The 121,896-nt window shown below is 46.5% G+C and overlaps 3 protein-coding genes across 4 annotated transcripts; 2 read left to right on the top strand and 1 right to left on the bottom strand.

Annotated features, from left to right (window-relative positions):
• Positions 1–1,990: 1,990 nt before the first annotated feature.
• Positions 1,991–34,632, top strand: mogat2 (monoacylglycerol O-acyltransferase 2). Of its 2 annotated transcripts, none has more exons than XM_052025711.1 (6): positions 1,991–2,135; positions 7,922–8,100; positions 26,892–27,096; positions 29,778–29,952; positions 33,483–33,682; positions 34,199–34,632. In XM_052025711.1, exons 1-6 carry the CDS (start codon positions 2,042–2,044, stop codon positions 34,351–34,353), a joined length of 1,008 nt encoding a protein of 335 aa, XP_051881671.1. In that variant the 5' UTR covers positions 1,991–2,041; the 3' UTR covers positions 34,354–34,632. The 2 variants fall into 2 exon arrangements, with proteins under 2 accessions (XP_051881671.1, XP_051881672.1); XM_052025712.1 differs by having other exon boundaries at positions 2,018–2,135; positions 7,982–8,100.
• Positions 34,633–49,016: 14,384 nt separating this feature from the next.
• Positions 49,017–108,172, top strand: dgat2 (diacylglycerol O-acyltransferase 2). The gene is made up of 8 exons (XM_052025708.1): positions 49,017–49,210; positions 80,738–80,866; positions 83,179–83,286; positions 85,842–85,912; positions 95,999–96,203; positions 102,477–102,651; positions 104,101–104,303; positions 105,885–108,172. Exons 1-8 carry the CDS (start codon positions 49,171–49,173, stop codon positions 106,037–106,039), a joined length of 1,086 nt encoding a protein of 361 aa, XP_051881668.1. The 5' UTR covers positions 49,017–49,170; the 3' UTR covers positions 106,040–108,172.
• Positions 108,173–117,878: 9,706 nt separating this feature from the next.
• LOC127576118 (P2Y purinoceptor 3) lies at positions 117,879–118,865 on the bottom strand. Its single transcript, XM_052026503.1, has one exon. It carries the CDS (start codon positions 118,863–118,865, stop codon positions 117,879–117,881), a length of 987 nt encoding a protein of 328 aa, XP_051882463.1.
• Positions 118,866–121,896: the final 3,031 nt, after the last annotated feature.

Genomic DNA, 121,896 nt, shown 5'->3' with positions numbered 1-121,896 from the left:
TTAAACTAGAAAGAGTGCAGAAGATTTACCAGGATGTTGCCTGGACTTGGGGGCCTGAGTTACAAGGAGAGGTTGTGCAGACTAGGACATTATTCCCTGGGATGTAGGAGATTGAGGGGTGACCTGATAGAGGTGTATAAGATCATGAGGGGCATAGACAGGGTGAAAGCACACAGTCTTTTCCCCAGGGAGGGGGAGCTAAAAACAAGAGGGCTTAGGTTTAAGATCAGAGGCGAGAGATTTAAAAGGGACATGAGGGGCAGCTTCTTCACACAAAGGGTGGTGCGTATTTGGAATAAGCTGCCAGAAATAGTGGTTGAGGCGGGCACATTAGCAACGTTTAAAAGCCATCTAGATAAGTACATGGATAGGAGAGGTTTAGAGGGCTAGGGGCCAAACGCAGGCGGATGTGACTAGCTCGCTGGGCAACACAGTCGGCATGGACAAGTTGGGCCGAAGGACCTGTTTCCCTGCTGTTTGACTCTATGACTTCATCCAATAAGGAGGAAGTCAAATGGGTGCAGGACGTATACAGTAAATGTTAGGGTGCTAAGGGATGTTAAACAGAGAGACCTAGGGATTCATGTACATAGTTCCCTGAAAAACTATGGCAGAGGGAAGTCATGTTTCCCTGATGGAGGACACTTCAAATGTCCTGGAGCGGAAAACCTCATCTTGAGACCAGATGCGGTGGAGTTTGGAGAAACTGAGAGAAAGGGATGGCGTCCTTACAGGAGACAGGGTGGGAGGAGGTGTAGTCGAAGTAGCTGTGGGAGTCCCTAGATTTATAGTAAATATCGGTGGATAGTTTACTTCATGAGGTGGAATCAGGAAGAGAAGTGTCCCTTATCCTACACCTCTATGTCCCATCAGGAAGGTCATAAGCCCCTCTGCTTCTTTCTTTCGTGTTCTCCCCTCACCTGGCTCCATCTGTCCATCACCACGCACCCATCTACCTGGGTTTCAGAACATGAGGAATAGGAGCAGGAGGAGGCCATCTGGCCTGTCGAGCCTGCTCCGCCATTCAATAAGATCATGGCTGATCTGGCCATGGACTCAGATCCACCTCCCTGCCTTTTCCCCATAACCTTTAATTCCCCTACTATGCAAAAATCTATCTAACGGTGCCTTAAATATATTTAATGAGGTAGCCTCTACTGCTTCCCTGGGCAGAGAATTCCACAGATTCACTGCTCACTGGGAAAAGCAGTTTCTCCTCATCTCCGTCCTAAATCTATCCCCCCGAATCTTGAGGCTATGTCCCCTAGTTCTAGTCTCACCTACCAGTAGAAACAACCTTCCTGCCTCTATCTTATCTATCCCTTTCATAATTTTATGTTTCCATAAGATCCCCTCTCATTCTTCTGAATTCCAGTGAGTATGGTCCCAGACAACTCAATCTCTCCTCACAGGCTAACCCCCTCATCTCCGGAATCAACCTGGTGAACCTCCTCTGCACCACCTCCAAAGCCAGTCTCCCTTGAGCCATCCTTCCTATCCCCTGCCCGCTGGCCCCATCTGCCCATCATACCCCCCTTATCTGGTTCCACTTATCACCTACCAGCCCGTCACACTGCTCCCTCTCACCACTTTATACCAGCTCTCTCCCCTCTCCACTCTCAGTCCTGACGCAGTGTCTCGACCCGAAACATCGACCGTCCCTCTGCTTCCGCAGACACTACCTGACCCGTTCTGAGTTCTCCTTCTCCGAGCAGTTTGTTTCTTGCCTGCCACCTGTCAGTTTTGCACAGTCCCAGCCAGTTACGCGGTAAGGAGTCACCAACTCCAGAGAGCACCCCCATAACTGCAGATGTTTCCACCAATCTTTCATGTGGCTCTGATGATGAGATTAAGACAAACATCGCAATGCCTCTCCTCCACTCCTGCAGAACAATAAATAAGACAATCTCAGCCTGGCTTGGGATTTTGCAACAAGTCCACTGTGTAAAGTGCACAGAGTATAGGAGGACTTTGTACCCAGTCTGATTGAAATATACAGTCACATTACAGGGTGCTCCACTGACTCCTGATCAGCAGCAGGATGCTTGTTGATTTCGCCCCTTTAAGGATCCCATTACGTCGCCGCTTGCAGACCCTTGTAGTTCTTCAGTGGGTGTTCTCCTTTCTTGCTCTGGGTAAGCTGCTCTGGGTTCTTATTACACCTTCAATCTAGTTTGAGGTTAATCCTTCACCCGTTTGAGGTTAATCCTTGATGCAGCCTCTAGATATCATCCCACACTTTCTTCTGCAATCTCCTGAATTACGAATAACTTTCCTGTATTGTTGAAGACTTTATTTTTCTTTTCAAAGACAAACTCCAGATAGGTGCAGAAGTGATTGTTGTATCTCTAGCCTTTGAGTTTGCAAATAAACCCAGCCCAGTACAATCGTTGTAGACACACCTCATCGCAAATGTACTTTAACCACCTTCTTACAATTAATCCCATTTAAACAGTTGGTCTTTTACCTTTCAAATATTCTATGAAAGACAATGCAACTTCATTTTGTTTTACAACTTTATATAGTACTAGCAAGCTTCCGGTAATCCAGCACATTTGGGACTTTGGTACTGTTAGACTAGCAGTATTGCCAACTATTCACAGTGAATGGTAGGGCCCAGGGGAGCGTTGTAGAACAGAGGGACCTAGGAGTACAAGTACATGGTTCTCTGAAAGTAGCGTCACAAGTAGACAGGGTGGTGAAGAAGGCATTTGGCACGCTAGCCTTCATCAGTCAGGGCACTGAGTACAAGAGTTGGGACGTTGCAGTTGTACAAGATATTGGTGAGAATGCACTTTGTATTGGTATTGGTTTATTATTGTCACTTGTACCGAGGTACAGTGAAAAACTTGTCTTGCATACCGATTGTATAGGTCAATTCATTACACAGTGCAGTTACATTGAGTTAATACAGAGTGCATTGATGTAGTACGGGTAAAAACAATAACAGTACAGAGTAAAGTGTCATAGCTACAGAGAAAGTGCAGTGCGATAAGGTGCGAGGTCACAACAAGGTAGATCGTGAGGTCAAGAGTCCATCTCATCGTATAAGGGAACCGTTCAATAGTCTTATCACAGTGGAGTAGAAGCTGTCCTTAAGTCTTGAGTTACGTGCCCTCAGGCTCTTGTATCTTCTGCTTGATGGAAGAGGAGAGAAGAGAGAATGACCCGGGTGGGTGGGGTCTTTGATTATGCTGGCTGCTACACCGAGACAGCGAGAGGTATAGACCGAGTCCAAGGAGGGGAGGCTGGTTTCTGTGATGCGCTGGGCTGTGTCCACAACTCTCTGCAGTTTCTTGTGGTCCTGGGCAAAGCAGTTACCATACCAAGCCGTGATACATCCAGATAGGATGCTTTCTATGGTGCATCGGTAAAAGTTGGTGAGTGTGTTACGGACTCAGTGAAAGTCCCTTTAAGATAGAGAGTGTGTGTGTATGTGTGTGTGGGGCGTGCTTACGTCAATAGAAGATAAAGGACGTAATGACGTTGTTGAAGAGGTTAGAAGAAGAAGAAGGAGAGAGAGAAGGGAGAGAGACACCAGCCTGCCTGTTTTCTCTATCGATGGATGAGAAACAATAACTGTGTTTGCCACTGAAATCCATGTATGGAAGTTGGAAGTAATCTGGTGGAGTTCACTTTGTTGCTGACCTGTAGAAGGAAACAGGTATTTGTGTGTGGACGACCACGATTCGGATGCTTTTCGGGGTGAGGAAGTCACTACCGAGTAAACACTGAAGTGTCGTTTGGGTTCCATCGTGGAACATTTGGATTTCGTATGTACTCTCCCTATGTTTTTCTACATCTACATCTTATCTTCAGACAACGGTGGTTGTTGAAGAAGCCCTTGCTCATGTTTCACCTTATGGCTTGCGGAACTGAACTTTAAGAACCATTCCGGAACTGGGAGTTTTGGACTTTGTCACACACACACACACACGACGAGTTTAGTTTTGGGGTTAACGTTCAAGGTTTAACATTTTTGAATTCTAACATACTAACATTTTTACTTTTATTTTACGTATGGTCGTAAGTAGTGATTAATAAAATAGTTTTTAACACTGAATCATGCTCAGTGTGTTTCTTTTGTTGCTGGTTCGTGACAAGTGTCAAAGGGGACAAACCGAATTTCTTTAGCCTCCTGAGGAAGCAGAGGCTGGTCATCTATGATTGCATTAAATGAGGCAGCAGGGCCAGCTGGCCCACTCCTGCGCTAATTTTTCCTATATATCTATGTTGGTGACAACCCATGTTAAACAGTGAAATATGTCAGTATTCACACTGAGGACCGGGCTGCACTTTGATGCTGAGCCCAGCAGAGGGTGCAGCAAGCTCCATTTCCCTCAAACCTTCAATAGATTTTATTCTTTGAAAAGAGTTTGCAACAATTTTAAATGCTTTGGATTTTTTTTTGAATATTTAAAAAAATTTTTATAACTGCTAATTTTTGGGTGTCTAAACGTACGTACCTTAACAGTTCTAGCTAAGTGTGGTTTGGTCTAGTGGCAATTTTCAGTTGCCAGTTACTGACTACCCAGGACATCACTGGGATGGGGGAGGTCCATTGTACTGCATAGTGTTGCTATTACTGAGGTAGTGATTAGGGTTGTGCAGGTTGGTTCAAGAACCGAATGGTTGAAAGGAAGTAGCTGTTCCTGAACCTGGTGACTTGGGACTGCAGGCTTCTGTACCTCCTGCCTGATGGTAGCTGCGAGAAGATGGCATGGCCCAGATGGTGGGGATCTTTGATGATGGATGTTGCCTTCCTGAGCCAGTGCCTCCTGTAGATACTACTGATGGTGGGGAGGGATGTGCCTCTGAAGTGGCTGAGTCCACTACTCTCTGCCAGCTCCCTGCAGGACAATCTATTCAGTCACAATTCCTTGCTCTTTCTCCAAATCCAGAATCAGGTTTATTATCACAGACTTACAGTAAATGACATGAAATTTGTTGTGTTGTGGCAGCAGTACAGTGCAAAGACAGAAAATTGCTATAAATTACAAAATAAATAAATAGTGCGAGAAAAAAGGAATAATGAGGTAGTGTTCTTGGGTTCATGGACCACTCAGAAATCTGATGGCGGAGGGGAAGAAGCTGTTCCTGAATCGTTGAGTGTGGGTCTTCAGGCTCCTGTACCTCCTCTCCTCCCCACGATAAGAGGGCATGTCCGGCGTAGTGAGGGTCCTTAGTGATGGATGCCGCCTTCTCGAGGCACTGCCTCTTGAAGATGTCCTCGATGGTGGGGAGGATTGTGCCCGTGATGGAGCTGGCTGAGTCTACAACCCTCTGCAGCCTCTTGCGATCCTGTGCATCGGAGCCTCCAATATAGGCTGTGATGCAACTGTAGTGTCTTGTGTCTGTCCAGTCCCCTTTCAGAAGATTCTGCCTCCACCACCCCTACAGGGAAGGTCCAGCAGTCACCAATAGCATTTCCTTTATATTCACTTTAAATATGGGTTGTTTTCTCTGGAGCATTGGCAGTTAAGCGGAGACCTGATAGAAGTTTATAAAATTATGATCGCACAGTTAGTCTCTCTCCCAGGGTGAAAATGTCAAATGAAGACAACAGACTGTAGAGGCAGGAATCATCTACAGTCTACCTCCATTTAAGATAAGATTTCTTTATTAGTCACATGTACATCGAAACACACAGTGAAATGCATCTTTTTGCGCAGTGTTCTGGGGGCAGCCCACAAGTGTCACCACGCTTCTAGCGCCAACATAGCACGCCCACAGCTCCTAACCTGTACATCTTTGGAATGTGGGAGGAAACCGGAGAACCCGGAGGAAAGCCACGCAGACACGGGGAGAACGTACAAACTCCTTACAGACAGCGGCGGGAATTGAACCCGGGTCACTGGCGCTGTAATAGCGTTACGCTAACCGCTACACCACCGTGTCTGCCTAGTGGTCAAAATGTTGATAAACTGCAGTGATTGGAAAACTGTCCATATCGCAATTTTCTGTAATGACAAAATTTGCTGTTTAGAGTCATAGAGCCATACAGCACGGAAACAGGCCCTTTGACCCAACTGGTCCATGCCGACCAAGATGCCCATCTAAGCCAGTCCCATTTGGCCCATATCCCTCTAAACCTTTCCTATCCACGTACCTGTCCAAATGTCTTTTAAATATTGTTACTATACCTGCCTCTACCTGGCAGCTCGTTCTATACATATACTACCCTCTGGGTGAAGAAGTTGTTACTCTTCTGGATTTTGTGTTTATTTAGACATTATTTTCTCACATAAATTCAGTAAGAGTGAATTTATATTCTGTATCTCAAATTTTTTGGTAATGACTTGTGAATTCTGTAAGTCATGGAGTCATAGAGTCATACAGCAGGGAAACAGGCCCTTCGGCCCAACTGGTCCATGCTGACCAACACCTCATCCAAGCTAGTCCCATTTGCCCACATTTGGCCCACATCCCTCTAAATCTTTCCTATCCACCTACCTGTCCAAGTACCTATTAAATGTTGTTATTGTACCTGCCTCAACCACTTCCTCTGGCAGCTCGTTCCATATCCTGACCACCCTTTGGGTGAAAATGTTACCCCTCAGGTTCCTTTTAAACCTCTCCCCTCTCACCTTAAACCTGTGCCCTCTAGTTCTTGATTCCCCAACCCTGGGAAAAAGACTGTGGGCATTCACCCTATCGATGCCCCTCATAGACAGGGTGAAGGGTGAATCTCCTGCTGTAATGTGGGTGTACATTGTAGTAGGGTAACCAAGAGATATGGGGTGAGTTCAGGAAAGTGGTACTGAGGTAGAAGACCAGCTATGATCAGAACAGGCAAGTGGGGCCAAATGGTCTGCTCCTGCTTCTACTTCCAATATTATAGAACATAGAACACAGAACATGGAACAGGACAGCTCATAATCTTATAAACCTCAGTCAGGTCTCCCCTCAGCCTCCAGAGAAAACAACCCAAGTTTTTCCAACTCTCCTTATAGCTCATGCCCTCTAATCCAGGCAGCATCCTGGTGAACCTCTTCTGTACCCTCTCCAAAGTCTCCATATCCATGCATCTAATGAAGGAACGTGAGAGGCTGCAGAAAGTAGTGGGCTCAGCCCAATACATCACAGGCACATCCCTCCCCACCATCGGTAGTATCTACAGGAGGCGCTGCCTCAAGAAGGAGGCACTTTTCTTTTTCCCATTATTGAGCAGTCCAATACCAGAGGGCATGTATTTAAGGTGAGAGGGGGTAGGTTCAGAACAGACGTGAGGGGTATGTTTTTTACCGAGAGAGTGGTGGATGCCTGGAATGCGTTGCCTGATGGGATGGTGGAGGCAAATTCACTGGGGGCTTTTAAGAGGGGCTTGGATGGGCACATGAATGAGAGGAAAATAGAGGGATATGGGCATTCTGTAGGTAGGAGGGATTAGCTATGTCGGCACAACGTTGTGGGCTGAAGGGCCTGTTCTGTGCTGTACTGTTCTATGTTCTATGTTCTCATCAAAGATCCCCACCATCCAGGCCATGCCATCTTCTCGCAGCTACCATTGGCAAGGAGGTACCACACCACCAAGTTCAAGGACAGCTACTTCCCTTCAACCATTCGGTTTTTGAACCAATCTGCACAACCCTAAACACTACAGTTTAGCAACACTGTGACCACTTTGATCACTGTGTACCACAATGGACTTCTTTGTTCTAATTGTGTTCTTTTTTGTCTAATTTTGTATGATTTATGTTGTTAATCTATGTTTTTCTTGTGTATGTTGTGTCTCTAATGCTATGTGCCTGTGATGCTGCTGCAAGTAAGTCTTTCATTTCACCTGTGCACACTTGTGCATATGACAATAAACTTGACCTTGACATCCTTCCTGCAATGGGGCGACCAGAATTGAACACAATACCCAAAGTGCAACCGAACCAAAGTTTAATTAATTCTGGGCTTCTTTTCCCTTTTGCAGCACAGTGCTGTCTTGTGCTCTTTGTTGCCCTCCTCTTCACTCGCTTCTGGTTTGTGTCAGTGCTCTACGCAACCTGGTGGTTCTGGGACCGAAACACGCCTTACCAGGGAGGTCGTCGCTTCCGCTACGTCCGCAGCCTGGGATTATGGGGCCACTTTCGGGACTACTTTCCCATTCACGTGAGTACTAGTTACTGACTGGGAGCGTGGGGGAAGGTTGGGTGTTGAATCACAGCTTTGCCAATTTTTCTTCCTTCATGGAATCTGGCCCATAGAGAGCATCCTATCCGGATGCATCACAGCTTGGATGGCAACTGCTCTGCCCAAGACTGCAAGAAATTGCAGAGAGTTGTGAACACAGCCCAATCCATCACGCAAACATATTTGCCTTTTGTAGGCAATTCCTTGGAGAAGCAATGGTCACCTCTGTGGGTCAGTTTGCCTTCGACTTCCCTGGCCGTACACTTCCCATTGCCCTGAGAAAGCAGCCAATATAATCAAGGATGCTTCCCATCCCTGGACATTCTCTCTTCTCCCCCCTCCCATTGGGCTGAAGGTACAAGAATCTGAAAGCACGTCCCATCGTTTGTGATTTTTATAAGTGACTTGGATGAGGAAGTGGAAGGGTGGGTTAGTAACTTTGCAGATGACATGAAGGTTGGAGGGGTTACAACGGGACATAGACAGGATGCAGAGCTGGGCAGAAAAATAGCAGATGGAGTTCAATCTGGACAAGTGTGAAGTGATACACTTTGGAAGGTTGAAATGAAGGCAGAGTACAAGGTTAATGGCAGGACTCTTAGCAGTTTGGAGGAACAGAGGGATATTGGGGTCCAAGTACGTAGATCCCTCAAAGTTGCTGCACAAATTGATAGGGTGGTTAAGAAGGCATATGGTGTGCTGGCCTTCATTAGTCAGGGGATTGAGTTCAAGAGCCGTGAGGCTCTATAGAACTCTGGTTAGACCACACTTGGAATATTGTGTTCAGTTCTGGTCACCTCATTAGGAAGGATGTGGAAGCTTTAGAGAGGGTGCAGAGGAGATTTACCAAGATGCTGCCTGGATTGGAGAGCATGTCCTATGAAGAAAGGTTGAGCGAGCTAGGGCTTCTCTCTTTGGATGAGAGGTGACTTGATAGAGGTGTATAAGATTATGAGGGGCATAGATAGAGTGGACAGCCAGCACCTTTTCCCCAGGGTGGCAATGGCCAATACCAGAGGTCACCTGTTTAAGGTGAGTGGAGGAAATGTAGGGGAGATGTCAGAGGTAGGCTTTTCACACAAGGAGTGGTGGGTACCTGGAACGCAGTGCTGGGGGTGGTGGTAGAGGCTGATACAATAGGAACGTTTAAAAGACTCTTAAATAGGCACATGGATATAAGAAAAAATGGAGGGTTATGGGCTGTGTAGGAGGGAAGAGTTAGATTGATCATGGAGTAGGTTTACATAGGTTGGCACAACATTGTGGGCCGAAGCGCCTGTATTGTGCTGTAATGTTCTATGTTATTGTCATCAGGCTCAAGGGCAGCTCCTATCCCACTGTTATCAGACTCTTGAATGGGCCTCTTGCAAGATAAAGATGAACTCCTGATCCCTCAATCTACCTCATTATGGCTCTTGCACCTTATTGTCTGCCTGCACTGCACTTTCTCTGTAACTGTAGTACTATGTTCTGCATTCTGTTTTTTTTTACTACTTGGATGTACTTATGTATGGAATGATCTGTCTGGATGGCACGCAAACGAAAGCTTCTCACTGTACCTCGGTACGTGTGACAATAATAAACCAATTACCAGTTACCATGGAGACACAAGAGACTGCAGATGCTGGTTTCTGGAGCAACAAACAATCTGCTGGAGGAACTCAGCAGGTTGAGTAGCATCTGTGGGGGGGGGGGGGAAGAATTGTTGACATTTCGAGGTGAAACCCTGCATCAGGACGTTCGCTGTGAAGGTCTCTCCACAGATGCTGCCTGACCTGCTGAGTATTTTCAGCTTTTTTCTGATTTTATTTCAGATTTTCAGCATCTGCAATTCATTGATTTTCAACCTGTGATGGTAGATTGTAGACCACTATACCAGCCCCTTTTAAAAAAAAATGAATTCAAAATCTTTGCATCTGGCAGGTTTGCTTTATTAATCAGGGCAGGTTCGAGAGTCAGAAAGTTATTTGTTGCAGCTTTATTAAACTCTGGTTAGGCCGCATCTGGAGTATTGCATTCACTTCTGGTCGCTCCATTATAGGAAGGATGTGAGGCTTGGAGAGGGTGCAGAAGAGCTTCACTAGGATGCTGCCTGGATTAGAGGGCATGAGCTATAAGGAGAGGTTGGACAAACTTGGGTTGTTTTCTCTGGAGCAGCGGAGACTGAGGGGAGACCTGATAGATGTTTATAAGGTTTATGAGAGGCATGGATAGAGTAGATAGCCGTATCTTTTTTCCAGGGTCAAAATGTCTCATACTAGAGGGCATGTATTTAAAGTGAGAGGGGGTAAGTTCAAAGGAGATATGTGGGTCGAGTTTTTTTTACACAGAGAGTGGTGGGTGCCTGGAACGGGCTGTCAGGGGTCGTGGTGGAGGCAGATACGATAGAGGCGTTCAAGAGGGTATTAGACAAGCACATGAATGTGCAGAGACTGGAGGGATATGGACATAGTGTAGGCAGAAGCAACTAGTTTAGTTGGGCGTTTAAGTACTAGCTTAGTTAGTTTGGCACAACATCTGGACTGAAGGGCCTGTTGCTGTGCTGAACAGTTCTATGTTCTATGACTCTCACCTGCCCCATTACTACCCATCCCACCAGCCCTGTCCTTGAAGCCGATTACAGTCCTCTCACTGTCCAGCACGCCTCCAAGTCTTGTGTCATCTGCAAATTTGGAAATTGTGCCCCGTACCAAGTCCAAATCAATAATATCTTCTAATACATTCAGACTAAGACAGTTAGCAACAGGGCAGGAGAGATCCATCCTAGAGTTATTTCTATATTCCAACATAGCGAAGCTCTCTCCAACAATAAGACCATCTGTAGTTTCTGGATCTTGTTCCTTTACTGGGTAGTAACATGAACTTTTGATTCTGGCATGCAGCACGTCACTTCTCTCGGTTTCTAAGTGGCTACCTGCCAGTTGCCTGAACGTATTTTTGTGCTTCGTTTGTTGGCTAACTTTGTTTTCAGTCCTTGACCTGGGCGACCTGTAGAGTGAAACCACACTTCCCCCCAAGCAGTTCGGCACAATCTGTAGAAACTGTCCGATTCAGAACAAACAGGAGCAGAGAGCAGAGGTCCTGTTTCACGAATTTATGAAGTGCGCCAGGACAATAACACCAAACATACCCTTTACTAAAATAAAATGCCTTCTAGCAGAAGCCAGAGCTACAGGAGTAAAATTGGGAAATTTCTACAGAGAAAGAGTGGGAGAAATTCAATAACTAGTCGTTAATTTTAGCACATTATCCAGCATATCATTCTTTGCAACTTCCACCACCACTAGTCACATCTCCCCCCTGCCCCAACTCTTTCTGCTTTCCACAGGGATGTGCTGGCCCTGGAGAGGGTCCAGAGGAGGTTCACAAGAACAATCCCAGGAATGAAAGGCTTAACCTATAAGGAGCATTTGACGCCTCTGGGTCTGTACTCAATGGAGTTCAGAAGAATGAGGGAGGGATCTCGTCAGATACTGAGGACGTGGGGAGGATGTTTCCATCAGTTGGAGAGTCCAGGATCTGAGGGCACAGCCTCAGAATAAAGGGACGTCCCTTCAGAACTGAGATGAGGAGGAATTTCTCCAGCCAGGGGGCGGTGAATCTGTAGAATTCGTTGCCACAGAGGTCTGTGGAGGCCAAGTCATTGGGTGGATTTAAGGCAGAGATTGATAGATTCTTGAGTGGGAAGGGGTTAAGGGTTGCAGGGGGGAGAATGGGGTTGGAAAAATCAGCCATGATTGAATAGCGGAGCAGACTCGATGGGCCGAATGGCCCAATTCTGCTCCTATATTTTATGGATTAACCTCTCTGTGACCCTGGTCTGCTTATCCCTCCCTACCATCCCTCCCACTCCTCAGGTACTCTCCCCTGTAACTGCAGGAGGTGTGACAACACCTGCCCCTACACCTCCTCCCTCACCACCATCCAGGACCCTAAACAGCCCTTCCAGGTGAGGCAGGAGGTGAGGCAGGAGGTGAGGGAGCAGGTGTAGGGAGCAGGTGTCACACCTCCTACATTTACATGCAAATCCTCCAGCCATACTTATTGCATCGGGCGCTCTCGATGTGGCCTCCTCTACATCGGTGAGACCCGACGCAAAAACCGGGCGAACGCTTTGCCAAACACTTTCACTCTGTCCACCACGGCCGTCTGGAGCTCCCGGTTGCCAGCCATTTTAATTCCCCTCCCCATTCCCACACCGACCTGTCTGTCCTCGGCCTCCCCTACTGCCAGGGTGAGGTTGAACACAAACTAGAGGAACAGCCCCTCACATTCCCCCTGGGCTGTCTCCAACCCGACGGCATGGACACTGAATTCTCCAACTTCCGGTAACCTGCTCCCCCTCTGTCCCTTTTCTCTCTCCTCCTGATCTACCCAGTTCCTCCCACACCCACCCCAGCCCCCACCACCGTTCCTTCCCCCTCCCCCACCCACTCCATCTGCCCGTAACCCACACACCCCTCCCACTGGGTCCCCTCCCCCCCCACTGTTCCCATCTGCCCTCCCCATTATTTGGCTCCAGGCTCCACCTTCCTTTCCTATCAGATCCCACCATCTGCAGCCCTGTGTCACCTCCGCCCCTCTCCTCCCGGCCTCTGTCGCTACTCCCACTCTCCCCTCCTCCATCTCTCAGCCCTCCTCACCTCACCTGGATCACCTGCCAGCTCTTTTCCCACCCCTCCCCCTCACACCTTTATACAGACTATCCCCCCATTACTTTTTAGTCCAGATGAAGGGTCTCGACCTGAAACATCAACTGTGCATTTCTCTCCACAGATGCTGCCTGACCCGCTGAATTCCTCTAGCATCTTGTTTGTTGCAATTAATTTTAAATTATAGTTTAAGAGATTTGTTTTTTGTTAAACAAAGATATTAAGGGATATGTGGTACGGAGGGAGGTCACAGATAAGCCTTAGTTCAGGGGCCCGAAACGTACTTGCCTTTTATAGGCAGTTCCTTGGAGAAGCTGAGGCCGTCTCTGTAGGTCAGTTTGCCTCCAACTTCCCTGCCTGTGCACTGCAGTGAGGGAAACTGGTAAATTAAATCTGCCCGGTGGGCGGTGCCAGTGGTGTTCCGCAGGGATCTGTTCTGGGACCCCTGCTCTTTGTGAATACTCAGCAGGACAGGCAGCATCTAGAGGGAGTTAATGTTTCAGGTCAATGACCTTTCATTGGAGGATATGGAATGAATGAGAAGAGGCAGTATGATTAGGGGGTAATGTTCAACCAGGAACAGGTTCAGAGAGATCTGAGTGTATACATGAAATGTTCATTGAAAGTGGCCTGAAACAGTAACTCCATTTCTCCCTCCAGAGATGCTGCCTGACCTGCTGAGTGTTTCCTGCATTTTTTATTCATTTTACAATTGTACAGCAGAACGGGGTTGAGCAGCCAAATGTCCAATTGCGTGCGAGCGGATTTAAAGCACATAACTGGACAGGATGTGTTTAATGAAATAATTAGCTTTAATTTTTGACATTCAGTTTTCTTACACTTGGCCTCATTAATTACATAGAACAGTGCAGCGCAGGAACAGGCCCTTCGGCACACCATGTCTGTGCTGAACATGATACCAATCCGAGTTAATTACATCTGCCTGCACATGATCCATATAGGGCAGGCACAGTAGTGTAGCGGTTAGCGTAATGCCATTACAGCGCCAGTGACCCGGGTTCAAATCCAGCCGCTGTCTGTAAGGAGTTTATATGTTCTCCCCATGTCTACGTGAGTGTCCTCCGGGTGCTCCGGTTTCCTCCCACACTCCAAAGACGTACGGGTTAGGAAGATGTGGACATGCTATGTTGGCACCGGAAGCGTGGCGACACTTACGGGCTGCCCCCAGAACACTCTACGCAAAAGATGCATTTCACTGTGTGTTTCGATGTACATGTGACTAATAAAGGTATCTTATCTTATCTTATCTTATATCCCTCCATTCCCTGAATATTGATATGTCTATCCAACAGCCTCTTAAACACCACTATAATAACTGCTTCCACCACCACCCTGTTCCAGGCACCCACCACTCTCTGTATAAACCAAAACATGTCCTTCATATCTCCCTTAAGGTTACTCCCTCTCACCTTAAATGTATGCCCTTTTAGTATTTCACATTTCCACCCTGGGGAAAAGACTCTATCTACCCTATCTATGCCTCTCATAATTCTATATAATTCTAAAAGTATATAAAATTAAAGGTCGTTCCTCAGCCTCCGACGTTCCAGAGAAATCAATCCAAGTTTGTACAACCACTCGTTATAGCTAATACTCTCTAAAGCAGGCAACATCCTTGTGAACCTCTTCTGCACCTTCTACAAAGCCTCCACATCCTTCCTGTAATGGGGTGACCAGAACCACGCATAATACTCCAAATATGGCCTAACTTTGTTGAACACCTCAATTGATGAAGTCAAATGTGCCGTAAGCCTTCTTTACCACCCTATCTACTTGTGTTGCCACTTTCAGGGAGCTATGGACTTGCACCTCAAAATTCCCCTGTACATCAATGTATAAATAAATGTCCTGCCATTTACTGTATACTCTCCCCTTATATTTGACCTCCCAAAGTGCAACACCTCACACTTGTCCTGATTAAATTCCATCTGCCATTTCTCTGCCCATATTTCCAACTGATTACATCCTGGTTTATCATTTGACAACCTCCTTCACTACGTACAGTTTTTGTATTGTCTGCATACCTCCAAACCTCCACATTAATGGACTCATGATTCTTGTGGGCTGTGTCCTGGAACAGGCTCGATCTTAGCTCCTGTATTTTACTGCTGATAATCAGTCACTGGAGGAGAAGATTTATAGATCTTGGACACAGAGGATGGGGATTGGGAGGAAGGTTGTAATTCCAGTGAGTGATGGAGGAGTTTGAGGGGTCTCTGATTTCTTGCATTCTTAAAGATTAAAAAAGAAAAGTTAGTATCGAGCTTACAGAAGAGCCAGGCCCTGCAACCCGATAGCCAATGTTTATACCCCACACAAGTTTCCTCTCACTCCAATTCATCTGCACCTCCTTCTATATCTTTCTACTTCAAGATTTACGAGGATGTTGCCAGGACTGGAGGGCCTGAGTTATAAGGAGAGGTTGGCCAGGCCAGGTCTGTATTCCTTGGGATGTAGGAGAATGAGGGGTGACTTTACTGAAGTGTTTAAAATTATGAAAGGCATAGATAAGGTGGACGGTGACAGTCTTTTCCTCAGGGTAGGGGAGTCCAAAACTAGGGGGCATAGGTTTTGGGTGAGAGGGGAAAGAGGGGCAACTCTTTCACACAGATGGTGGCGGGTATATGGAACAAGCTGCCAGAGGAAGTGGGTGAGGCAGGTACAATAGTATCATTTAAGACGCACTTGGATAGGTACATGGAGGGGTGGGGCTTGGAGGGATATGGGCCGAACGCAGGAATTTGGGACTAGCTGGGTGGGCACCGTGGTGGGCATGGACTGGTTGGGCCGAAGGGCCTGTATCCCTGCTATATTGCTCTATGAGTCTATGACTCTGATCCTGCTTCCTCTTAAATGCATCTAACCATTGGGACACGGTCACCAAATTTGCTGGTGCTCATTAAGCACTAAATGGAAGATTTGGAGCATATCAAAGTTGCTATTCACCACAAGCCATTAAATAACACAGGTCATTATCTTTGGTTAACACTGAAATTCTTTTTTTTTAATCAATCTTGAACTTAAGGTTAGGCAGCACCAATGGTTGTTTGCAAAACAGAATTCCAAATTTCTTCCATCCTCTTGAGCATAGAAAGTTTTCTCAACTTTTCAGTAATTTTTGGATTACAGGGTTTCAAGGGGGATGTTTGACTGTATTGACAGGGTCATAGAGTTGTACAGCACGAAAACAGGCCCTTCTGCCCGTCCTGTCCATGCCGACCTTTTTGCCCATCTACACAAATCCTACTTGACTGTCTTAGGTCCATATCCTTCTATGCCTTACCTACTTAAGTGTCTTTCTCAATGTCTCTTGAATGTAAATGGTTCCCAGCCATTGTAATTCCCCTTCCAATTCCCACACCAATATGTCAGTCCTCGGCCTCCTCCACTGCCAGGGTGAGGCTAAATACAAACTAGAGGAACAGCCCCTCATATTCCCCCTGGGTAGTCTACAACCTGGTGTCATGAACACTGATTTCTCCAACTTCTGGTCACTGCTCCCCCTCTGTCCCTTTTCTCCTCCTGATCCACCTGGTCCCGATCATCACCACATACCACCCCCCCCCTTTCCCCACCCTCTGTCTATACCTCTCGCTGCCTTGGTGAAGCAGCCAGCATATTCAAAGACCCCGCCCACCCGGGTCATTCTCTCTTCTCCCCTCTCCCATCAAGCAGAAGATACAGGAACCTGAGGGCACGTACCACCAGGCTCAAGGACAGCTCCTATCCCATGCTGATAAGACTATTGAACGGTTCCCTTATACGATGAGATGGACTCTTGACCTTGCAAGCTACTTTGTTATGACTTTGCACCTTATTGTCTACCTGCACTGCACTTCCCTGTAGCAGTGACACTTTACTCTGTATTGTGTTATTGTTTTTACCCCGTACTACCTCAATGTGTAACGAATTGACCTGTACGATCGGTTTGCAAGACAAGTTTTTCACTGGACCTCGGTACAAGTGACAATAATAAACCAATACCAATACCTCTCCATCTGCCCGTCACCCACACACCCCTCCCGCTGGGTCCCCTCCCCTCCCACTGTTCCCCTCTGCCCTCCCCACCTCCCTTATTTGGTTCCAGGCTCCACCTTCCTCTCCTATCAGATCCCACCATCTGCAGCCCTGTGTCACCTCCACCCCTCACCTATTCCTGCTCCCCCCTCCTTCATCTGCCCGTCACCCCTCCTCACCCGGATCCACCCATCACCAGCCAGCTCTTGCTCCACCCCTCCCCTCCACCTATTTATACCAGCTCTCTCCCCTCTATCTTTCAATCCAGGTGAAGGGTCTCGACTGTTGATTGTCCATTTCCTCCACAGATGCTGCCTGACCCTCCGAGTTCCTCCAGCATATTGTATGTTGCTCCAGATTCCAGCATCTGCTGTCTCTTGTGTCTTTCTTAGACACAGTGATTGTACAACATAGAACATAGAACATTACAGCACAGTACAGGCCCTTCGGCCCACAATATTATGCCGACATTTTACCCTGCTCTAAGATCTATCTAACCCTTCCCTCCCACAGAGCCCCCCCATTTTTCTATCATTCATGTGTCTATCTAAGAGTCTCTTAAATGTCCCTAATGTATCTGCCCCCACAACCTCTGCCGGCAGTGCGTTCCACGCACCCACCACTCTCTGTGTAAAAAACTTACCCCTGACATCCCCCTTATACCTTCCTCCAATCACCTTAAAATTATGTCCCCTCGTGTTAGCCATTGTCGCCCTGGGAAAAAGCCTCTGACTGTCCACTCGATCTATGCCTCTTATCATCTTGTACACCTCTATCAAGTCGCCTCTCATCCTCCTCCTCTCCAAAGAGAAAATCCCTAGCTCGCTCAACCTATCCTCATAAGACATGCTCTCCAATCCAGGCAGCATCCTGGTAAATCTCCTCTGCACCCTCTCTAAAGCTTCCACATCTTTTCTATAATGAGGCGACCAGAACTGAACACAATACTCCAAGTGTGGTCTAACCTGAGTTCTATAGAGCTGCAACATCACCTCGTGGCTGTATTTGATTCCACCATCTCCTCTGGCAGCACATTCCAGATATCAACCCATCTCTCTGTAAAGAACTTACCCCTCAGATCCCCTTTACAACCCCTTCCTCTCACCTTGAACTGTGCCCGCTTATTTTTGATACCCAGTACCATGGAAAAAAAGATTTTGACTGCCTCGCCTATCTATGCCTCTCATAATCTTATATACCAATCAGGTCCCCCGTCAGCCTCCTTCGCTCTAGGGAGAATAAGCCCAGCCTGTCCTACCTCTTCCCATCACTAAAGTTCAGGCAACATCCTGGTGAACCTCCTCTGCACCCTCTCCAGTGCAACCACATCCTTCCTGTAGTGTGGTGACCAGAACTGCCCACAATACACTGTGCAGTCTAACCAGTTCTGTGCCTCAGGCTTCTGCTCTCACCTCACCTCCCTCCAGAGATAGGAGTTCCCCAAGTCCTCACCTTTCACCTTGTGAGCCTCTGCATCCAGCTTCTTCCACTGGGGCCACTCCCTCCTTGAGTCCCTGGTCCACCTATCCTGCCCCCCTCCTCCCCTCCATGACCCCTGGCCCTTTTCCTTGCAACCACAAGAGGTGCAACACCTGTTCCTGCACCTCCTCCCTCACCAACAACCAGGTGAGGCAGAGATTCACGTGCGCCTCCTCCGACCACATCCGGTGCTCCTGATGTGGCCTCCTCTACATCGGTGGGACCATGTGCAGACAGGGCGACCGGCCTGCAGAGCACCGACGTTCTGACTGCAATGGCCATCCCCAGCTCCCGGTTACATGCCATTTCAGCTCCCCTTCCCACTCCCACACCGACCTGTCCATCTTCCCCCTTCCCCACTGCCAGGGTTGAAGCCCAGCACAAACTAGAGGAACAACATCTCATGTTCCACCTGGGTAGTCTAGAACCCCATGGCGTCAACATTGAATTTTCCAATTTCAGGTAACTGGTGTGTTTCCCCACCCACCCCTCTCTCTCTCTCCTTCCGATCCTGCTTAGTATTGTTCCCCTTTCCCATACAATCACGCCCCCCCCCCCCCCCAGCTCCCATCACCCATTTTCGTCCCATTCCCCTCCTGGATCCATCCAGCCAATTACTCACACACTTCACACACTGGCTTCTGGTTCCTGTTCTGCCCTGCACCTGCCCCCTAACGGTTCCCATTCTCACCTTCCTTAACAGATTCCAACACCCATAGCCCGTTGTGCTCCAGCCTCTGTCTCCACCTTCAGCCTCTTCCCCCACCCCACCCACCTCCACCTGCCTCTTCTTCTGGTTGTCTGCCTCTATCTATCACCCACCTGCCTCTGTCTCCCAACCCCTCCCCCTCCCCTACCTGGCTTGACCTGCCCATCATCCTTCCCCCCCCAACCCCCACACGGTCCACCAATCACCTTGGGCCCCTGTCCTTCTACCACCCGCCCCTTTGCTCTTTATACCGGCCGTCTCCCCTCTCCACTCCCAGTCCTGATGCAGGGTCCTGTCCCAAAACATCGACAATTCTTCCCCCCCCCCACAGATGCTGCTCGACCCACTGAGTTCCTCCAGGAGAACATTTGTTACTCTGGATTCCAGTGTCTGCAGTCTCTGGGGTCTCCAGTCTAACCGGTATTTTATAAAGCTGCAACATAATGTCCCAGCTTTTATGTTCTATGCCTGACCTACAAACACAAATATGCCATGTGCCATCTTCACCACCCTATCGACCTGTGTTGCCACTTTCAGGGAGCTATGTAATGAACCCCTAGGAATCTCTGTTCATCAACATTCCTCAGCACCTGACCATTTATTGTATATGTCCTGCACCCATTTGACTTCCTCCTTATTGGATGAAGTCATAGAGTCATATAGCACGGAAACAGGCCCTTCAGCCCAACTCGTCCATGCCGACTGTGTTGCCCAGCGAGCTAGTCCCATCTGCCCACGTTTGGCCCATGGCCCTCTAAACCTCTCCTATCCATGTACTTATCTAGATGGTTTTTAAACGTTGCTAATGTGCCCGCCTCAACCATTATTTCTGGCAGCTCATTCCAAATACGCACCACCCTTTGTGTGAAGAAGCTGCCCCTGATGTCCCTTTTAAATCTCTCACCTCTGATCTTAAACCTATGCCCCCTTGTTTTTAGCTCCACCTCCCTGGGAAAAAGACTATGCACCTTCACCCTGTCTATGCCTCTCATGATCTTACATACCTCTATCAGGTCACCCCTCAATCCCCTACATTCCATAAATCTTTTCTGCATTCTTTCTCGTTTAATCACATCTTTCCTAGAGAAGGCTATATCTGGATTTACAGTACAACTACAATTCTGCGTATATCGGGGTGGGTGGGTGGGATTTCATCTATTTTGCTAATATTCCCATATGGGACACCATGAATAGGATGATTGTGCTGCTTTTAAAGTGCCGCATTTGTTTCAGTTTTCATGCACAGCTGTTTAGAAATTTGCCCTAGTTTTATTTAGGAGAAATATCATATGTTTTTTCTTTAAGCGTTAGAATGTTCCTTTCTTTAACAAACCTAAATGTCTTTAACATAGTTAAGCATCTACACAACTGTTTCAGGAGGAGAGTTTAGGAGGTACATATTTGTAAAGGAATGAAATGAATCAAATGAAAAACTCTCACCTGATCAATTGGCAAATCAGTTTGTTATTGTCATATGTACCAAGGTACAGTGAAAAACTTTGTTTTGCATGCCATCCAGACAGATCACTTCATTACATCAGTACAAGGGAAAACAACAACAGAATGCAGAGTAAAGTGTTACAGTTACAGAAAAAGTGCAGTGCAGGTAGACAATAAGGTGCAAGGTCACAACGAGGTAGATTTGGAGGTCAGGAGTCCATCTTATTGTACTAGGGGACCTTTCAATAGTCTTATAACAGCAGGATAGAAGCTGGGTCTTCTGCAAAAGGCCAACAAGTTTGCTCAGGACTGACATCTTCTACCCATGTAAGTGTCCCTCAATTCTAGATTTTGCACATTCTCACTCTGTCATGTTAAATGACTTGGATGAGGATGTGGAAGGGTGGGTTAGTAAGTTTGCTGATGATACAAAGGTTGGTGGTGTTGTGTATAGTGTAGGAGGTTGCTGTAGATTACAACAGGATATTGATAGAATGCAGAGCTGGGCTGAGAAGTGGCAGATGGAGTTCAACCTCGATAAGTGTGAAGTGATACACTTTGGGAGATCGCATTTGAAGGCAGAATACAAGGTTAATGGCAGGACTCTTAGCAGTGAAGAGGAACAGTGGGATCTTGGTGTCCACATCCATAGATCCCTCAAGGTTGCTGCACAAATTGATAGGGTTGTTAAGAAGGCGTATGGTGTTGGCCTTCATTAGTCGGGGTATTGAGTTCAAGAGCTGCGAGGTGATGTTGCAGCTCTATAGAACTCTGGTCAGACCACACTTGGAGTATTGTGTTCAGTTTTGGTCGCCTCATTATAGGAAGGATGTGGAAGCTTTAGAGAGGGTGCAGAGGAGATTTACCAGGATGCTGCCTGGATTGGAGAGCATGTCTTCTGAGGATAGGTTGAGCGAACTAGGGCTTTTCTCTTTGGAGAGGAGGAGGATGAGAGGCGACTTGATAGAGGTGTACAAGATGATAAGAGGCATAGATCAAGTGGACAGTCAGAGATTTTTTCCCAGTGCGACAATGGCTAAGACGAGGGGACATAATTTTAAGGTGATTGGAGGAAGGTATAAGGGGGATGTCAGGGGTAAGTTTTTTACACAGAAAGTGGTGGGTGCGTGGAATGCACTGCCGGCAGAGGTTGTGGGGGCAGATACATTAGGGACATTTAAGAGACCCTTAGATAGACACATGAATGATAGAAAAATAGGGGGCTATGTGGGAGGGAAAGGTTAGATAGATCTTAGAGCAGGATAAAATGTCGGCACAACATTGTGGGCCAAAAGGCCTATACTGTGCTGTAGTGTTCTATGTTCTATGTTCTATGCTTTATGATAGTTCATACACTCCAATCCAGAAAACCTGATGAAGGCATAGAGTCCTGATGCAGGGTTTAGAAGTGTCAAATCCTTTCCCTCCACAGATACAGCTCAACCCACTGAGTTCCTCCAGCAGATTGTTTGTCGCTTAACTTCCCAGTGAACCTCTTCTGCACCCTCTCCAAAGCCTCCACATCCTTTCTGTAATGGGGCGACCAGAACCGCGCACAAGACTCAAAATCTGGCCTGACCAAAGTTTTATCGAGGTGCAACATGATTTCCCAACAGAAAAAATGTAAAAAATGTGAAATGTAGGAAATACTCATCAGGTCAGAAAAAAAAGTGACCCGATATCTCAGATAGATAAACTGCAGCAGTACTAGTCAGTTCTGATACAAAGATACTGAGGAAACTGACACTGGAGAGTTTGATGTGAAGTCCAGAGGGTTGCAAGAGGGTTCCGTATGGAAGACTCAGTTCCGGTCGCCCCCTTACAGGAGGGATTTGGAGGCTTTGGAGAGGGTACAGAAGAGGTTCACCAGGATGCTGCCTGGATTAGAGAGCATGTGCCGTAAGGAGAGGTTGGACAAACTTGGGTTGTTTTCTCTGGAGCATCAGAGGCTGAGGGAAGACCTGATAGAAGTCTATAAGATTATGAGAGGCATAGATAGAGTAGACAGCTGGTATCTTTTTCCCAGGGTCGAAATGTCTAATACTAGAGGGCATTCATTTAAGGTGAAAGGGGGTAAGTTCAAAGGAGATCTGCGGGGCAAGTTTTTTACACAGAGAGTGGTGGCTGCCAGGAGTGGTGGTGGAGGCAGATATGATAGAGGCATTTGAGAAGCTCTTAGACAGGCACGTGAATATGCAGAGAATGGAGGGATATGGACCTTGTGTAGGTAGAAGGGATTAGTTTAGTTAGGTGTTTCGATACTAGTTTAATTAGTTTGGCACAACCTTGTGAATTATTCAATAAACATGCTGAATTATTCTCAAAAACAGTCTCTGTGCCAATAATCAGTGATTGAAGGGACACTGTGTTAGTGCAATTCCAGCAAAGTAGTAAAAGGTGAATAGTTGATCCCTTTCCTCATCTCCCTCGTGTCCCCAAACAGCCCGAGCTTCTGCACAACTCATCCTTGGAATTTAACCCCCTCATCCCCAGTATCATTCTGTTCCGTCAGATGTGGAGTTCTGGACCAAGTGCTATTAGTCCAGGGCACATCACTGATCAATCTGCTTGTTCCATACTAACCAGCACACACTGGTGAAAGACCAAATTATGGAGTCATAGAGAGATATAGCATGGAAACACAGGTAGACATGATGGTGAAGAAAGCTCTTGGCACACATGCCTTCATCTGTTAGGGCACTGAGTATAAAGATGGGAGGTCATGGTGCGATTGTACAAGATGCTGGTGAGGCCACACTTGGAGTATTGTGTTCAGTTTTGGTTGCCCTGCTATAGGAAAGATGTTACTAAACTGGAAAGGTTCAGAAAGGATTTACATAGATGCTGCCAAGACTTGAGGGACTGAGATTGGTCAGGCTAGGACTTTATTCCTTGGAGCATAAGAGACTGAGGGGTGATCTTATAGAGGCATATAAAACCACAAGGTGCATAGATAGGGTGAATGCATGCAGTCTTTTACCGGGGTTGGGGAATCAAGAACTAGAGGGCATAGGTTTAAGGTGAGAGGGGAGAGATTTCATAGGAATTTGAAGGGCAACTTTTTTACACAAAGGATGGTACGTATGTGGAACGAGCTGCCAGAGGAAGTGGTTGAGGCAGGTGCAATAACAACTTTTAAAAGACAGTTGGACAGGTACATGGATAGGAAAGGTCTAGAAGGTCATTGGCCAAGTGCGGGCAAATGGGACCAGCTTGGATGGGACATCTTGGTCGGCATGGACCAGTTGGGCTGAAGGGCCTGTTGGCCTACTGTGTAACTCTGTGACTCTATAACAGGCCCTTCAGTCCACTGAGTCTGTGCCAATCATCAACCACTCATTTACACCAACCCTACATTGATTCCATCTTTTATTCTCCCCACATTCTCATCAGCTCCCCCCAGATTCTACCCCTCACCCACACACTAGGGGCAATTTACACTGGCCAATTATCCTAGCAATCTGCAATGCCTTGGGACGTGGGAGGAAACCGGAGCGCCCGGAGGAAACCCACGCGGTCACAGGGAGAACGTGCAAGCTCCACACACAGGACAGTGCCCGGGGTCAGGATCGAACCAGGGCCGCTGGGGCTGGGAAGCAGCAGCTCTATTAGCTGTGCCACATCTTGTGGGACTGTGCAATTAATCTGTTAAAGTTTAATTTGTAGTCTTGAAAACTGTGGCACAACACTTGGCGTACAAGGTCAGAACGTAACCTTTACTTGTCAAAACATTTCCCGATGTTAAACATTAGAATTTATCACCGATTGCATTCCGGATAAAATCGATTTTGGATATCCCACATTTCGATGAGGATCTAGAGGCAGTGGTGAATAATTGAAAAGACTCCTTTCCTTCAACTCACTAATTACATCAAGAATCAGGAGGCGACGGTTTCATCCCTTTGTTCCGTCTACCCGTCGAATTAAATTTATCGAAGTTTCCTTCCCTTGATAACCAAAAGTCCATCAAGTTGACGGTCAATACACACGGTCTTTTTCCCAGGGTTGGGGAATCGAGAACTAGAGGGCATAGGCTTAGGGTGAGAGGGGAGAGATTTAGAAGGAACCTGAGGGGCAACTTTTTCACCCAGTATATGGAATGAGTTGCCAGAGGAAGTAGTTGAGGCAGGTACATTAACAACATTTAGAAGGTACTTGGACAGGTACATGGATAGGAAAAGTTCAGAGGGATATGGGCCAAACACGGACAAATGGGACTAACTTCGATGGGAATCTTGGTCAGCATGGACCAGTTGGGCCGAAGGACCTGTTTCTGTGCTGCATTACTCTATGACTGTATGAAGCTTTAACACTTATTGTCAGTGAATCTTTCCCGCCAATCCCTGGGAAACCCTGTCCCACAACACAGACGGATAGGGAGGTGAAGAAGGTATATGACATTCTTGCCTTCATAGGTTGGGGCATAGAGCAGAAGAATTGGGACATTATGTGGCAATTTTACACAATACTGGCTAGAAGAGGAGGGAAGGTGTTCTTCTCTCCATCCAATACTCATCCCTCAACAAATGCCACTGGAGCAAATTATTAGGCTGTTTATACAGAACAGTTCCTGGGATCTTCCTATGCTTTAATTAGTTGCAACCTTTCCTACATTCCAGTAGTGAAAACACATCACAACTGGAAAGGGATCTATGATGTTCTAAGCTTGTGAAGGATACTATAGAGAGATGATAGATCTTCCCCAACCCACTACCCACAGGAAGGAAAAGTACCCCACCATGTCGCAGACTTTCCTAAATTGGAAGTATTCCCACTCCAGTTACTTGCCCAGGCTACTCCGACAGCACCTCCCAAACCTATGGCCTCTCCCACCGGGAAGGACGAGGGCAGTGGGTGCAGGCGAACACCACTACCTGCAGGTTCCCCTCCCAGTCACACACCATCCCGACTTGGAAATACCTCGCTGTTCCTTCACCGTCACTGGGTCTAAATCCTGGAAATTCTCTCCCCAACAGCAACGTGGGAGCCCCTTCTCAAGGGGATGAACAACAAATGCTGGCCTCGTCAGCAAAACAAAAGAGCTGGTCATTGACTTCAGGAAGGGGGGAGGTGCACATGCACCTGTCTACATCAATGGTGCCAAGGTCGAGAGGGTTGAGAGCTTCAAGTTCTTGGGAGTGGACATCACCAGTAGCCTGTCTTGGTCCAACCACATAGACGCCATGGCCAAGAAAGCTCACCAGTGCCTCTACTTCCTCAGGAGGCTAAACAAATTTGGGATGTCCCCTTTGACACTCACCAATTTTTATCAATGTACCATAGAAAGCATCCAATCCGGATGCAGCACAGCTTGGTACAGCAACTGTTCTGCCCAGGACTGCAAGAAACTGAAGAGAGTTGTGGACACAGCTCAGCACATCACGGAAACCAGCCTCCCCTCCTTGGACTTGGTAAAGCAGCCAACATAATCAAAGACCCCTCCCATCCCAGACATTATCTCTTCTCCCCCCTCCCATCAGGCAAAAGATACAAAACCCTGAAAGCACGTACCACCAGGCTCAAGGTCAGCTTCTATCCCGCTGTTATAAGACTATTGAACGGTCCCCTAGTACGATAAGATGGACTCTTGACCTCATAATCTACCTCGTCATGGCCTTGCACCACATTGTCCAATTTGTGTATTGTGTACTGGAGTATTGTGTCCACTGGAGTATTGAGTCCAGTTCCGGTCACCTCATTACAGGAAGGACGTGGAAGCTTTAGAGAGGATGCAGAGGAGATTTACAGGATGCTGCCTGGATTGGAGAGCATGTCTTATGATGATAGGTTGAGTGAGCTGGGGCTTTTCTCTTTGGGGAGAAGGAGGATGAGAGGTGACTTGATAGAGGTGTACAGGATGATAAGAGGCATAGATCGAGTGGACAGTCAGAGACTTTTTCCCACGGCGACAATGACTAACAGGAGGGGACATAATTTTAAGGTGATTGGAGGAAGATATAAGGGGGATGTCAGGGGTAAGTTTTTTACACAGAGTGGTGGGTGCGTGGAACGCACTGCCGGCAGAGGTTGTGAGGGCAGTTACATTAGGGACATTTAAGAGACTCTTAGATAGACACATGAATGATAGAGAAATAGGGGGCTATGTGGGAGGGAAGGGTTAGATAGATCTTAGAGCAGGATAAAATGACGGCACAACATTGTGGGCTGAAGGGCCTGTACTGTGCTATAATGTTCTATGTCTACCTGCACTGCACTTTCTCTGTAACTGTAACACTTTACTCTGCATTCTGTATTGTCTTTACCCTGTACTACCTCAATGCACTGTGTAATGAATTGATCTGTATGAAGGGTATGCAGGACAAGTTTTTCGCTGTACCTCAGTACAAGTGACAATAATAAACCAATTTACCAATGATGCTGAGATCCTGAAATACAAATCACTAAAAAGTATTATATTATGTTATATTTTATTATATTATAATCTCTTGCAGCTGATCAAGACCACAGACCTGGATCCAAAGAAGAATTACATCTTTGGTTTCCACCCACATGGTGTGCTGGTGGCAGGAGCCTTTGGTAACTTCTGTACTGAGTTGACCGGGTTTCAGACCCTGTACCCCGGGCTGAAGCCCCACATGTTGATGCTGCCTCTTTGGTTTAGGATCCCTTTCTTCAGGGACTACCTCATGAGTGGCGGTGAGTGAAAACAAGACACATACACAGACAGCCCAGGTTCACACAGCTCCCTCAGTACAGGCAAACACGTACACTGACAGCCTGTGTTCACACAACACCCTCAGTACAGGCAAACACACACTGACATCCTGTGTTCACACAACACCCTCAGTACAGGCAAACACGTACACAGACAGCCTGTGTTCACACAACACCCTCAGTACAGTCAAACACGTAGACAGACATAAGATATAAGATAAGACATTTATTTATTAGTCACATGTACATCGAAACACACAGTGAAATGCGTCTTTTTGTGTTACTGAGAATGTGCTGGGGGGCAGCCCTCGTTAATGTAATAGAGGTGAGCTAAACTCGGTCGGTGGTCGGTTTGAAGGAGGGAATTGAACACAAAGATAGGAACTTGAAGTAAAAGGAGAGAATGATTGAAATACTCAACAGGGTGGGCAGCATTGGTGGAGAAAGAAACAGCGTCAGTTCAACCCAGAACACTAACCCTCCACATTTAAAACATTGTCTAATTTTAGTTCAAAATTCCACAATCTGTGGTGTCTGGGGAAGAATTTTAATGAGACACAATAGACTGCAGATGCTGGAAATCTGGAGCAACACACAAAGTGCTGGAGGAACTCAGCGGGTCAGGCAGCATCTGTGGGGGGAAATGGACGTTTCGGGCCGAGACCCTTCATCGGGACTGGGAAGAGAGAGGGGAGGTGGCTGATATAAAAAGGCAAGGGGGAGGGGGTGGAGCACGAGCTGGCAGGTGAGGGATGGGGGAAGGGAGTGGGATTGATGTCAGAAGCTGGGAGATGGAAGAGGCAAAGGGCTGAAGAAGGGGGAATCTGACAGGAGAGGACGTTGGACCATGGAATAAAGGGAGGGAGGAGGGGAGGGGAACCGGAGGGAGGAGGGTGTGAGTGATGGACAGATGGAGAGGGCAGGGGAAGGGAAAGAGAACGGGTGATGGGGCCAGTGGGGTAAGGGACAAAAAGAGGGGGACACTCGCTCCAGAGTTTGCAGGGGTGATGGGAAAACAAATATTGGTGTGATGTAGTATTTGGACAGTTCAGGGTGAGCTCAATGTTATGATATTTCAGGGTGAATGGGTTTGACTTTGAAATAAGTCATTGTGTGTCAGCTGGGCTTCTCCCTGAGAGAGATACAGCGTGGAATCAGGCCCTTCGACCCACTGAGTCTGTGCCAACCAGCAACCACCCTTTTACACCAACCCTACATTAATCCCACTTCATTCTCCCCACGTTCCCATCAGCTGCCCCCAGATTCTACCCCTCACCCACACACCAGAGATAATTCACAGCGGCCAATTAACCCACCGACCCGCGTGTCTTTGGGATGTGGGAGGAAACCGGAGCACCCCGGGAGGGAACCCACGCAGTCACAGGGAGAACATGCAAACTCCACACACAGGCAGAAGTTGGGATTGAACCTGCACCTCTGGCAATGTGAGGCAGTGGCTCTACTGGTTGTGCCATGGTGCCGCTCCGCTCTACTTCCCTGAGTCCAAAGGCTGTGGGTTCAAACCCCATTCCAGATGCACGGTAGTGTAGTAGTTAGCTTTACAGTGCCAGTGACCTGGGTTCACTTCCGGCCGCTGTCTGTAAGGAGTTTGTACGTTCTCCCATGTCTGAGTGGGTTTCATCCAGGTGCTCCGGTTTCCTCCCACATTCCAAAGACGTATGGGTTAGGAAGTTGCGGGCATGCTATGTTGGCGCCGGAAGCGTGGTGACACTTGCGGGCTGCCCCCAGAACACTCTATGCAAAAGATGTATTTCACTGTGTGTTTCGATGTACTTGTGACTAATAAAGATAACTTTAAAAGAATCTTTGAACACAACAATCTAGGTTGATAATGCAGTGTGGTGCTGAGGGAGTGCTGCACTGTCAGTGATCACACCTTCCTGATCAGGCGTTAAACTGAGGACCCATCTCCCTGCTCAGCAGGATGTGAAAGATACGTAGCAATAGTCAATGGAGAGCAGCTAGGTTCTTCCTGGCATTATGGTCAATACTCACTCCTCAAAAAACATTGGGAAAGGTAGTCATACATCACAGAAACAGGCCCTTTGGCCCAACTCATCCATGCCAACCAAGATGCTCATCTAATCCAGTCCCATTTGCCTGCATTTGGCCCATATCCCTCTATGTAATCCATGTACCTGTTTTTTAAATGTTATGATTGTCCCCGCCTCGACCACTTCCTCTGGTGGCTCGTTCCATGTATCCACCACCCTCGGTGTGAAAAAGTTGCCCCTCGGGTTCCCTGCAAATCTTTCCCCTCTCACCTTAAACCTATGACTTAAATCTCTACTTTTAGGCTCCCCTATTCTGGGATAAGGACTGTGACCATCCTCCTTATCGATGCCCCTCATGATTTTATAAACCTCTACAAGGTCACCCCTCAGCCTCCTTCGCTCCAGGGAAAACAGTCCCGGCCTGTCCAGCCTCTCCTAACAACTCAGGTGCTCCAGTCCCAGTAACGTCCTTGTGAATCTTTTCTGCACCCTCTCCAGCTTCATGACATCTTTCCTCTAGTTGGGTGACCAGAAATGCACATAATATTCCAAGTGTGGTCTCACCAACCTCTTGTACATTCTCAAATGCCTCTGCACCTCCCTCTTCTTCAATGCCATGTGACCTTCACCGAGTTTTCTGTGTTCCAGGTTTGGTACCGTCTGATAAGGAGAGTGCAAAGTATTTACTGAGGAGGAAAGAGGGTGGTAATGTGGCGGTTATAGCCATTGGAGGAGCTCCAGAAGCCTTAGATGCCCGGCCAGGGGCATTTACACTGCAGCTGAAGAACAGGAAAGGCTTCATCAAACTTGCTCTGCAGTTTGGGTAAGGAATCACAAACCTCACTGGTGCTTGGCGTCTTAATTATTTCTTGCAATTCGCTAAACGTCAAGCGGTTATAAATCAAGAGGTTGTGCCTCAGACTGTACCGGGAATGGGTGGGTTGTCTACCCAACCGTTACCTGCAATGGGTGGGTTGTCTACCCAACTGTTACCTGCAATGGGTGGGTTGTCTACCCAACTGTCACCTGGGATGGGTGGGTCGATGATAGGTTGTAACCTGGAGTGCATTGTTGTCTGATGAGGGAAGGTTGGGCTTATATCTGCTGGAGTTTAGAAGAGGGAGATGTGACTTAATTGAAGCATTTCAGATCCTGAGGAGTATTCCCAGGGCGGAGGCGAAGACGATGTTTCCTTCTGTTGGAGATTCTGGGACCAGGAGTCACTGCTTAAAGATAAGGGATTGCATTTTTAAGACTTTTAAGAGAATATTTTTCTCTAGGATTGCCAAGATTCTTTAGAAGCAATGTCGTTGAATATTTTAAGGCAAAGGTAGAAAGGCTCTTGTTAAAAGGTTACAGATATAGATGGGGAGTGACGGTTCAACCATGATATTGACTGGCAGAGCATGCTAGAGGGGCTGAATGGCCTTCTCCTGTTCCTAATTTATCAAAGTCAAAGTCAGAGTTGAGTTTATTGTCACATGCACAAGTCCATGTGTGCACAGGTGCAATGAAAAACTTACTTGCAGCAGCATCACAGGCACATAGCATCAGATAAGCAGCATTCACAAGAAAAACATAAATTAAACATAAATTACACACAATTTTTACAAGAAAGGACACAATTCAAACAAAAAAATGAAGTCCATTTTAATGCAAAGTGATCAAAGTGGTCACAGTGTTGCTGTACACAAGTGGTGACCAGGGTTGTGCAGGTTGGTTCAAGAACCGAATGGTTGAAGGGAAGTAGCTGTTCCTGAACCTGATAGTGTGGGACTTCAGGCTTCTGTACCTCCTGCCCGATGGTAGCTGCGAGAAGATGGCACGGCCCGGATAGTGGGGATCTTTGATGACAGATGTTGCCTTCCTGAAGCAGCGCCTCCTGTAGATACTACCGATGGTGGGGAGGGATGTGCCCGTGATGTATTGGGCTGAGTCCACTACCTCCTTTGTTTCAATGTTTTTATGACCCCACACACAAAAAAATGAACATAATTATCCAGGTTGTCTCCTTGAGAGTGCTTTTAGTGTTATAAGGAGCTGTGCCCTGGTTGTGACATTAAAATGGGCTCCTGTCTACACTCAGAGGCAAAGTGGAGGGATCCTACAGACAGAATTTCAAAGAGTAGGGCATTTCTCATCCAACATCTTCAATAGAAGACAGATCATCTTGTTGTCGGTCATTGGTGTTTCTGGGGTCAAGCCACTCATTAATGTTAACAGCAACAGACAATCTGCTGGAGGAACTCAGCGGGTCGAGCTGCACCTGTGCGGAGGGAAAGGAATTGTCAACGTTTCGGTTCGAAACACTGCATCAGGTCTCAACTCAAAACATCAACAGTTCCTTTCCCCCAACAGATGCTGCTTGACCTGCTGAGTTCCTCCAGCAGATTGCGTGTTGCTCCAGATTCCAGCATCTGCAGTCTTCTGGGTCTCTATAAATGTTAACAGGTTTGCAGACAGGAACCAGAGGAACTTTCAGTAATTTCAGTAACTTTAATCAACTGGTCAGGTTAAAGGTTTGTCCTTTGAGAAAGGATTAAGCAGATTGGGTCTGTACTCTTCAATGTTTAAGGGAATGAGAGGTGATCTCATTGCAATATAGGAAACTCTTGCAGGGCTTGACATGTGGACATGGGAATCAGAATCAGATTTATTATCACGGACTTCTATAATGCCAGCAGGTTCAATTCCAGCCACTGTCTGTAAGGAGTTTGTACGTTCTCCCCGTGTCTGCGTGGGTTTCCTCCAGGGGCTCCGGTTTCCTCCCACATTCCAAAGACGTACGGGTTAGGAAGTTGTGGGCATGCCACGTTGGCGCTGGAAGCGTGGCGACACTTGTGGGCTGCCCCCGGAACACTCTACGCAAAAAAAGATGTGTTTTTTCACCGTGTGTTTTGAAGTACATGTGACTCATAAAGAAATCTTATATCTTATATCTTATCTTAATGTGACTTTTGTTGTTTTGCAGCTACAGTGGGATGCAAAGACATAAAAATGCTAAAATGATAAATATAGAGAGCAAAAAAAGGAGTAACGAGGTAGTGTTCATGGGTTCATGGACCGTTCAGAAATCTGATGGCGGAGGGGAAGAAGCTGTTCCTGAATCCTTGAGTGTGGGTCTTCAAGCTCCTGTACCTCCTCCCCAATGGTAGTAACAAGAAGAGGGCATGTCCTGGATGGTGAGGGTCCTTAGTGATGGATGCTGCCTTCTTGAGGCATGGTCTCTTATAGATGTCCCCTGTATGAGGTGTCTAGAACAAGGGGTCATAGTCTCAAAATAAGGGGACAGCCATTCAGGACAGAGATGAGACCCTGGTCCACAGTACACACTGAGACCCTGGTGTGCTACAATCTGGGACGCTGTCCCAGTACACTCTTAGACCCTGGTTTCATTCCACACTGGGACCTCACATCTATTGAATCTCCTTTTGATCTACTGTGGGTTGAGGGTTGAGAGCTTCAAGTTCCTAGGAGAGAACATCATCAATAACCTGTCCTGGTCCAACCACGTGGATGCCACGGCCAAGAAAGCTCACCAGCACCTCTACTTCCTCAGGAGGCTAAAGAAATTTGGCATGTCCCTGTCAACCCTCACCAGCTTTTATCAATGCACCGTAGAAAGCATCCTATCTGGATGCAACACAGCTTGGTACGGCAACTGCTCTGCCCAGAACTGCAAGAAACTGCAGAGAGTTGTGGACACAGCTCAGCACATCACAGAAACCAGCCTCCCCTCCATGGACTCTGTCTATACCTCTTGATGCCTCCGTAAAGTAGCCAACATAATCAAAGACCCCAACCACCCCGGATATTCTCTCTTCTCCCCTCTCCTATCAGGCAGAAGATAAAAAAGCCTGAAAGCACATACCACCAAGCTCAAGGACAGCTTCTACCCCACTGTTATAAGACTATTGAATGGTTCCCTAGTACGTTAAGATGGACTCTTGACCTCACAATCTACCTCGGTATGAACTTACACCTTATTGTCTGCCTGCACTGCACTTTCTCTGTAACTGTAACACTTTATTCTGCATTCTGTATTGTTTTACCCTGTACTGCTTCAATGCACTGTGTAATGAATTGACCTGTATGATTGGTATGCAAGACAAGTTTTTCACTGTACCTTGGTACAAATGACAATAATAAACCAATTCCAATTCTGATGAGTTTAATTTGGTTTTGGGATACACCGACCCATTTTTGTAAGAGCGATCTGATCCACTCATACATGCCACTCATCCTCACAAACTTTTCCAATTCGCTTTGCCAGTAACTTTTGGAATAATAACATTTTCCAAGCATCTGAGTGGAGCTGCCAGTAAATGTAAAATCTCTACCTTTTAACACCAGGGCTCCTCTCGTTCCCGTGTTCTCCTTCGGAGAGAATGAAGTGTTTAATCAGGTGAGGAATCCCAAGGGATCATTCCTAAGGAGACTCCAGGACAGACTGCAGAAGCTGATGGGAATTTCGCTGCCCCTTTTCCATGCCCGAGGCATCTTCCAGTACAGCTTTGGATTTATGCCGTTCCGGAAGCCCATTCACACTGTGGGTAAGTAACATAAGGCTCGATCAGAAGCATTTCCCAGATTAACTCTCATCGTGGAAAGGTCGCCGGTCGACTTTAGAATTGCACACTTAAACAACGCTTCCTCAATCGAAGTTCTCGGTAGGTTGGGGAAAGGTTGGGAGTTTGGCGGTGGAATGGGGCAGGCAGGTGAGGGAATGGGGTGCGAAGTGGAAGGTTCCACACTGGCTGCTAACCAGAAGTATGGATTGAAGTTAAAGGAAGCAGTGGTGACGAGAGGGGACATTTTATTTTCACAGGGAGTTATTCTGATCTAGAGGGGCTGTGGAAGTAAAAGCATAAGCTCTTGAGGTGGGAGGGGTAAAGGCCAGTGGGAGAAGTGTGACTAATTGGGTATCTTCTTCAAAGATCCAGATGCAGACCTTGGGCTGAATGGCCTCTTGTGTTCACTGAGGGAGTAATACCGGGATTGCATTTAGCAAAGCCCTCTGTCATGTAGCTGAGGCTCATGATGTGAAATCTGCATGTGTTTTCTTCCAGTTGGCAAACCAATAGAGATGGAGAAAAGGGAAAGCCCAACACAGGAGGAAATTGATGAACTCCACCAGAGATACACTGAGGAACTCTCCAAACTCTTTGAGGAGCATAAGACACAATACAAAGTGCCTGAAGACAGACACCTAACTTTTACCTGAGTTCAATTACTTCTTCTCTCTCTTTCTCTGTTATTCTCTATATCTCTCACTCTTTCTTGCTCGCTTGCTCTCGCACATACTCCTCTCTCTCTCTGTCACCCTGTCTGCTCCCCTCTTGCTTTCTTCTAGTTCATCACTCTTTCTTGGTCTCTCCCACTCTCCACTCTTCCCCCTCTCTCTTTCTTCCATTTCAACTCTCCCTCCCCGTCCCTCTTTCTCTCTCTTTCGCCCTCCCTTCCCTTCCCCTTCTCTCTGTCTCACACACACACACACACACACTTTCTTACCATCACCTCAAAGAAGTGACAATCCAAATCAGTTTTGGATTCAGCTAATTGGATGGTTGACATTAATAGCCATCTAAAGTTGTCCAAATTCCTGTCGTACTGATCCAGACGTATGCTGAGAAGAAACAGTGAAGGCCAGACAGAAAACTGGCCAGACAGAAGAAAGCAGCCCCAAAATGTTACACCGTTAATTCTGTCCATGTTGGGGAGACACATCACAGACAGAAATTCAATAGTGCTGCTAGGTTTGATCCTGACTGGGACACGGCCTCCAGGTCTTCCATAGGCCTGGGTCAGTTTAATTCTGTGGCTGTACTGACTTTTTCTGGACTGGAGGTTTGACTGCTGTGGCCATCCTACAAGGCGGAGTGATCTACAAATAGCAGCCAGGCCACGGGGGGTGGAGCCAAGGGTTCTACCTCCAGGTTGCCCTGATACCCTAAAGGCAACTGATTGGTCCACAGCTGAGGGACCAGATGCAAAGTGTGGCTGGTCTCTCAACTCCATCCCTGAGCCTGTCAGTGCAGTGGGAGATCTCACGGGTATTTGGCACCTGACCTCTGCATTTCAGTGTACCAGGATTGAATCCAAGGACAAGATGACCTGGCCTACTCCCATGGACACCTCCCAGCCTGCACGCGCAAGCATCTCCCAGTCTCCACCCAGCTAATAGGATTCAGTCATTCCAGATTCATTACCTGCAGCCTATTTAACTCCAGTTCTCATCCACGGTCCTTGTTTACTTATCGAACTAGCCAGTCCCAACCAGTTGCTCCAAGCTTTACACTCCCTACCTAAGGTTACCTTGTTGCCTGTGGTGTTTAGTATCTATTGTCTCCTGTTTTGGGGCCCCTCAGGGCTTGTTATTTTGCAGTCTTTTATTAAAGCAATGATTCACTGCTAAATCGTCTCCACTGCTCTGCTTTTGGATCAAGCCTCCTCTGCAGCTGTGACACCAACATAACAACAAGACCTTAAATTAAAACAGAAAACGCTGGAAACACTCAGCAGGTCGGGCAGCCTCTGAGGAGAGAGAAACACGAGTTATCATCTCAGGTCAAAGACCCTTCATCAGAAAGCATGACAGCTATGAAATGAGAGTGGTTAGTATATTTCTTTGCCTTTCTTCTCTTTCTATAACTGCCCTCTCATGAACAACAGACCACATTCTCTCTCTCTAGGAGAGTCTAGGATCCAAGGGCACAGCCTCAGATTAACAGGACGGCCCTTTAGATCTGAGATGAGGAGGAATTTCTTCAGCCAGAAGCTGGTGAATCTGCAGAATTCGTTGCCATAGACGGCTGTGGAGGCCAAGTCATTGGGTGTGTTTAAGGCAGAGATTGATAGGTCCTTGATCGGTAAGGGGGTTAAGGGTTATGGGGAGAATGGGTTTGAAGAAAAATCAGCCTTGATTGAATGGCAGAACAGACTCGATGGGCCGAATGGCCTAGTTCCCATATCTTATGGTAACATCATTAACCCATCAACTAGATGACTGCATTTACAATTTATCCCCAAGACAACCCTGGCTTCACCCTTTCAGAAGTTTCCCTTTATCCTATCCACCCTTCTTCCACCCTCCCTGTGGCTTAATACAAACTTGTTTTCTCTCCTTACCAACTCTGATGAAGGGTCTTTGACCTGAGGTGCTAGCTCTTGCTTCTCTCTCCACAGATGCTGCCTGACCTGCTGAGTGTTTCCAGCATTTTCCGATTTTATTTCAGATTTACAGCATCTGCAGTTTTTTTTTACCATTTGGACAAGTTCCTTCATGTTGTCCCGGCATCGATAAATGGATGGGCACCACACACTGACTGGTGGGGCCAAGGATTGGAGGGGAGGAACCCCATCACCTCCTTCTCACTGACCGGCAATTCGTCTGTGGCAGGCTCCGCATCTTTGGAGATTCATAGAGATGTTAAAGTTATACACCATGGGCCCAGGCCCTTCGGCCCATCTTGTCCGCGCGACCAAGTTGTCTCCCTGAACATCCCATTTGGACGACTACATTAATCCTTAAGGTGACTTATTCTCTCCCTAGTTACCCTTTTGCTCTCAATATACTTGTACGTAGTATCCTTTTACCTAATCTGCCAGAGCTATCTCATGTCCTCTTTTTGCCATCATGATTTCCCTCTTAAGTGTACTCCAACATCTCTTATACGTCTCAAGGGTTTTGCTTGATCTCAGCTGCCTATACCCATCATATGCCTCCTTTTTCCTGCCCAGAGCCTCAATATAAGATTTCTTTATTAGTCACATGTACATCGAAACACACAGTGAAATGCATCTTTTGCGTAGAGTGTTCTGGGGGCAGCCCGCAAGTGTCGCCACGCTTCCAGTGCCAACTTAGCATGTCCGCAACTTCCTAACCCGTACGTCTTTGGAATGTGGGAGGAAACCGGAGCACTCGGAGGAAACCCACGCAGACACACGGGGAGAACGTACAAGCTCCTTATAGACAGTGGCAGGAATTGAACCCAGGTCACTGGCGTTATAATAGCGTTATGCTAACCGCTACACAACCGTGCCTGTCCATCCTTTGTCAACCAGGATTCCTTAATCCTGCCAGTCTTTCCCTTCTCTCTGACAGAACATGTTGAACAAGTGTGAACAAGTTCTTCCATCTGGCCTTTAGGTAATTGATGTCCCAAAGACTTCATCCTTCAAAGTGCTAATGTCTAACTTAACAACTCACTAACGACCAGCTCTCATCTAAAGACCCAAGTGGTAAATGTGTGTTAAAGAGTGCCTTCCACTTGCCTGGATGAAGGTTAGCTCTCACACTCAGGTAGCTCTGCACCATCCAGGACGAAGCAGCCCGCTCGATCGGCACCCCATCCACCCCCCTAAACACCCCCTCCCTCCACCACCGGTGCACAGCGGCTGCAGTGTGCACCGTCTACACAACGCACTGCGGTTACTCACCCAGGCTACTCCGACAGCACCTCCCAAACCCACCTCCTCTCCCACCCAGAAGGACAAGGGCAGTGGGTGCAGGGAATAGAGAAACAAAGGACTGCAGATGCTGGAATCCAGATGAAAAATGCCATGATGCTGGAGGAACTCGGCAGGCCAGGCAGCATCCATGGAGAAAAGAAGGCGGTCAACATTTTGGGTCAGGACCCTTCTTCAGGACTGAAGATAGGGAAAGGAGAAGCCCAATATATAGGAGGGAAAAGCAGATAGGTGGACAAAAGAGGGGAGGTGGGGTGGGCACAAGGTGGTGATAGGTAGATGCAGGTAAGAGATGGTGATAGGCAGGTGTGGGGGAGGAGGGGAGGAAGGGAGGCCACCACCTGTAGGTTGCCCTCCAAGCCACACACCATCCTGACTTGGAAATATCTCGCCGTTCCTTCACCGTCACTGGGTCTAAACCCTGGAACTCCCTCCCCAACAGCACCGTGGGAGCCACTTCACCAGAAGGACTGCAGCGGGTCAACAAGTCAGTTCACCCCAGAGGCAATTATGGGTGGGTGGTAAATGCTGGTCTTGCCAGCAGTGGCATGAGCCCTGAGAAAATATAAAGTGATACATCTTCCATGAGGTTGCGAGGTATTTTATGTCAGTTATAATGCACAAATCGCAACCAATGACCCATCCTGACCCAGTCATTCAAAATTATTCATAAATAATAAACATACGTTATATGTCATTTGATTTTTGAACCAATGTACAACTTATTTTCTACTTTACATTTTTACAAACACGTTAACTGGCAGAAAATTATGAGCAATATTTCAGCCAGAAAAGTTCTTACAGAGTCATAGAGCAATACAGCACGGATACAGGCCCTTCGGCCCAACCAGTCCATGCAGACCAAGGTGTCCACCTAGCTAGTCACAATTACCTGTGTTTGGCCCAAGTCCCTCTAAGCCCCGCCCCTCCATGTACCTATCCAAGTGCTTCTTAAATGATACTGTTGTACCTGCCTCACCCACTTCCTCTGGCAGCTCGTTCCATATACTCACCACCCTCTGTGTGAAAAAGTTGCCCCTCAGGTCCCTTTTAAGTCTTTCCCCTCTCACCCTCAACCTATGCCCCCTAGTTTTGGACTCCCCTACCCTGGGGAAAAGACTGTTACCGTCCACCTTATCTATGCCTCTCATAATTTTAAACACTTCTATAAGGTCGCCCCTCATTCTCCTACGTTCCAAGGAATAAAGACCCAGCCTGGCCAACCTCTCCCTATAACTCAGGCCCTCGAGTCCTGGCAACATCCTCGTAAATCATCTCTGCACTCTTTCCAGTGTAACCACATCTTTCCTGTAACAGGGTGACCAAAACTGTGCACGGTGCTCCAAGTGCGGCCTCACCAACGACTTATACAACTGCGACATAATGTCCCAACTGCTATACTCAGTGCTCTGACTGATGAAGGCTAGTGCGCTAAATGTCTTTTTCACCACCTGTCTACCTGTGACACTGCTTTCAACGAACTTGTTATGGCAAACTCCATAGATTTTGTTAGTCCACCCAATTAACAACCATTTGCAAAAGCTGCTTTCCTCCTTCTCTCTGTTCCCCAACTTCTTGTGTTTGACCAATGAATATGGCCTAAACGTAAGTTATTTTCCAAGGAGATGGAGAAGAGGTTGACAGAGTGACGTAACTGGGAGATGACCGGGAATATGAAAGGAGGGAGGAATTCCTGGCAAACATAGGAATGGAGATTGAGGGTGGGAAGGGATTCAAGTTGAAGGGGCAGAGAGAGGATGAGTGGTCGGACTGGGAGAGGGTGATTGGAGGGAAGAATTGGAACGGGGCGGGAAGGAAAAGGAGAATCGAGGAAGGGACTTAGAGCTGAGGAGAAGAGTTTGGAAGCTGGGGGGGGGGTGCAGGTGCATTTGCAAGGAGCAGGGCAATAAGGGAGGGAGGGAGGGGTTCAGGGATAATTTTGGGTGGGGGAGCATTTAGGAAGTGGGCTGATCAGCTGGTGGAGGTGTGATCACAGGAAGCCAGGGAGGGGAGGGCGAGAATGGAGGATAATTGAGCGAATGGGTGACCAGTGACATGGGCAGTTCCTGAGGCAATTGGGAGGGGTTGAGGCGTGTGTTTGGGACAGGGAGGTGTGTTGGTCTGGTCAGAGGTGAGGTAAAGAAACAAGGTACCAGCGGTCCATGGATTAACAAAGACCCAGTGACCTCCTACACCTGCCCTCTGCACATTCAGGTTCATCAGGGGTGAAGTAGAGGCAAGCAGGGCCATTGTCTCACAATGCCAGGGACCCAGGTTCGATCCTGACCTCCGGCGCTGCCTGTGTGGAGTTTGCACATTTTCCCTGTGGCCGCGTCCCTCCCACATCCCAAAGGTGTATGGGTTGGGTGGTTCATTGGCCACTGTCAATTGCCCCCAGTGAGTGGATGAGTGGGAGAATCTGGGGGGAGCAGATGAGAAGGCGGGGAGAATAAGATGGGATTGGTATAAATGGGCCGTTGATGGTCAGCATGGACTCAGTGGGCCGAAGGGCCTGCTTCTGTGCTGTATCTGACTTCCTTGCAAGAGAAGAAGAGTGATTGGATAGATGGGGAAGTGATATCATGAAATGTGAGTCCTTCACTGATTCTTTCCGCACTTGTGTCATAGAACATAGAACAGATAACATAGAACATAGAACAGTACAGCACAGGAACAGGCCCTTCGGCCCACCATGTCTGCACCAAACACAATGCCTAATTAAATTAAATCTCTTCTGCCTGCACATGATCCATATCCCTCCATACCCTGCATATTCATGTGTCTGTCTAAAAGATTCTTAAATGACCCTATCATATCTACCTCCACCACCACCCCAGACACCCACCACTCTCTGTGTAAAAAATTTGCCCCACACATCTCCTTTAATCTTACCCCCTCACCTTAAATGCATGTCCTCTAGTATTTGACATTTCTACCCTGGGACACCCTATCGATGCCTCTTATAATTTTATAAACTTCTGATAGAAGTTTATCAGATAGAGGCATCAGCCTCCGATGCTCTACCTAAATAAAGACCTGTGTTTACATAGCACCTTTCGTGTCCCTGGGCACTGTAGCATAGTTACGACTCTAGTGGAGGCAAGGCAGGTACTGATCTGTGCACGCCAGAGCCCAGTGCAAGAATGACCATGAAATCTGCTTTGCTGATGCTGCTTGAGTGTTAGCCTGGGGATGACAATCCATGAGCAGGAACAGACTTGGATCCACGATAACGAGGAAATTGCATTGTAAGCACAGGGTGATCCAAGCAAATGGAACTCCTTGAGGAACAACAAACTATCTGGAGGAACTCAGCGGGTCGAGCAGCATCTGTGGGGGGAAAGGAACCGTCGACGTTTCGGGTTGAGACCCTGCCTCAGGACTGAGAGTAGAGAGGGGAGATGGCGGGTGTAAAGTGGAGAAGGGGAGTGAGGAGACAGGAGTCCGAGGTGATTGGTGGACTGAGGAGGGATGAAGGATGACGGGCAGGTAGGGGAGGCAAGGGGGTGAAGTTGGGCTCGCCGTCTCCCCTCTCCACTCTCAGTCCTGATGCAGGGTTTCGACCCTAAGCTCCCCTCCACGGATGCTGCTTGACCTGCTGAGTTCCTCCAGCAGATTGTTTGTTGCTCCAGATTCCAGCATCTGCAGTCTCTTGTGTCCTCAGGGAACAGGCTTCTTCAGAGTTAATTTGTTAGGTTCCCTTTGCCTGCTGAAATGTTTGTTCACAACATGAGTTCTAACAAACGGACCTTGTGAGGATCAAGGCATTTCCCAGCGCTGGGTCAGGAGGCGAAGAGTGTGGAAATTAATATTCTCTGGTTGAGATCAGAGTCACTGGATACTTTACTCAGTAGCTAAAGTACTGAAGCACTTACTCCCCGAGGAAAAGTTCAGAGAATGCAGGGTGACACGACAGAGCGGAGAGGTAAGAAAGAAAGTTCTGCACCGCACAGAATGTCCAGCACAGAAACAGGCCCTTCAGCCCATCTGCTTAATGCTGGTGAGTTCTATGTTCTAACTGCTCACTGAGTTCGGGAGTTCAAATCCACACCAGAGGTTTGAGTACAAAAGTATTGCTTCACTTAAAATGAGGATACAGCCCTCCACCAGGACTCAGCTGATGAGCAGGAACTAGGGAAGTTCTTTATTTTTTTGCATGTTATAGGGTGGGATTTCTAAACATCTCAATCTCTCATGCCCAGCTTTGGTCACCCTGTTATAGGAAAGACGTGGTTAAACTGGAAAGAGCACAGAGAGGATTTACGAGGATGTTGCCTGGACTAGAGGGCCTGAGTTATAGGGAGAGGTTGGCCAGGCTGGGTCTTTATTCCTTGGAACGTAGGAGAATGAGGGGCGACCTTATAGAAGTGTTTAAAATTATGAGAGGGATAGATAAGGTGGACGGTAACAGCCTTTTCCCCAGGGTAGGGGAGTCCAAAACTAGGGGGCATAGGTTTAGGGTGAGAGGGGGAAGATTTAAAAGGGACCTGAGGGGCAACTTTTTCACACAGAGGGTGGTGAGTATATGGCCCGAGCTGCCAGAGGAAGTGGTTGAGGCAGGTACCATAGTGTCATTTAAGAAGCACTTGGATAGGTACATGGAGGGGTGGAGCTTGGAGGGATATGGGCCAAACGCAGGAAATTGGGACTAGCTGGGTGGGCACCTTGGTCAGCATGGACTCGTTGGGCTGAAGAGCCTGTATCTGTAGAAAAGAGAAACAAAATGACTTCAGATTCTGGAATCTAGATGAAAAACACGATGATGCTGGATGAACTCAGCAGGCCAGGCAGCATCCGTGGAGAAAAACAGGTGGTCAACGTTTCGGGTCAAGGCGCTTCTTCAGGACTGAAGATAGGAAAAGGGGAAGCCCGATATATAGGAGAGAAAAGCAGAGCAGTGATAGGTGGACAAAAGAGGGGAGGCGGGGTGGGCACAGGGTGGTGATAGGTAGATGCAGGTAAGAGACAGTGATAGGCAGGTGTGGGGGAGGAGGGGAGAGCAGATCCACCCGGGGATAGGTCAAAGGTAAGGAGAGAGAAAAAAAAGCTAGGAAAGGGAAGCAGAGAAGAAGCGTGGTGGGGGGGGGGGGGGTGTGGGGAAGGGGGTGGGAATTACCTAAAGTGGGAGAATTCAATGTTCATGCCATTAGGCTGCAAGGTTCCAAGATGGAAAATGAGGTGCTGTTCCTCCAGTTTGCGCCTGGAATTCTCCTGGCAGTGGAGGAGGCCGAGGACTGACATATCAGTGATAGTGTGGGAGGGGGAGTTGAAGTGACTGGCAATGGGTCTGTATCTATGCTGCATTGCTCTGTGACTCTATGACTCAAAACGATCAGGATCCTATTGCTACAGTAATGCTCTTACTACAATAAGATATGGGTCCTTGGGTCCTCTGTGGGTGAAAACAAGATCTTGCACATCTTACAAAGATGCTTTTGATGTGGAAGTTTACTCCTGACCAACACCCAACCTCAACCCCAGAGCATTCCTGAACTTTACCCCATCCCTGGTCCCGTCATCGGACCCATACCTCACCCTCCCAAAATCCTGCAAGCCTCCGCCAGCTATGGTGATCATCATGTGCTTACAGATTGGGTTGCATTCTCTTCAGTTAAGGGGATAAAAAGTGAGGGGAGGGGTGAGGGTTAGTTCTGAGGGGTAGGATTAATCTACACTTGGGAAGGCAGGGATTAATCAAAGAGAGTCAGTGTGGGATTGTTGGAGGGAGATCACGCCTAAGCAATGTGATTGAACTTTTCGAGGGAGTGACAAAGTGTGTTGATGATGGTGGTGTGACTAATGTAGTCTACATGGACTTCAGTAAGGCTTTTGACAAGGATGCCACATGTTAAGTTGGTCCAGTATTTTGGAGACCATGGGATTCGGGCATTTGGCAACTTGAATCCAAAACTGGCTCGGTGATAGGAGGCAGAGGGGGATGGTCAAGGGTTGCTTTTGCGACCGGAAACCTGTGAGAGGCTGGTTTTCGTGATGGACTGGGCTGTGTTCACAACTCTCTGCAATTTCTTGCAGTAGCTCTTCTCTGTAGTAGTTTTTATCACCAATTTTCGTCGACGCACCATGGAAAGCATCCTATCCGGATACATCACGGCTTTGTACGGCAACTGCTCTGCCTGTGACCTCAAGGAACTGCCGAGAGTTGTGGTCACAGCTCAGCGCATCACTGAAACCAGCCTCCCCTCCAGTTTTGGTTGCCCAATGATAGGAAAGATGCCATTAAGCTGGAAAGAGTGTAGAGGAGATCTACGAGGATGTTGCCGGGACTTGAGGGACTGAGTTATGGAGAGAGGTTGAACAGGTTGGGGCTGTTTACATTGGTGCATAGGAGAATGAGGGGTGACCTTATAGAAGTGTATAAAATCATGAGGGGCATAGATAGGGTGAATGCGCACAGTATTTTTCCCAGGGTTGGGGAATCAAGAACTAGAGGGCATAGGTTTAAGGTGAGAGGGGGGAGATTTAGTAGGAACCTGTGGGGTAACATTTTCACCCAAAGGGTGGTCAGTATATGGAACGAGCTGCCAGAGGAAGTGGTTGAGGCAGGTACATTAACAACATTTAGAAGGTACTTGGACAGGTACATGGATGGGAAAGGTTTAGAGGGATATGGGCCAAATGCGGGCAAATGGGACCAGCTTAGATGGGAATCTTAGTCAGCATGGACCAGTTGGGCTGAAGGCCCCATTTCTGTGCTTTATGACTCATAATCTATGATTAATGTTGTTTAATAACCCTTTGTGAGGCACCTTATCCAAGGTCTGAAAGTCCAAACGCACCACATCCTCCCCATCTATTCTGCTCCTTACTACCTCAAATAACTCCAATACATTAGGCAAACATTTTTTTTCATAAATCCACGTTAACTTCTGCCATTCATATTGTTATTTTCTAATTCCCCTTTTATCCCTTCGTTAGAACATGGAACAGTACAGTACAGGAACAGGCCCACCATGTCTGTGCTGACCATGATACCAATCCAAGCTAATCCCATCTGCCTGCACATGGTTTATATCTCTCCATTCCCTCTTGCTCATGTATTTGTCTAAATGCCTCTTAACCATTCTTAATGTATCTCATTAGTAATAGATTCCAGCAGTTTTCCTTCTACTGATGTCAGCCTAACCAGTCTATAGTTTGCTGGTTTCTCTCTCCCTCCTATGTTACATATGCGAGTATATTTTCTACTTTCCAATCTGTGGGAACCATTCTAGAATCTGGACTCTGCTGATGATTTGGGTACTGGTACCCTAATATTCGTCAGGGCTTTCACTAGGGGAGTTACGGTAGTGCAGTGGGTAGTGCTGCTGCTTCATGGCTCCAGCAACCTGGATCCTGACTTCCGATGCTGTCTGTGTGGAGTTTGCATGTTCTCCCTGTGACCGCGTGGGTTTCCCCCCCCGCATCCCAAAGACGGTAGATTAATTGGCCACTGTAAATTGTCCCTGGTGTGTAGGTGAGGGGTAGAATGTGGGGGGACTGGGGAGAATAAAACAGGGTTAATGGGAGATTAGTGGGTGGTTCAAGTTCACGTTTATTGTTGTCATAGGCATACATACAGTGTTATAGAGAGAGAAACACAGCATGGAACGCTGACCACAGCATTCTCCCTGCTAGTCCCAGTTTTCTGAGTTGGGCCCATAGCCCTCCAAGCCCCTCCTCTCCCCTCCATGTACCTATCCAAATGCCTCTTAAAGGTTGCAATTGTACCTGCCTCGACCACTTCCTCTGGCAGCTCGTTCCAGGTACTCACCGCCCTCTGTGTAAAGAAGTTACCTCTCAGGTCTCTTTTAAATCTCTCCCCTCTTATCTTGATACTCTACCCTCTAGTTTTGGACTCCTCTACCCTGGGAAAAGACTATGACCATCCAACTTATCCATACCTCTCATGATTTTATAAACTTCTATGAGGTCACCCCTCATTCTCCTACGCTCCAAGGAATAAAGATCCAGTGTGGCCAACCTCTCCCTATAAATGCATATAAATGCCATTAAACAGTACACTGATGGTCAGCGCAGCTTAATGGGCTGAAGGGCTTGTTTGCATGCTGTATGACTCCATATCCACCATCGGGAATATCTACAGGAGGCTCTGCCTCGAGAAGGCAACATCCATCGTCAAAGATCCCCACCATCTGGGCCGTGCCATCTTCTCGTAGCTCCCATCGGGCAGGAGGTACAGAAGCCTGAAGTCCCACACCACCAGGTTCAAGAACGGCTACTTCGGTTCTTGAACCAACCAGCAAAACCCTAGTCAGTGTAATTTAGCAACACTGTGACCATTTTGCACTAAAATAGACTTTATTTTTCTTGTGAACGCTGCTTACCTGGGCTTTGTGCCTGAGATGCTGCTGCAAGTAGGTTTTTCATTGCACCTGTGCACACATGGACTTGTGCATGTGACAATAAACTCGACTTTGACTTTATATCCTTGTATGTTGGTGTGACTCATTGATATCTCTCTTGTCTCTGGGTCAGCTAGTTGTGGGTTCAAGTTCCACTGCACAGTTATGAAATAAATTCACATGAATACTACAGTGCGGTGCTGAGCAAGTGTTCCATAGTCAGGGATGCCATCTTATACATGCAACACCCCCATGGTACTACTTGGTTGAAGAGCTGGAGGGGAGTGGGTGCAGAAGGTTGGTGGCCAGAATTCAGCTAACGTTCCTGAAAACAGAAAACGCTGGAGATACTCAGTGCGTCAGGCAGCATCTGTGGAGAGTGAAACATCATATGTGGAGAATTTCATGTCACTTCAGTCAGTGATAATAAACCTGATTCTGAATATCTCCGGCATTTTCTGATTTTAATTTCAAATCCCAGCATCTGCTGAAGTTTGATTCTTAAGAAGATTATTTCCTCATTGAACATCAAACAAAAACTGCAGATGCTGGAAATCTGAAAATAGAGAATTCTGAAAAAACTCAGCAGGGTGTCAACATCTCAGAGGATCTATCCTGGGCCCAACAGATTGACGCAATCACGAAGAAGGCACGCCAGCAGCTCTACAGACACAAAATGGAGGAGGAACTCAGCAGGTCATGCAGCATCTATGGAGAGAAATAAACAGTCGACGTTTCAGGTCGAGACCCTTCATCATGAAAGATCTCCAGCATTTTGTGGTGTTATTCCAGATTCCAGCATCTGCAGAATCTCTTGTGTCTGTGTGATGCCAGTGGCTCTACTTTGTTAGGAGAGATTTGGTATGTCACCAAAGGCTCTTGCAAATTTCTATAGATGTATGGTGGACAGCATCCTGACTGGTTGCATCACCGCCTGGTATGGAGGCTCCAATGCACAAGATCACAAGAGGCTGCAGAGAGTTGTAGACTCAACCAGCTCCATCACGGGCACAACCCTCCCCTCCATCGAGGACATCTTCAGGAGGCGGTGCCTCAAGAAGGCAGCATCCGTCACTAAGGACCCTCACTACCCGGGACATGCTCTCTTCTCGTTACTACCATCGGGGAGGAGGTACAGAAGCCTGAAGACCCACACGTAATGATTCAGGAACAGCTTCTTCCCCTCTGCCATCAGATTTCTGAACGGTCCATGAACCCATGAACACTACTTCATTATTCCTTTTTTTTACACTATTTATTTATTTTTGAAATTTATAGATTTTATGTCTTGCACTGTACTGCTGCCGCAAAACAACAAATTTCACGTCATATGTCAGTGATAATAAATCTGATCTGATGGTCAGGCAGCGTCTGTGGAGAGAGATCATTGGAACTGAGAGAGAACATGTTAGACTTCAGCAGCAGAGAAAAGGGGAAGGGAAGGGTAGAACAAATCAGAGATCTTCCCTTTGATCTACCATCTCGCACCCCCTCCCCCCAGCCTCTTTGCTACTGAAAATTAATTTCCTCTTTAGCAACAAAACTGCTGGAGGGACTCAGTGGGTCAGGCAGCATCTGTGGAGGGAAATGGACAGTCAACACTCGATCCACACCACCAGGTTCAAGAACAGCTACTTTCCTACAACCATCAGGTCCTTGAACCGACCTGCACATCCCCAACCCTCTGCAACAGAACACCATGGACCACCTCTTGCACTGCCATGGACTGTCTAATTTATGCTCTGTGTGTTGTCTGTATCTAACGTGCCTGTGATGTTGCTGCAAGCAAGTTTTTCATTGTACCTGTACCTCACCGTACTTGTGCACATGACAGTAAGCTCGACTTGACTTGACCCTTTCTCTCTTTATTTTCCTCATTATTTACTTTGGGTGCTTGTTGTGCAAAACATGGCTATTGCATTTCTTAGATATCTTTATTAGTCACATGTACATCGAAACACACAGTGAAATGCATCTTTTTGCGTAGTATTCTGGGGGCAGCCCGCAAGTGTCGCCATGCTTCCGGTGCCAACAATAGCATGCCCACAACTTCCTAACCTGTATGTCTTTGGAACGTGGGAGGAAACCGGAGCACCCGGAGGAAACCCACGCAGACACGGGGAGAACGTACAAACTTCCTACAGACAGCGGCCGGATTTGAACCTGGGTCTCTGGTGCCGTAAAGCGTTACGCTAACCGCTACACTACTGTGCCTGAGTTCATTGTGTTGAGTACACAACAGTGCCCAGCATTCATTGTCTGTAAGGGACCCGGGGGAAGACCCACACTCGATGTTTCAGGAACAGCTTCTTCCCCCCCGCCATCAGATTTCTGAACGGTCCACGAACCCATGGACACTGCCTGGTTATTCCTCTTTTGCACTATTTATTTATTTTTGTAACTTATGGTAATTTTTATGTCTTTATGTCTTGCACCTTACAGCTGCTGCAAAATAACAAATTTCACGCCATACGTCAGTGATGCTAAACCTGATTCTGGATTCCAGGGAAGGTGCTACATAAATGCAAAACTTACTTAACATGAAGAGAGCAAGCTTTTGCAATGAAAACGCGTGCACAGAGATAGTTTAAAAAGTGCATCTCCTTTTTCTCCCCCCTGCTGCTTATTTTGAATCGTAACACAAGGGGAGAATGAGTGAATCCTATCACATACACATCATGAAACACTCATTTGTACCTTGGACATGCCAATACCTCTCCAGCCCACGTCCTCTCCGCTCTGAAGTGACCAATGGCAGAACGAGAAGGCGGGGCATTAGGACTGTGCCATTGATACCCTGTAGGGTAAAAAGAAAGTTGGGGTGAGTAGAAGTAACTTTCCAATTGCATTAATACTCGGGGACAGTTGCAAAAAAAGAGCCCAATTTGTTGCATACTGAAAATAAAGCAAAGAAAAATTTCATTTTGCTTGATATCAAATTGCAGGAGTCCCTGCTTTTATTTGGCGTTGCATTGTAGTCTGGAGTGATCCCTCCTGTCCTCCAGGAGAGTGGGATTCCCAGAGTATTAAAGGACTGATCGTGCTCCTTCCCGCTGCCTTTTCTTCCCCATTCAGGGCTTTAAATCCTTTATTCTTCTAAGTGTTGCAAAGGAATATACGTGAAATTTGCAGCATTTAAATAACTGGGCACCCCACCTGGCTCTTATTTTAAATTCGGAGGGCAGAAAATCACAGACACACAAGAGGAAATGCGGACTATTATTGCAGCTCATTCGGGTGTCCTGAGAGGTAAGGAGCCAATTCATACAATGGGTATTTATTCGCTCTCCCTACATCTTGCATCTCTTAACAGAAATTGAGAACTAATGCAGTCTAATGAGAGTTTTTTTTTGTTAATTAGTTTTGTAACAGTATTAATACTTCTTATAGATTGCATGTGTGATTTATTCCTCTGGTAGAGGAGCGTGCCCCTGATGTACACTGACCATCTGTCAAGGTGGAACAATCCTTGTCTGATCTTGGAGATCTGATCTATGTGTAGGGCTGATGATTTGTTATCTGATGCTGGAGGTAGTTCAGATGATCAGCCTTGCTTTCTCCCTGCCTTCCCTAGAGGGGTGACATTTGCTACCTTTCCAATTTGTGGGAACCTTTTTGGAGCATTTTGGAATTTCTGTGTCTACTTTCTCCGTGGGCACCTCTTCCAACACTGCGTTATCCAGGTCATTGGGTCCTAGGGACGTATTGGCTGACAATCCCATTAATTTCTCTTGTACTCTTTATTAACTAATGCAAATTTCTTTCAGTCAGTCTAGACCCAGGAGGTTTTCTGTGTCGTTTGTGAAGGCAGTCACAAAATAATTGTTTAACTTCTCCACCAGTTCTTTGTTCCCTGAAACAATTTTTCCCGACTTGGTTTGTAAGGAACCTGTTATTAACTTTTGCTAGTCTTTACCCTTTTACATATTTCCAAATATCTGTACAACATTAAAAAAAACACTCAGCCCATTGATTCTATTACTAGCTCTCTGCCAAATCCCAATTCCTTTTCATTTCCCCTGTACTCTATTCCCCCCCCCATCCCCAGATTCTACACACTAGAGGCAATTTACAGTCTAATACCTATTCATAGAAACTTTTACAGTCTATTTACTTTTTCTGCATGTTGGTGGATTTGCCTTGGATTCCACTTGATTGGCATTGTGGTCGGCACAGATATTGTGGGCTGAAGGGCCTGTTCCTGTGCTGCACTGTTCTATACTCCTTTTACCCCCGTTTTGTACCAATGTTTGGTCCTCCTTACTGAATTCTGAAGTATTCCCAACACTCGGCCTTGTGACTTTCCATGACGTTACAACCTACCCCTTTGCTCTAACCTCACGTTAGCCACAGTTAGACCCATTTTCCTGTTGGGCTGTTGTGCCTTAGGGGGATATGTAATAAACAAGGTCTTCTTTAAATGTTAGGACTGTAGACAGCAGCTAACTTGTAGTTTCCCAAGCTACCCCATCAAACTTAGTTGTAGCATTATACAGCACTATAGCGGGCCGTCAGCCCACCATCTCTGTCAACTATCAGGTATCTATCTGTACTATTCCCGTTTACTAGCATTTGGTCCACAGTTATTCTAATGCTTGTCTAGAGACTTAAATGTTGTGATGGTCTCTGCTTTCACCACCCCTTGGGCAGCGCGTTCTAGATTCCAACCACCCTCTGCACTCCCTACCTCGCACCCAAAACCTCTGCTCTCTTGTTTTAGACACCTCAGTTATTGGGGAAAAGTTTCCTGCTATCCACTCTACCCACTCTATGCACCCTGTAAATTGCACAGGGTATATCTCTTTCCCTGGACCTCCTGTACTCAAAGGAAAACAAATCCAGCCTCTGTTATAGATCTTGTAGAGGTGTATAAAATCGTGAGGGGCATAGACAGGGTGAATGCACTCGGTCTTTTTCCCGGGATTGGGGAATCAAGAACTAGAGGGCATAGGTTTAAGGTGAGAGGGGAGAGATTTAATAGGAACTTGAGGGGCAAATTTTTGACATAAACAGTGGTATGTTTGAGGAAGTAGTTGAGTCAGGTACAATAACTTTTTAAAAGACAGTTGGACGGGTACGTGCTTTGAAAAGGCAGATGAAGTTCAACCTGGATAACTATGAAGTGATACACTTTGGGAGATCGAATTTGAAGGCAGAATACAAGGTTAATGGCAGGACTCTTAGCAGTGTGGAGGAACAGGGGGATCTTGGGGTCCACGTCCATCGATCCCTCAAGGTTGCCACGCAGGTCGATAGGGTTGTTAAGAAGGCGTATGATGTGCTGGCCTTTGTTAGTCGGGGGATTAAGTTCAAGAGCTGCCAGGTAATGTTGCAGCTCTATAGAACTCTGGTTAGACCACACTTGGAGTATTGTTCAGTTCTGGTCACCTCATTATAGGAAGGATGTGGAAGCTTCAGAGAGGGTGCAGAGGAGATTTACCAGGATGCTGCCTGGATTGGAGAGCATGTCTTATGAGGATAGGTTGAGTGAGCTGGGGCTCTTCTCTTTGGAGAGAAGGAGGATGAGAGGTGATTTGATAGAGGTGAACAAGATGATAAGAGGCATAGATCGAGTGAACAGTCAGACACTTTTTCCCAGGGTAACAATGGCTAACATGAGGGGACATAATTTTAAGGTGATTGGAGGAAGATGTCAGGGGTAAGTTGGGGCAAGTTTTGTTTTTTTATAGAGTGGTGGGTGTCTGGCATGTGCTGCCAGGGGTGGTGGTGGAGACAGATGATAATGGCATTGACAAGGCTTTTAGATGCATGTGAATGTGCAAGGCATGGAGGGATATTGACCACATACAGGCAGAAGAGATTTGGTTTAACTTGGGCATCGTGTTTAACACTGTTAAACAAGTGCAGATGTTGTGGGCTGAAGGGCCTGTTCCTGTGTTGTACTGTTCTGTGTTCTACAGTGGGACAGGAAGAGGCCATTTCACCATTTCATCCTGTTCTGCAATTTACTGGAGGACAATTCCGTTGTTCATCGTTTCAGCAAGTCCCTTAATACCCGAATGAATGAAAGTCAAAGTGTTAACTCTGTTCCTCTTTCCCCTGAACTGCTGCCAGAGGAGATAGAGAAATTGGACACAATCACAACATTTAAGAGACATTTAGACAGACACTTAAATAGATAAGGCATAGAGGATGTGGACCTAACGCAGACACATGTGATTAGTGTAGAAGGGTAAAAAGGTCAGCATGGATGGGGTGGGCTGAAGGGCCTGTTTCTCTGCTGTATCGTTCTATAAATCTCTCTCCAAGGACTTGAGCACATTAAGCAGGGTATCACTGCACTGGTAGAGATGGTGTGTCTCAGATGAAGGTTTTTGACCTGAAATGCCGACTGTCCATTTCCTTCCACAGATGCTGCCTGACCTGCTGAGTTCCTCCAGCATCTTGTGTGCTCCAAATTCCAGCATCTACACTATTGAGTCTCTGGTATTAAACATTTTCCCATAGCTGAGGTGTCTGTGACCAGGGGAGTGTGGTTGGAATCTGGAACACACTGCTCAAGTAGGTGCTGGAGGCTTAACATAAAGTGTATGAGAGTTAGAGGGATCTTAAAAGGTTTCTTTTCCACCCAGAAAGTGGTTGGAATTTGGAACATGCTGCCTGAGAAGCTGATGGAAGCAGAGACCCTCACAATGTTGCGCGTGAATTGCCAAGGTGTAGAAGGTTATGGACCAAAGGGGTTTCTTAGACGGTGGGAATGGACTAGATGGGCTGAAAAGCCTGTCTCTGTTCTGTATGACCCTGTCTATAACTGTATGACACTCCTATCCTGACTTTCCCAGTAACCGGGTTCGATAGGCTGAAGATATTTTGTAAAACTATTAAGATCTTCTGTGTGACCTGTTTCAGCATTGTTCATAAAATGTTCAGAGTTTATTCTTCTGACTGTATGGCAGCTTTTGGTGTATATTTAGTGAGGCAATTACTCATACCAGATGCAGAGGCATTCTGATCAAGTTCTGCAATGTTCAAGGTGTAAAAATAAGCTGTTCTATGCTCCCTTCCCCTGCCTTGATGACCTGCCCATCTCCTCCCCTCCCCTCCCCCATCCTTTATTCCATGGTCCACTGCCCTCTCCTACTGGATTCCTCCTCCTTCAGCCCTTTGCCTCTTCTACCCGTCACCTCTCAGTTTATCACATCTTCTGTCCCCTCCCCCACCCACCTACCTTCCCCCTCTCACCTGGACTCACCTGTCCCCTGCCTGCGTGTGCTCCTCCCCCTCCCCCCACCTTCTTATTTCCGGCTTCTGCCCTCTTCCTTTCCAGTCCTGATGAAGGGTCTCGACCCGAAACGTCGACTGTTTATTTCCATCCACGGATGCTGCCTGACCCGCTGAGTTCCTCCAGCACTTTTTGTATATTGCAGCATCTGCAGAACTTTTTTTGTGTGGCAGTCGTTCTGTGCTGTCTGGGTCGAGCACGTGGCCTATTCAAGAGCCATCGGAATGTAACTAAGGCCTCAGTACTGGGAGTGTTGGTGTGGGAAAGGACACTGACCCTGGTTGGCTCATCCTTCCAGTGAATTTTGGAGGATTTTGTGGAGACAGCATTGGTGATATCTTTCCAGTCTTTTGAAGTGCCTGCTGCAGGAGCGCAGGAGCACATTGAAGGGCAGGGATACACCAGGAGCTTTGGGCCGGGTCCAAGGTCCTTATTTTCAACTATCCTTCCTCAATTGACCAAAGGCTGAGCTGACACGTTGAAGGTGATAGTGAACTGAGTAACAGACACTAGGTGTGTTTCATTTAGATAAGATCACTGCACTTTTTGACCATTTCATTCCTCCTCCCCAATGTCAAAAGTACTGCGTCACCAGTGTAAGTTTGTGTAGATTTTCACCCTAATTTGATGAAATAGCCTCTCCCTCTGATTAGCTCCTGTAGCCCCAGTAGATTCCATGTTTGTCTTGCAGTGACTTGTAGGGTGACCTGGTTCAGTTGCACCACAGTCTCCAAGTAGGTCACTTGGTACAGTGTTTAAAGTCCCTTCATGAACTCCCAAGGTAATGTTTAATGAGGGTTTCTGTCCTCTAGTGAACAGGTGGCCTTTATTTTAATGGCATATGGTTTTCTAAATTACTAGTGACAGCCCTATAATCCTGTAGATCCTCAGTGCTCCAGGGTGACAACACTCTTTCAATGTCTCCTTATTGTTTTTACCTGTACTACCTCAATGTCCTCTGTACTAACTCAATGTAACTGCACTGTGTAATGAATTGACCTGTACAATCGGTGTGCAAGACAAGTTTTTCACTGTACCTCAGTACAAGTGACAATAATAAACCAGTACTTGCTTCCACTCCACAGCCAGCTTGCTTTGGCTCGGTGCATTACTCAGTTCAGAAATACTCTGCTTTTCAGGAGAACGGAACAGAGGTAGAAAATCAACCTCTCGCTTCCACCCACATCCCAAAGATGTGCAGGTTAGTAGGTTACTTCGTTGCTGTAGGTTGTCCTGAGTGTGTTGGTGAGGGGTAGAATCTGGGGGTAGCTGATGAGAATGTGGGGAGAATTTTAAAACCTGGAATTAGTATAATTAGTACAGCACAACCTTGTGGGCTGAAGGGCCTGTTCCTGTGCTGTACTGTACTGTTCTGTTCTAGTGCAAATCCTACCTTGCTGGGACTCAAGGGACTGAATTATAGAGGGGCTGAGCAGGTTGGGACTGTTTTCATTGGAGTTGTAGGAAAATGAGGGGTGATATTACAGAGGTGTATAAAATCATGAGGGGCATAGATAGGGTGAATGCACACACTTTTTCCCAGGGTTGGGAAATCAAGAACTAGTGGGCATAGGTTTAAGGTGAGAGGGGAGAGATTTAATAGGAACTTGAGGGGCAACCTCTTCACCCAGAGGGTGGTCTGTATATGGAACAAGCTGCCAGAGGAAGTGGTTGAGGCAGGTACATTAACAAATAAATGGCATTTGGACAGGTACATGGATAGGAAAGATTTGGAGGGATGTGGGCCAAGCACAGGTAAATGGAACAAGCTTGGATGGCACGGACCTGGTGGGTTAGAGGGCCTGCTTCCGTGTTGTACCTCTCTGACTCTTGATGAATGCCAGAACAGACTCCACAAACCAGAAAGCCCTCTCCTTCTCCTAATTCCCCTTGTTTGTCCCACTCCAGGGATTCTTGTTCTATAATCAAGGGTGACTTTTAGTGCAGTGCTTAAGAAGTACTACGTTTTTGTTATTAAGTTGAGATAGTAAACTAAAGTCTAGTATGCCTTCCCTTACACCTGCCACCCCCCCCCCCCCCCCCGTACACAGGCATGTAGGTGTGCACACACACATTCCCCAGGATAACTGCTTCTGAGGAAAAAATTCCTATGGCTGCTGTTATCAAAAGATCATCTCTTACCCAACGTCACTTAGTCAGATTATAGAATATAGAACAGTACAGCACAGTAAGGCCCTTCAGCCCACAATGTTGAGCTGAACATGTCCCTACCTTAGAAATTACTAGGCTTACCCATAGCCCTCTTTTTCTCAGCTCCATGTACCTATCCAAAAGTCTCTTAAAAGACCCTATCGCATCTGCCTCCACCACTGTTGCTGGCAGCCCCTTCCACACACTCACCACTCTGAGTAAAAAATACTTACCCCTGACATCTCCTCTGTACCTACTCCCCAGCACCTTAAACCTGTGTCCTCTTGTGGCAACCATTTCAGCCCTGGGAAAAAGCCTTTGACTATCCACACGATCAACGCCTCTCATCTTATACACCTCTATCAGGTCACCCCTCATCCTCCGTTGCTCTAAGGAGAAAAGACTGAGTTCACTCAACCTGTTTTCATAAGGCATGCTCCCCAATCCAGGCAACCACCTAGTAAATCACCTCTGCACCCTCTCTATGGCTTCCATATCCTTCCTGTAGTGAGGTGACCAGAACTGAGCACAGTACTCCAAGTGGGGTCTGACCAGGGTCCTATATAGCTGCAACATTACCTCTCGGCTCCTAAATTCAATTCCACGATTGATGAAGGACAATACACTGTATGCCGCCTTAATATATGTATATAGATGTAAATAAAATGTAACTTTTATTCATCTAGATGGTGGTCGGTAAATGGAATGAGTTGCCAGAGGAGGTGGTTGAGGCAGGTACTTTAACAACATTCAAAAAGTACTTGGACAGGTACATGGATAGGAAAGGTTTAGAGGGATATGGCCCAAATGCAGGCAAATGGGAGTAGCTTGGATGGGAATCTTGGTCAATGTGGGCCAGTTGGGCTGAAGGGCCCATTTCTGTGTTGTATGACCCTGAATCTCTATGACATTTCATGGTAACTTTCAAAAAGAAATTGGACAAATAATTGTGAAGATTTGGACCATGAAAAAGGAGCAGGAGGGTGCTAATTGTAAACTTTTCTCCTCCTCCATTGAGGACAACATGTGCTGACTTTTTCTGTGCTGGCTAGAACTAATAGAAGTTTAGACCTGATTAAAAATTTATAAAATTATGAGAGGCATAGATAGGGTAGACAGTCTTTTTCCCCCACAGTAGAAATGTCTAATACTAGAGGACATGCATTTAAGGTAAGGTGAGGTTTTGTTTTACACAGTGGTGGGTGCCTGGAACAGGCTGTCTGAGGTAGTAGTGGATGCAGATGTAATAATGGCATTTAAGAGGCTGTTAGATAGACACGCGGATATAGATCATCTGCAGGCAGAAGAGACTTAGTTTAATTTGGCATCGTGTTTGGCACAGATATCGTTGGACAAAGGGCCTATTCCTGTACTGTACTGTTCTACGTAGGTGTATTGTGCAATCGCATAAATGTTTAAATTACAACAGAACACACTGAAATTGAGATTGGATGATGCTACAGTTTGATTTGGAACTGCATCAAGTCACAAACAACTATGCAGTACAACTGCAAACCCCCTGGCCTCTATCCCCTTGCATCAGTTGGTACTGTCAAAAATCTGCTAACTCGTAATCCATGTCAATGAACCTGTTCCTTGTCCAATATAAGTTAATAATTCCACCACAGGACAGACAAATCATTAAATATGGTGCTACATGTGAAGTATGATTCCATACTTAGGACAGGAGGCCATTCAGCCCAGCAAGCTGATGCTGGTTTACAGTGCAATCCCATTTTCCCCACTAGCTTTCCCTGTAACCTATTTTATTCAACTCTCCACTCCCCAATTCTATCATTTTTCTACGCAGTAGAGGTAAGTTGAAGTGGCCAATTCACCTACCAGTCAGCACATGCAGTGCCGGAGGCCAGGATTGAACCCAGGTCACTAGAGCTATGAGGCAGTGGCTCTACTATGTCTAAGGAGGGTCCAGAGGAGGTTTACAAGAATGATCCTGGGGATGAAAAGGTTAAAGTATGAGGAGCGTTTGATGGCTTTGGGCCTGTACTCGCTGGAGTTTAGAAGGATGGGGGGGGGGGGGGGGGGGTCTTATTGAAACCTATCGAATATTGAAAGGCCTGGATAGAGTGGATGTGGAGAGGATGTTTCCAGTAGTGGGAGAGTCTGGGACCAGAGGGCACAGCCTCAGAATAGGATGTCCCTTTAGAACAGAGATGAGGAGGAATTTCTTTAGCCAAAGGGTGGTGAATCTGTGGAATTCATCACCACAGACAACGGTGGAGGCCAAGTCATTGGGTGTATTTAAAGTGGAGGTTGATAGGTTCTTGATTAGTAAGGGTGCCAAAGGTTACGGAGAGAAGGCAGGAGAATGGGGTTGAGAGGGAAAAATAAATCAGCCATGATCGAATGGTGGAGCAGACTTGATGGGCCAAATGGCCTAATTCTGCTCCTATGTCTTACTAGCTGCACTACTTTGCTGTCCAACTGGTGCCTTGTAGGTGGGACCTTTTGCATCCACCCAAGAGAAGAGATGGGGCAGTTGTTGAACAGCTCATCTGAAAGGTGAAAAAGTACAGGACTGTGGTGGCTAGTTCATTGGGACCAATATCTAGAAGCCAAGGGTGCAAGTTCAAATCCCACCAAGGCACCTGGGAATTTGTATTCAAAGTAAATAAATCTGGAATAAAAGGTTAATGATCAGTAATTACTAAGACTGTACAGGATTATCATTGGAACCCTACCTGGTTCACTAATGTACTTCAGGGAAGGAAATCCTGCTGTCCTTGCCCAGTTGGGCCTGGATGTCCCTCCATTCCCAAGGACTAGGACTCCTCATTTCAAGAGGAATGGAAAATGGAACTTGTGTGAGGTCTTGCATTTTTTTTTTGGGGACGTCTAACCAGGGTAGGACTTTCACAGTGAATGGTAGGACCCTGTGGAGTGTTGTAGAACAGAGGGACCTAGGAGCACAAGTACATGGTTCCCTGAAAGCAGCCACAGGGTGGTGAAGGAGGTGTTTGACACGCTGGCCTTCATCAGTCACAGCATTGAGTATAGAAGTTGGGATGTTATGTTTCAGTTGTACAAGATGTTGGTGCTACTGCATCTTGAGTAATGTGTTCACTTGATCACCGTGTTATAAAAAAGTTGCTGTTAAGCTGGAAAAATTGCAGAAAAGATTTATAAGGCTGTTGCAAAGGCTCGACTGCTTTATAGGGAGAGGTTGGGCAAGCAAGGACTTTATTCCTCGGAGTGTAGGAGACTGAGGGATGATCTTATGGAGGTATAAAATCATGAGGGGCATAGATGGGGTGAATGAATCTTTTTCCCCCAGAGTTGGGGAATCAAGAAAAAGGGTTTTAGAACTTGTTTTCCTCTCCTTCCCCTTCCCCCACTTCCCCCCCCCCCCATCTCTCATTGGGCACCTGCCTCCACACCTTTCCCCCATCCCCTGGTGCGTCTGCTCTCCCCTCCTCCCCCACACCTGCCTATCACTATCTCTTACCTGCATCTACCTATCGCCACCCTGTACCCACCCCACCTCTGCTCTTTTGTCCACTTATCACTGCTCTGCTTTTCCCTCCTGTATATTGGGCTTCCCCTTTTCCTATCTTCAGTCCTGAAGGGTCCTGACCGGAAATGTTGACGGTCTGTTTTTCTCCACGGATGCTGCCTGACCTGCTGAGTTCCTCCAGCATCTTGTTTTTTTATCTAGATTCCAGCATCTGCAATCCTTTCTTTCTCAAGAACTGAAGGACATGGGTTTAGGATGAAAGGGGAGAAATTTAATGGGAACCTGAGGGGCAACTTTTTCACAGAGGGTGGTGGGTATATGGAATGAGCTGCCAGAGGAAGTGGTTGAGGCAGGTACAATAACATTTAAAAGACACTTGGACAGGTTCATGGGCAGCACCATGGATAGGAAAGGTTTAGGGGGATATGACCAAATACGGCAAATAGGACTAGCTTTAATGGGCATCTTATTCAGTATGGGCCAGTTGGGCCAAGGGGCCTGTTTCATGACTGAGACTCTCGAGAGGTGCCCCTTGGCGTATGGCACTCCCCCAACAAAGCACTAGACCATTGACCTGGATTATTTGGTACAGAGTAGGACTTGAGCCATCAACATTTTGATCACCACTAAGGCACAGCTGACAGACATTTCAAGGCTGATGGAAAATGTTGATCAACAGCAAAGCACAGAAAATGCAAATTGATCTTGTCTGCCACAATTTGGTTAACACCTTTTGTTAAAGTTTCCTGTAAGTGTTGTACGTAAGAAGTCTCCGTTCATTCCAGCCTTTGACTGTGGGAGTGCCATGCAGGGGATGCAAGTAATAAGGTTGAATAACGTAAATCATATCATTAGATGCTTGGAGTCTTGAATGAACTGGTTATTTGACTCAAGATTGTAAACTCTTTTGTTTCTGATTAGTTCAACATTACATCACATAATCATGCTCTGAAGTAACAACAAGACTGCTGTAAGGCTGAGGCATAGAGTGTAACTGTTCTTTCCTTTGTGACACTCAGAGCAGTTTTATAAAGCTGTTAACATTGACCCCCTTGTATAACAAGACTGTTTTGGGAGCAATGGGTGTGAATGGTTGAACTTCTTGCTGTTGGCATTGCTGGGAGACACAGCTGAGAGCTCATTGGCCAACCTTGAAGGCACAAGTGTGCAAATCCAGTAGCACTCTTCCAGGTCCTGGAGAGTGATGTTCATTTCTCCATCATTGCCCTGGTGATTCTGTGGCTGCTTAGATTTTCTGAATGAGGCTGGCAGATCAAACAGGATGTGTGACCTCTCTTTGAGGGAGTCTCAGAAGCCAATGATTGCTAGCACTCTGCTTCAGAGATAAAGGGTACAAGATGTTGGTGAGACTGCACTTGGAGTGTAGTGTACAGTTTTGGTTGCCCTCTTGTAGGAAAGACATAATTTAAACTCAGAGTACAGAGAAGATTTACGATGCCGTTGCCAGGACTCGAGGGTCTGAATCATAGGAAGATGTTGGGCAGGCTAGGACTTTATTCCTTGGAGCGTAGGAAATTGAGGGGTGACCTTAAAATCATGAGAGGTATGGATAAGGGGGAATGCACATAGTCTTGTTCCCAGGGAAGGGGAAATTAAGCTAGAGGGCATAGATTTAAGGTGAGAGGTGAAAGATTTAAAAGGAACCCGAGGGGCAGTAGAGGGTGGTGGGTACATAGAATGAGCTTCCAGAGGAAGTAGTTCAGGCAAGTACAATGACAGCTACATTTAAAAGATATTTGGAGAAGTATATAGATAGGAAAGGTTTAGAGATGGGCCAAAGGTGGGCAAATGGGACTAGCCTAGATGGGAATCTTGGTCAGCATGGACCAGTTGGGCTGAAGGGCCTGTTTCCATATTGTATGACTAAAGTACAGTCTTGAGCTCGTTCTTGCTCTGGTCTTTTATTTCTGTTAGTTCAAAAAGATTACAAGTGTTTTCTGTATTTGAGTGCTGCAGTTTCTCACCAGTTAGATAATATACTGCCTCTTTCACTTTTTTATTTTCTCTTGACAAAATGAACAATTTCACACTTTCACACTATCCTCCAATTTCCAGATCCCATTAGCCCCTACTGCCTTCCTGTGTTTCCATAATACAACTAACTGGGCAGAAAAGGCTCTGGGCTGAATGTCTACCCTGTAATTATCCACTCACAACACATCAAAGTCAAAAAGTTGAGTTTATTGTCATCTGCACAAGTCCATGTGTGCACAGATGCAATGAAAACCTTACCTGCAGCAGCATCACAGGCACATAGCTTTAGAGACCCAACATTTACAAGAAAAACATAAACAAAATATACAAGAGAACACAATTGGAACAGTAAAAAAAACAAAGTCCATTGTAGTGCAAAGTGGTGATATTGTTGTCACACATTCTAGGTATCAGTTTGGTAAACCTTCTCTCAACTGATTCAAACATGTGAATATCCTTGCCAAATTTTACAGAAGCACCATAGAAAGCATCCTATCCAAATGCATCATGGCTTGGTATGGCAACTGCTCTGCTCAAGGCTGCAAGAAATTGCAGAGTTGTGAACGCAGCCCAGTCCATCACACAAACCAGCCTCCCCTCTGACTCTGTCTACTCTCGTTGCTGCCTTAGCAAAGCAGCCAACGTATCAAACCCCACATCTTCTCTCGTCCCCCCAGCCCCCCCCCCCCCAACCCAATCAGGCAGAAGATACAAAAGCCTGATGGCACATACCACCAGGCTCAAGGACAGCTTCTGCCCCACTGTGATAAGTCTCTTGAATGGACCTTGTACGATAAAGATGAACTCTTGATCTCTCAATGTACCTCATCGTGGCCCTTTTCACCTTGTTTGTCTACCTGCACAGCAATTTCTCTCGAACTGTAACACTATATTCTGTGTTCTGTTATTGCTTTTCCCTCTGTACTACCGTCATATACTTGTGTTTGGAATGATCTGTTTGGATGGCATGCAAAACAGTTTTTTTTCTTGTATCTCAGTACACATGACACTAATAAACCAATTACCAAAAGGAAACCAATATTGTACAGTGGTCTTGGCAATGCCCTTTGCAACTGAACTATAACCTCCCTACTCTAGTATTCGATTCCACCTGCAGTAAATGATAACACTTCTAGCTTTGCCAATGACTCACTGTGCCTACCCACTAGCTTTTTGTGAATGATGCACTTGAATGCCCGGATCCCACTGCATCTGAGTCTGCAATCTCTCACCATTTAGATAATATGCCACTGCTTTAAAATGTTCCAGTAAAATGGACAATTGCACATTGTCCTAATGCAGGGTCTCGACCTGAACCATCCCTCTGCCTCCACAGATGCTGCTCGACCTGCTGAGTTCCTCCAGCAGTTTGTTTTTTGCTCCAGATTCCAGCATCTGAAGGCTTTTGTGTCTCCAATCCCACACTATACTCTATTTGCCATTTCCTTGCCCATAGGGACAGCAGTGGCATGGCTAGTAGAGCCACCACCTTGTGATGCAGTAGACCTAGGTTCTATCCTGACCTTGGGTGTGGAGTTTGCACGTTCTCCCTGTGACAACAGGTGTTCCCCACCCTACCACCCCCCAGGTGCTCCAGCTTCCTCCCACTTCCCAAAGGTGTGCAGGTTGGTTAATCAGCCACTGTAGTTGAGTGATAGAATCTGGGGGAGTTGCTGGGAATGTGGACAAAATGGGTTAGAGGAAAAATTAGTGGGGAATGGGATTGCTGTGTCAGCTAACAGAGACTTGATGGGCTGAATAGCTGCCTCCCATGGCAGTAGAGAATACCACCTGATTGGTATCAACTAATTTCCTTTTATGATTTCTCTGTTCGCACCTCTACACCAGGCGAGTTACTAGCCCCAATGTTCCTGTGCTACCCATTTTTGAAAGGTTTCCAATCTGACCCATTTCCCTTTTCTTCCCCCCCTCCCCCCCCCCCCCCAAAGTCTTGGAAATTTTCCCTTTACATTCTTTATCCAGTTTTGAGAAGTTCCAGTTGAATTTGTTTCTCCCAGAACATTTTCATTTGTCACTTTTTTTTGCAAAGAGAAATCAGAATCTGATTTATTATCACTGACTTTTGTATCATGGAATTTGTTGTTTCATGGCTGCAGTGCAGTGCAAAGACATAAAATTACTGTAAATTACAAAGTAGTGCAAAAAAAAGGAATAATGTAGTTCATGGATGCTCAGAAATCTGGTGTAGGGGAAGAAGCTGTTCCTGAATCATTGAGTGTGGGTCTTCAGGCTCCTGTACCTCCTCCCTGATGGTAGTAATGAGAAGAGGGCATGTCCCGGATGATGAGGGTCCTTCATGATGGCTGCAGTCTTCTTGAGGCAGCGCCTCTTGAAGATGTCCTTGATGGTGGGGAGGGTTGTGCCCCTGATGAAACTGGCTGAGTCTACAACCCTCTGGAGCCTCTTGCAACCTGTGCACTGGAGCCTCCATACCAGGCTGTGATGCAACCAGTCAGAATGCTCTCCACCACACATTTAGCGAAATTTGTAGGAGTCTTTGGTAACATACCAAATCTCCTCAAACTCCTAACAAATAGTCACTGGTGTGCTGCCTTAGTTGCATCAATGTGTTGGGCCCAGAATAAATAGTCTCCCTTCTGGTTCCATTTCCCAGTTGTTTTAAACCAGTGGCCGGAAGTAAATCCCCACTGAAAACACTCAACATCTGTTGAATGTTTGCCTTCAAAATTTGGTGTAAATTGTCAGTGAATCTCAGAGACTGAGTATACCCATATAACATGTTTAATATCATCGACTGGAGCTGGAGATCAGATCCCTTTTTGTAGTGGATGTTTTTTTTTAGGAGTAAACAGTTACATATGTTCCTGATCCTGTCCCTGTGGCAACGGTTTTCAGCATGGCAATGATTATCTGCAGCCTTAATGTCTTCCTTTCTTTGACCTCCAAGCCCTACTCCCAACCAACCCCATAAATCATCACCGTTTTGTTTGTGTTCACTGCCTGAAGCCATTCTGGTGAGTGGCCTGATTGTAATGCAGTTCAGTCCGAGAGATTTCCCTTCATTTATTCCCTGCCCCATCAAATTTGTATTCCTGAATAATAGTAGGTATTTAACAGATCAATCGAGCCCATTCCATGGAATTCTATATACACTGAGATGGACCCTGACCTCACGATCTACCTTTTGTGACCTTGCACCATATTGCACTGCACTTTCTCTGTAGCTGTGACACTTTACTCTGTACTGTTATTGTTTTTACCTGTACTACATCAATGCACTCTGTACTAACTCAGTGTAACTGCACTGTGTAATGAATTGACCTGTACGATCGGTATGCAAGACAAGTTTTTCACTGTACCTCAGTACAAGTGACAATAATAAACCAATACCAATATACAACATGGAAACAGGCCCTTTGGCTCAACTGGTCCATGCTGACCAAGATGTTCCATTTGCCAGTGTTTGGCCTGTAACCTTCTAAACCTTTCCTATCCATGGACCTGTCCAACTGTCTTTTAAAAGTTGTTATTGTACCTGCCTGCACCACTTCCTCTGGCAGCTTGTTCCACATAGATACCACCCCTTTTTTAAAAAAAAGTTTCCTGTCAAGTTCCTATTAAATCTTTCCCCTCTCACCTTAAACCTATGCCCTCTAGTTCTTGATTCTCCAACACTGGGAAAATGACTGGGTGATTTCACCCTGTCTGTGGCCCTCATGATTTTTTTACACCTCTAAGGTCACCCCTCAGTCTCCTACACCAAGGAAAGAAGTCCTAGCCTGTCCAACTTCTCCCTAGAATCCAGTCCCTCAAATCTTTTCTGCACTCTTTCAAGTTTAATAACATCTTTTCTATAGCAGGGCAACCAAAACTGAACACAATACTCCAAGTGTGGCCTCACCAGTGTCCTGTACAACCATACTTTGACCTCCTAACTTTTATACTCAGTGCCCTGACTGATGAAGGCCAGTGTGCCAAAAGCCTCCTTCACCACCCTGTCTACCTGTGACCCTACTTTCAGGGAATCATGTACTTGCCTGCATGATCGGTTCTACAAAATGAGTTGTGATGCTAGAACTCAAGACAGCAAGCAAGCTGACCATTCATTAAATCTGCATTCTGTCACGAACCAGCAACAAAAGAAACACACTGAGCATGATTTAGTGTTAAAAACTATTTTATTAATCACTACTTATGATAATACGTAAAATAAAAGTAAAAATGTTAGTATGTTAGAATTCAAAAATGTTAAACCTCGAACGTTAACCCCAAAACTAAACTCGTCGTGTGTGTGTGTGACAAAGTCCAAAACTCCCAGTTCCAGAATGGTTCTTAAAGTTCAGTTCCGCAAGCCATAAGCTGAAACATGAGCAAGGGCTTCTTCAACAACCACCGTTGTCTGAAGATAAGATGTAGATGTAGAAAAACATAGAGAGAGTACATACGAAATCCAAATGTTCCACGATGGAACCCAAACGACACTTCAGTGTTTACTCGGTAGTGACTTCCTCACCCCGAAAAGCATCCGAACCGTGGTCGTCCACACACAAATACCTGTTTCCTTCTACAGGTCAGCAACAAAGTGAACTCCACCGGATTACTTCCAACTTCCATACATGGATTTCAGTGGCAAACACAGTTATTGTTTCTCATCCATCGATAGAGAAAACAGGCAGGCTGGTGTCTCTCTCCCTTCTCTCTCTCTCTCTCTCTCTCTCTCTCTCTCTCTCTCTCTCTCTCTCTCCTCCTTCTTCTTCCTCTTCTTCTTCTTACTTCAACAACGTCATTACGTCCTTTATCTTCTATTGACGTAAGCACGCCCCACACACACATACACACACACTCTCTATCTTAAAGGGACTTTCACTGAGTCCGTAACAATTCACTCTCAGAACAATCTAGTGAACCAATTTACACTCTTCCCACAGAGTCCTGCCATTTCTTTTCCTCTCTCCCTCCAATATTTATCCAATTCTCTTTTAGAAAAGTTCCTGTTGAATTTGCCCTCTTAGGCAGTACATCCAAGCTTGGATCTACCCTGGAAGTGAAACGTGCTTCCTTGGGTCAACCATGTTTCTTTTTGCAAATATCCTTCAAAACATTATTAGAATTGTACTATTTTTAATTTGCTTGTCCAAGAATGAAGACTTTTCTTTTGTATCGTACTTGAAGTTAGGTTTCCCAGGGTTGATGGGCTTTGTAATCTGCTGTTATGTGTGCAGGTATAATGTAATAGTAATCGCTTTGTTGTATGTACTGAGACAGTGAAAAGTGTTCTGTGTGCCATCCAGTCAGATCATTCCATACACAAGTATGTCAAGGTAGTACAATAACAGAATGCAGAATATAGTGTTACAGAGAAGTTGCAAGGGCCACAATGAGGTAAATTGAGAGATCGAGTTCATCTTTAGTGTACACAAGGTCCATTCAGAGTCTTATAACAATGGGATAGAAGCTGTCCTTGAGCCTGGTGGTACATGTTCTCAAACTTTTGTATCTTCTGCCCGATGGGAGAAGAGAGAGTGACTGGGGTGGGGGTCTTTGATTATGCTGGCTGCTTTCCTGAGGCAGTGGGAAGTATAGACGGAGTCAATGAAGGGGAGGCTGTTTTGCATGATGGACTGAGCTGTGTTCACAACTCTCTGAAACTACTTGTGGTCTTGGGCAGAGCAGTTGCTGTGCCAAGCAGTGATGCATACAGATAGGATGCTTTCTGTGCTGCATTGGCTTTTTAAGAAAAAAAAATTGGTGCTGGTCATCAGATGTGCCAAATTTCCTTGGCCTTCTGAGGAAGTAGAGGTACTGGTGTTTTTCCTTGGCCATAGTGTCTATGTGGTTGTCCACCTCCAACAGCCACCTCTGGCAGTGTTCATTCCCTCTGCCTATCTCTGTCAATCTAGAAGAGAATCGGCAGTAAACCAGAGGTTGTTAGCATCCAAGTCCTGCTTTTTATGTTGGTTTGTTTGTCATGTACTGTGCTATTGCTGCAAAAAGTTAATTTTCATGGCATTTATATTCTATGTATGCCTACGACAATTAACTTGAACTTTTTAAATTATCTTCCACTACTCCTTCTGACTATCATCCTGTTCTTCCTGAACCAGGCCAACTTTTGAGCCTTGGGCTATATGTACCCATTCTCTCCAGGGTTTTTCACCCTGACCTTGCAGGCATTTGTTGGACAGCTGTGTGTCAAAGTAGTTTATTGTCATGTGTATGTGTACGCACAGGTGCAATGAAAGGCTTGCTTGCATCAGCATTAGAAGCATAACATTCACAAGAAAAACATAAATTGTACACAATTGTTCATTCCTGTATAAATTAGAACAAAAACAAGGTCCATGGTAGTGCAAAGTGATCAAAGTGGTCACAGTGCTCGCTGTACTGAGGTAGTGATTAGGGTTGTACAGGTTGGTTCAAGAACCGAATGGTTGAAGGGAAGTCACTGTTCCTGAACCTGGTGGTGTGGGACTTCAGGCTGCTGTACCTCCTGCCCGATGGGAGCTGCAAGAAGAGGGCATGGCCCAGATGGTGGGAATTTTCGAGGATGGAGGTTGCCGCCTTGAGGCAGTGCCTCCTGTAGATACTCCCGATGGTGGGGAGGGATGTGCCTGTGATGTATTGGGCAGAGTCCACTACTCTCTGTAGCTGTTTGCATTCCTGCGCATTTGAATTGCCATACCAGAACGTGATGCAATCAGTCAGGATAATTTCACAGTACATCTGCAGGTTTGTTATTGTTCAGTGACCAGCCAAACCTTGATCTTCTAAGAAAGGAAAGACACTGGCACACTTTCCTTGAGATAGCATCTATGTGCTGGACCCAGCACAGGTCATCCGATATATTAACACCCAGGAATTTAAAGCTGCTGACTCTCTGCTGCTTTTTTATTTCTCCCCCCCCCCCACAAAAACATAGACCAGCGCATGTTCGCCCTCCTTCCCCTTCCTGAAGTTAACGATCAGCTCTTTAGTTTTGCTGACGTTGAGCGAGAGGTTGTTTTTGCAGCATCACTCACTAGATGTCTCGCTCTGGTACACTGTGCGTGTTCCAACCTGCAGGACCTTTTCTTGCCTTCCTAATACTTTATTCCCTTTGGTGTGACTATTCTGCATAAAACCCAACCAACTTTCTGTTCCTGTCTGTCTGCTTTTGTGTCCTAGCTCAGTGACACAAAAGCAGACAGGAACAGAAAGTTGGTGACTGAGCTAGGGTGACCAGGTATAAATTTGCTGTGGGAATCCCGGATAATCCAGTTGTACAATATTCCTAGATACTGTAGTCCCAACTCTTTGTTCTGTCCACCCATCTGTAGCCAATTTTTAAAGTTATTCATTTATTGGTCAGCCTGATTTAGATTAGTCACACTTTTTTGGCTTCAATTCCTGTGCTCTCTGCATTATTCTCTCCGCTCTCCCTTTCCCTACAACTTCAAAATGTGTTTGATTTCCAACCAACCCCTGTTCTGCTGAAAGGTCATCAACCTGAAGGATGAACTTTGCTCTCTCCCTACATAGTCAGTCCATAGTCAGACCTGACAGTCAGCGACTTTTTTCCCCAGGGCAACAATGGCTAACACGAGGGGACATAATTTTAAGGTGATTGGGGATGTCAGGGGTAAGCTTTTTTTTTTACAGTGGTGGGTGTGTGGAACGCACTGCCTGCAGAGGTTGTGGGGTCAGATACATTAGGGACATTTAAGAGACTCTTAGATAGCCCCCCCCATTTCTCTATCATTCATGTGTCTATGTGGGAGGGAAGGGTTAGATAGATCCTAGAGCAGGATAAAATGTCGGCACAACATCGTGGGCTGAAGGGACTGTACTGTAGTGTTCTATGTTCTATTTTCTATATGCTGCCTGACCCACTGAGTGTCTTCAGCATTTTCTGTTTTTATCTTAGATCAAGCATTCAGACAATTTTTTTTCCGCTGGGAACTTTATTGAGAAGTGTTATATTCCTTAGAGACCTTAGTAGCTCCTTGGACATCCAACTGCATTTTGTACACCAGTAAAGTGCTTGTCATTGTGGGTGTGATGTGAGAACACACCAACTAATTTTCATGCAGCAAGATCCCACAAAGTTTAGATTTATTTGTGATCATAATTGTGGCATAAGTGCTACCCAGAACAACTTCCCATTAATCAAAATGCCAGGAGGTCCATCTGAGTGAGCAGGCAGTTGCTTGGATTACCACATCATCCAAAAGACTGCCCCTCAGACTCCCTCAGTACTGGAGAGACGAGACTGCAGAGCAACACGCACAATGCTGGAGGAACTCATCGGGTCAGGCAGTATCTATGGAGGGAAATGGACAGTCGACATTTCGGGTCGAGACCCTTCATCAGGACTGGAAAGGAAAAGGGCAGAAGCCAGAACAAAAGGGTGGGGGGAGGGAGATGGGTGAGTCCAGGTGAGACAGGGGAGATAGGTAGGGGAAGTGGGAATGACGTGAGAAGCTTTGAGGTGATAGGTAGAAGGGCTGACGAAGATGGAATCTGATGGGAGGGGACAGTGGGCCATGGAATAAAGGGAAGGAGATGAGATGAAGGTGTAGGTGAGGGGGAAGGAGGGAAGAGGAGGGGTGATGGGGACAGAGGGAATAAGGGAAAATGAAAGGGGTAGGGGGGAAGAGGGCAGGGCTGGAATCTGGAGCAACGAACAGTCTGCTAGAGGAACTCTATGGGAATTGTCGACGTTTTGGGTCGAGACCCTGCATCATATGGTGATGAGAGAGCCTGTATAAAGGGGAGAGGGGATGACGGGCTGGAGTTGGGAAACATGGAGGCAGATGGAGGGTGAAGGCGGAGACACTTGCCCTGCACCTCACCCCTAATGGTTTCATTATCGCCTTCTTATCAGAGTCCAGCGCTGGGAGCCCCTTGTGTTCCTGCTTGTCTCCCTCCGGCAGCTTCTCCACCTGCAGCTTTTAAAGGTGTTCTGAGTTGAGCTTCTAGCTGCTAATTATACAGAAACTACTTATTAAGGTGCATAGTGAGTATTCTTTTTTTTAATGCCAAGACTGTTGGTTAGAAGACCATCAAAACGCACATCGTACTAGTCTCCAGTTTGTGAAAGCCCGCTTTGGATCCATTCCATGTGTCACCTGATGCAATAATAAATGTTGACATGACCCTGACTATTTCAATCTGTAGTCACTCTGTAGTAGCTGTGGCTTTACTATTAAAGTTAACTCTCCAAAAAAATATTTGTCGTGGTTTTGAGCACTGACCACCATGAAGGTACATTTTAGTGACTCACCTGAGCTTGTAAACTAATTTTAAAATTCATTTTTCTGATCAAAATCCTAGTGGTATTAGTTTATTATTGTCACTTGTACTGAGATACAGTGGGAAAAACTTGTCATGCATACCATTCACACAGATCAATTCATTACTTAGTGCATTGAGGTAGTACAGGGTAAAAAAAATAACAGAATGCAGAATAAAGTGTCACAGGTACAGAGGAAGTGCAGTGCAGGTGGACAATAGGGTGCAAGGTCATAAGGTAGATTGTGAGGTCGAGTCCATCTCATCCTGTAAGGGAACCGTTCAATAGTCTTATCACAGTGGGGTAGAAGCTGTCCTTGAGCCTGGTGGTACGTGCCCTCAGGCTCCTGTATCTTCTACCTGATGGAAGAGGAGAGAAGAGAGAATGACCCAGGTGGGTGGAGTCTTTGATTATACTGGCTGCTTCACCAAGGCAGTGAGAGGTATAGACAGTCCATGGAGGGGAGGCTGGTTTCTGTGATGTGATGGGCTTTGTCCAAAATCTCTGCACTTTCTTGTCCCAGGCAGAGCAGTTGCCATACCAAGCTGTGATGCATCCGGATAGGATGCTTTCTATGGTGCATCAATAAAAGTTGGTGAGTGTCAAAGGGGACATACCAAATTTCTTTAGCCTCCTGAGGAAGTAGAGGTGCTGGTAAGCTTTCCTGGCTGTGGTGTCTACATGGTTGGACCAGGACAGGCTATTGGTGATGATCACTCCAAGGAACTTGAAGCTGTCAACCCTCTTGACCTCTGCACCATTGATGTAGACAGTTGCATGTGCACCGCCCCCTTTCCTGAAGTCAATGACCAGCTCTTTAGTTTTGCTGACATTGAGGGAAAGGTTGTCATGACACCATGTCACTAAGCTCTCTATCTCCTTCCTGTACTCTGACTCATCATTATTTGAGATACGGCCTACAACGGTGGCATCATCTGCAAACTTGTAGATGGAGTTAGAGCAGAATCTGGCCACGCAGTCATGAGTGTATAGGGAGTAGAGTAGTGGGCTGAGGACGCAGCCTTGTGGGGCACCAGTGTTGAGAATAATCGTGCCGGAGGTGTTGCTGCCTATCCTCACTGATTTGCAGTCTGTTGGTCAGAAAGTCAGGGATCCAGTTGCAGAGGGAGGTGTTGAGTCCCAGGTCTTGTAGTTTGGTGATAAGTTTGCTTGGAATTATAGTATTGAATGTGGAGCTGTAGTCAATAAACAATCATCTAACGTAGGTGTCTTTACTGTCCAGAGGCTCCAGAGATGAGTGTAGGGCCAGGGAGATAGCATCCACTGTAGACCTGTTTCAGCAGTAGGCAAATTGCAGTGGGTCAAGGTTTTCTGGGAGGCTGGAGGTAATGTGTGCCATGACCAGCCTCTCAAAGCTGGTGGATGTCAGGGCCACCAGTCGGTAGTGATTAAGGCATGTTACCTTGTTTTTCTTGGGTACCAGGATGATGGTGGTCTTCTTAAAATGGGTGCGAACCTCATTGAAGCAGGGAGAGGTTAAAGGTGTCTGCAAATACTCCTGCCAGCTGATCAGCACAATATCTGAGCACACGGCCGGGGACACCATCCGGGCCAGATGCTTTCCTCCGGAAGACTGATCTTCCATCCTTGACGGTGACTACGGGTTCAGGTGCATTGGAGGCTGTCAGGGTGGGTGGTGACAAACCAATCCCCTTCTGTTCAAAACGCACAAAATGCATTCTCATCAGGAAGGGATGTTGTTGACTATGCTGCCTGACTTTGTTTTGTAGCCCGTTATAGCACGCAAGTCCTGCCATAGCTGATGGCTGGTCTGGGACTCTATTTTGAACCAGTATGGTCTCTTGGCATTCCTGATAGCTTTACGGAGGTTATATCTAGCATGAGATGATGCAGAAGGTTTTTTTACTTCTGATGACTGATATGTAGAACAATTTGAGAACATTGCAAGCACTCTAACTACATAATCTCAAATTCTTTGAAATTGGAAAATTTTTCAATTGAAAATTGCACTATACTATTTAACAAAAAAAATTCTGATTAGGATACTAGTGACCAACTTTAGAAGAATAAGAGGAGATCTTATTGACATATAATATTTAAGGGCATATTGGGATAGATATCGAGTTGTTTCCAAACCAGGTGCATGGCAACTTGTAGAAGGTGAGTTCTCAACCATTGGGTTATCTCTGCTAGGTCTCGGGGATATTTAGAGGATGGACAGAGGGGGAGGGGGTGGTGTGGGAGGAATTGAATCAGGTTTATTATCACTGACTTGTATGACATGAAATTTGTTGTTTTGCGGCAGCAGTGCAGGGCAAAGATATAAAATTACTATAAATTACAAATAAATAATGCAAAAAAAGAATAATGAGGTAGTGTTCATGGACCATTTAAAAAAAAATCTGGCAGGGGGGAAGAAGCTGTTCCTGAATTGTTGAGTGTGGGTCTTCAGGCTCCTGTACCTCCTCCCCGATTGTAGTAAGGAGAAGAGGGCGTGTCCCGGGTGGTGAGGGTCCTTAATGATGGATGCAGTCTTGAGGCACTGCCTCTTGATGTCCTCGATGGTGGGGAGGGTTGTGCCCATGGAGCTGGCTGAGTCTACAACCCTCTGCAGCCTCTTGCTATCCTGCACGTTGGAGGGTTTCAACCCAAAATGTCGTCAATTCCTTTCCTCTCTCAGATGTTACTGAACTCTGAGATCCTCTGACAAATTTTGTTGCTTCAGCCATGATCATATTGAATAATGAACATAGAACAGTACAGGCCCTTTGACCCACAATGTTGTGCTGACACTTTATCCTGCTCTAAGATCTATCTAACCCTTCCCTCCCACATAGCCCTCCATTTTTCTAACATTCATGTGCCTATCTAAGAGTCCCTTAAATGTCCCTAATGTATCTGCCCCCACAACCTCTGCTGGCAGTGCGTTCCACACACCCACCACTCTGTGTAGTAAAAAAAAACTTACCCCTGACATCCCCCTTACACCTTCCTCCAGTCACCTTAAAATTATGTCCCTTCATGTTAGCCATTTCTGCCCTGGGAGAAAGGTCTCTGACTGTCCACTCGATCTATGCCTCTTATCATCTTGTACATCTCTATCAGGTCACCTCTCATCCTCCTCTCCAAAGAGAAAAGCCCCAGCTCGCTCAACCTATCTTCATAAGACATGCTCTCCAATCCAGGCAGCATCCTGGTCAATCTCCTCTGCACCCTCTAAAGCTTCCACATCCTTCCTATATTGAGGCAACTAGAACTGAACACAATACTCCTAGTGTGGTCTAACCAGAGTTCGATAGAGCTGCAACATTACCTCGCAGCTCTTGAACTCAATCCCCTGACTAACAAAGGACAACACACCATATGCCACCTTAACAACCCTATCGACCTGTGTGGAAACCTTGAGGGATCTATGGACGTGGACCCCAAGATCCCTCTGTTCCTCCACACTGCTAAGAGCCCTGCTATAACCTTGTATTCTGCCTTCAAATTCGATCTCCCGAAGTGTATCACTTCACACTTTTCTGGGTTGAACTCCATCTGCCACTTCTCAGCCCAGCTCTGCATCCTATCAATGTCTTGTTGTAACCTACAGCAACCTTCAACACTATCCACAACACTACCAAACTTCATGTCATCTGCAAACTTACTAGCCCACCCTTCCACGTCCTCATCTGTCATTTATAAAAATCACTAAGAGCAGGGGTCCCAGAACAGATCCCTGTGGAACACCACTGGTCACTGACCTCCAGGCAGAATACGCTCCATCTGCCACCACCCTCTGTCTTCTATGGGCGAGCCAATTCTGAATCCACACAGCCAAGTTTCCCTGGATCCCATGCCTCCTGACTTTTTCTGAATGAGCCTTCCATAGGAACTTTATCAAATGCCTTACTAAAGTCCATGTATACCACATCTACTGCTCTAACTTCTTCAATGTGCTTTGATACATCCTCAAAGAATTCAATCAGGCTCGTGAGGCATGACCTGCCCTTCAAAGCCTTGCTGACTGTCCCTAATCAGCCTATGCTTCTCCAAATGCCCATAAATCCTGTCTCTAAGAATCTTCTCCAGTAATTTGCCCACCACTGAAGTAAGACTCGCTGGCCTGTAATTCCCAGGGTTATCCCTACTCCCTTTCTTAAACAAAGCAACAACATTTGCCACCCTCCAATCATCTGGCACTGCTCCTGTGGCCAGTGAGGATGTAAAGATCATCACCTAAGGCACAGCAATCTTTTTCCTCACTTCCAGTAATAACCTTGGATATATCCTGTCTGGCCCCTGTGACTCATCTATTCTGATGTTGTTCACAAGTTCCAGTGCATTCTTTCCTCACATCGATATGCCCTAGCATATCAGCCTGTTGTACGCCATCGTCACAAACATCAAGGTCTCTCACTGGTGAATACTGAAGCAAAATATCCTTGCCCTGCCTCAATGGGACAAACCTAAACAGAACCCCATGCAAGTACTCCCAAAACAACCTCCACATTTCCACTGTGCGCTTCCCCAAGAACATCTGTCCCAATTTACACTCCCAAGGTCCTGCCTAATAGCATCATGATTCCCCCTCCCCCAATTAAATACTTTCCCATATTGTCTGCTCCTATCCCTCTCCAAGGCTATGGTAAAGGTCAAGGAGTTATGGTCACTATCTCCAAAATGCTCTCCCACTAAGATCTGAAACCTGATCAGGCTCATTGCCTAGTAGCAGGTCCAGTATGGCCTCTTCTAGTCAGCCTGTCTACATACTGTCAGGAATCCTTCCTGAACCTACCTAACAAATTCTGCCCCATCTATCCCTTTTACATTAAGGAGGTGCCAATCGATATTAGGGAAGTTGAAATCACCCATGACAACAACCCTGCTATTTTTGCACGTCTCCAAAATCTGTCTCCCAATCTGCTCCTCAGCATCTCTGCTGCTACTGGGGGGGTCTGTAGAAGTGTGATCACTCCCTTCAGAGATGGGCTGAGTGACCTACTCCTGCTCCTATTTTCTCGTGTCCTTATTTATCCAAAGCCTTTAGTCTGTGGAAATTACTGTAGACTATATACAAGAATGAAGGTGATTGAACCACTTACATTTCAGCTGATCTCGGAACAGCTATAAATAATTTTGAAAGCTTCTAATTGGTTAAATTGTGATCAAGGGAACATTCTTTGCATATATCTTAAGGATGCCAGAAAGGTTTCTTAAAACACGTGTTGATGAATCCCTAAAGGAGACTGTTACCTAGAGTTGGAGTTCATGAAAATGAAGGCAGGTTGTTTTCCCACAGAAGTTGTTGAAATTGCTGGAAAACTGCAGACACTAAAAACCTGAAATAAAAACCGATAATGCTGACAACACTCAGAAGGTTGGACAGCACCTGCAGAGAGAGAAACAGTTGATGTTTTTGGATCAAAACTTTCATTAGTGCTGGGAAGAAGTTGGAAAGCCAGACCTACCAGAACCCCCTCTTCATCTGGTTCTGGTGCTATCTGCCCTTCATCTCTGCCCTGACGGTTCCCATTATCACCTTCTTTGTCAGCTTCCAGCACCGGTAGCCTTTTTGGGTTCCTTTTTGTCTGCACCTTCACCCTTCCCTCCCCCACCTGCCTGCCTTTCCGTTGCCTGCTTCTGCCTATCACCCACCTGCCTTTGTCTACCAACTCCACCCTTCCCCCTCCCCTGTCTGTCCATCATCCTTCACCCCTCCTCACTCCACCAATCAGCTACTGGCCCCAGTCTCGCCACTTCCCCCCTCTCCTCATTATTACTAGCTGTCTTTCCCCCCCCCCCCCCCCCCCCCCCCCACCCCCCCCACTCTCGGCACTGATGCAGGGTCTCGACGCCAAGTGTCGACAATTCCTTCCCTTACCCCCACCCTGCCCACAGATACTGCCTGACCCGCTGAGTTCCTCCAGCAGATCGCTTGCTGCTTCAGATTCCATCGTCCCTCGTGACTCCAGAAATCAAACCCTGTTTTGTTGCAAAGGGGGGTTGTGGAGGGAACAAGGGGGGGGGTGTGAGAGAAGCTGGAGACCAGGAGGCACTGAGTGACATAAGTGGGGGGTGATACTGGCTGAGGGAAGGTGGGGGAGGCTTGTCAATGAGAACTGATCCCTCTCTGGAGGAGGGTGGGGGAGGCTTGTCAATGAGAACTGGTCTCTCTCTGGAGGAGGGTGGGGGAGGCTCGTCAATGAGAACTGATCCCTCTCTGGAGGAGGGTGGGGGAGGCTCGTCAATGAGAACTGATCCCTCTCTGGAGGAGGGTGGGGGAGGCTCGTCAATGAGAACTGGTCTCTCTCTGGAGGAGGGTGGGGGAGGCTCGTCAATGAGAACTGGTCTCTCTCTGGAGGAGGGTGGGGGAGGCTCGTCAATGAGAACTGATCCCTCTCTGGAGGAGGGTGGGGGAGGCTCGTCAATGAGAACTGATCCCTCTCTGGAGGAGGGTGGGGGAGGCTTGTCTCAATGAGAACTGATCCCTCTCTGGAGGAGGGTGGGGGAGGCTTGTCAATGAGAACTGGTCTCTCTCTGGAGGAGGGTGGGGGAGGCTCGTCAATGAGAACTGGTCTCTCTCTGGAGGAGGGTGGGGGAGGCTCGTCAATGAGAACTGATCCCTCTCTGGAGGAGGGTGGGGGAGGCTTGTCAATGAGAACTGATCCCTCTCTGGAGGAGGGTGGGGGAGGCTTGTCAATGAGAACTGGTCTCTCTCTGGAGGAGGGTGGGGGAGGCTCGTCAATGAGAACTGGTCTCTCTCTGGAGGAGGGTGGGGGAGGCTCGTCAATGAGAACTGATCCCTCTCTGGAGGAGGGTGGGGGAGGCTCGTCAATGAGAACTGGTCTCTCTGGAGGAGATGTCAATAGGAAATGAATGGGGGTGAAGCAACATCGCTGAGACTGGGGTTGGGAATAATGGACAGGCACTTAAATTGGAAATGCAGGAGACTGCAGATGCTGGAAACTGGAGCAAACAAACGAGCTGCTGGAGGAACTCAGCGGGTCAGGCAGCATCTGTGGAGGGGGAATGCACAATCAATGTTTCCGGTCAAGACCCTTCATCTGGCCTGAGAATAGAGGGGAGGTGGCCAGTATAGAGGGGTAGGGCAAAAGCTGGTGGATCCAGGTGAGGAGGGGCTGATAGACAGATCTGGTGGGGTGGGAAGGGTGGAGAGAGGGGCTGGAGGCAACAAAGGGCTGCAGATGATGAGAGAGGTGACGAGTAGAACCAAAGAAGGGAGGGATGGTGGTCGGATTTTTCCCATCACCCACACACTCCTCCCACTGGGTCCCCTCACCTCACTGTTCAAGTTACTTTATTGTCAGTCACCCATATGCTATAAAAACACATGGAGGAACGAAATGTCGTTTCCCCCAGACTCTCACAACAGAGGACATACATCAAACAGAAACAAAACGATAAACGCAGACAAAAAGATTGTGCAAGTACAAATAATGCAAAAAACGGTATGTACAGAATACAAATTTAGTACAGAGTTAGTGCAAAACCAAGTTAGAGGAAGAAACTACAGAACTCAGTGTTGCACTAAATGTATAAACATGTCCAGTAGCAGCCAAAGTTCTTGTACGCTGTTGTGCAAACCAGGGCTTCTGTCGTGGCATGTCTGAAACTGCCTCCAGGGTATTCAGGAGCCTGACAGCCTGGGGGAGTGAAAAGCTGTTGTACAGTCCAGTAGTTCTGGCCCAGATGCACTGGTACCACTTGCCAGATGACAGTGGGACAAATAGTTCGTGGGAGGGATGAGAAGGGTCATCTATGATTCTGCAGACCTTCCGTGTGCATCGTGTGTTGTAGATGTCCAGGATGGAGGGAAGAGGTACTCTGATCTTTCCCGCTGCACTTGTAATTCTCTGTAGAGTCCTGCGGTCTGAGGTGTTAGTTATCATACCAGGCAGAGATGCAGCTGGTCAGGACACTCTCAATGGTACCCCTATAGAATGTGGTGAGGGTGGGGGAGGGCAGGTTTGCTCTCTTCAGCCGCCATAAAAAGTGGAGATGCTGCTGTGCCTTCTTGGCGAGAGAGGAGATGTTGGTTGACCAGGATAGGTCCCATTCGCCTGCCATCCCTCCCCTACCCAGAGAGCGGTTGATATCTGGATCTCACTGCCAGAACAGATGGTGGAATCAGATACAATCACCATGTTTAAGAGGCATTTAGACAGACACTTAAGGCAAGGCATAAAAGCATAGGGACCTAATGCGGGCAAATGGGATTAGTGTAGACGGGCAAGAAGGTCAGCATGGACGTGGTGGGCCGAAGGGCCTGTTTCTGTGCTGTACCACTCTATGTTCAATAACAACCCTTAGAGGCTAGGAGAACTGTTTCCAGTGCTGTGGAGAAAGGGCAGGGCAGAGGGACCAGCTGGACAGACCTTTTATCAAAGAGCTAGCACAAACACAGTGGACTGAATGGTCTCCTCTGCCACACAGTTCTACAGTGTGATTTGATGGTGTTTAAAGGGACAGGGGACTTGGGCAGTGACTGTGGTTTCACTTTGGAAATCCCAAAGTGAAAGGATGTTGTCTTAGAACAAAAGATATGTTGGTTAAAATCAAATCCTGGCCGAAGTATTTACAAGTCCAAGGCTAAGGAAATTCAGCATGTCCCTGTGGACCCTCACAAATTTTTAAAAATGTACCATAGAAGGCATCCTATCCAGATGCACCACAGCGTGGTACAGCAACTGCTCTGCCCAAGACGGCAAGAAATTGCAGAGTTGTGAACACAGCTCAGCACGTTACGGAAACCAGCCTCCCCTCCATGGACTCTGTCTACACTTCTTGCAGCCTTGGTAAAGCAGCCAACATAATCACAGACCCCTTCCACCCCAGACATTCTCTCTTCTTCTGCCCCCCATAAGGCAGTAGATACAAAAGTTTGAGAATGCGTACCTTCAGGCTCAAGGACAGCTTCTATCCTGCTGTTATAAGGCTTTTGAATGGACCTCTTGTACAATAAAGATAAACTCTTGACCTCACAATCTACCTCATTGTGGCCTTTGCACCTTATTGTCTGCCTGCATTGCACTCTCTCTGTAACTGCAACACTATATTCTGCATTCTATTTTCCATTTTACTACCTCAATGTACTTATGTATAGAATGATCTGTCTGGATGGCACGCAGACAAAAGCTTTTCACTGTATCTTGGTACATGTGACAATAAACCAAATCCAAATGTGTGGATGATGAGAATTTGGACTATAATGCACTACAAGGCAGAAGATACAGGAGCCTGAGGACACATACCACCAGGCTCGAGGACAGCTTCTATCCCACTGTGATAAGACTATTATATGATGAGATGAACTCTTGACCTCACAATCTATCTTGTTATGACCTTGTACCTTATTGTCTGCCTGCACTTTACTCTGCATTCTGTATTGTTTTCCCTTGTACTACCTCAATGCACTGTGTAATGAATTCATCTGTACGAATGGTATGCAAGACAAGTTTTTCACTGTACCTCGGTATAATATACCAATACCACTAGAATAAAGTTGGTATTTTAAAAAAAAAGTCAATTGACACAGAAGAAGCTGGAAGCACTCAGCAGGACGGGCAGCATCTGTGGAGAGGCAAATGGTTATTGTTTCGTGTCAAAGGCCCTTAGTCAGACTGAAAGTCTTTGAACTAAAAAGCTCTGTTTCTCCTTCCACAGTGACTAACCGACTGGAATGTATCCAGCAATTTCTGTTTTTATTTCATAATTCCAGCATCAAATTTCATTGTTAGTTGTACAAGAAAGATGTCCAACACTGAATGTCGCACTTTCCCTTCTGAGCCACGAGTTCATGAAATCGGCTTCTACTCCAGAGATTCTGGTACAACAACTTAGCCAACTGGACTCTGAGTGCTGCGGGAACACTGCACTGTCAGAGGCTTCCATGGTCGTAGAGAGAAACAGACCCTTCAGCCCACTGAGTCCACACCAACCATCAACCACTCATTTACACCACATTACTCCCATTTTATGTTCCCCACACCTCTATCAACTATAAAACTATCAACTTTCCCCACACACAACCCCCCCCCCCCCCCCCCCCCCCCCCCCCCCCCCCCCCCCCCCAGTTTCTGCTTCTCACCCACACGCTTGGGGCAATCTACTGCGGCCAGTTAACCTACCTCAATGCACTGTGTAATGAATTGATCTGTACGATTGGTATGCAAGACAAGTTTTTCACTGTAACTCAGTACAAGTGACAATAATAAACCAATTCCAATACCTGCACATCTTTGGGATGTGGGAGGAAACCGTAGCACTTGGGGGAAACCCAGGCAGTCACAGGGAGAACGTGCAAACTCCACGCACAGACAACACCGGAGGTCGAGATCGAACCCTGGTCTCTGGTGCTGTGAGGCAGCAGCTCTACCCCGATGTGCCATGGTGCTGCTCCCAAATATTACATTAAATCAAGGACCTCTCTAGTAGAACCCATTTTCCTGGATCAAAGGAAATTGCGGGATGATTTCCCAGTGTCTTGAGACCCATAAGTGACTGTTATCATATTTTACATTGCTGCATTTACAGTAGTGGTTTATTGGCTGAGAAAGCATTAGTTTTTGCATCTCCAATCCAGACAGTTGTCAGCACTTCCGATCACAATTTTAGGAAGATCCTGGGAGGAAAGAAAATGTATTTAATGCTTGTGTTTCAATCTTTTTCCAGGAACCGGTGAGAGCATCCTCTCAGCGTTGAGTAGCCTGCCATCTCTTCCCTGGGTAGCCAGAACCAAAATAGAACGTCACTTGCAAATGATTTCTGTCGTTCAATGGGTTGTAACCTTTCTAATTATGGGTAGGTAACCTGCATTTTATTTAAATGTTAACGTAAAAGAGTACAGCACAACAACAGGCCCTTCGGCCCACCATGTCTGTGCTGACCATGAAGCCAATATAACCAATCCCATCTGCCTGCACATGGTCTGGATCCCTCCATTCCCTGCCTGTTCATGTGTCTGTCTATCAGCCTCTTAAATGTTGCTATCGTATCTGCCTCCATCACCTCCCCTGGCAGCCCGTTCCAGCCACCACTCTGTGTTTCTGAAGTAAAACTTGCCCCACACGTCTCCTTTAAACTCTAAGTGCAGATGAAGGGTCTCGACCCAAAATGTCGACTGTCCGCTTCCCTCCACAGATGCTGCCTGACCTGCTGAGTTCCTCCAGCATCTTGTTTTTTGCTCCTTTTTAAACTTTCCCCCTCTCATCTCTAAACCTGTGTCCTGTAGTATTTGACATTTCCATACCGGGAAAGAGACTGACTGTCTACCCTCCCCTGTGCCTCTCATAATTTTATAAACTTCTATCAGGTCTCCCCTCAGCCTCCTCTGCTCCGGAGAAAACGATCCTAATTTGTCCAACCTCTCCTTACAGCTCATGCCCTCTAATCCAGGCAGCATCCTGGTGAACCTCTTCTGTACCCTCTCCAAAGCCTCCACATCCTCCCTGTAGTGGGGTGACCAGAACTGTGCACAATACTCCAAGTGCGACCTAACCAAAGTTTTATACAGCTGCAACACGACTTCCTGACCTTTGTACTCAATGCCCTGACTAACGAGGGCATACGCTGCCTTTACCGCCACCTCCACTTGTGTTGCCACTTTCAGGAAGTGACGGACCTGAACACCAAGATCCCTCTTAAGAATCGTTCTGCACAGAACAGCACCTTCAGCCCGCAGTGTCCACGTTAACCACCTATTTTACATTAATCCCACTTTTTATTCTCTCCCCATTCTCATCAACCCCCCCCCCCAGATTCTACCACTCACCCACACACCAGGGGCACAATGTACAGCCATTAATTAACCTACAGACCTGCATATCTTTGGGATGTGGGGGGAAACCCACGCGGTCACAATGGGAACGTGCAAACTCCACACACGGACAGCGCCGGAGGTCGGGATTGAACTTGGGTCTCTGGAGCTGTGAGGCAGCGGCTGTACCAGCTACACCACTGCCTCACCCTTTTTGCTTTTTGCTATTTTGCCTTTCAATCTTCACTTTTACCTTCCTTGTATAAAACTGATGCATCTTTTAAACTAAGATTGAAGCGAAGTGTGGGTTAAAATTTCAACGAAGATTTGATAATGGATTACTGTTGGAGTCCTTTAGGGCAGGTATTTTAATATGTTTATCCAGAGACCTTTTTCCAGTGCTGTTATTAATAAATCAATAAGTCTGAAACTCTTGAGAACAGGAAGCTATTCGGTCTCTTGAGTCTGTTATGCCATTCAAATGGGTAGTATCCATAACTCAGTCAACCCTCCTTGTGTGGTAAATATAAACTGGAGGCTGTGATAGGAGGACCTAATTTCTTCAGTTTATTCATTCTATTGAGTAATCCAACTTGGATCTTAACTGTCCATAGTTCAGTACATGTTCAACTTACGACCTTTTTATGATGGCGAAGGAGGCCGTTCATTCCATAAGGTACAGAATTAGGCCATTTGGCCCGTCGAGTCTGCTTCACCATTTTCAACCCCATTCTCCCACCTTCTCCCTGTAACCCTTAACCCCCCTCACCGATCAAGAACCCATCAATCTCTGCCTTAAACACACCCGATGACTTGGCCTCCACAGCCCTCTGTGGCAATGAATTCCACGGATTCACCACCCTCTGGCTAAAGAAATTCCTCCTTATCTCAGTTCTAAAGGGACGTCCCTTTATTCTGAGGCTGTTCCCTCTGGTCCTAGACTCTCCCACTGATGGAAACATCCTCTCCACGTCCACTCTGTCCAGGCCTTTCAATATTCAGTAGGTTTCAATGAGATCCCCCCTCGTTCTTCTAAACTCCATCGAGTACATGCCCAGAGACATCAAATGCTCCTCGTGCGTTAATCCTTTCATCCCTGAGATCATTCTCATAAACCTCCTCTGGACCCTCTCCAACGTCAGCACATCCTTCCTTGGATACGGGGCCCAGAACTGCTCAATACTCCAAATGGCAGCCACTATTGTCACAGTTTATACTGTGGTTCTAAATGTCAGCCTTGCCAGTGAAATGCATGCCCCATGAATGCATTAATAATAGTACCATGGGGGTGAGTGTGGATTTATATTGGGCTGTTCATCACCTCCCCATCTTGATTTGTGCTTCCTTTCTGTTGCAGGGGTCACTTGCACCATAATCTTGTCTTACATCTTCTTCACTAACTGCTGGCCAATTGCAGCTCTGTATTTGTCCTGGCTGATCATTGATTGGGATACACCCAACCAAGGTAAGAGACCAGAGCTAGAGTCAAAGGGTCAGGTCACTGTTGGAACCTCGGGGTGGGAGTCTGTCAGGGTGTTGGCTACATTGTGGTGTGTTCTCTGTGGAGGAGCAGAAATACAAGACCGTGTGTATTATCTATAGAATGCACAGCACTTGGTCACCCAGGCTACTCTGACAGCACCCCCCAAACCCACCACCTCTACCACCAAGAAGGACAAAGGCAGCGAGTGCAGGGGAACACCACGCCCTGCAGGTTCCCCTCCCAGTCACACACCATCCTGACTTGGAAATATCTCGCTGTTCCTTCACCGTCACTGGGTCTAACTCCTGGAACTCCCTCCCCCAGTAGCACTGTGGGGGGGCACCTTCTCTGGAAGGACTGCAGCAGGTCAAGAAGGCAGCTCACCCCCACCTTCTCAAGGGCAATCAGGGGTGGACCACAAAGATGCCCACACAGAACAAATCTTAGTGTGTATTTTTGCTAAGTGCTGATGAGAGATGTCTTCTATCCTAATACCAATGGACAGGTGGACCTGTGCTTTGGACCATTGGTGTCCTGGTGCTCAGTTACTCAAAGGTTGACCTGAGTCACTTGTCAGGGCAGTAAAGGAGGTCCCTCAGTTGGTCTGCAATGCTTTCTTGTTGAGCCAAGTTGAAATATCTCCCCTATTAATTGGCTTATTATTGTCACATGTACCAAGATACAGTGAAAAAACTTTGTTTTGCATGCCATCCATACAGATCATTTCAAAACATCAGTACGTCGAGGTAATACAAGGGAAAACAACAAAATGCAGAAGATAGTGTTACGGTTACAGAGAAAGTGCAGTGCAGGTAGACAAATAGGGTGCAAGGGCCATGACAAGGTAAATCGGGGGATCAAGAGTTCATCTTTATTGTATGAGAGGTCTGTTCAAGAGTCTGATAACAGCGGGATAGAAACTGTCCTTGAGCCTGGTGGTATGTTTTCTCAAGCTTGTGTATCTTCTGCACGATGAGTGTGGGGAGAAGAGAGATTGACCAAGATGGGTGGGGTCCTTCATTACATTGGCTGTTTTTCCAAGGTAGCAGGAAGTGGTTTTCCTGATGGACTGGGCTGTGTCCACAACTTTCTGCAATTGCTTGCGGTGTTGGGCAGAGCAGTTGCCATACCAAGCAGTGATGTATCTGGATGGGATGCTTTCAATAGTGCATCTATAAAAATTGACGAGGATCAACGGGGACATGCGGAATTTCTGTAGCCTTCTGAGGAAGTAGAGGCGCTGGTGAGCTTTCTCGGCCATAGCGTCTATGTGGCTGGACCAGGACAAGCTATATTTACACCTAGGAATCTAGAGCTAGCATAAAGGAAGGAGAAGAAGAACATTGGTGTCTCTTGGAATGATTGGCGCAAGTTTAGATGCAAGAAACTAATTCACTGGATTGGTTCTGTGAAGATGGTTTTTGGGGTAGTTTTCTCCTTGCAATCATGAATATTAAGCAGGGGTTAATCAGTAACCAGATGGGCGTGAAATGGAGGGGGTTGGTAAAAGAACCAGTGGGGCGTTGAGAGGGAATCTTGTTTTTTTCGAACTTGCCTATTACAACACAAAGAGATCATTTGGCCTATCAAGTCGATGCTGGTTCCCAGCAGAGCAATCTCATTACCTCCTTATTTTCCTGTAACCATGCAAGTTATTCTCCCTCACATACCCCTCAATGCCTCTTTGATTCTTTTACCACTTACCTACACAAAGGGTCTGTCATAAAGTTCAGCCCACTCAGTCCACTTCCCACTTAAACGAATCCCATTTTATTCTCATCAACTACTCACCCACACACTGGGGGAACTTGGTGACCAATTACGCTACCAACCCCCACGTGTCTGGGAGGAAACTGGAGCACCTGAGGGAAACATGCAAGCTCCGTGCAGACAGCACTGGTGGTTCGGGTTGAACCTGCATCACTGAAGCTGTGAGGCAGCGGCTTTACCAGCTGCAACAGGCTGACGCAGGTTGTGATCTGGAAGGGGGAAATTTCAGTGGGAAAGCTGGAAACATGCAGGTGAGCGCTTATGCACTGGTCATTGTGAATGTAAGATTAAGATATTTTTATCAGTCACATGTACATCGAAACACATAGTCAAATACATCTTTTGCATAGAGTGTTCTGGGGGCAGCCCGCAAGTGTCGCCACGTTTCCGGCGCCAACATAGCACGCCCACAACTTCCTAACCCGTACGTCTTTGGAATGTGGGAGGAAACTGGAGCACCCGGAGGAAACCCACGCAGACACGGGGAGAATGTACAAACTCCTTACAGACAGCAGCTGGAATTGAACCCGGGTCGCTGGCACTGTAATAGCGTTACGCTAACCGCTACACTACCGTGCCTGCTCTAGCCAAATGGCCTGTTTCCATGCTGTAAGACTCTATGAAATGCTTGTGAAGGGAAATCTGTGGGGGAAGAGCAGAGGGAGAGGTGGGGGGGGGGGGTGGAGGTGAATGGTACCATGTACTTTGTACATCAGTTGCTGGATACCATGCAAGATCATATAGAAAGTAATGCATTTTCTTCACAGGAGGGCGCCGGTCTGCATGGGTGCGGAACTGGGCTGTGTGGCGATACTTCAGAGAGTACTTCCCCATCAGAGTGAGTAGATTGAAGGAGAGGATCACGGATGTATCTTGTAATGTTCAAAGTGTGTGTTGATGAGAGACCTCGCGTGTATAACCTGACCCATTCTGGTGGTGACAGAGGAACCATGTTGTAGCCAAGTTGTACAGTTTGATGTTGAACGTGGAGAGCTGCAATGTGTTCAGTTATCCTCGTTCCATTGGCACACAGTCTGCTTGGCATGTCCCGCATTTTACAATGCTTGCAGTCCTTTGTGTTAAATTGGTTTATTATTGTCACCTGTACCGAGGTACAGTGAAAAACTTTGTTTTGCATGCCATCCATACAGATCATTTCATCACATCAGTGCGTTGAGGTAGTACAGGGGAAAAGAATAACAGAATGCAGAATAAAGTGTTACAGTTACAGGGAAAGTGCTGTGCAGGTAGTCAATAAGGTGCAAGGGCCACGACGAGGCAGATTGTGAGGTCGAGTCCATCTCATCATACTAGGGGACCATTCGATAATATACCAGTGGGGTAGAAGCTGTCCTTGAGCCTGGTGGTACGTGCTTTCAGGCTTTTGCATCTTCTGCCCGATGGGAGGGGGGAGAAGAGAGAATGTCCGGGGTGGGTGGGGTCTTTGATTACATTGGCCGCTTCGCGTTTGCATGCACTCTGCTGGCTCTGATTGCTTTGGACAGCTTTTCCCGGATTGTATCCAGGTGGTAACTTTCCAGAAAAGCAACACACTCAGCTCTTTTGCTGCTATCTCACAATGACCTCTGACCTCTAGCCTCCATGGTGCAGATCCAGTTACCAGTGGCACTGAGCTGAATAAAATGCGAGGTCATTGTGCTGAAACAATCCCTCTGGAAAATAACTTCCACTGACCATTAGATAATAGTTTAATTTGACCCTGCTTTCAGCAGACAAGAGGAGAGCTAAACTGATTAAACTCCAGCACCTGATGATCTCCATCTTGGAGTTTTACAAGGTGGCTTTAGACATGGTGAACACTGGTTATCAACTTCCCAAGTCTGTAGATTCTGGAAATGTTCCTACAGATTGAACATAGAAAACCTACAGCACAATTCAGGCCCTTCGACCCACAAAGCTGTGCCTAACATGTCCCTACCTTAGAAATTACTAGGCTTACCCATAGCCTTCTATTTTTCTAAGCTCCATGTACCTATCCAAAAATGTCTTAAAAGACCCTATCGTATCTGCCTCCACCACCATTGCCGGCAGCCCATTCCACACACTCACCACTCTCTGAGTAAAAAACTTACCCCTGACGTCTCCTCTATATCTACTCCCCAGCACCTTAAAACCTGTGTCCTCTTGTGGCAACCATTTCAGCCCTGGGGAAAAGCCTCTGACTATCCACACAATCAATAAAGGATGGCAACTGAGGAGGAAGGGGGAAACTGGAAACTACAGGCTTCTCAGCCTAACGTCAATGAAAGGGAATATGCTGGAATATGTAGTAAGGATGTCGTAACAGAACAGCAGAACAACAGACCCCTCCCCATCCTAGTCATTCTCTCTTTTTTAGATTTAGATTTTATTTACAGCATGGTAACAGGCCCTTCCGGCCCAATGAGTCCACGCCGCCCATTTTAAACCCAAATTAACCTACCCGTACGTCTTTGCAATGTGGCAGGAAACCAGAGCACCCGCAGGAAACCCACGCAGACGCGGGAGAACGTACAAACTCCTTACAGGCAGCCACTCCCATCAGGCAGAAGATATTTCTTCTCCCCACTCCCGTAAGGCAGAAGATATAAAAGCTTGATGGGCACATGAATGAGAGGAAAATATGGGCATTCTGTAAGTAGCAGGGATTTAGGTATATTGGCACAACATTGTGGGCCGAAGGGCCTGTTCTGTGCTGTACTGTTCTATGTAACGTGTACCTCCAGGTTCAAGGACAACTTCTAGCCCACTGTTATCAGTCTCTTGAATAGAGTTCTTGTACCATAAAGATAAATTCTTGACCTCTCAATCTACCTCATTATGGCCTTGCACCTTATTGTCTGCCTGCACTGCACTTTCTCTGTAACTGTAACACTCTATCCTGCATTCAGTTATTGCTTTTCCCTCGGTAGTCTTGTGGTCTCGGGCAGAGCAGTTGCTGTACCAAGCTGTGATGCATCCAGATGTTTTCTATGGTGCATCAATAAAAAAATTGGTAAGGGTCATTGGGTACATGGGCACCACAGGAACCAGTACTTGGGTCCCAGTTTTTCACAGTGATTCACCAATGATTCAGCTGAGGAGATCAAATATCATATAAGGTTGTTGGCACTAATATGTAGGTGGGATTTTGAGTAGGAAAATGAATGTAAAAAGGTTCAAGAGGATATGGACAAACTGAGTGAGGGTGTGAGGACATAGCAGGTGAAACATAACGTGGAAAATGTGAGATTATCCACTTTGCACGTAACACAAAAGTGGAGAGTTTGTTAAATGGTGAGAGATTGGGTTGTGTAAAATTGGTTGGCCTAAATTTTGAGAGAGTTTCACTACAGAAATAAGGAATAAAAACAGAAAATACTGGAAACACTCAGCAGGTCGGGCAACATCTGTGGAGAGAGAAATAAGTTAATGTTTCTGGTTGAGGACCCTCTCTCAACTGTTTTTTCTCTCTCCACGGATGCTGCCTAACCTGCTGAGTATTTCCAGCATTTTCTGGGGTTTGTCCCAGACTTTAGACATTGTTTGTTGTTACTCTCACAGGAGTGAGAAAGTGTTGTTGCAATTCCACAGGGTGAGACTGCACCTGGAGTACTGTGTACAGTTTTAGCTACCTTGTCTAAGAAAAGGCATAGTCTACTCAGTTCTCGTATCCAAACCAACCAGTCTAGTCGTTCTTCACTGCATTCCCTCTACTGACAAGTATATCCTTTCTTGGACAAGATGACTAAAACTGTACATAATACTCCAGGTGCGGTCAGAGTGGGCAGCCAGCACCTCTTTCCCAGGGCACCAATGCTAAATACAAAAGGGCGCATGGCTTTAAACTAATGGGTAGAAAGTTCAAGGGAGATATCAGAGGAAGGTTTTTATACCCAGAGAGTGGTTGGGGCATGGAATGCGCTGCCTGGGGTGGTGGTGGAGGCAGGTACATGGGTCAAATTCAAGAGATTGCTAGATAAGCATACGGAGGAATTTAAAATAGAGGGATATGTGGGAGGAAGGGCTTAGATAGTCTTAGGCGAGGTTTAAAGGTCGGCACAACATTGTGGGCTGAAGGGCCTGTGTTGTGCTGTACTGCTCTGCGTTCTATTTATATCGGGCTATTGTAGAATAGCAGCCATAGAACATAGAACAGCCGTACAGCACAGAAACTACGGCAGCAACTACAATGTGACAGCTGACAGCAGAATGAAATGGGGAGAATTAGATAAGAAATGACAACACAGGCCATTGATTTCTAAGCATAACCAAAAATTGTGAGGTTTGTGGGCAGGATGGTGGATTGCTTATGCGGGATTCTGTATCTAGATGTGACTTCATAGAACAGTACAGCACAGGAACAGGGCCTTCGGCCCACCATGTCTGTGCTGAACACGATGCCAAATTAAACTAATCCTTTCTGCCTGCACATGACCCAGATCCCTCCGTTCCCTACGTATTCATATCTATCTAAAAGCCTCTTAAATACCACTATCATATCTGCTTCCACCACCACCCTTGGCAGCCTGTTCCAGGCACCCACTACTGTGTTTCTAACAAAAAAACTTGCCCGTACATCGCTTTTAAACTTTGCACCTCTCGCCTTAAATGCATGTCCTCTATAACTTCATATTTCTATCCTCGGGAAAGGATTCTGACTGTCTACTCCATCTATGCCTCTCATAATTTTATAAACTTCTATCAGGTCTCTTCTCATCCTCCGACGCTCCAGAGAAAACAATCCAAGTTTGTCCAACCTCTCCTTGTAGTTTATACCCTCTAATCCAGGGGGCATCCTGGTGAACCTCTTCTCTACCCTTTCTGAAGCCTCCACATCCTTCCTGTAATGGGGCACACAATACTCCAAGTGCGGCCAAACTAAATTGATGAATGACAGAGCAGGTTTGAAGGGCTGAATGGCCTATTTTGTCTTATTTTCTTGTGGTGCACAAGCCCTTAGATATCCTATATATATTTAAAGCAAAAAAAAATCTGGCAATGGGACAGAGAGCAACTAATTTTGCACTGATCTGATTATCTAGTCTTAAAGCTATTCGCCATTGTAAATGAGGGCTTATCAGGGGGAAAAATGTACAATAGCACAATGCCAGTCGGGCTGAAGGGAGCCAACTGATCAATGATTGCAGCTGATGGACTTTGCTTTAATTACTGTTGAGTAATCCCTGTGGAAAATCCTGCCGTGTGTTTGCACTGCTGGCATGCCTGAGAGTCAGTGCGTACATGAAACCAAGCTCTTTGAATCCACACTGCCATTGGTATATCTTATCTGGGTGTTTTACAATGTTTGCTCAGTAATTTGGGTTGAAGTAGCTGATAGCACAAGAAAACTGTAGTGTTCTCACGTACCTGACCAGAGTCCCAGTTACTTGGTGGGTTGAGGTTGCAATGAGGACAGTCATAGCCATTGCACTTCAGATGTTGAACCTTCATTTACTCAGAGTTAACCCCCCAGTAGTAGCCATGGTTTGTGCAGCTTGCTTGGTTTCCTGTAATTTCCAAATCTAGTATTGTACAGCACAGAAGAAGACCCCACAACCATTTTGCCTGCCTACACTATTCCCCACTTGCCTGCATTAGCTCTGCATCTCTCTGTCCCTTGCCCATTTTAAGTGTCTGTCTAAATGCCTCTTAAACGTAGTGATTGCATCTGATTCCACCGTCTCCTCGGGCAGTGCGTTCCAGACATCAGCCACTTTCTGTGTAAGACAAAGCTTTCTCCTCTGATCCCATTTAAAACTCCTTCCTCTCACCTTAAACCTATGCTGCCTTGGAGCCATAGAACTGTACAGCATGGAAACCACTCAATACATCCATGCTGACCAGTGGGCACCTATCCGTATTAATCCCATCTCCCAGCACTTGGTCCACACCTTTCTGTGCCTAGGCAATTCAAGTGCTCGTCTAGACTCTTCTTAAATGCTGTTGGTGATCCAGCTTCACCCTTTTCCCTACCATGGGGAAAAGATATCTACCCTATTTATGCTTATTGACTTGTTGATGGGTGAGAGATATTGTATTTTGGAAAGTCAAATCCAGGTAGGACTTTCACAGTGAACGGCAGGGCCCTGGGGAGTGTTGTAGAACAGAGGGACCTTGGAGTTCAGGTACATGGTTCCCTGAAAATGGAGTCACGGGGTGGTGAAGAAGGCTTTTGGCACACTGGCCTTCATCAGTCAGGGCATTGGGTATAAAAGTTGCGAGGTCACGGTGCAGTTGTACAGGACACTGAGGCCACACTTAGAGTATTGTGACACAAGATTGTGCAGGTGCTGGAGTCTGGAGCAACAAACACAAAATGCTGGAGGAATTCAGCTGGACAGGCAGCATCTATGGAGGGAAATAAACAAATAGCCAATGTTTCAGGTCGAGACCTTCATCAGGAGTTGGAGTACTGTGTTCAGTTTTGGTCACCTTGCTATAGGAAAAATGTTACTAAACTGGAAAGAGTGCAGAAAAGATATATAATTTGCTGTCTGACCTGCTGAGTTGCCGGGACTTGAGGGACTAAGCTATAGGGAGAGGTTGGCCAGGCTAGGACTTTATTCCTTGGGGTGAAGGAGCCTGAGATGTGATCTTATAGAGGTGTATAAAATCATGAGGGGCATAGACAGGGTAAATGCACTTTTTCCCAGGGTTGGGGAATCAAGAAGGGCCTGTTTCCGTGCTGTATAACTCTATGACTTCTATAGGGTCTCCTTGGTTCCAAGGAAAACAAGCCCAGTCTATCCAATCTCTCCCCATAACTAAAGTCCTCCAATCCAGGCAATGTCCTGGTGAATCTTCTCTGTGCTCCAGTGCAGTCACATCCTTGGATTTGGAATGCACCTGTATTGGTTTATTATTGCCACTTGTACCGAGGTACAGTGAAAAATTTGTCTTGCATATCGATTGTACAGGTCAATTCATTACACAGTGCAGTTACATTGAGTTAGTACAGGGTGCATTGATGTAGTACAGGTAAAAGCAATAACAGTACAGAGTAAAGTGTCACAGCTACAGAGAAAGTGCAGTGCAATAAGATGCAAGGTCACAACAAACTAGATCGTGAGAGTGAAAATGGAACTGTATACAGTACAGGAGAAACACCACCCATTGAATCCATGGTGTTCTTTGAAAGAACAATCCCGTTTGTTCCAATCCCATAGCTTTTGGGCATTTATCCATATTTCCATATCATTCCATTATTTTTGCTTCCACCATCCTTTCAGGCAGACCATTGAACAGGAATAGGCCCTTCGGCCCAACTGGTCCATGCTGACCAAGATGCCCATCTAAGCTACTCCCATTTGGCCCCTATCCCTTTCAACTCTTCCTATCCATGTACCTGTCCAAATGTCTTTTAAATGTTGTTATTGTACCTGCCTCAGCCACTTCCTCTGAAAGCTTGTTCCATATACCCACCACCCTCTGGGTGAAGCAGTTGCCCCTAAGGTCCCTTTTACATTAACTCTACCTATGCCCTTCATGATTTTGTACATTTTCTGAGGTCACCTCTGTTTCCTACATATAAAGTTCTCGCCTGCCCAACCTCTCTCTATAACTCAGGCCCTCGAGTCCTGGCAACATTATCGTAAATCTTCTTTGCACTCTTTGCAGCTTAATGAAAGAAAAAGTTGAGGTTCGGGCACTGATCTCTGGGCACAGCACTCATTACACCTCACGAACCAGGAAAAACACCCACTTATGCCTATTATTTTCGGTTCTGTTACCTCCACACCATGAGCTATTACCATGTGCAATACCTTTTGATGCAATGCTTCATCAATGCCTTTTGCTCTATGCTGCAAAGATGCAAGACTTATCATTATGTAGCTTTATCCAAATACATCCTTGCCAATGATTTTGAAAATTTTAAGGGAATTTTGCAATTATAAAGTTAAACTCTGCTCCTTGTTTTTTGCAATTTAAACTGTTTATTCTTGTCTGTTTCTCTTTCCAAGATTGCAAATTTGTCTGGGATTACAAAACTGAACAAATTCATTTTCAGACCATCCAACTGCAAATAGTTACTGTACTGTCTGTGTAAACATTTACAGGCAGGGAGCAATGGATCAGGACATTGGGTGCAGGCATTGGGGTTGGGGAAGAGGTTGTCTGGGATGGGAGAGGCAGTGAGTTGTGCTGCTATTGGTTTGCAGGGGAAGCAATATTAATTTTAACACGTATTGTGACCCTGCCACAGCCCCTCTCTTGCTTCCTTCCTCCACCCTCTTCTACTTTATAGAACATAAGACAGTACAGCACAGAACAGGCCCTTCAGCCCACAATGCTGTGCCGACATAGCTAATCCCTCCTACCTACAGAATGCCCCATCCCTCCATTTTCCTCTCATTCATGTGCCCATCCAAGCCCCTCTTAAAAGCCCCCGATGAATGTGCCCCCACCACCTTATCAGGCAACGCATTCCAGGCATCCACCACTCTCTCAGTAAAAAAAAACATACCCCTCACGTCTGTTCTGAACCTACCCCCTCCCCCACCTTAAATGCATGCCCTCTGGTATTGGATCGCTCAATAATGGGAAAAAGATATTGCTTGTCTACCCTATCTCTGCCCATAATCTTATACACTTACAACAGATCACCCCTCAGCCTCTGCTGCTCCAGAGAAAAGAGCCCAAGTTTGTCCAGCCTCTCCTGATAGCACATGCCCTCTAATCCAGGCAGCATCCTAGTAAACCTCCTCTGCACCCTCTCTAAAGCCTCGACATCCTTCCTAAAGTGAGGTGACCAGAATTGCACACAATACCCTAAATGCGGCCTAACCAGACTTCTAAAGAGATGCATCATAACTTCTTGACTCCTGTACTCAATACCCTGATTAATAAATGCAAGCATTCCATAAACCGCCTTAACCACCTTGTCTACCTGTGCAGCCACTTTCAATGAGTCATGGACTTGCACCCCAAGGTGTCTCTGCTCTTCAACACTGTTAAGGGTCTTGCCCTTAAGAGTGTACTACCAAGGTTCAACACCTCACATTTATCCGGGTTGAACTCCATCTGCCATTTCTCTGCCCACATCTGCAGCTGATCTATGTAGTTTTGTGGAGGTTTTCTTCTTCTCTGACCTGTTCCGATTTGCAGCCTTTACTTAACAAGCCTGAACTCTTTATTTATTCAGTTTTGTGATCCGAGCATAACTGTCAGAACCAGCATTTATTGCCCATCCTTAACTGCCCCTTGAGAAGGTGGTGGTGATGAACTGTCACATTGGACCACTCCAGCCCTCCTGGTGAAGAATCTTCAGGGCAACACCTTGGCATGGTGAAATGCAACCTCTTTCCTTCTGTTGATAGACATGTTCCAAAGACCATTACAAGGTTTAACCATTTGTTGTCCCTCTCCTGCTGTAATGCACACACTTGGTAAGATTAGGAGCAGGTACTGGCCCATTGAGCTTGCTCCACTATTCAAAATCAAAGTCGAGTTTAGTGTCACATGCACAAGTACATGTGTGCACAGGTGCAATGAAAAACCTACCTACAGCAGCATCACAGGCACATAGCATCAGATAAGCAGCATTCGCAAGAAAAAAAAACAAATTAGACAAAAAATACCATTTTTTTAACAAGAAAGAACACAATTAGAATGAAAGAAAAGTTCATCTTAGTGCAAAGTGGTCATAGTGTTGCTAAACTGTAGTGATTAGGGTTATGCTAGTTGGTTCAAGGACCGAATGGTTGAAAGGGAGTAGCTGTTCTTAAACCTGGTGGTGTGGGACTTCAGGCTTCTGTATCTCCTATCCGATGGGAGCTGTGAGAAGATGGCATGGCCCGGATGGCGGTGATCTTGGATGATGGATGTTGCCTTCTTGAGGCGAAGACTCCTGTAGATACTACCGATGGTGGGGAGGGAGGTGCTCGTGATGCATTGGGCTGAGTCCACTGCTCTCTGCAGCTTCTTGAGTCCCTGCGCATTCGAATTGCCGTACCAGATTGTGATGCAACCAGTCAGAAGACTTTCAACAGAGTGTTAGAGTGTTCAGTGACATGCCAAACCTCCTTAATCTTTTAAAGACGCTGGTGCACCTTCATCAAGTCAACACCATTAATCAAGATCATGGCTGCTCTGCCACCTTGGTGCTATCTTCCTGTCCTATCCCCTTGATTCCCTTAATGTTCAGAAATTTGTCGATCTCTGTTATGGATGATTTTAGTAATTGCACCTCCACGGCCCTCTAGAGAATTCCAAAGATTCACCATCCTTTGAGTGAAGAAATTTCTCGTCATCACTATCCTGAACAGCTCACCTTTATTCCGAAACTGCCACCCCTGGTCCTAAAGTGCTGTCCCCAACTACACACCACCTTTCAAAGAGTCCTGTGAAATAAGTTTCTAGGAAGCAAAAAGCAGCTACTGGAGGAACTCGGTGGGTCAGGCAGCATCTGTGGAGGCAGAGAGATGGTTGACACAAGAAGGCAGCGTCCATCAAAGATCCCCACCATCTGGGCCATGCCATCTTCTCACAGCTCCCATCGGGCAGGAGGTATAGAAGCCTGAAGTCCCACACCACCAGGTTCAAGAATGGCTACCGTTCAGTTCTTGAACCAACCGGCACAACCCGAATCACTACAGTTTAGCAACACTAAACTTTCCACTAAAATGGACTTTTATTCTAATTGTGTTCTTTCATGTTTAAAAAAAAATTGTGCATAATTTATGCTGCTTATCTGATGCTACGTGCCTGTGATGCTGCTGCAAATAAGTCTTTCATCCATCTAGACTGATGCGGGATCCTGAACCAAAACGGCAACCATCCCTCTGCCTCCACAGATGCTGCTCAACCCACAGAGTTCCTCCTGTAACTTGTTCATCGCTCCAGATTCCAGAGTCTGCAGTCTCTGTGTCTCCAAATTTCTAGGAGAGTTTGGTAGCAGACTTTGCGCATATGTGTATTTTAATTTTATTCTTTTCCGTTACAGTTGGTGAAAACCCACAACCTTGCCCCCACCCGGAACTATATTTTTGGTTACCATCCTCATGGCATCTTCTGCTTTGGAGCCTTTTGCAACTTTGGCACAGAAGCGACTGGATTTTCCAAAAAGTTTCCTGGAATCCGACCTTCCCTCGCCACGCTGGCCGGCAACTTCAGAATGCCAATCCTGCGCGATTACTTAATGAGCGGCGGTGAGTGACCAATGACGTCGACCTTCCTGGTACGGTAGTGCTCCTCCAGCACTGCCCCTGCCCCGATGACGTGGAACAGTTGTGGCTGCATCAAATTAGTTCATGCTCTGTCGTCAAAAAGGGTTTGGTATCCAGAGTGGTTCTGGAATACAATGCACTAAATCTAGGTTGACTTGCTCAGCTGGTCCATGCCGGCCAAGACTCCCATCTAAACTAGTCCTGTTTTGCCAGCGTTTGGCCCACATCCTTCCCAAACCCTTCCTATCCTTGTACCTGTCCAAGTGTCTCTTAAATGTTGTTATTGTACCTGCCTCGACCACTTTCTCTGGCAGCTCAAATAATCTGTATGCGATGCTCAGTGTGAATTACCTATTGGAAGAGAGCAGTGTAAGATAGGGGAGGTGTGAGGAGTGTAGATATGGGATGCTCCTTTGTTACTTGACGTAGCAGCAGGAGGGACAGACAAAAGGGGAAACCAATTCCCCCCATCCCCCCCCACACCAGCATTTATTGCCCATCCCTAAATACCCCTTGAGAAAATGGTGGCTCACCATCTTCTTGGACTGCTGCAGTCCTGCTGCAGATGCTCCCACGGTGCTGTTGGAAGTTCTAGGATTCAGACCCTGAGGCAGTATTGGTTTATTATTGTCACTTGTACCAAGGTACAGTGAAAAACTTGTCTTGCATACCGATCGTACAGGTCAATTCATTACACAGTGCAGTTACATTGAGTTAGTACAGAGTGCATTGAGGTAGTACAGGTAAAAACAATAACAGTACAGAGTAAAGTGTCACAGCTACAGAGGAAGTGCAGTGCAGGTAGACAATAAGGTGCAAGGTCACAACAAGGTGAAGGACCGGCGACGTATCTCCACGTTGGGATAATGTGTGACTTGGAAAAGAACCTGTAGAATATGGTGTCCACCTGCATCACCACAAAACAGGCCCTTTGACCCAACTCAAACCTGGATCCTATCCGTCTAAACCTTTCCTATCCATGTACCTGTCCAAATGTCTTTTAAATGTTGTTAATGTACCTGCCTCAACCACTTCTTCCGGCAGCTCGTTCCATATATGGACCACCCTCTGTGTGGGGTTAAGGTTGCCCCTCGGGTCCCCTTTTTAAATCTTTCTCCTCTTGCCTTAAACCTGTGCTCTCTAGGCATGGTAGTGTAGCGGTTAGCGTAATGCTATTACAGCGCCAGCGACCTGGGTTCAATTCCGGCCGCTGTCTGTAAGGAGTTTGTACGTTCTCCCCGCGTCTGCGGGGGTTTCCTCCGGGTGCTCCGGTTTCCTCCCACGTTCCAAAGACGTACGGGTTAGGAAGTTGTGGGCGTGCTATGTTGGCGCCAGAAGCATGGCGACACTTGCGGGCTGCCCCCAGAGCACTCCACGCAAAAGACGTGACTAATAAAGATATTTTTTTATCCCCAGGGTAGGGGAGTGTGTGACCATCCACCTTATCAATGCCCCTCATGATTTTACAAACATCTATAGGGTCACCCCTCAGTCTCCTTCACTCCAGGGAAAACAGTCCCAGCCTGTCCAGCCTCTCCTTGTAACTATGTCCTCCAGTCCCAGCAACATCTTTGTGTATTTTTCTGCACCCTCTCTAGTTTAATCACATCCTTCCCATAGCTGGGCGACCAAAACTGCACACACAAGTGTGGTCTCTCCAGCATCTTGCACAGCTGTAACGTGACATCCCAACTCATGACCCATGAGGGCAAGCATGTGATATGCCTTCTTCACCACCCTGTCTACCTGTGCTGCCACTTTCAGGGAACTATGTACTTGTACCTCTTGGTCTCTCTGTTCTACAACAGTTCCCAGGTAATAACCAGATAGTCATACAGCATGGAAACAGGCCCTTTGGCCCAACTGGTCCATGCCAGCCAAGATTAAGCTAATCCTGTTTGCCAGCATTTGGCCCACATTCCTCCTAAACCTTTCCTATCCAAGTGTCTTTTAAATGTTGTTATTGTACCTGCCTCGACCACTTTCTCTGGCAGCTCAAATAATCTGTATGTCATGCTCGGTGTGAATTACCTATTGGAAGAGAGCAGTGTAAGGTAGGGGAGGTGTGAAGAGATGGGATGCTCCTTTGTTACTTGACGTGGCAGTGGTGGGGTTTTCTTTCTGTAAAATCTAACAGAGATGATGTTTGGGGTCACCACCCGGGACATGCCCTCTTCTTGATACTACCATCGGGGAGGAGGTACAGGAGCCCGAAGACCCACACTCAACGATTCAGGAACAGCTTCTTTCCTTCCGCCATCAGGTTTCTGAATGGTCCATGAACCCATGAACACTACCTCGTTATTCCTCTTTTGCACTATTTATTTATTTTTGTAACTTAGAGTAATTTTTACATCTTGCACTGTACTGCTGCTGCAAAACAACAAGTTTTACAGCACATTGTCAGTGGTAAACCTGATTCTGAGGCTGGTCTGGGCCGACGTTCTCGAATTTGTTGAACTGGTGCTGAACCCACTGCTACCTGTTTGTGGGAGAGAGCTGACTGAGCCACAGGGAACTGATGAGTTAGCCCAAGTGAAGAAAGTGTTGGCACGCTGGCCTTCATTAGTAAGGGCATCGAGTACAGGAGCAACAAACAATCTGCTGGAGGAACTCAGTAGGTCGAGCAGTATCCATGGGAGGAAAGGAATTGTCAATGTTTCAGGTCGAAACCCTGCATCAGTTCTGACGTAGGGGTTCGACCCAAAAACGTCAACAATTCCTTTCCTCCCACAGATGCTGCCCAACCCGCTGAGTTCCTCCAGCAGATTGTCTGTTGCTCCAGATTCCAGCGTCTGCGGTCTCTTCTGTCACCATTGAGTTTAGGATGTGAGACATTATGTTGCAGTTGTACTAGACGTCAGTGAGGCTGCACCTGTGTACAATTTTGGTTACCCTGTTATAGGGAAAATCGTCATTAAGCTGGAAGGAGTGCAAAGGTTTACAAGAATATTGCCAGGACTCAAGAGACTGAGTTATAGGGAGAGGTTGGACAGGCTATATACCTTGGATCGAAGGAAACTGAGGGGGGTGACCTTAAGATAAGATTTCTTTATTAGTCACACGTACATCGAGACGCCCAGTGAAATGCATCTTTTGCGTCGAGCGTTCTGGGCGCAGCCCGCAAGTGTCGCCACGCTTCCGGCGCCAACATAGCACCCCCACAACTTCCTAACCCGTACGTCTTTGGAATGTGGGAGGAAACCGGAGCACCCGGAGGAAACCCACGCAGACACATGGGGAGAACGTACAAGCTCCTTACAGACAGCGGCGGGAATTGAACCCAGGTTGTTGACGCTGTAATAGCGTTACGCTAACCGTGTATAAAATCATGAGGGGCATAGATAGGGTGAATGCACTCAGTCCTTTTCCCAGGGTTGGGGAATCAAAAACTAGAGGGCATAGGTTTAAGGTGAGAGGGGCAAGATTTTAAAGGGACCCAAGGGGCAACTTCTTCAGAGGGTGGTCCATATGTGGAATGACCTGCCAGAGGAAGTGGTAGAGGCAGGTACAATAACAATGCTTAAAAGACATTTGGACAGGTACAGGTTTAGAGGGACATGGGCCAAATGCAGGCATATGGGACTAGCTTGGTGGGCACCATGGTCGGTATGGACCAGTTGGGCCGAAGGGCCGGTTTCCCTGTTGTATTACTCTGACTATTAAGTGCTGACCTGCACTCTGCATTGTCAGGACTAGCACCAACATTGTTCCTTCTGTGAGTGCATCAAAAATCTAATCTAATTGGAGAGATCCCTCCCAACATCTGAGATGCCCTGCCTTGAATGTGTTTGTACTTTGCTCTATACACCACGTTGCGTATAATGTCCAACTTTAACAGGTCTTATCTCTTGCCTGAGAGAAACACTAAAGAGTTCCACGTGGAATCCAACCGAAGATTCTTTGAAAGTATCTTTTAACTGATAGCGAATTTATTGCGGCCTGTTTATTTTTCTTAATCAGCAAATGTGTCGCCCATAAGAATCTATTGCGTCCATGTGAGTGTCATGTGCAGGAATCAACCCAGAGGCTCTCTGCTGTAATCCTGCTGTATTTAAAATCCTGTCCACCTGACTTGTCAACTGCAGTGAGAAACCAAATGGAGAAAGAAAAAGTTGATGGAATCTCAGGATTGTCTGCACTTCCTTGAAAGTGCAGACATGGGTAGACAAGGCACACTAAGTACAAGAGTTGGGACATCATGTTACAGCTGGACAAGACGTTGGTGAAACCACACAGTGTGTAGTTCTGGTCACCCCGCGAGAGGAAGGACGTCACTAAGCTAGAGGGGTTGCAGAAAGATTCACCAGGATGTTACCAGGACTGGAAGGCTTGAGTTATAAGGAGAGACTGGATAGGCTGTTTTCCCTAGAGTGAAGGAGGCTGAGGGGTGACCTTATTAGAGCTTTGTAAAATCATAAGGGGCATAGATAAGGTGGATTGTCAGCCTTTTTTCCCTAGGGGAGGGCAGCATAGGTTTAAGGTTAGAGGAGAAAGATTTAGTGGATCTGAGGGGCAAGTTTTTCCCCCACACAGAGAGTGGTGTATTTATGGAACAAGCTGCCAGAAGAAGTGGTTGAAGCAGGTACAATAGCAATGCTTAAAAGACATTTGGACAGGTACATGGATAGGAAAGGTTTAGAGGGAAATGGGCCAAATGCTGACAAATGGGACTAGCTCGGGTCAGCATGGACGATTTGGGCCAAAGGGCCTGTTTCTGTGCTGTATAGCTCTCTGATTCGATTAATTGTGTAGGAAAAGGTCCTGACTCCTCTGCATTCCTGGGAATTACAAACCGTGCATGCCCTTTAGACCATAAGACAAAGGAGCAGAGGTCGGCCATTCGGCCCATCAAGTCTTTAATGCAGCCTTTACGCAGCATGGTTTGTTGCAAAGCTGCTCTGCCCACAGCTCTCGGGTGGGCAATCACTACGCAGGAACCAGCACCAGAGCTGGAGCTGGCTGGTGACCAAAATCTTGGGGTGTGGGGGTGGGAAGGGGGATTTAAGAGGAGAGAAGAAATTCCAAGGTCAGGGCCCTAACATGACAGCAGGAGGAAAGGGAATTTAAAGGAATATAAGTAGTTGGAGCAGAAGAGGCCATTTGGCCCCTCATGCCTGCTCCCCCATTCAGAAAGATCGCACAGAACCACTTTCCCATGCTAATCCCATATACCTGGAGTACAATATCCATGACTAGAATCAGGGAGATGATCTTTGATTAGAGAGATGGTCACCACTAGGGGTAGGAAATGGCCACCACTAGGGGTGGGAGCACAATATCTTCTTCTGTGGCTATTTTGAAAGGTACAGTGGAGGAGGCCCCTCAGAAACCCATAGAACAGGCCCTTCAGCCCAACTGGTCGAGGCTAACCAAGTTGCCTGACTGAGCTAGTCCCATTTCCCTGTGTTTGGCCCATATCCCTCTAGTCTTGTATCTAATGTCTTTATATCTATTGGTATTGGTTTATTATTGTCACTTGTACCGAGGTCCAGTGAAAAACTTGTCTTGCATACCGATCGTACAGATCGATTCGTTACACAGTGCATTGAGGTAGTACAGGGTAAAAACAAAACAAACTGCAGAGTAGAGTGTCACAGCTATGGGGAAGTGCATTGCAGGTAGACAATAAGGTGCAAGGTCATAACAACGTAGATTGTGAGGTCAAGATCCATCTCATCGTAAAAGGGAACTGTTCAATAGTCTTATCACAGTGGGATAGAAGCTGTCCTTGAGCCTGGTGGTACGTGCCCTCAGGCTCCTGTATCTTCTACCCGATGGAAGAGGAGAGAAGAGAGGATGTCCCGGGTGGGTGGGATCTTCAATTATGCTGGCTGCTTCACCAAGGTAGCGAGAGGTAAAGACAGAGTCCAAGGAGGGGAGGCTGGTGTCTGTGATGCGCTGGGCTGTGTCCACGACTCTCTGCAGTTTCTTGCGGTCCTGGGCAGAGCAGTTGCTGTAGCATCTATGGAGGGAAATAAACAGTCGACGTTTCGGGCCGAGACCCTTCATCAGGACTGGAAAGGAAGAGGGCAGAAGCCAGAATAGGAAGGTCGGGGGATGGGGAGGAGCGCACGCAGGCAGGTGATAGGTGAGTTTAGGTGGGAGGAGAAGATGTAATAAGCTGAGAGGTGATGGGTAGAAGAGGCAAAGGGCTGAAGGAGGAGGAATCCAGTAGGAGAGGGCAGTGGACCACAGAATAAAGGTAAAGATCAGCTGTTCGGAGGAGTAACTATTCTCCCCACCATTCTGCAGGCATCTTTCCTGTGACCAGGGAGGCTATCGACTACCTGTTGTCGAAGAACGGCACTGGAAATGCAGTGATCATTGTCATCGGGGGAGCGGCCGAGTCCTTGGAGTGCAGCCCAGGGAGCAACGTGGTGACCCTCAAGAATCGCAAGGGTTTTGTGAAGATCGCTCTGCAGAATGGGTAAGGAATGGGTCCCTTTTTGCAGCTGTCCCCATGCACCAGAGCTCGTTGACGAAAACTATCAGCCATGATTGAATGGTGGAGCAAACCCTTTAACTCCCTCACCAATCAAAGACCTATCAATCTCTGCCTTAAATACACCCAATGACTTGGCAACGAATTCTCCAGATTCACCACTCTGTGGCTGAAGAAATTCCTCCTCATCTCAGTTTTAAAGCTCGTGGACAATCTGTGCCAGGCCATCAGACCCACTGTATGTTCTGGCTCCCAAGAACGAACCACGAGACGGTTGTGCCATGTTCTTTGGCCTCCTCTGCACCCTTCTTTATAGCTGTGGGGACATTTTTGCCTTGCCTGTGTACAGTTCAGGCAATAAAACCCCTTCAGCCAGCTTCAGCCACTCCCCTAGTCTTCTATAGGACATGGATGTCGCCAGCAGTATTGGGGTGTTTTGCAAGTGCAACAAGGAATTAAAGTAGATGGTACGTTGGTTTTCATTGCAAGAGGCTTTGATCATGAGCAATTTTTGGGCCCTGTATCTAAGGAAGGATGTGCTGGCCCTGGAGAGGGTCCAGAGGAGGTTCACAAGAATGATCCCGGGAATGAAAGGCTTAACGTCTGAAGAGTGTTTGATGTCTATGGGCCTGTACCCCATGGAATTCAGAAGGATGAGGGGGGATCTCATTGAAACCCTCCGGATACAGAAAGGCCTGGATAGAGTGGACGTGGAGAGAATGTTTCCATCAGTGGGAGAGTCTAGGATCTGAGGGCACAGCCAAGTCATTGGGTGTATTTAACCAATTCTTAACTGGTAAGGGGATTAAAGGTTAAGGGAGAAAAGAATTGATTGAATGGTGGAGCAAACCCTTTAACTCCCTCACCAATCGAGGACCTATCAATCTCTGCCTTAAGTACACCCAAAGAATTGGCAACAAATTCTCCAGATTCACCACCCTCTAGCTGAAGAAATTCCTCCTCATCTTAGTTTTAAAGGGACATCCCTTTATTCTGAGGCTGTGCCCTCAGATCCTAGACTCTCCTACTAATGGAAACATCCTCTCCACACCCAGTCTATCCAGGACTTTCAATGTCATGTTTTTTTTCTTGGAACACCCATTATCTTCAGCCTATCAATCCCGTCTCACCTCCAATCCTGGAACATCTCCCAATTCCCACCTCTCCCTCTCTGGCAACCGTCAGCTGACTGGGCCCCACGATCTGGGATTTCTGCACCCCTCAATCTCTCTACCTCTCTCTTATTAAGACGCTCCTTGAAGCATTGCTTTGACCTACCTTTATTCACCCGTCTTAATATCTCCAAACATAGCTTTGTTTGGTGATGATTCCAGAAAATCTCTGAGGACCTTTGCTGCATTCAGAGTTCTGTGCAAGCCCAGGTAGGAGAAAATTCAGTCCCACTGAAGTGTCTACATTATCTCCTTTTGACAGAGCTGACCTGGTGCCTGTTTATGCTTTTGGTGAGAACGAGGTTTACCGGCAGGTCATCTTTAAGGAAGGCAGCTGGCTGCGGGCGGTTCAGAGAAGGTTCCAGAAGCTGATTGGATTTGCCCCCTGCATTTTCCAAGGCCGCGGATTTTTTTCCAGCCATTCCTGGGGCTTGGTTCCTTACGCAAAGCCCATCAACACAGTGGGTAAGTTCAATCCCCACAGGGGCTCCTGTTGCTTGTTAACTTGGGTCCTAGCCTCTGTCGCTCTCTCCTCCATCTGCCTATCACCCCCTCCTCACCTGGATCCACCTATCGCCTGCCAGCTCTTGCTCCACCCCTTCCCCTCACCTCTTTATACCGGCCATCTCCCCTCAACACTCATTCCTGATGCAAGGTCTCGACCCGAAACGTTGACCATCCCTCTGCATTCACAGATGCTGCCTGACCCGCTGAGTTGGTTTTGATTTTTTACCAGTTCAGTTTTCCTTGATTTTTATTTTAAATACATTTATTCCTTGTTATCCATAAAGATAGGGATGCAGATTTCCCATGGATTACAAAATCCCGGGATACGACTCAGACTTTGTATCCAATACACTCCCCAGTAAAAAACATAAACTTGCACTATGTTATACCAAAAGCAATACTGTAATAATAACACATTAAAATATTTAAAAAACTAAAAAGTTTTACAGGAATTAACAATGTATGGAGATCCAAGCAGTGATAAACTCTGAAATCACAAGGTACCATTATGTAAACAAAGCCTGCACTCTATGGGAGGAGTGCTCAATAGGGAGCCACTTAGCACAAGTGGTCTATAAACAGATCACCATTTGTTTTTTTTTTACACAGACAGTGATTGGTTCCTCAATACATAGAGATATATTTGTTTGGAAATAATCCAATTCACAGAGCAGTAGATAGAAAATCAGTGGATAATGAGGACGGAGTGTTTGGGAGGGAACTGGAGCACCCAGAGGAAAGTTGTTCAGACACAGGGAGAACATACAAAGTTCACAGAGACAGCACCTGAGGTCAGAATTAAACCTGGGTCTCTGGAACTGAGGTAGCAGCTCCACGAGCTGTGCCACCTTGCTGCACCTTTGGCTGTGAAGTTGATAAGGAATGGTGCTGGAGGCTAAAGAAATTCGATATGTTCCAATTGACCTTCACCAATTTTTATAGATGCACCAGAGAAAGCTTCCTATCTGGATGCATCAGAGCTTGGTACGGCAACTGCTCTGCCCAGGACCGCAAGAACCGGCAGAGAGTTGTGGACACAGCCCAATGCGTCACGGAAACCAGCCTCCCCTCCATGGACTCTGTCTACACTTCCTGCTGCCTCGGTAAAGCAGCCAACATAATCAAAGACTCCCTCCCACCCCGGACATTCTCTCTTCTTCCCCCCCCCCCCCCTCCCATTGGGCTGAAGATACAAAAGCCTGAAAGCATGTACCACCAGGTTCAAGGACAGCTTCTATCCCGCTGTTATAAGACTATTGAACGGTCCCCAGTACGATAAGATGGACTCTTGACCTCAATCTACCTTGTCGTGGCCCTTGCACCTTATTGTCTGCCTGCACTGCACTTTCTCTGTAACCTTATTCTCTGTTATTTTATTGTTTTCCCTTGTACTACCTCAACGCACTGATGTGATGAAATGATCTGTATGGATGGCATGCAAAACAAAGTTTTTCATTGCACCTCGGTACATGTGACAGTAATAAACCAATTTATCAATCAAAGTTTCTCTAACTACTACATCATCTGTTTTTCTTACAGTTGGGGAACCAATTTCAGTGCCAAAGATTGAGAACCCAAGTCCTGAGGAAATTGATTACTACCATGAGATTTACCAGCATTCCCTTGTCAAGCTGTTTAACAAGTACAAGATCAAGTTTGGCTACTGTGAATCGGACTGCCTGGAGGTGATTTGAAGATTTCCCTTTTTATTGTCCAACTTTCCATCTGCAATTTGCCAGGACCCCCCTGAACCAAGTGAAATTTTCACAACTATCTTTACACTAAACTTCACAAACCCAGTGAATCCCATCACAGATGCACTACTGAATAGAAAAAGCCAACCATCAGTATTTTGTGTAATTGTAAAGGAAAATTATTTTTGTGAAGGAATATTTTTAATTCTTCAAATCAAAGATTTTAAAGGAAAAAAAAAGTCATGTCTTTTCATGTATAATCTTGAAGTTAGTTTTTTAAATGTATACAGTCCATCAAATTGTTTAATCAGTCAGATTGTTAATGATTGCGACTGCTTTCAAGAATTGTTTAAAATGCACAAACAATGCAATACTATAGTTCACCAACTCTCCTACAGGGGAAGAAAAGGCCAAAGCTTACCTGATATCTTTTTGCACCTTAATTTTTAAATTTACATTGTGCCCTTGGTAATCTATGTGAGGGAGGATAATGAGGTGTGTTTGAGGAGATGGTGCAGAGAGGGAGGGAAATATATGGTCACATTCAATGTTTACATTTCACAGTGTGATGAATCCTTGTTAACTGGTCAGCTCCACCAAAAGTTAAAGACTGCAGGTAATTGAAGTAACTACAGTGTAACTAGAAATGTACGGTTGGTAACAGAAACAGTTAACGTATCGGGTCAATAACCTCTTCAGAATTCCTTTGTACTATTGTGCCAGATCTCACAAAGTCATAGAGCAAAGAGTCAGAGCAATACAGCACAGGTACAGCCCCTTCAGCCCAACCAGGTGCCCAGTTAACTAGTCCCAATTTCCTGTGTTGGGCCCAAATCCCTTGAAGCCCCACCCCTCCATGTACCTATCCAAGTGCTTCTTAAATGATACTGTTGTACCTGCCTCAACCACTTCCTCTGGCAGCTCGTTCCATATACTCACCACCCTCTGTGTGGAAAAAGTTGCCCCTCAGGTCCCTTTTAAATCTTTCCCCTCTCACCCTAAACCTATGCCCCCTAGTTTTGGACTCCCCTACCCTGGGGAAAAGACTGTTACCATCCACCTTATCTATGCCTCTCATAATTTTAAATGCTTCTATAAGGTCGCCCCTCAGTCTCCTGCGGTCCAAGGAATAAAGACCAACCTCTCCCTATAACTCAGGCCTTCTAGTCGTGGCAACATCTTATCTGCACTCTTTCCAGTTTAACCAAATCTTTTCTATAATAGGGCTACCAAAACTCTACACAATTTAGTTTACACTTGGGTATCAATTAAACTGGGCCCAGGACCACAACGGGGGGGTCAATGGGGAAAGAAGTTTAATCTCCACCACAATGCCTGGAGTGTTGTTGTGCACAGCTTGGTGGGAGGAGGCAGGAAGACTGTGTGCACACAAACATTACATTTCACTTTTAATTCATTCACCCAACTTGCTGCCTTTGTGATCAATCAGTTATCAGCAAACTGTGGCAGAGGTAACCACAGCAAGTCCAGATCTATCGCATTACCTGTTAGGAGCATTGCTTCCCCGTGATCCAAGACACGTGAATCTCATGCCAGATTAGGGAGGGGGATACTGTCTTGTAAAAGATAGGTGCCTAACCATAGTCTGTTCCCAACACAGACTGCGCCATGCTTTTTAATATCACAGAATACTTCTATGGTTGTGGATTAATCAGCAGTTCTGGTTTGGGAGGACGATATCTGTGCTGTCTCAAGGGAGCAAGTAGATATCTTGATCACGGTTTAAAAGTGGGTACAGGTTGTTGTACCTGCCCACTCTGCACTTTATTGAGTCCTGATAATTGGAGGTTTTATCTCGAGGCTTGGGACCTAATGGAAGATGTTGACCCAACGAGCAACTTTGCACCTCTTCCCCTCCCTCCCTCCTTGTCATTACTTTATCAGAACTTGTTTACATCCAGCCAACTGAAGAAAAGCCATACTGTATTGTGTCCACTTGTTCTATTTTTAAAATGAAGTGCTAATGGGTTTCCCAATGTTTTGAGCAGGTGATATTCATCGATTCATTCTGCTGGTATTTTCTTGTCATCCCTTGAACCCCTCCCCTCCGCAGTACACACTTTTGTACCGACTGTGGAGTCGAATAAATAAATCCTCTTTTTGTACAAAAAAGGCAAAGCTTGTCTTGTCTGGTTATTGAGAGATGCATTGTTCGAAGGGGTAAATCACAAGTAAGGATAGGACATATAATACATGGTTGGGCCATGTTGATGGATAAAGAGACCCAGTCCATACTTCCCTGAAAGTGGCAACAACACCCATAGAAGACAGAAGGTGGTGGTAGATGGAGCATATTCTGCCTGGAGGTCGGTGACCAGTGGTGTTCCACAGGGATCTGTTCTGGGACCCCTGCTCTTTGTGATTTTTATAAGTGACTCGGATGAGGATGTGGAAGGGTGGGTCAGTAATTTTGCTGATGATACAAAGGTTGGTGGTGTTGTGGATAGTGTCGAAGGTTGCTGTAGATTACAACAGGATATTGATAGGATGCAGAGCCGGGCTGAGAAGTGGCAGATGGAGTTCAACCCGAATAAGTGTAAAGTTGTACACTTCGGGAGATCGAATTTGAAGGCAGAATACAAGGTTAATGGCAGGACTCTTAGCAGTGTGGAGGAACAGAGGGATCTTGGGGTCCACGTCCATAGATCCCTCAAGGTTGCCACGCAGGTCGATAGGGTTGTTAAGAAGGCGTATGGAGTGTTGGCCTTCACTAGTTGGGGTATTGAGTTTAAGGGGCGCGAGGTGATGATGCAGCTCTATGAACTCTGGTCAGACCACACTTGGAGTATTGTGTTTAGTTCTGGTTGCCTCATTATAGGAAGGATGTGGAAGCTTTAGGGAGGGTGCAGAGGAGATTTACCAGGATGTTGCCTGTATTGGAGACCATGTCTTATGAGGATAGGTTGAGTGAGCTGGGGCTTTTCTCTTTGGAGAGAAGGAGGATGAGAGGTGACTTGATAGAGGTGTACAAGATGATAAGAGGCATAGATCGAGTGGACAGTCAGACCTTTTCCCAGGGCAACAATGGCTAACATAAGGGGACATAATTTTAAGGTGATTGGAGGAAGGTGTAGAGGGGATGTCAGGGGTAAGTTTCGTTACACAGAGAGTGTGTGGAATGCACTGCCTGCAGAGGTTGTGGGGGCAGATACATTCGGGACATTTAATAGACTCTTAGACACATGAATGATAGACAAATGGGGGGCTATGTGGGAGGGAAGAGTTAGATAGAGCAGGATAAAATGTCAGCACAACATTGTGGGTTGAAGGGCCTGTACTGTGCTGTAGTGTTCTATGTTGATAAGGTGGTGAAGTAGGCCTGTGTCATGCTTGCCTTCATAGAGTTATACAGCATGGAAATGGGCCCTTCAGCCTAACTGGTCAGAGCATAGAATGTAAGAGTTGGGATGATAAATTACAACTTGACAAAACCCAACTTAGTCTGCACTTGGGGCACTGTGCAGTTCTGGTTACCACACTATAGGAAGGATGTGTTTGTGCTGGAGAGGGTGCAGAGGGGATTCACCAGGATGTTGCCTGGATTGGAGGACTTTGGTTATGGGGAGAGATTGGACAGGCTGGGCTTGTTTTCCCTGGAGCAAAGGGTGCTGAGGGGGGACCTGATAGAGGTGTATAAGATTTTGAGAGGGATATCAAAAACAAGAAGGCATAGATTTAAGGTGAGAGGACAAAGTTTTAAAGGGGATAAAAATAGTTGCTATCTGGAACTATCTACCAGAGGAGGTGGTGAAATCAGATACAGTTAGGTTTAAGTGGCATTTGGACAGACATTAAAATAGGCAAGGCATAGAAAGATATGATCCTAATGCGGGCAAATGGGATTAGTGTAGATGGGTAAAACAACATGGATGTGGTGGGCTGAAGGGCCTGTTTCTGTGCTGCAATTTCTCTTTGACACTATGCTGGAAATCTGATTGGAATTGGTTTATTATTGTCTTGCATACTGTTCATACAGATCAATTCATTACACAGTGCACTGAGGTAGTACAAGGTAAAAGAATAACAGAGTGCAGAGTAAAGTGTCACAGTTACAGAGAAAGTGCAGTGCAGACAGACAATGAGGTGCAAGGTCATAATAAGGTAGATTGTGAGGTCAAGAGTCCATCTTGACGCACTAGGGAACTGTTCAATAGTCTTACGAAAGCGGGATAGAAGCTGTCCTTGAGCCTGGCGGTATGTGCTTTCAGGCTTTTGTATCTTCTGCCCGATGGAAGGGGGGAGAAGAGAGAGTGGTTGGGTTGGGTGGGGAAAAGTTAGTTTTGAGAAGGTTGAAGAGGGATGTGCAGAACAGTGGGAATAACTCGGGTAGGGCAAGACCAAATGAGTTAATGGGGGCAGTTACAAGCACATTAATCTCCTTTGTCTGTGTAATGAAGGGGAAGGTGTAATGATGGAAACGGACTTCTATCTTACTCCTGGTCCAACTGCACAAGTGTATAATATCTCACAAAGTGGATGCTACGATCCATAAGGTGATAATCACTCACATCAGAAGGGAAGGTTTGGAGGGAGCCCATGGGAAGTCTTCACGGTGATAAGGCAGATAAATGCCAAGATCTTTCCCTCTGCTCGGTACATCAATATAAGAACTTTAATATTACTGGTTGAGTGGAGCCACAACAATAACCTCTCACTCAATGTCAGCAGAAACAAAGAGCTGATTGTTGACTTTAGGAAGGGGAAGGAGGGCAAACATGCACCTGTCTACATTGGGGGAATTGGCGGTGGGGAGGGCCAGCAGCTTTAAATTCTTGGGTGTTAACATATCGGATGACCTGTCCTGGTCCCAGTGCATTGATGCAATCACAAGGAAAGTACACCAGTGTCTTTACATTCTTAAAAGGTTGAGGAGGTTTGGTATGTCACCAAACACTAAGAAACTTCTACAGAAGTACTGTTGCAAGTATCGTGACTGGTTGCATCACGGTCTGGGATGGCAATTCGAATGCACAGGAATGTAAAAAGCTGCAGAGGGTAGCGGACTCTGCCCAATACATCAGGGGCACATCCCTCCCCACCATCGGTTGTATCTACAGGAGGTGCTGCCTCAAGAAGGCAACATCCATCATCAGAGATCCCCACCGTCTAGGCCGTGCCATCTTCTCGCAGCTCCCGTCGGGCAGGAGGTACAGAAGCCTGGAGTCCCACACCACCAGGTTCAGGAACAGCTACTTCCCTTCAACCATTCGGTTCTTGAACCAACCGGCACAACCCTAATCAATACAGTTTATCAACACTACGACCACTCTGATTACTTTGCACTAAAATGGACTTTCTTTTTGTTATAGTTGTGTCTTTTGTCTTTAAAAATTGTGTATAATTTATGTTTAATTTCTATTTTTCTTGTGAATGCTGCTCATCTGATGCTATGTGCCTGTGATGCTGCTGCGAGTAAGTTTTTCATTGCACCTGTGCACACATGGACTTGTGCAGATGACAATAAACTCAACTTTGATGTTATTGGTTCAGAGACAAATTCTGTAGAAGAGAAAACTTCACTTAGTTACACGCCACAGAAACAGGCCGTTCAGCCCTACTAGTCTATACCAGCGTCAATTCTCCACTTTTTAAGATAAGATATCTTTATTAGTCACGTACATCGAAACACACAGTGAAATGCATCTTTGCGTAGTGTTCTGGGGACAGCCCGCAAGTGTCGCCATGCTTCCGGAGCCAACATAGCATGCCCACAACTTCCTAACCTGTACGTCTTTGGAATGTGGGAGGAAACTGGAGCACCCGGAGGAAACCCACGCAGACACGAGGAGAACACACAAACTCCTTACAGACAGCGGCGGGAATTGAACCCGGGTCGCTGGTGCTGTAATAGCGTTACGCTAACCGCTACACTTGAACTCCCTCTTGTGTTTTCCCCATCCAAATGCATCAGCTATGACCCTTTATTTCCTTCCCCTGCATGTCACCACTCTTTGGGTCTTGTGAATGATCGGTGGGTGATCATGATACATTGACAACCTCTGGTTCTGGCCTTCCCCTCAAACAGAAATGTTCTGTCTTCACTCACTTTACTATGCCCTTGCATCAACTTTTAGATTATCCATTAAGTCACCTCTTGACTGCCTTCTCAAAGGAATGAATCAGGAAAGGACTTAAACAATGAACTGGGGGGGAGCGGGGGGGGCTGCGGTAAAAGGGGCCATGAAATGTCTTTGGCAAGTAAGATTAAGGAGAATCCCATGGCATTTTATACATATATTAGGAGCAAGAGGGTAGCTTGGGAAAGGGTAGGTCCACTCAGGGACAAAGAGGGAATTTATACATGGAGCCAGGGGAAGTGTGCAAGGTGCTAAATGAGTTCTTTGCATTGATATTCACCAAGTAGAAGGACATGGATGGTGGTGAGATCAGGGAGTGGCACACCAGCGACTCTACTTCGTTAGGTATTTGAGGAGATCTGGTATGTCACCAAAGGCTCTTACAAATTTCTATAGATATACGGTGGAGAGCATTCTGACTGGTTGCATCACAGCCTGGTATGGAGGCTTCAACGCACAGGATCGCAAGAGGCTGCAGATGGTTGTAGACTCAGCCAGCTCCATCACGGACACAACCCTCCCCACCATCGAGGACATCTTCAAGAGGCGGTTCCTTAAGAAGGCAGCATCCGTCACTAAGGACCCAATCCAGGACATGCCCTCTTCTCATTACTACCATCGGGGAGGAGGTACAGGAGCCTGAAGACCCACACTCAACGATTCAGGAACAGCTTCTTTCCCTCCACCACCAGATTTCTGAACGGTCCATGAACACTACCTCGTTATTCCTTTTTCTTTCAATCTACCTATCTATCTATCTGTCTAATTTATATTTTGTACCTTTGCACTGTACAGCTGCCGCAAAACAACAAATTTCACATCACCTAAGTCAGTGATAATAAACCTGATTCGTGGTCACAGTTACTGACATAGTTTTCATTCCATTTATTAAATTAACCGAATTAACATTCCCAGCTGGGAGTTGCAGTTTGTTATGTTTCCTGCATTACAATGGTGACTATGCTTCACTGGCCTCAAAGGACTTTGGTGCCTCATGAACGGTGCTATACAAATGCAAGTCTTAATTGACTTGATTTCCCCAGAAGCTCAAACCCTTCCTTCGAGTTTGAAAGTGTGTTGTGTTGATCACACCACTAGGGTGCACCACAGTGACACCATTGAACCTCCTAGTCCTGTGGGACGAGGACAAGTTGAGGTCCTCCCCAGGTTACAACAGGGTTCCGTTCCGGAGAACTCTCCGTAACCCGAACAGTTCACAAATCGGAAATGTGGCCACTCGGCCACATAAATAACTAAAATCGTGGGCCAACCCATGGCAACGTGTAGCTAAACCAGGGCGTTTATCTCAACCATTCAGACTGCTCTGCAAGATGTAGTGAACTTGCCGGGAACCGAGCTCCCACCTGGCAGAAGATGCTTCGACATTCGTAACCTGTGGGTGGACCTGTGTAGAGTCACAGAATGCTGGCTCAGCCTGGATGAATAATAGATACACTTTAACAAAAAATAATGATTTATCTTTCTATAGCTACTTTCACTTCCTCATTCAGAGCTGACTTTCAACCACCGAATTATCTTTAAATTGTGGTCATCGTAATGAAGGTCCCAACGTGTGCACAGCAGGATCCCACAAACAGTAACATGCCAGTCTTTCAGGCAGGTGGTGAGAAACGTGTATCATGTCCTGGGACAGCTGAGGGATCTCCCCTGCTCTACAAAATAATCCTCGGGGTCTTCACATCATCCTATCAGAGCAGAGAAAGGCTCAGCAACACCCTATTCCAGACGCAGTAAGACCTAACAGAGAAAGCCCCTCGTGGCTGTTCCACAGCTCATTCCTGTTTATTCATCTGGGACTATTTTATTACATCAACAATTTACTGGAACCCTCCCCTAATCCCCATTTACTGGTGCCCTCCCCTAATTCCCATTATCTGGGACCCTGTTCTAATCCCTATTTACTGGTATCCTCAACCAATCCACTGAAGGATCAACGTGTGTGGAGCCACAGGGAATGGACGAAGTGTTAAATATTTCTTATCTGTATTTATTGTAGAGAAGGTCATGGAAGCCAAGGAATTAAGGGAAATTGTGATTTGTGGGAACATATCCACGCCGTAATGGTGATGCTAATGGTCTTAAGGCACATCAAGGTGGATAAATCGCCGGGGTCTGATCAAGTGTATCCTAGGACATTGTGAGAAGGTAAGGATGAAATTGCAGAGATATTTGCATTATCTGTAGCCATGGGTAAGGTGCCAGAAGACTGGAGGGTGGCTAATGTTGTGTCATTATTCAAGGAGATCTGCAAGGACAAGCCAGGGAACCACAGGTTGGTGAGCCTGACATCAGTGGTGGGAAAGTTACTGGAGGGGATTCTGAGGGACAGGATCTACCAGCATTTGGAAAGGGACAGTCAGCATGGCTTTGTGCGTGGGAGATCACGCCTCACAAATCTGATTGAGTTTCCTGAGAAGGTGACAGAGAAGATTGATCAGGGCAGTAGACATTGTCTACCAGAACTTTAGCACGCAGACAACATTAACCTCCCTTTGACAAGGTCTCACATGGTATACTAGTCTGGAAGGTTAGATCACATGGGATCCAGGGTGAGCTAGCCAATTGGATACAAAATTAGCTTGGAGTCAGAGGGAGGTAGTGGAGGGTTGTTATTCAGAGAGGAGTGGTGTTCCGCAGGAGTCGATGGTGTCCACTGCTGTTTATCATCTATATTATCGACTTGGATGATAATATTGTTAACATGGTTAGTAGGTTTGCAGATGACATCAAAATGTAGTGGACAGTGAAGAAGGTTATCTGGGAATACAGTTGGATAAAGATGAACTAGGAAAGTGGGCCAAGGAACGGCAGATGCAATTTAACTCACTGCACTTTGATCATTTAAACCAGGACAGGACTTATGCAGTAGGGCCCTGGAGAATGTTGTAGGAAAGCAAGGTCCAAGGTACATATTTGTATTGACACAGATAGGCATGGTGGTAAAGGGCAGCACGGTAGTGTAGCGGTTAGCGTAACGCTATTACAGCGCCAGCGACCCAGGTTCAAATCCAACCACTGTCCGTAAGGAGTTTGTACGTTCTCCCCGTGTCTGTGTGGGTTTCCTACAGGTGCTCCGGTTTCCTCCCACATTCCAAAGACGTACAGGTTAGGAAGTTGTGGGCATGCTATGTTGGCGCCGGAAGCGTGGCGACACTTGCGGGCTGCCCCCACAACACTCTATGCAAAAGGTGCATTTCACTGTGTGTTTCGATGTACATGTGACTGATAAACGTACCTTACCTTAAAGGTTTTTGGCATGCTAATTCCCAAATTTACTGGGACCCTTTCATAATTCTGGATTTACTGGTACCCTCCCCTAATCCCTCATTTACAGTGACCTCCTCCAATCCCAGGGAAAAATGTTCAGACATGTTAACTGGCTGGCTTTATGTCTTTTAGATTGGCAAAGTGGAATAAAAGGAGTTGGTCGTAGATCCCATAAGTGGATGCATCTGTGGAGATCATCATTTGAATAGCAGTTATAGCACTGTGTCAGTCAACCTTCAACCAACCTTCCACTGAGTGGGACGAGTCACTGGATGAATCTGGATCCACTGCCAATGCACACCAGGGAACTTGAGCTCGTCCTTAAAGTTGTAAAATAATTACAGCTGCAGGTCCATTATTGACAGTTGTGTGATAGAACAAGAAATAGAACTGTTTGCTAATTTCTAACATAGTCTTTCCATTAAATCTGGAATATGTTAATAATTAACAATAACATTTATATCATTGCCAACTGAATGGAAGAAGATACTTTTCACTAATTTCTAGTTATGGAGACATTATATCATGCTGAAAATTCTGCAGAATATTGTCTCGGTACAGTACAATAGGGCGGCACAGTAGCATAGCGGTTAGTGTAATGCTATTACAGCGCCAGCGACCTGGGTTCAATTCCCGCTGCTGCCCGTAAGGAGTTTGTACGTTCTCCCCCTGTCTGCGTGGGTTTCCTCCCACATTCCAAAGACGTACGGGTTAGGAGCTGTGGGCATGCTATGTTGACACCGGAAGCGTGGCGACACTTGCGGACTGCCCCCAGCATATTCTTAGCAATGCAAAAAGACGCATTTCACTGTGCATTTCGATGTACATGTGACTAATAAATAAATATCGTACATCAAACATCTGGGAGACTCTGTTGTGGGAAGGATCTGGGCCAGATATCACCTCTAAGGTCTAAGCCCAAATATGCCCTACTGTTCAATATGATCTGAGCCAGATCTCACCTCTTCTGTGTTACTTTCCTACAGCCCTCAATGCTCGAAACTAAATAATTCAGGTAAGGAATACAGGTTATGTAAGGGTTCCGTTCTTGAGAACGGTCTGTAAACAAATTTTCCCATTCATCAGAAACAAACAACATCAATGAGGGTCAATTAACATCAACATTTATTTGTTGTCTTCTCCTGTGTAGTTACAAGGATACAAAATCAGAATCTCCCACATCAAATGGTTAGCTTCGATGGTCTTAAAGTATCAGTGGATGTTACATTGTTTGATAAAATATTTGACAAGACGAGATCGACTTGGCAGTTTCGAAAGCAAATCAATTAAGTGGCCTCCTGCTGTGAACTGGCAGCCCGGTCTGTTTGGTTCCAGAGGGAAGGTTACATGTAAAGAGTTTTTTTGAAGACTGGTGTCTTTTGAATTAAGTATCTGCTATGCCTACTCCATAACTCCTGGAGATGATTTCATTTCTGTAACTGATGTTCTTATCTTGAAAAGCTCTTTTAAAAAGTATGGGAGTATTTGCATAAGTCAGGTCTTCCATAACCTGGGGAGCCCATGTGTAATCCTTGAATGTCCAGTTATTCAGTCCTCTCAAATGTTCAATTCTGGTCACTAGATGATAGGTCAGGAAGGTCCAGTCCACAAGAATAGTTCCTGGGATGGGGGAGTTATGCTCCCAAGGATTGATTGAAGAAGCTGGGGCTGTTTTCTTTGGAGAAGAGAAAGCAGAGCGAGATTTGACTGAAGGTTTCAAATAATGACAGAGTGGGAGTCTGTTCTTATCAGTAGAGGGGTCACGGACTGCAGGTTACAATAGAAGTGAAGAGTATTAGGACTGCCATAAGGATAAACTTCTTTATGCAATGTGCAATTGGAATCCAGAATGTGCTGCCTGCAGATCTGGTGGAGGCAGGTTCCACTAGAATTAAGTGGCCTCCTGCTGTCATACTGCATGGAAGTAGGCCCTTCGGCCCAACTGGTCCTTGCTGACCAAGATCCAAGCCAGTCCCATTTGCCCATGTGTGGCCCATAACCTTCTAAACCTTTCCTATCCACGTACCTGTCCAAGTGTCCTGTAAAGCACTGTGTTCCTTCTCTGTGGGAGCTGGTGAGGAAAAACATGCAGGGCTATGGAGAAGGAAGTAGAGGGACAAAATGGGCTGAATGGCTTCCTCTTGTGCTGTACCCATTCTACGAGTCCGAGGGAGGCAACACTGGAATGGGGCTATGACAAGGTTGCGTCCTGTGACGTGTTCAGCGTTCTTCTTTACTTCTCCACATCTCCACTCCACTTGGGGCGGTCATCTTTCCTAGGAGAGCGGAGTGCACTGCACCGGAACATGTTGTTTGTACAGGATTCCCTACAGTGGTGTTAGTCCTTGGTCGCTCATTAGACGTTGCCACAACCCCTCCATTACTGGTGCACCATGACCACTGACTGGCCAGCCACACTCAATGCAAAGTTCAAGCATTGATTGGACCAGTGATCATGGCTTTCCACCCTTACCAATCTTTTCAGTGGCATTGACCATCCGCATCAGGGTTCTCGGTCCCAGCGTGAAATTCTTGTGGGTGAAGTAGAACAGAATGGGGTCCAACACACTGTTCATGCTGGCCAGAGGCCTGGTCGACTTGTAAGCCCAAGCAAATCTCTGGAGCGTCTCACAGGGGACAGACCGCCCGGCGCGGACAACGAGGTACATGGTCTTGGTCAGGTGGAAGGGCACGAAGCTGATCACAAACACGATGGCCACGATGACCACCATCCGCAGGGCCCTGCTCCTCTTCTGCTGGTTGGCAAGTCCCAGGAGGTGGTCTGGCTTGCTGAGGACCACCACCATGGAGCAATAGCAGGCCAGCAACCCGACAAAGGGAATGGCGAAGCCCACCACGGTCAGGGCGATCCCATAGGGAAAGTAATGGCGGGAGAACTCGGGGCTGCTCAGGTCATAGCAGACGGTGCGGTTCCTCTGCACGCCGGTGGTGGCAAATCTCCAGGTGGGAGCGCACTCCACCAGCACGAATACCCAAACCAGGCCACACACCATCCAGGCGAACCTGGGCCCCCGCTTCTTGTGCCACAGGCTCAGCGGGTAGCAGATGCCAATGTAACGCTGAAGGCTGATGCAGGTGAGAAAGAGGATGCTCCCGTGAAGGTTGGCGTAGAACAAAAATCGTACAGCCTTGCATGCGATTTCACCGAAGGGCCAGTAGTCCATGTGGATATAGTTGTAGATCAGAAGAGGGAGGGAACACACGTACAGGACATCGGCAATGGCAAGGTTGAGCATGTAGATGGTGTTCTTGGTCAGGACCTTGTGAGAGAACCAAATGTGGACCACCATTGTCAAGTTCAACACCATGCCAAGGACCAGCACTACTGTGTAAGTGATGGGGAGCAGGATGTTCTTGAACTTCTCCTGGAAGGTGCAGCCGCTGTTACCCAGGAGAGGGACCGAGGTGGAATTCTCCATGTCTCAGGCACCTAAAACCAGCTCACATCTCGACGAGGTCTCCCACCAACACACGACGCCCCAGGTCCCGTCAGATCCGGAGGTGAAGCCCTCACCGTGGTGACCTGTGGAGCAGCGATAAGGTTAGCTTCTTTTCTCGAGCTCAGCTCTGTCAAAATGTAAAGCAAAATTAAAATCAAGACAGCAGGAGTCGGCCATTCAGCCTCTCAAGTCTGTTCTGTCCTTCACTGAGGGTAAAGTGGTGGTGCAGTGGTTAGGTTATTCAGAGACTCAAATTTGAATATCACCATAGTATTTGTGGAATTTAAATTTAGTTAATGATCTGGAACCTGGAGAAACAGGAACTAGTCTTAGTGATGATGATGACAGAAAAAAACTACCAGATTGTTACAAAAAACCATCGGTCCCTCTTGAAGAAATAATCTGCCATCCTTGCCCATATTGAACGACATGTGATTCTTAAATAGTCTACCAAGCCCCTCGATTGTACGATTACTTCCGTGTTCCAAGAAGGAAGGAAACAGAGTCATTGAGTAATACAGCACAGAAACAGGCCCTTCAACCCAACTGGTCCATGCTGCCCAAGATTCCAATCTAAGCTGGTCCCAATTGCCCATATTTGGCCCTTGTTCCTCTAAACCTTTCCTATCCATGTACCTGTCCAAGTACCTTTTAAATGTTGCTAATGTACCTGTCTCAACCACTTCCTCTGGCAGCTCGTTCCATGTGGGCTGAAGTCAAGACGGTTGAGAGCTTCAAGTTCCTGGGAGTAAACATCACCAACAGCCTGTCCTGGTCAAATCACGTAGATGCCATGGCCAAGAAAGCTCACCAGCGCCTCTACTTCCTCAGGAGGCTAAAGAAATTCGGTTTGTCCCCTTTGACTCTCACCAGCTTTTACAGATGCACCATAGAAAGCATCCTATCTGGATGTATCACGGCTTGATACAGCAACTGCTCTGCCCAGGACCTCAAGAAACTGCAGAGAGTTGTGGACACAGCCCAGCGCATTGTGGACACCAGCCTCCCCTCCTTGGACTCTGTCTTTACCCCTCGCTGTCTTGGTGAAGCAGTCAGCATGATCAAAGACACCACCCACCCGGGTCACCCTCTCTTCTCTCCTCTTCCATCAGGTAGAAGAGACAGGAGCCTGAGGGCACGAACCACCAGGCTCAAGGACAGCTTCTACCCCACTGTGATAAGACTATTGAACGGTTCCCTTATACGATGAGATGGACTCTGACCTCACGATCTAACTTGTTGTGACCTTGCACCTTATTGCACTGCACTTTCTCTGTAACTGTGACACTTTACTCTGTACTGTTATTGTTTTGACCTGTACTACCTCAATGCACTCTGTACTAACCCAATGTAACTGCACTGTGTAATGAATTGACCTGTACGATCGGTATGCAAGACAAGTTTTTCACTGTACCTCGGTACAAGTGACAATAATAAACCAATACTATTACCAATACTGACCACACTCTGTGTGAAAAAGTTGCCCTTCAGGTCCCTTTTAAATCTTACCCCTCTCAACTTAAAGCCAAGCCTTCTAGTTCTTGATTCCCCAACCCTGGGAAAAAGACAATGTGCATTTACCCTGTCTATGCCCTGGGACACTGTCCCCAACTGCATGGTGCATTGCTTCAGGAAGGCTAATAGTATCGTTAGGGATACCTGCCACCCCGGCCGTTCCCTATTCTCTCTTCTACCTTCTGGGAGAAGATACAGGAGCTTGAAAGCCCGGACATCCAGACTCAAGAACAGCTTCTTCCCCACTGCTGTCGGACTCCTGAACCGATCACCTCTTTCCCATCTCCTTCCCGGTGGTGCTGCCCGATCTCAGACTCTTAACTCTACCCCTTCCCTTACTGTCACTTTAGAATTCCTTTTTGCACTGCCTCAGTTTGCACGACGATACTTTGCTCCATTCTGTTGTTTTGAACTCATTGCTGTAATTATTGCTGTATTTATTATCACTGTGGACACTGTTTGCTCTGTGAGCTTCACGTGAGCAAGGAATTTCATTGCACCCTGGTGTATGTGACAATAATTTAATCCAAATCCGAATCGGCTCACCCCCACCTTCCCGAGAAAAATCGGAGAGCTCCAATTTCCAAGAGACCCGGAGAACACATTGTGATTCTGGTTTGTTTCTCTGATTTTTATTTTATGCTAATTATGTTGGGACAGACCCATGAGAAGAGGGGACAAATGCCTCACGGTGACATTATTGTTGGTTCCAGAGCACAGTGCTCTCCATTTGGAGGGGGCATGGGTTTAGGGTAAGGAGCAAAAGACTTAGAGGGGATCTGAGGAGGGATTTTTATCACCCAGAGGGTTATTGGAATCTGAAACACGCTGCTTTTGGGTGTGGTGGAAACAGAGACTCTTACAACATTCAAAAAGTATCTAGACAAGCAAAGGCATAGAAGGTACGTACCAAGTGCTGGCAAATGGGGTCAGTATAGATGGGTACTAGACAGTCAACATGGACATGGTGGGCTGAAGGGCCTGTTTCCGTGCTGATGATTCCGTGACTATAACTCCAACTCGACACCAATTCCTATGCTGAAGATGGTGGGATCTTCCTCTTCCCCTCATCAATACCCTTTACAAGTGCGTACTCCTCCACTGAACCACATCTCTGCCTCCTCTGTCTAAAGAAAATAACCACAGCGCAGCCAATCCTCGCTCGCACTGACTTTCTCCAACCTCGTAAATGCTTGTGAAGCTGGAGCTGACTTAAGCTGCTGCTAACTGTGGGACTTTTGGAATAAGATCAACAGTATATTTAACCTGAATCCCATTTGGCTGTATGTGATTACATTTGATTTTTGTGAATCTAACAGGATAGAATTTAATGCCTCACTTTTCAGAGGTTTCTGTGTTTTCCTCTTCTTTCAAACTGGCCCTTCACTTTCACACAAATAAACAGATGAAGCAGCAATAATTTGGTTAAATACAGTGCTTATTACATCATACAACATTCCAATGGGCTTTTCAGGAACATTATGAAACAAGATAC

The sequence above is a fragment of the Pristis pectinata genome, chromosome 11 (assembly GCF_009764475.1).
Source record: "Pristis pectinata isolate sPriPec2 chromosome 11, sPriPec2.1.pri, whole genome shotgun sequence".
NCBI lineage: Eukaryota > Metazoa > Chordata > Chondrichthyes > Rhinopristiformes > Pristidae > Pristis > Pristis pectinata.
This window is presented reverse-complemented; position numbering and strand designations above follow the sequence as displayed.

Excerpts from the sequence above, each read along its gene's own strand:
- mogat2 (XM_052025711.1), top strand. The coding sequence starts at position 2,042 with ATGCTTGTTGATTTCGCCCCTTTAAGGATCCCATTACGTCGCCGCTTG. Across the intron at positions 2,136-7,921 it reads GTTCTCCTTTCTTGCTCTGG|CACAGTGCTGTCTTGTGCTC; the intron begins GTAAGCTGCTCT and ends TCCCTTTTGCAG. Across the intron at positions 8,101-26,891 it reads GGGACTACTTTCCCATTCAC|CTGATCAAGACCACAGACCT; the intron begins GTGAGTACTAGT and ends AATCTCTTGCAG.
- LOC127576118 (XM_052026503.1), bottom strand. The coding sequence starts at position 118,865 with ATGGAGAATTCCACCTCGGTCCCTCTCCTGGGTAACAGCGGCTGCACC.
- dgat2 (XM_052025708.1), top strand. The coding sequence starts at position 49,171 with ATGCGGACTATTATTGCAGCTCATTCGGGTGTCCTGAGAG. Across the intron at positions 85,913-95,998 it reads GAGAGTACTTCCCCATCAGA|TTGGTGAAAACCCACAACCT; the intron begins GTGAGTAGATTG and ends TTTCCGTTACAG. Across the intron at positions 96,204-102,476 it reads CGATTACTTAATGAGCGGCG|GCATCTTTCCTGTGACCAGG; the intron begins GTGAGTGACCAA and ends ACCATTCTGCAG.